Source organism: Vicugna pacos, chromosome X, assembly GCF_048564905.1.
Source record: "Vicugna pacos chromosome X, VicPac4, whole genome shotgun sequence".
Classification (NCBI taxonomy): domain Eukaryota; kingdom Metazoa; phylum Chordata; class Mammalia; order Artiodactyla; family Camelidae; genus Vicugna; species Vicugna pacos.
In genome coordinates, this window is record NC_133023.1 from 94,870,036 (window position 1) to 94,993,228 (window position 123,193).

The 123,193-nt window shown below is 40.5% G+C and overlaps 5 protein-coding genes across 5 annotated transcripts in view; 2 read left to right on the top strand and 3 right to left on the bottom strand.

Moving 5' to 3' along the window:
- The window catches only part of LOC140691797 (uncharacterized), a 12,357-nt gene extending 6,356 nt beyond the window's left edge, over positions 1 to 6,001 (bottom strand). Inside the window, exons 1-3 of the mRNA XM_072955929.1 lie at positions 5,864 to 6,001; positions 5,726 to 5,778; positions 2,197 to 2,410 (exon numbers count right to left, since the gene is read on the bottom strand). Coding sequence (XP_072812030.1) covers positions 2,197 to 2,410; positions 5,726 to 5,778; positions 5,864 to 6,001 — 405 coding nt within the window. The remainder of the gene's footprint in view (positions 1 to 2,196; positions 2,411 to 5,725; positions 5,779 to 5,863) is intronic.
- Positions 6,002 to 9,608: 3,607 nt separating this feature from the next.
- LOC102525620 (integrator complex subunit 6-like) lies at positions 9,609 to 15,521 on the top strand. Its single transcript, XM_072956689.1, has 5 exons — positions 9,609 to 9,837; positions 11,558 to 11,660; positions 14,000 to 14,374; positions 14,747 to 14,840; positions 15,222 to 15,521. The coding sequence occupies exons 1-5, from the start codon at positions 9,628 to 9,630 to the stop codon at positions 15,319 to 15,321; spliced, it is 882 nt and encodes a 293-aa protein (XP_072812790.1). The 5' UTR covers positions 9,609 to 9,627; the 3' UTR covers positions 15,322 to 15,521.
- A 4,091-nt stretch (positions 15,522 to 19,612) lies between these two features.
- Positions 19,613 to 19,894, bottom strand: LOC140691798 (cytochrome c oxidase subunit 6C-like). The gene has a single exon (XM_072955930.1). It carries the CDS (start codon positions 19,892 to 19,894, stop codon positions 19,613 to 19,615), a length of 282 nt encoding a protein of 93 aa, XP_072812031.1.
- An 18,723-nt stretch (positions 19,895 to 38,617) lies between these two features.
- Positions 38,618 to 47,126, bottom strand: MMGT1 (membrane magnesium transporter 1). Its single transcript, XM_006212139.4, has 4 exons — positions 46,721 to 47,126; positions 42,861 to 42,913; positions 40,747 to 40,850; positions 38,618 to 39,107 (listed from the first exon to the last, which is right to left on the bottom strand). The coding sequence occupies exons 1-4, from the start codon at positions 46,797 to 46,799 to the stop codon at positions 38,948 to 38,950; spliced, it is 396 nt and encodes a 131-aa protein (XP_006212201.1). The 5' UTR covers positions 46,800 to 47,126; the 3' UTR covers positions 38,618 to 38,947.
- Positions 47,127 to 58,703: 11,577 nt separating this feature from the next.
- On the top strand, positions 58,704 to 109,031 carry SLC9A6 (solute carrier family 9 member A6). Its single transcript, XM_006212140.3, has 16 exons — positions 58,704 to 59,048; positions 67,957 to 68,156; positions 69,503 to 69,580; positions 69,822 to 69,898; positions 70,199 to 70,311; positions 72,564 to 72,669; positions 79,048 to 79,189; positions 80,742 to 80,847; positions 81,155 to 81,243; positions 83,528 to 83,641; positions 87,797 to 87,908; positions 88,825 to 88,978; positions 94,462 to 94,492; positions 96,714 to 96,793; positions 102,467 to 102,572; positions 106,328 to 109,031. The coding sequence occupies exons 1-16, from the start codon at positions 58,721 to 58,723 to the stop codon at positions 106,598 to 106,600; spliced, it is 2,109 nt and encodes a 702-aa protein (XP_006212202.2). The 5' UTR covers positions 58,704 to 58,720; the 3' UTR covers positions 106,601 to 109,031.
- The last annotated feature ends 14,162 nt before the right edge of the window (positions 109,032 to 123,193 follow it).

The following is a 123,193-nucleotide window of genomic DNA, read 5'->3' on the forward strand; positions in this document are numbered from 1 at the left end:
GCTATATGATTAAATACTTTGCAACCATTAAAACACAAGCTTTAGAATAACATCAACTAGAGAAAAGGTTTCTGACGTAAGTTACCAAAAAAGGTAACAACTTCTAAGATAAGTAGTATGATTTCAATTAGGGGTAAGAAGCATATTTTTGCATGTAAAAAAAAAAACTGCTGAATGCCCAGCAGTTTCAGTCCTGGGTATATATCTTAAGAAAAAGCAAAAATACTAATTTGAAAAGATATATGCACTCCAATGTTAAGAGCAGCATTATTTACAAGTGCCAAGATACAGAAGCAACCTCGGTTCATCAATAGATGAATGGATAAATGAGATGTTTGTGTGTGTGTGTGCGTGTGTGTGTGTGTGTGTGTGTGATGGAATACTACTCAGTCACAAAGAAGGAAATCTTGCCACTTGCAGCAACATGGATGGACCTGAAGGGTATTATGCTAAGTGAAATAACTCAAAGACAAAGACAAATACTGTGTGATATCACTTATATGTGCAATGTAAAAACTACAACAAACTAGTAAATTGAGAAAAAAAAAACCAGATTTATTGATAACGAGAACTAGTGGTTACCAGTGAGGAGGGGGAAGGGGGAGGAGCAATATAGGGGTAGGGGGTTAAGTGGTATAGACTATTATGTATAAAATAAGCTACAACGATATATTGTACAACACAAGAAACATAGCCAATATTCTATAACAACTGTAAATGGAGTATAATCTTTAAAAACCATGAGTCACTATATTGTATACCTGTAACTTACATAATATTGTACGTCAACTATATGCAAATTTTTTTAAAAGCAGAGATAAAAACCAAACTGCTAAGAGGAAAGATAAGAATAGGTGGAATGTTTTATTGTTTTCCATTTGTAATTACGAAATTTTATTTTTTCACAATACAGAAAAGTTTTATTTTAAAAATCAGAATAAAATTATGTAACTAAAAGAAAAAGAAAAAACTCAGAGAAGTCTAAGATAAAAAAACCTCACTACCCCGAGGCTGAGGCAGAGCATCCAAGAAACAGCACCCCCTCCCCTGCCAGCAATATGCCTTAGAACTCCCAACTAAGACACCCCCTAAAGGCTGGGACAGACAACACCAAGAAGAATCCACCCCCTAAGGTGGACACAGAGCCCAAAGAAGCGTCCTCAGCCATGGCTTAGTTAGAGGACCGAAGAACCAGGAGCCACCCCTACATAAGCAGGCTTAAGTGCCCAAGAAAACGTCGTCATCTCGGACTAAGAAAGAGCACTCAAGACAGAATCTCTGTCCTGGGCAGGGACCAATTTCCCAAGGAACAGTATCAGCTGCCCCAGATCACCGAGGGAGCCTCAAGAAAGAGCTCAAACCTCCAGTGCTGAGAAAGCACCCAGAGGAAAGTTCTCTCCCCTGACAGCTGAGCCAGACCATCCAAGTTCCACCTCGTCTCACAGCATCCGAGGAACAGCACTCCCCCGGGGGCGACCGCACCAATTCTAAGTCCTCTGAGGACAGAGACAGTGCTGCCACTAAGAGTCCCCAGTCACGACGAGCGTATCACCGGAAAAGCTGCCCCATCAGAATGGAGACAAGTGCCCCCCGCCCCATGCTGAGCTGGGCGCCCGGGAGAGGCTCTCACAGCTGAGGGAGAGCCCCCAAGGGAGAGGGACCTGCAGCCCTGGGGTAACACACCCAGGAAATGTCCCCTCCCAGGGCTCCGATGGACGCCAAGAAGCACCCCTCACCCTCAAGCCTGCAATGCCCCCCCGCCCCGAGGAAGTGACCCGTCACCGGTGGGGGAAGAATCACACAGGAAAACCCTCCCAGACCTGAGCTGGAGCACCAAGGGCAGTCTGTCCCCAACACGGCTGAGGTAAGGCAGCCGAGGAACGGCCACCCCGGGGCTGGGACCAGCCCCCAAGGCAGCGTCTCCTCAGAGCTGAGGGGTCCCTCAGGACGGGCTCCACCCTGGGTGGAGAACACCCGGGGACAGACCCCTTCCAGGGCAGCGAGGCAGCCCGGGGAAGAGATCCACGCTCCAAGGGTCAACCCTGACCTTGATGGAGGAGCCTGGAAGAAACTCACGAAATGGTGGTAAACACATGCGGCTCCACACGTGGATCCTTCTAGAATGTGCCCTGGGCAGCTGCTGGAAATATGCCTTCTAGGGAGCCTGGGAGTGAACTATACGGCGAAGTGTCTCACCACAAGCTGATGTTCCACTGCCCGAGAAGGCTCCAAGGAAGCCGCTGGCCACAGCTGCTGCCGGCACCCACCCCGTGCCACGGGGCACTGGAGACGCTGCAGCCTAGACAGGCTTCCGCCTCTGGAGCCTCTGGGCCAGCCCCCAAGAGCTCGGAGCCCGCTTCCCCCAGCACTGCCTCTGGCGCCCTCTACAGGCTGACTCCTGTGCCCACTTCTGCAAGAAGAAAAAAAAATTAAAGGGACCAGAACAATTCTCACAGATCAGGCCAAAAGGGTGACTTTGAAGCTGAGAGCTAAAAAATCCAAAACTGGCTCACTATATTGACAGCCAAAGAGGAAATTTATAGCATCAAAAGTGCAACAGCTACTCATGTGGAGAAAGTAAAAGCATTTGTTAAGACAGGTGTCTACCAGAAATCTACAGTGCACATTATTCCTACGGGAGAAACATTAGAAGTATTCCATGTAAAATCGCAGCAAGACAAGATTGCCACTGTCACCCCTTCTCTTCAACACTGCACCGCAGGATTCCTGCCTTGTACCCTGAGGTAGTGAATAGAGCTGTTCACACACAGTGAGCTCTCAGACTGTTGAAATATGGACAAGCTGTGAGAATAGTGCATTTCAAGGAGTTGCCAAGCGTGTTAAATGTGACAATTGTCTGGGCGTAGAGATCGCTGGAGAGCTTCAATCAGTTCTGTCCCCACCACTGGCTGACAGGTTGCTGGTGTTCCCAGCTACTCCAGATGTGAGGTCATGGGTTTCGAGGCTACCATGGAGCTGAGGCTGGGGGAAGGGGGGCATAGTGAAAGTTACATCCTCCCAGAACTCACTGGTCCTATTGTGATCTGGCCACTGTTTTTGAATAAATGCTCTTCACGTTGTTGCAAAACTTTTGATAACTTACAGAGTTTGCAAAATATTTTTTTGTCACAATATGTGCCCGTGTCCTCATCGTTCTTCTGCAAGAGGGGATTTTCACAGGCCCTGACTTCAATCCAGAAGTGCCTCTTCATATATGCTCTGTTTAAAACTGAGTGTACATCCAATGAGTCAGACTGTGTAAATCTTGCATACTGTTTCTCTTTTTGTTCTGGAAACTGGTATAAGCATTTCCTGTGTACTGTGAAGGCAGCCTGTCATCCAGGCCTCATGTGCTGCTTTTCTCGCCAACTGGATATAGTGAAATCCAGTGACGACGTGGATGCAGACTCAGAAGGTGTATGTGTTTTTATTTCGTGCAACAAATAACCCCAAATTTAGTGGCTTAAAAGTTACCCCAAATTCAGTGGCTTAAAGCAACACCCATCTCTTATTTCACAGTTCTATAGCTCAGAATCTGGATGGCTTTGACTCAGTTCTATGCTTCAGGTCTTCAGAGGTCAGAATCAAGATTTTAGCCAAGTTGTGTCCTTACACAAGCAGATGGAAAGATTGGTTCTCGGACTGGAAGAATTAATATTATTGAAACGACCTTACTAGTCAAGGCAATCTACAGATTCAATGCAATCTCTGCCAAAATACCAATGGCATTTTTCACAGAGCTAGGACAAATAATTTTAAAATTTGTATGGAAATACAAAAGACCCCAAATAGCCAAACCAATCTTGAAAAAGAAGAACAGAGCTGGAGGAATCATGCTTCCTGACTTCAGGCTATACTACAAAGCTACAGTATTCAAAACAGTACGATACTGGCACAAAAACTGACACCGAGATCAATGCAACAGAATAGAAAGCCCAGAACTAAAGCCACGCACTTATGGTCAATTAATCTAGGACAAAGGAGGCAAGAATATACAATGGACAAAAGATGGTCTCTTCAATAAGTGGTGCTGGGAAAACTGGACAGCTACATGTAAATGAATGAAATGAGAACATTCTCTAGCCTCATGTACAGAAATAAACTCAAAATGGTTTAAAGACCTAAAATATAAGACTGGAAACCATAAAACTCTTAGAGGAAAACATAGGCAGAACACTCTTTGACATAAGTTGTAGCAGTATATTTTTCTGGATCTGTCTCCTAAAGCAAAGGAAACAAAAGCAAAAATACACAAAGCGCCCTCTTTAAACTTAAAAGGATTTGCAGAACAAAGTAAGCCACCGACAAAACGAGAAGACAACTTACTGAATGGCAGAAAATATTTGCAAATGATATGAGGCATTCATATCCAGAATATATAAATAGTTCATACAACTCAGATTCCAAAAAAAAAAAAAATCCAATTAAAAACTGGGCAGAAGACCTGAGTGGACATTTTTCCAAAGACTACACGCAGATGACCAATAGGCACATGAGAAGAAGCTCAGCATCACTAATCATCAGGGAAATGCAAATCAAAACCACAATGAGATATCGCCTCACACCTGCCAGAATGGCTATCATCAAAAAGAACACAAATAACAAGTGTTGTGAGGATGTGGAAAAAAGAGGACCCTGGTACACTGCTGGTGGGAATGTAAATTAATGCAGCCACTGTGGAAAGCAGTATAGAGGCTTCTCAAAAAACTAAAACTACAACTACCATATGACCCAGCAACTCCACTCTTGGGTATATACCTGAAAAAAAAAAGTTATTAAAAAAAAACACACCTCAACATTCATAGAATCATTATTTACGATTGCCAAGATATGGAAGCAACTTCTGTCCATTGACAGATGAATGGATAAAGGAGATGCGGTGTGTATATGCAATGGACATATTGTATATATGCACATATACGCAGCCATAAAAAAGAATGAAACAATGCCATTTGCAACAACATGGATGGACTTGAAGGGTATAATGCTAAGTGAGGTAAGTCAGACAGAGAAAGACAAATACTGTATGATATCACTTATATGTGGAATCAAAAAATACAACCAGCTAGTGACTATTACAAAAAAGAAGCAGGCTCACAGATATAAAGAACAAAGTAGCGTTTACCAGTGGGGAGAAGGAAGAGGGGAGGCATAATATAGGGGTAGGGGAGTGGGAGTTACAAACTCTCGGGTGTAGTATTGGGTGTACGATTGTACAACACAAGGAATATAGCTAATGTTCTATAGTAACTATAAGTGGATTATGACCTTTAAAACTTGTGAATCACTATATTGTACACCTGTAACTTATATATCGTAGTACATCAACTATACTTCAATTTAAATAAGTATAATCTGCAAAAAAAAAACAAGATTATAGCCAAGCCGTGGGCTCGTCTGGGCCTCGTCGTGGGGTGGGATGCTCTTTCCAATTCATTCGGATTGTCAGCAGAACCCAAGTGCTTGCCGGATAGGACTGAAGTCCTGGGTTTCCGTCAACTCTAGAGGCCACTCTCAGACCCTTTCCAGGTGGCCCTCTCCACCTCCAAACCAGCAGTGGCACAGCGACTTCTCTGAGCACTTCCTCGCTGCCTCATCCGCCTGTGCTAACAGCTGGAGAAAACTCTCAGCTTTAAAGGCTCATGAGAGGAGGTTTGGCGCCCCCATTAATCCCACTTTGTGAAGGTCGAATGCTTAGCAATCTTAGTTACATCAGCAAACTCACTTTTGTCCTGTAATATGATGGGGGTAACACCATAGGGCAAAGGTCATGGGAACCTTTAATCAAGGCAAGCAAGAGAGAGAAATTAACGGAGCAGGAGCCAGAGCCATGGGTGTGGAGCCGCTTCCTCATGCAGAGTACCTGTGGCTTCAGGGCCTGCTTGAGTCCAGTCTCGTCCATACCAGCTCTGTTGGACAGGAGGTGCTTCTGCACATACCCTCCACTGTGACTTGGTGGATCAGAAAACCCGCAGGTTAGGACCGGCAGCTCAGGTGGCATGGCGACTGGGTGCCCCAAAGTCCAGCATTCAGTCTGTACGAAGGCCCAGCCATAAGCCAAGTGTTTCTCAAAAGAACCAGAATGACATTTATGTCTCTAGGAATGAGTACCAGTTCAGAGTGGGGTCCTATCATCGTAGAGAAATAGGAGTATTTCTCTTCCCCAGTGTACAGCCACTCTCATAAAAAGTTACATGCCCCTTTGGGTAAGAATGGGAGAAAGATTAACAATATAATTTTTCAGTGTAGAAGTGATCATCCTCAAGAAGCCTCCCCTTCACACATGAGTTCTTGGATCTCTAATCAAGGCAAGCCTGGGATTTGATTGTTTCAGGGACTCTTAGCCACAGTGCAAGGTAGGAGTGTGTCTGCAATTCAGGAGCTCCTGTAGGTGACCTCTCGGTACTCCCATGTCCGCTGATTAAATTCAGTGGAAACTACCACTACACCAATCTGACTGGTTCGGGGCTACTAGTGGCCATGAACCCCAAGAGTGAAAGGTTGGGCCACCCCATCAGGAAAAGGACAATCACCAGGGAAACGGCTTGTGAGGGTTAGAGGATGTGGAAGGGGTAGCGGAAGAAGCAACCACATAACCATACGCAGATACAAGGACTGTAATGATTACGAGTATTACTTCTTTATTTTTGTACGAATTGATTCACAGATAGATTTACCAAATCATTTTGGTGTTGACACCCTCTCATCCCCTTATTTTCCAACACAAGATGTGTTATTAGTTAACTTTATTTTTTGGTATTTAAGATACAGGATATTAAACTGGGTTATGAATCAGGTAGAAGAATGAACAAGACTTAAGGAAATATAGGACTTTGTGCTCCCTTTCAGAGGAGGGTTAGTGTTTTTTGGTTGTAGGTGGGAGAGATGGATCATGCTGGGCAGAATGATGACTTTGGTATTGTCTCTATTTAGTGATTAAGGATGGTTTAAAGAGATGATCATGGGTGACTCACATTATGGACGCTGGCACTTCCTGCGTGTTTCCGGTCAGAAGGTGCCACAGGGAGATTCTGGGAGGCTGGAGAGTTTGGTGGAAGAGAAGCAGCCACCATTTTGCAGCTCCCACACGCCGTCACTAATCTGCAAATCCACCTTTTGGCATGAAGCAGCAGCTGGGCCTACAATTTCTCTACTTTCTCCTGGATTATCCCTCAAGTTCTCTATTGTTTGGGCCAGTTGTTTATATTTAGCTCCAGGAAGTAAGGCCTCGGTTTCTGCAGATACGCTTGTCAACAAGATCAGAGGCAGCAAGAATTGGGATGTATTTGTCTGTCCTTATCGGGTTCCAGGTCATGTTTGTGGGTTTTAGTCTGTTAGCTTTCTTGCCTACCTCAGTTGAGGTGACAGCACACTTATGGAGACTTCTTAACCACATTCCACAGTCACAGAACGAAGGACAGTTTCTTGTAACAGCAGCAGTGGCAACAACATATACATCACTTACTTTGTCTGCATCTCTAGCTGACTGGTATAGGCAGGAGGATGACTAAACCTTATTAAGCCTCATCATACCAACTACTTCCAGAATTTGGTACTTTCCCCCGTGCTGATATATTGTAGATAGGAACTCTTGATTTCTGTCTTTTATAACGTCCTTCTTGTTCAGTTCAACATTTCCAAATCAAGCATAAATACCATCACTGATTGCCAGCATCTCAATCAGTTCCATCGGCTATAACAGAATACCATAGACTCAGGGACTTAAAAACAACAGGAATTTATTTCTCACAGTTCTGGAGGGTGGAAGTCTGAGATCAGGGTGCCAGCAGGGTTGAGTTCTGGTGAGGACCCTATTCCAGATTAGACTGCTCACTTCTTGTTGGATCTTCACATGGCAGAAAGAGCATGAGAGGACTTTCTGGGGCCTCTTTTATAAGGGCACTAATCTCATTCATGAGGGCTCCATCCTCATGACCTAATCACTTTCAAAAGGCCACACCTCCTAATACCATCTCATTGAGGTTTAGGACTTCAACTTGAATTTTGGGGCCACACAAACATTCAGTCTACTGCAGGAAGTGAATTTTTTAGACTTTATATTTTCAGAACAGTTTTCAGCTCACAGCAAAATTGAGAAGGTACAGAGATTTCCCATATATTCCTTGCTCCCCACATGCATAGCCTCCACCACAGAGTGGCACATTTGTTACAACTGGTGAACCTACATTAACACATATACTTTATCAATTTCAAAAAAAAAAAAAGCCCAGCTGGGATTTTGTAGTAATTGTAGTATATCAATTTGTAGTAATTGTATTAGATCAATTGCGAGAGTATTGCCAACTTAACAAGTTTTCCAGTCAATGAACACGGGAATTTTTCCCATTTGTCTTCTTTACATTTTTCCTGTAATGTGTACTTTTCAGTGTACATGCTTTGTACTTCTTTTGATAAATTTGTTCACAACTAACTTTTATGTTTTTAAATGCCATTGTAAACGAGATTGTTTTTAAATTAAATTTTCTGACTGATTATTGCCAGTAATTTGTGAATATCATATCCTGCATCTTTGCTGAGCTTGTTTATTAGTTTGGATATATTTTTAATAGATTCCTTAGGATTGGCTTGTACAAAATCATGTTATGTGTAAATAATGATAGTAATTATTCTTCCTTTCTAAAATGGATGCATTTTATTATGATTTCCTGGCTAATTTTCCCTGCTAGAACTTTCAGTGCAATATTGAATTGAAGTGTTGAGAACAGACTCCTTGCCTTACTTTCCAATGAGGGGGAAAGCATACAGTCTTTCATATCATAGTTTACATATTTCATACCAATGTTGGTCTGGGGGCTTTGTAGCTGCCTGTTACCAGGTTGAGGAAGTACCCTTTTATTCCAAGCTTATTGAGTATTTTTATCATGAAAAGATTTTGATTTTGTCAAATGCTTCTTCTGTATCCATTGACATAATAATATGATTTTTTCTTGTCCTTTCTTTTGGTAACATGATATATTAGATTAGTTAATTTTCAGATAATAATTCAAACTTTCATTCCTGGGATAAATCCTTCTTGGTTTTGGTATATAATCCTTTTATTTCTTTATAACTCTTTCAATATGTAGCTGGATTTGGTTTATAAATATTGTGTTAAATTTTTTTCATCTATATTCAAATGTTTATAAAACATCTTTACTCCATTTTGCTGATTTTAAGTGGGATCATCTGTCTATTAACTTGAGCAGATTTCAGGGCTGGACGCAGACCTGAAATTATATACCAAGTTTTGTGTGTAAGGTGCCTTTCTTGGGAAGAAAGTTTGTAGATTTAATCAAATTATCCAAAGAGGTTAATGTCCACTACCTAAAGTTCTCTGAGAAGAGAATACTATGGAGTCTAGACTCTTCCAAGTAGGGAACAAGTATGGTATTTTAGTTGGAATGGTGGTATAAGGGCGGTCAGCCCATTCTCAAACCTGGCTTGAGGCATAAGGGAGTCGTTCTAGACCTAGTGGTTTGAGCCTATAGGCAGTAGTGATGATGAACTGAGAAATGATTTAGATGAAGGCAGATGATTCTAGATCTTAGAACATGATATAGATCCTACATACGACATTCTAAACTCTATTTGGTGCCATGGTATATGTTGCTAACATAGTCTGTGATCATGTCCTCCCTAGAGGATCATACATTTGAGCTGTATAGCATCAGTTTCTTTTCCAGTGACTCTCCATTTTCTCATCAGAATGTTCTACTCACACAAATAGTTACCCATGAGGAATATCTGAAGACGTTGGCTTCTCTACCTCGAGAGATTAATCCAGGTCAACATAGAAGGATTTATGCTGTTAACTATCTGTTTAAAAATGATAAGGAGGTAGGACAACTATTTCTATTTCTGCCCAAATTGTGATATTTTTAGCATAATTATTTTCTTCTTCAAAGGGTGAATATAAATCTCAGGCTTTACTTTTAAAAGGTAAAAAGATGTATTTAAAAGATAAAATATGACATAGAGATTCTTGTGTAAGCAGAAAGTGGGAGCCTCCTGATTCAAGAATGTGTTAGTTGAACAGAGATAATAGTTGTTGTTTGTTGGACGAGGATTTAGTGTTTAAAATGATCACATTTAATGCTCACAACTGTTCCATGGGTGAGTATTACTATCTGTCCTTTAATAAGAAGAAATCAAGGCTGACAGGGGCCAAATGCTTTGCCCTGGGTGACACAGCTGATAAGAGATAGAGCCAGGACTTGAATCCACACCTTCCTGGCTTCAGAGTCTTTATTCTTCTCCACTCTGTCCAGTAACACCCTTAATATCGAGATTACACTCTCACCCTCTGTTTCTGTTATTCAAGCCACTAGTGCCCTATCTAAACAATGGCTGTTTCTCTTGAAAAGTGAAGTAGTAGGTGATGTTGCCATAATTGGATTGTCCTCATGGACATCCTATGTGAGAGTGTGTTGTGTGTGAGACACATACTGACTTGATCATCAAGTCATGAAGACAAAGGGTGTTATGTCTGCACTCATGGAGATCATTGGGATAAAGACACTGAACATGCAACAATCTCTTCTGTAACAAAACTGGACTTAGAGTTATTCCACTTCACCCCAAAACTCTTCAATTAATTGGAGTTTTTCTTGATTTTCTATGCCTTAGTTTCCTCATTTTTAACAATGGAGATCATAATCACACCTAACTCATAGGGATTAGTGAAGGATTGAGTTAATACATGTAAAGCATTTAAAACAGTACCTGGGGCAGGGGATATAGCTCAGTGGTAGAGCACATGCTGAGCATGCTTGAGGTCCTGAGTTAAATGTCCCACACCTCCATTTAAAAAAAAAAGACGTGAAACAAAAAGGGAAAAACTACCAAAAAAAAAAAAGTACCTGGTAGAGAGTAAATGCTCAATGGCAATGTTTCTGCCCATTCTGGACTCCTCTCTTATGGGAAATGCAAATGGTTTGGGAAAATATTTTTTATCACAGCTGCATTCAGACAATGCATAAGCATATTCTTGGGTTATCCCTTAATGAAAAGCACCTTTAGCTAACCTATTACACCCTTCAACTTAATGTTTTATCTGCCACCAACACTGAAAAGAATTTCCTACACCTGCCTAGCTCCAAAGATGGTATGTCTGAATCTCCATAAGGTTAGGGGTAGATTTAAAGCACAAAATGACAAAAAAAAAAAAAAACCAAAACAGATGTTTCCTTTCTTTTCCTCCCCTAACAAGGGCTGAAGCAAAATGATGTGTATTTGTCCAAAGAGATAACCATGTATGTACCACTTTGGTTAATGAGAACTACTCACTCCCCAGATTTCTTAGTAATCAGGGTTGTACCTTATTTGGCTTTGGATAACACCTTGTATTTTACCTTCTCCTTATTTCACTTAGACTTGATTTAAATTGGACTGCATTTTCTGAGTACAGAGTGTGTGCTGAGTGATGGTAAATCTTCGACCCATGATTAAGACGTCTTTTAATGATATAAATGTATGGCTGTATATGCATATGAAGACTGTGATTTTTCCAATGATTTGACTTTGTCTTTAATGGGATATGTTCACTGATGTTTTTCAGCAAACAAACAATGATGGAGCAGGTCAGTCTGCAGCAGGGCATCAGAAACAAATGAAACATTCTGGAGAGCCCAAGAGCCGCTCATCACCTAAGAGAAGGCGAAGTATGTCACCATGGTTAAGCAAACAGGAAGGGGAGGGTGAACCCCGTCTCTAGGGTTCAGCCATGTCAAAGGAAGCTTATAGTTATGCCCTTGAAGGATGGACAGATGTGAGCATGTTTCCAAGTAGAGGGGCAAGGCTCTATTTAGGTCCAATCATTCAGAGTTGCTGCAAGAGTCCAAATAAAAAGGTTCCTAAGGCAGAAGGAGATGATGGGCTCAACAAGACGATGGGTCGGCTCCCATCCTGCCTGTCTTCACACTCTGTTCGTGCTCTAGCCCAGTGCAGGCTGGCTGCTTCTTATTGTACTTCAGTGAGACTGTTAGCGTCAAGGTGACCAGTATTTGCTGCACTTTGGCATTAATTTCTCAGCAGCATGTGATACAGCTGTTTCACTTCCTCTTTGATGGAAAACTTTTAGGGTCCCCAGACACCACATTCTCCTGGATTCCTGGCCCCTTGCTAGTGACTCATTTTCTGTCTCCCTTTTCTGTTTTTTGTTTTGTTTTGTTTTGTTTTTTCCTCTTCCTTCCTGCTTCTAAGTATTGCAGGGACCCAAAGCTGGATATTGGGCCCTTTTCTCTTCAATCCGCTATCTCTCAAGATGATCTCATGCAGTCTTAGGGCTTTAACTATGATTCACACTACCAGAACTCTCACCTTTATACCTCTAGACCACAACTTGCTCCTGAACTTCAGATTCACATACAACTGCTTACATGGTATCTCCAATGGGTATCTACTACTTATCTAAAATTCCACTGGTTCTACATGTTTGATCTTCTGACATTTCCCCTCTCCAAAGATGCTCTACTTTCAGCCTTCTCGATCTCAGCTAGTAACACCATCCATCAGGTGTAACATACATAAGGGAGTAATAACTTGCTGTCCACGGGGGGACATGGGAAGCTTTAGAAGCCCCAGTACTTAAAGTCTGCAGATATGTATAGTATAAGTTGTCTCACCATGACCTAATTCAAGGTACCAGTGTGAGGTCACTGAAACAGAATCAGGAAAGTTTGGTCACAATCCATTCTTGCAAGCCGTGGCCTAGTACCTGCACACACTTGGTACTATTATCTTCCCAGTAGTTCAGGTTAAGACACTCAGATTCATTCGTGATTCCTCATATTTTCCTTTTGTTATTGTCTGACTTCCCATCCCTTAGCAAGTCCAGCTATTTGATGCCCCATATAAAACCTGCATCCCACCATTTCTCTCCATTACTCTATCATCATGTCACAAAGCTACTACTATAGCTTCTTAGCTTACATCTCTGCTTTCCCACTTGTCCCGGTCTAGCCCATTTTCTGCCCTGTAGTCAGAGTGATCATGTTGACACAGAAATCAGATCATGCCACGTTCATCTGGAAAACACATCATCACCTTTCCTGGGCACTCAGAACACAATCTGAACTCCCGACGCTGGTCCCCAAGCTCTGCAAGACCTGGCCCCGCCGCCCTCTCCTAACACGTGTCCTGTCGTCTCCTCCCTGCTCTCTCTGCCTCTGTCCTTTACTCTCCGGTCGCTGGCCAGTCTCCTCCCTGGGGCCCCGCGCTTGCCCTTACCGCGGCCTGGAGCTCTTGCTCTGCGTGTGCACAGGCTGGCTCTCTCTCCTCCTCCAGGCTCTGCCCACGGGACACCCCCTGAGAATCAGAAGGCCCTCCCCGACCACGTGGTCCACTGGGACTCCACTCCTCCTCTCTGTCTCAGCCCTGCCTGCTTCTTCCCTAACATGAGTTCACACTGTAATTGTTCTGTGGGATCATGGTACACTTACTGCCTGGCCTCCCCACGAGCATGTAGGTTCCAGAAGGGTGAGGATGGTTTCTCTCGGTCCTGTTGGCTCCTGCTCCCCAGCTCCTGGCACGGTGCCTGGCACAGAGGAGGAGGAGGAAGTGAAGGAGAGCTGCCAGACTTGGGAGTAAAAAGAATTTCACTCTTCTGAGACACAAAAGATGGACGAGGAGGATCCTGTACTGACAGGGATTTCTGGTGATGGAGTGTGAATATCAGACATCTTGACATCGAATGAGACTTTTAGCTTTTCAACTTGTAAAGGGCATTGAGGAGACAGTCAATCATAAGTGTCAGGGCTCTGTGAATGTATTCTTATTAGTTGAACTATCCAACTACATTTCTGTATGTATTGATAGTGCCAAGAGAGAAAAAGTGGTTTATTGTATGATCTTGTCTCAGCCTTATTTGTGGGATCTGATACCTGGTACATCCTCGTGCTTTCTGAAATAATTTCTTCAGAACTGCAGAACACAGGGATGTCTCTGTGATGGTGATAAAATGCATCTAACTCAGAGTTCAATCTCTTAATTTGGTTTCCAGCTGCTACTGTCACTCACGATGTCCACGAGGAGAAGACAGAAAATAATCAAACCCCACCTAATGGCTTCTTGCCAAAATCTGCTGCACCAGAGCTTATGAATATGGCAGCAGATGATCTTCCACCCAAGCAATTTGATTCTGTGTCTGATGACTTCACTAGTCTCAGCAAAGATGACCTAACTGACAAACCTGGTAGTAATACAGTTGAAAGAGGAACCCAGACCTGCAGTGTCTCCGTAGGTGATTCAAAAGCCACAGTAATGTCTTCAACGGGAACTGTGCCAAATACATTGCAAATAAGTCCTGCTATGGCACAGAAAATTAATGATGATATAAAATACCAATTAATGAAAGAAGTTCGGAGGTTTGGACGAAGTAAGTAGTGAAAGAATGTCTATTAATAAAACCACGGGAAGTCGCTCTTTTTTGTATGATTTAGAATAAACTGAGCCCACCTTTTAAACTCATCCTTTGACAGAATTGGGTTTTTACATGATTTAGGGTGGTTTTTCTTTACTTTGTCTAAAAATTCCTAATATACCTCTTAATTTTGGGGGGGTGGGCGTGGTTAATGTTTATGGCAGTTTCCTTAGTAGTGATGTGCAGGTGTTGTGACTTAAGCATTCAAAACAGAAACACGATGCAACATTCACGAAGAATAATTACTGAGCTAGTAGATGCGCTAAGATTGAGTTCTATACCAGCCTCATCTTTTTACAAATGCTGATTTTTTTTTAATATCTTCAGAGTATGAAAGAATTTTCACTTTGCTTGAAGGAGTGCAAGGACCTCTTGAGGTCAAGAAACAATTTGTTGAATTTACCATCAAGGAAGCTAGAAGGTGAGTGTAAAAAAGAACTCTCTAATTTTGTTTTGAATGTAATTGCGCCCAGTGCTGAACAGGGGCAGGAACAGGCCTTGCTTTCCCCAAGCCCTGGCCCTCAGTCATAGCTCGTGCTATTTCCATAGGCGTTTAGGTTGATATTATTTTACTCTAATTCATTTTCCCAAGCCCATGGGGCCTTCTAAGCTCACCATAGTCTGGGGCGGGCCTGGCCCTCAGCTGACGCTCTTGGTAATTTGTTGGACCGTATCTTCCCCTTAGGATACACTTTCTATTCCCAAGTAGGTCGTGAGCTCTGTTTTGTACCCACTAGTATGCCTTACACATTATCGAGGCTTTAGATATCTTCTGGTTAATTAAATGCCTCTTTATTTTCAGGTTTAAAAGAGGAGTCTTAATTCAGCAACTTGAGAAGTTCCTAGAAAAAGTAGAATCCGACCGTCTTGGCAACGGAGTTAATCACAAGAAAAACAGATAGTTGTGTTGCAAAGACGGATGAGAAGCAGGCACACTTTCTATGCTGCAGGATGGAATGAGATTTTGCTGAAGCTTCCTAAAAATGTCGGAGTCAAGAAAATTGCCTTCTAGAGGCTAAGAAAAAAAAGCAGTGGAGCCTTTCATTTTTATGGTTCTCTGTCAGTAAAAGCGGGGCTGTTGCCCTAAGTATTTGCCGTGAAAGTATAGCTCGTTGTTTCTTTGTTTGTTCGTCCTCTTACCCGAGGAGGGGGAGGTTATTAACTCATCATGCTACATAATATCACAGTCTTGGCTGCAGGTCACATGGTTGTAGCCGGTATTTATAACTGCCGTCTTTCACTACCCATTTCTTATTCCCTTTGCCCGGAGACCGCCCCTCAGCTGGTCATGGTTCTTTGCCTTGAAGGATGATCAAACCTTGATTGCTGAAAGGTCTGGGCCATTGCCATTAGGTGTCCTGCCTTCAATGAGTTGTTGTAATTTTCCACAAACTTTCATCAGAAGACACGAGAGACTAGTATGCTGGGAAAAAAACGGGTTAAAGCAAGTATTCTTTGTAACAAACGATCCGGTCGAGATAAATCAACTCTTCATTACGTAATTTTCTTATACACTTGTCTTATTTAAAATCTTCAATTGTCATATGGAATAGATTCTCCAAAAGCTGTATGCTGTTCTTGGCCTGGTTAACATCCTAAGTAAATCATTTTTATTTTATTGAAATTGACAGCAACAATGGAGTATTTTTACAATTTGTTTTACACGGTCCCTTCTTACTCTCTCACGCTCATTTTCACTACTTTCTGCACTGAATAATAAGCTATAGAAGACTGCAGTGAAAATTGCAATTACAAATGCAAAATAGACAGTCTTCTATTTTTGATATTTGTACAATCACAATAAAAGTGTGTAGGAACTGGTTTCTGCTGTAACACAAAAATTTTTTGTAAAAGCTGTCCAAATAGAGTAAACTCTTAGTTATATCTGAGTAAGATTTAAAACTTAAGTTTTTCTTTTGGGGGTTGCTTTTTAAAGTTCAACCCCTATCTGCTAAAGTAATCATTACTGTTGATAAGATAAGGGTGGAGAAACCTCATTCAATTTCATCTGTTAACCATTATGTGAACTTTATACACTTTACTACTTTCAAAGCTTTTTTTGTTAATTTTACTTATCAAGAGAAAGTATTTTTTAGCCCAAATATTCATATTTCATCATTTTTTTAAAATAGGCTTTCTTCTTTTTGATCAGTTTCAGTTTCACAACAGAATTGAGCAGAAAATGCAGAGTTTGCACATAGCCCTCCCCACCCCACATACATACTCCCCTACCCTCAACATCCCTCATCAGCGTTGGATATTTGATATAATCGATGAACCAGTGTGGGCACATTTTTATCAACCAAAGTCCATAGTTTACGTTAGGGTTCACTCTTGATGTTGTACATTCTATGGGCTTTGACAAATTCATAATGACATGCAGCCACCACTATAGTATCATACAGAATAATTTCATTTCCCTAAAAATCCCTTGTGCTCCATCTATTCGTTCCTCCCTCCCTCCCTCCCTCTCCCCAAACCCCTGGAAACCACGATCTTTTTATTGTTTCTGTAGCTGTGCCTTTTCCAGAATATCATCTGGTTGGAATCGTGTAGTTTGTAGCCTTTTCAGACTGGCTTCTTTCACTTAGTAACATGTCTTTTAAGTTTCTTCCATGTCATTTATGGCTTGATAGATCTTTTTTTTTCACTGCACATATATTTTTAAATTTACATATATGTAGTGTTCATTGTTTCTAAGAATTTTTAAAGCTTTAGCTTTTTTAATTTACATAGTTATCAAAGGAATAAAGACAACCACAATTTAAGAATTAAGTCAAAAAGATGCATACACCCTGCTATTAACAGCAACAGTATTTAGAATTGCCAAGATATGGAAGCATCCTAAGTGCACATCAATAGTTGAATAGATAATGGAGATGCAGCATATATATATATATACACACACACACACACACACAATGAAATACAACTCACCCATAAGAAAGAAGGATATTTTGCCATTTGTGGCCCTTCATTCACTTTATTTTTCACTTCAAAAACCTGAATTTTATAACTGGCAGAGACATTTCCATTACATCAAAAACAACAAAATACCTAGAAACAAACCCAAACAAGGAGGTTACCTATACTGTGAAAACCAAAATGACACAAAGAAATGGAAAGATTTCTTGTGCTCTTGGATTGGAAGAATCAACACCATCAAAATGGCCACACTACCCAAAGCAATCCACAGATCTAGTGCAACCCCCATCAAAATACTCACTACATTCCTCATAGAACTAGTACAAACAATTCCAAAATTTATAAGGAACCACAAAAGATCCCGAACAGCCAAAGCAATCTTTTGTAGGTCTCTTTTTTTTCTCTTTCTTCTTTTTGTTCTCTTTTCTTATGCTTTGAAGACTAGAGAAGGTCCTTTAACATTTGTTGTAAAGCTGGTCTCGTGGTGCTGAAATCTTTTAGCTTTTTTTTTAATCTGTGAAGATTTTGATTTCTCCATCAAGTGTGAACGAGAGCCTTGCTGGATAGATATTCTTGGTTGTACGTTTCCCTCTTGCATCACTTTAAATATATCGTGCCACTCCCTTCTGGCCTGTAGAGTTTCTGCTGAAAAATCGGCTGATAACCTTATGGGAGTTCCTTTGTATGTTATTCGTTGCTTTTCTCTTGATAATTTTAATATTTTCTCCTTATTGTTGCCAATTTGATGACGATGTGCCTTGGTGTGTTCCTGTTTGGGTTGTTTCTATGTGGTACTCTCTGCGCTTCCAGGACTTAGGTGACTGTTTCTTTTCTCAAGTTGGGGAAGTTTTCGGTTTTTATCTCTACAGAAATTTTCTCATGTCCTTTCTCTCCCTGTTTTCTTTCTGGGACCCATACAATGTGAATATTAGAGCACTTCACATTGTCCCAGAGGTCTCTTAAACTATACTCATTCCTTTTTATTCTTTTTTCTGTTCTGAAGTAGTGATTTCCACGAATCTGTCTTCTAGCTCACTGATCCATTCTTCTGCCTCATTTAGTCTATTCTTAGTTCCTTCTAGTGTAGTGTTCATTTCAGTGATTTTATTCTTCAACTCTGTTTGGGTATTCTTTATATTTTACAACTCTTTGCTAAAAACTTCACTCTGTACATCTATACTCCTCTTGAGTTCTCTGAACATCCTGGCCATTGTTACTTTAAACTCTTTCTCAGATAAATTACCTGTCTCCTCATCGCTTATTTCTCCTTCTGGGATTTTACCTTGTGCCTTGGCCTGGGAGATATTCCTTTGCTGCCTCATATTGTCTATCTTTCTATGTATTTGTGGATTCTGTCCACAGGCTTTGGGATTATTGTTTTCTTATTTCTATTATCTGCCCCTGGTGGATGAGGCTGGACTAGAGGCTTATGCAGGTTTCCTGGCAGGAGGAGCCTGCCCACTGCTGGGTGGAACCTGGTCCTGGACCTCTGGTGGGTAGGGCTGTGTCTAGAGGCCTTTGTGGCTTAGGAAGTCTGATGATGGGTGGGGCTGTGCTCCCACCCTGTGCGTTGTTTGGCCTGAGGCTTCCCTACAGGCTGTTGGGTTGGGCTAAGCCTTGGTGCTAATGATCCAATCAAGATGTCAGCCTCCAGGAAAGCTCATGTAGATTAACACCCCTGGAATATCTGCCACCAGCTTTTATGTTCCCTAAGTGAGCCGCAGCCATCCCCTGCATCCCCAGGAGGCAGCAGGCAGGTCTGGCCCAGGTTCCTATGAAATCACTGCCTCTGCCCTTGGACCTGGTGCACGTGAATTTCCATGTATGTTTCTCAAGCAAATTGGGTCTCCGTTTCTCCTAGTCCCATGAGGCTCCCAGAGCCAAGCCCCCCGTCCCCCAAAACCAGATGTCCTGGGGTCTCCCTCCCTTCCCAATGCCAGGACCCGAGCTGGGGAGCCTGACGTGGGTTTAGAGCTCTCACTCCTGTGGGAGGGCCTCTGCGACTTAACAAATCTTCACCTTGTGGGTCGCCCACCCAGGGGGTATGGGGCCCAATTATATCGTGAGCATGCCCCTCCTACCACCCTGCTGTGGTTCCCTCTTTATGTTTCCAGTTGCAGAAGATCTTTTTGCTAGGTTCCAGTCTTTTTCGATGGTTGTTTAGCATTCAGTTGTGGTTTCATTGTAGTTGCGAGGAGAGGCAAGCTCGTGGTCCTACCACTCCACCATCTTGACTCCACAGTTCATTTCTTAGTTCAGGAACATAGGTCAGTGACAAACTTCCACGGAACTCCACCCAAAGAAATTCTTTACATTCCAAAATGACTTTGTACTCTGAAAGATATCAGCCTTCCTCGTCTCCTGAAAATCTTTCATGGAATCATAATTTCTGTGGAAATCGGCATATGCCTTCTTTCTTTGTTCAGTCAGTGCAAACTTATAGAAAGCTGCATCCCCCAGGGATATAACAAGTGCTCCAATAATATGAAATGACAGATGCTTGGCAAAAAGGCCACACATCTGAGGTGTTGTTAGAGAACTGAAAACCATGGTACATATTCTCAACACCAACATCCTTCCGGACTTCAAAGTTTATTTTAAGTACAGGGAAACTGTATAAAATTGTCATAGAAGTAAAAAATATTAAAATGGAATTGTTAGAATATTAGTGTAAGAAGCCATTTCACTCTTGACACAATTGTTTAGAAAGGACTGCTTCACCAGCTTTATAATTTTAAAAATGTTTTTTAAACACCCAGTCAGAAGAAAGTCACTTTCAGTATTACAGAGTTCTTTACTATCGTGCTGATTCACCTGTGCTTTGGAATCTTCATAAAACACTTTCTTTTGGACCATATTTGATTGCTAAGAAAGTTTAAACATTGCTTTCACTGCAATATAGAAATATTGTTGCTTGGTTTTTCTTTCAGTGCTACCATAATAAAACTCATTTTTCATTTAAAAAAAAATCCCATAACAGCAGTACTCATATTAGTGTTTGACTGAACAACCAGAAGACTGGAATCTTGAAGGAGCACATTTAGAAGCCTGCCTACCACAGACGCCAAAAGTGGACAGCTGCAGCACTACCTCCACTCTGGGACAGCCCAGAAGCACAGTGAAGGGTAATCCTCCCAGAGGGAACAACTTTGAGCAGGGCAGTTGGTTGCTATTCTGGAGAAATGGCCAGAAGTACGAGTGTATAGCCATGCATAGGTCATGTCCAATTCATTGCCTGAAGGGTCAGGGACTTTGAGGATATGCGATTGAAAACTGCGGACAAGGAGGTCTGGGGGAAAGGTATGTGGATACATCTGTCCAGATCGATATATGATGTGAAGATACTTGTGCCTTATGAGAATTCTCAGCAAGTAACCTTAGTAGAACAGAATTTTATTAATCTGATAGATACGGTATTCATTATCTAGACATAAATCACCCTCTTTCCCCAACAGTTGAGTCATAACCCAATGGGCTCAAGAACAAAGTGGCCAAGTGGCAGGGTTGGAGGTTATGCTCAGCAACATGGGCTTCTGCTCACCAGGGTTGATCTCACTCTAATCACTGCTGAGGGCCCAATCTGCCAGAAGCAGAGACCAAACACTGAACCCCCATTATGGCACAAGTTTCCAGAGTGATTGGCCAGCTACCAGGTGGCAAGGGATTATATTGGACCACTTCCATTAAGGAAGGGGCAGTGCTTTGTTTTTACTCAGACACTTACTCCAGATATGGATTTTCCTGCCCACCTGTAGTACTTTTGAGAAACCAATATTTATAGACTTGAAAAATGCCTTATTCACCATCACAGCACTCCAATCAGCATCACTTCTAAACAAGGAGCCCATTTCACAGGAAAGGAGTGTAGCAATGGAACAATGTTCATGGAGTCCACTGGTCTTACTATGTTTCCCCTCTTGTTGAAGTGAAATGACCTTTGGAAGACTCATTTATGTTTCTAGCTAGATGGAAATAACTTCAAGGGCTGGGACAGCAGCCACTAGGAGATGGTAATGCTCTATCTAAGCATTTGTATGCACAGATATATGGTGCTACTTCTCCCATCAAATGGATTCATGGTTTCTGCAATCAAGGTATGTAATTGGGAGTGCCTCTCCTCACCCCTAGTGATAACAATAGAAAATTTTTGTTTCTTGTCCCTACAACAAGAGCTCTAGCTCTTCTGAGCTAGAGGTCTTGGTTCCAAAGGAAAGAAGTGCATTCATGAGGGGATACAACAATGACTCCATTGAATGGGAAACTGAAGCTTCCAGCTGACCACTTTGGACTCCCCAGCCTTCTCAATCAACCAGGGAAGAAGGGCTGTACTGTCCTGGCTGGGGTGACTTAACCTGACTATCAAAGGCATATTGACTTTCTACTACTAAAGGGGCTATGGAGGACTATGTCTGATGTATCTAGAGAACTTCTTGGTACTCCCACGTTTCGTGATTAAAGCCAATGGATAGTGTATGTGTATCAAATCATCACAATGTACAATTTAAATATCTTGCAATTTTATTTGTCAATAAAGCTGGGGGAAGTCAATGGATAATTATAATAACTTAATTGAGGCAGAACATCTAATGGCCAAAACATTCAGGAATGAATGCTGAGCAGATACTGATGACTATATATAAAATAGATAAACAAGTTTCTTCTGTACAGCACAGAGAACTATATTCAATATCTTGTAGTAACCTATATTGGAAAAGAATCTGAAAATGAATATATATGTATATGTATGACTGAAACATGCTATACACCAGAAATTGACACAACATTGTAAACTGACTATACTTCAATTTTTTTAATGTTATTAATTTAAAAAAAAAGAATGAACGCTGAGTCATCTCCCCAGGTAAAGGACCATGAAAAGCAGAGTGCTGGCTGAGGACAAGGATATTGAAAGAAGGCAGTTATAAATACCAGCAATGTGACCTACTGCAGAAACCAGGACTGTAACAGTATTATTCTGATGAATTAATAACATATCCCCCTCAAGGGGAAAACAATTAAGAAAGTGAACTATATTTTCAAAAGAAATTCTTAGGGCCAAAGCTAGATTTTACTGACAGAGAATCATAGCATTAAAAATCTCCCCTCCTTTTTCTTAACCTTTGGAAGGCAATTCCCTGAAGCTTCCCTAGGAAACTTCGGCAATATCCAGCACCATCCTACAGCACAGCAAACTTGTCCTGTTTCTCACTGAGAGCTGTAATAACAGGATTATGTTTTGATGTGATTAGCTTTGTCACGAAGATGGTGGGAATTTATTTTTCCAGTACCTTCTCAAGGTCCTGAATCCTCTTTTAAACCTGAAAATAAACAGACATTTCATTAACCAAAAGATGCCTACAATATCTATGTTGTATAAGACATTGTGAGGGATACAAAAAGGATTATACAATGAATCCTCATGGAAAGTTGCAGGATACAAAAATCAACACACAAAAATCAGTTGCATTTCTATACACTAACAATAAACAATCTGAAATGGAAATTAAGAAAACAATTCCATCTACAATGGCATCATAAAGAACAAAATACTTGGAAATAAATCTAACAAGGAAGGTGAAAGATTTTTACACTGAAAAGTACAAAACATTGCTGAAAGAAATTAGAGAAGACACAAATAAATGGAAAGACATTCCACTTTCATGAATTGGAAGATTTAATATTGTTAAGATGTTCATACTACCGAAAGCAATCTATAATGTAATTCTTATTAAAACCCCAATGGCATTTTTTACAGAAATAGAAAAATTGATCCTAAAATTCATATGGAATCTCATAGGAAACCAAATAGTCAAAACAATTTTGAAAAAGAATAAAATTGGCAGACTCACATTCCTGATTTCAAAGCATTATACAAAGCTACAGTAATCAAAACAGTGTGTTACTGGTATAAAGACACACAAATAGATCAACGGAATAGAATAGAGATCCTAGAAATAAACAGTTATGTATATGGTCAAATGCTTTCCTACAAGGGTGTCAAGATCACTCAATGGGGAAAGGGGTGTCTTCAAAGAAAATGATGTTGGGAAAACTGGATATCCCCATAAAAAAGAATGAAGTTGGACCTTTATCTTACACCATAAACAAAAATTAACATGGAGTGGATTACAGACCTAAATGTAAGACCTAAAACTATAAAACTCCTGATAGAAAACACTGGGGAGAAGCTTCATGACATTGAACTTGACAATAATTTCTTGAATATGACACTAAAAACACAGACAACAAAAGCAAAATTAGACAAATGCTGTAAGTAGAGAAGGCTTGTTCAGGGAAGGGAGTTCATAAGTTCAGTTTACATGGAATGGGTTGAGTTTTAAGCATCTCTTAGACATGCAAGTGGAGATAACATGTATGCATCTTAATTTGAGTCTGGGACTCAGGAGCAGGTTGTAACCTAGAAACATAATTTAGGAATTGTTGGAATACACATCATATTGAAAGCTCCAAGACTATGTGTGATCATCTAGGGAGAGAGTATATTCAAGGAAGGAAGGCCTAGGATCCAGATTTGGGGCCCTATAGTATTTAGTGGTGGGAATGAAAAGAAACAACTAGAAAAGGAGAATGAAGAGGAGAGTCATAAACAGGGAAGAAATCAGGAAAAACCCAAGGTTTCCATTGGCAGAATGAGTGAATAACTGTGTCAAATACTGCCGAGAAGTTAAGGACAACATGCAGCAGACACTGGGGACTTGATATGACAGTTTCAGTGGAATGGAGGATGTAGAAGCCAGGCTCCACTGGGTTAGAGTATGAACAGGAGGTGATGACATGCAGTGAGTGAGGGCAGACCCATCCTCTTGTTGAGCCCATCATCTTCTACTGCCTCAGGAACCTGCTCCACCCTTCTAACTCTTGCAGCAACTCCAAATTGTGCACCTTATTAGATTATTCCCCTTCCATTTGCAAACATGTTCATACCTCTCTGTTCCTGAAATACATAATTACCATCTTCCTTCCTATTTCATTAACAGCAAGGCCATATTCCAACTTCTCTTAGATGAGGAAGGATTGTTGGGTCTCTAGGACTTTTCGTTTTGTTTTCTAGCCCTGCAGCAAACTCATCAGCTTCATCAGTCATCATTCACTGAAAAAAATCAACATATTTCATTAATGACAAAAATGCAACCATCACAAAATTGGAACGTCTTCAAATATGTATACAATCATGCATTTGCACCATTAATATGGTTTTAATAATGAAGCAAAAATTTGCCATCCCCCAAGAAACACTCTTCTCAAAAATATGACTTCATTTTAACCCAGTCTAAGTGAAATAAGGGAATTAAAACACAAAGTGTTGTCCAAAGCCAAACATGGTACAACCATGATTAATCAGAATGTTTGGGGAATGAGAAGTTCTCATCAATCAAAGAGGACAAATGCATAATTACCCACTGAAGAAGTACAACTAATTCTGTATCAACCCTTTTTAGGAAAATCATTATTTTTGTGTCTTTTAATGCTTTAAACTCATCATTAACAAATACTGATTACCACTTTACCCAATACTACACATAGATGGTGAAGGGTAGGGTATTTTGAAAATATAAGTCTCCTTACACCCAAACACAGGGAGATTCAAATATGTTCACCTAGGTACAGAGTGGAGGAGACTATACTTTTCTATGTTGTGGGATAAGGACCAGAAGTATAGAAAGTTATCTTTAAGCTGTTATCATCCAAGGATAACCAAAGACTTTGCTCCCCATTATTTGAATAAAATTGTGATAAACAATTTTTCCATAACATTTGCATTTCCTACAATAGAAGAGTACAAAGAGGGTGAAAATATTTCATTGAGCGTTTATTATCTAATAGGTACTATTCTAAATGCTCTACATGTATTAACTCAATCCTCTGCAGAGCCCTATCAGTTAAGTGTGCTTACCATCCTCATTGTTATAAATGAGGAAACCAAGGCACAGAAAGATTAAGGGAAACCCTAATTAACTGAGGATTGGGGTAATGTGGAATACAATTATGTCTAGACAAGGATTATTGCATGTTCTGTGCCTTAATAACAATGGTCTCTTCCATGAACACAGACATAACGTGTTTCTCCCGTCCCTGCCAGGACTGAGAGAGCTCCAAAGAAGAGCCACCCTTTGGGTTTTAGAAAGAACACTCAAGGAAAATTACCACTCCCAGGACTGAATTAGAGCACCCAAGGAAATGTCCCCACCAGGGCTGAGATATTCAGCTCCCAAGGAAAGCCCTCCTACTGCATAGCTGAGATAGGGTGCCCGAGGAACTTCCTCCCCCAGTACTGATATAAACACCCAAGGAAGAGTGCTGTACCTTGGTTGAAATAGAGAACCCAATGAAAAGTCCCCTCCAAGGCTTAGAGGGAACTTAAGAGGAAAATCTCCCTTTCCAAAAGGTTGAAGTCCAGATCTTGTTGGAGAGGCCCAGCTGTGACTAAATGTATAGCAGAGAATTTCTGTGGTGCCGCAAACCCACCCTCTGCAATTAGAGATAGAGAGCCCAAGGAAGAATCCCTCTGTCTAGGGCTGAGATCAAACACCCAAGGACAAGCCCTCCTTCAACACTGCTGAGATAGAAGGCCCTTGGAAGAGCTCCTCCCTGCCTCCATGGGGCTGAGACAGGGCACTCAAGTAAAAGCACCCCAACCCAAGGCTAAGACAGAGCATCCAAGGAAGAGCCTCCACCCCAGGGCTAATATAAAGCACCCAAAGAAGAGTTTCTCCTCACAGGACTGAGAAACAGAATCTAAGAAACAGCCCCAAACCCAAGGTTGAGATAGGCAATCAAGGAAGAGACTCCCCACTACCTGGCTGATAAGCAAGGCAAGTCCCTTCACCAAACACAGCTGAGATAGGGAGCACCCACGGGAAAGTTCTCCCCCAAAACTGAGGTAGTCACTCAAGGAAGAGATCCTCCTCGATGGACTGAAATAGAGCACCCAAGGAAAGCTCCCCTTATCAAGTGCCAGAGGGCAGGCTCTCCCCCAGTGCTGACATAGTCACCCAAGGAAGAGTCCCCCACATAGCTGAGGCACAACACCCAAGGAATAGTTCCCCCTACACACACCCTATGGCTGATCCATAGTACCCAAGGAAGAGTTCCCTCTCCCAGGGTTGAGATAGATTGCCCAAGGAATAGTACCACCCCCTAGATTGAGAACACCTAGGGAGCAGTCCTCTTGCAGGATAAAGTACCCAAGGAAAAGTATTCCCACTCTGAAGGGTGAAATCCTGACCTTATTGGAGGAGACTAGAAGCAACTCAGAGAATGGTGGTAAAGTTTTTGTGGTGCCATACCAGTGGAACTTTCTAGAAATCTGTCTCTGGGGTATCTGAGAATGTTGTACACAGAGGTGTCTTACCACAAGTAGTCTGATGTATACTACTGCCTGAAAAAGTTTCAAGGGAAGCTGCTGGCCATAGACTGCTGCTGGCCACTATGCCCTATATCAGCTGGGCACTGGAGAAGCTGCGTGCCCAGCAGGAACCCTCTGTGCCAGCAACTCAGAATCAGGAAGCAAAATTTCCCCTTGCAATGTCTCTGGCGCCCTCTACAGACAAACTTCTGTAACAACTGCTACAAAAAAAATTAAAAGAATGGACCATTTTCACAAATCAGGCCAGATTAATACGCAGCTGAGAGGCAAGAAATCGATAACCAGAATACTGTATTGACAAATAAAGGAGAAAAGTCACACAATCGTCCTACTCAATGCAGAAAACACAAGCGATAAAATGCAACAGCTATTCATAAGGACAAAATTAAAAGCATTTGTTAAGAAGTGAATCTGCTAGAAATCTACAGTGTACATTATTTCTCATGGTGATAAATTAGAAGTATTTCTTACAAGATCAAGAACAAGACAAGGATGTCCACTATCACCACTTGGCTTTTTTTTTTAATTTTTATTTATTTATTTTAATTTTTAGGGGGAGGTAATTAGGTTTACTTATTTATTCAGTTTTAGAGGAGGTACTGGGGATTGAACCCAGGACTTTATGTATGTTAAGCCTATGCTCTACCACTCAAGCTACATCCTCCCCTACTATCACCACTTCCATTCAACAATGCACTACAAGAATCCTTAGCTTGTACCCTAAGACAATAGAAGATAAATTATTTGGATAAACTAAAAACTCAAAGTAGTCCACAAAGAATTTAACAGAAAGAATAGATATAAAATCAAAACATACAAATTAATTGAATTCCTATATAACAGCAATAAGAAATTCAGGAAATGTAAGTTTTTAAGCTATTACTAAAATTAGCAAAACTATATAAAAATAAATATTAAAGATATATATAGGAAATATCCTATATAAAATGTATACATAGAGAGAGAATGTGTGTATGTGTGTGCATGGAATGAATATAACTTAACATGCCCAATACCAGTATGCAGACAATTATAAAATTTTGTTGAAAGATATCAGAGAAGACTTAAATAGAGGGCTACATCATAGATAGGAAGACCCAGTGTCCACTTCCTCTGCCCCTCAATTTAATGTATAAATCTAGCACAATTACAATCAAAATTCCTACCAGGCTTTTCATGGAACTTGACAAGCTGATTCTAAAACCTATATGGACAAATGGCCAACAGGCACATGAAAAAATGTTCAATATCACTAATTATCAGAGAAATGCAAATCAAAACTACAATGAGGTATCACCTCACACCAGTCAGAATGGCCATCATCAGAAAGTCCACAAACAATAAACGCTGGAGAGAGTGTGGAGAAAAGGGAACCCTCCTACACTGTTGATGGGAACACAGTTTGGTGCAGCCGTTATGGAAAATAGTATGGATATTCCTCAAAATCTAAAAATAGACTTACCATATGATCCAGCAATCCCACTTCTGGGCATATATCCAGAGGGAACTTTAATTCAAAAAGATACATGCACCCCAATGTTCATAGCAGCCCTATTTGCAATAGCCAAGACATGGAAATAACCTAAATGTCCATTGACAGATGATTGGATAAAGAAGCTGTGGTATATTTATATAATGGAATACTACTCTGCCATAAAAAATAATAAAATAATGCCATTTGCAGCAACATGGTTGACCTGAAGATTGTCATTCTAAGTGACGTAAGCCAGAAAGAGAAAGAAAAATACCATATGATATCACTTAAATGCAGAATCTAAAAAAAAGACAAGTGAACTTATTTACAAAACAGAAACAGACTCACAGACATAGAAAACAAACTTATGGTTCTGTGGCGGGGGAAGAGGGTGGGAAGGAATAAATTGGGAGTTTGAGATTTGCAGACACTAACTACTATATATAAAATAGGTAAGTTTATACTGTATTGCACAGGGAACTATATTCAATATCTTGTAGTAACCTATAATGAAAAAGAATATGAAAACAAATATATATATGTATATGTATGACTGAACTATTATGCTATACACCAGAAATTGACATAACATTGTAAACTGACTATACTTCAATAAAGGTGAGTCACTAAATCCAAAAAAATTAAAAAATTAAATAAAATCTGTATGGAAAAATAAATGCCAAAGAATAGCCAAAGCAAACATGAAAAAGAACAAATTAGGGGGATCTGCCTTAATATCTCAAGATTTTTTTATTAACCTTTAGCAATTGACTGTGACATACATGCAGAGGTAGATGAACTGAACAATGATACAGAATAGCCAAGTCTAGAAACAGTCTCCTTCATATATGGGAATGTGATACATTTCAGAGGTGTCACTGCAGATTGGTGGGGAAAGAACAGGCTTTCTTTTTGCAGCATACAGTGCTGAAACAATTGGCAATCTACGTGAAAACTAGTGCAAACTGGATCTCTTCCTTAAACCATGTACAAAAAAAATTTTTCAGATTGATTAAGTGCTTACATGTGAAAGAAAAACTTAGGACTTTAGAAGAAATTGGACAAAAATATCTTTAAGACTTCAAAAATAGGAAAATATTTCTTAAAGAGGACACAAAAAACAATAAACGTAACAGAAAAGGTTGATGCAATAATATTGGTAATACTCTCCTTTTTAAGCTTGATTAAGTTTTCACATGTCCCCTTTGTTAAGTTTCATCTTATATATATGTTCCATGCATTTTTGTACGGACCTAATACTACATTATACAAAGTGTTTGCCTGCAAAAGAAAAGCATATAAATTACAGCAGAGAAAGAAGTCAGTACCCCTAATAACCAAGGAAGAAAAAAGCTAACTTTTAGCAGAATTCTAATCTTACCAGTGAACCTGTGGTTTAAAGAAAGTACTATGAAAGCAGGGTTAACATTAAAGAAAGCCATAAAAACCAAAAATCCTAGCAAGCTGTTATCTTTAATGGATACTTGCTTCATCCCATGAAATGCAAAGCTAGGTTAACATTTGAAAATCTATTCTGCTTCTTTTAATTGAAGTATAGTCAGTTTACAATATTGTGTCAATTTCTGGTGTACAGCATAATAGTTCAGTCATACATATATATACATACATTTGTTTTCATATTCTTTTTCATTATAGGTTATTATAAGATATTGGATTTAGTTCCCTGTGCTATACAGTATAAACTTAATGTTTATCTATTTTATATATAGTAATTACTATCTGCAAATCTCAAACTCCCAGTTTATCCCTTCCCACCACCCCCCTCCCCTGCGGAACCATAAGTTTGTTTTCTATGTCTGTGAGTCTGTTTCTGTTTTGTAAATAAGTTCATTTGTCTATTTTTTAGATTCCACATATAAGTGATATCATATATAATTCACCATTTTAATAGGTAAAAGAAGAAAAAGAATGATTGTCTCAGTACAAAAATGCATTTAACAAAATTTAAGGTCCATTCCTGAATTTTAAAAATAATGATAACAAGAAGTAAGATACAAGATTAATATACAAAAGTCAAGTGCTTACCTAAATACCAACAATGACAAGTGGAATTTGAAATTTGAAAAAGAATACCATTTACAATAGCACCAAAATAATGGAATACATATAAATCAAACAAAATATGTACAGAATGTCTATGTGGAAAACTGTATGATCTGTATAAATGTAGAAATATTCCATGTTCACGAAATGGAAGATTCAGTATATCAGTTCTTTCCAGTGTGATCTGTAGATTCAAAGCAATCCCAGTCAAAAATCCCAGCAAGTTATTTCGTAGTTATCAACAAACTGATTCTAAAGATTATAGGGAAAGATGAAAGATCCTGAAAGCCAAGGCATTATGAAATATAAGGAAAAAAAATGGAGGACTCACACTACCCAATTTCAAGACTTAGTATAAAGCTACAGTAATTAAGACAGTGTGGTAAGAGTAGACACATAGATCAATGGAATAAAGTATATAGCCCAGAAATAGACCCACACATATATAGTTGACTGATTTTTGACAAAGAAGCAAAGGCAATTCAATGGAGGAAGCACAGTCTTTTCAACAAATGGTGTTGTAACAACTGGATGTCTATATGAAAAAAAAAAGAATCTAGACACAGACCTTATATCTTTTACAAAAAATTAACTCAAAAGGGATCATAGACCTGAATATAAAATGAAAAACAATAAAAGTTCTATAAGAAAACATAAGAGAAAATCTAGATGGCTTTGGGTTTGGAAATGAGATTTTAAATTTAGTATCAAAAGCATGATACATGAAAAGAGAAAATTGTTAAGTTGGATGTTACTAAAATTGAAAACTTCTCTGTGATAGACACTATTATGGGAATGAAAAGACATACCACAGACTGGGAGAAAATATTTGCAAAACACACATCTGTAAAGGACCTGTATTCAAAATACACAAAGAACTCTTAAAATACAACCATAAGAAAACTACTTGATTTTGAAATTAAGCAAAAGATCTAAACAGATACTTCACCAAAAGAGAAATACAGATGGCAAATAAGCATATGAAAAGATGTTCAATATCATTTGTCATTAGGAACCTGTAAATTAAAATGAGATATCACTACACACCTATTACAATAGTTAAAATTTAAAACCTGACAATATAAATTGTTGGTGAGGATGCAGAGTAACAGGAACTCATTCATTGCTGATGGGAATGCAAAATGGTACAGCCACTTTGGAAGACACCTTGGCAATTTCTTATAAAGCTGAACATAATCTTACCATTTGATCCAGCAATCATGCACCTTGGTATTTACCCAACTAATTTGAAAAATTATGTCCACACAAAAGGCTGCATGTGAGTGTTTATTCATAATCATCAAAAACTACAGATGTCCTTCAATAGGTGATGGATAAACAACTGTGGAACATCCATAGAGTGAAATTCAAATATTTTAAAAATGAGTTATCAAGCCAGAGAGACACGGAGGAACCCTGAATGCATACAGTTAAGTGAAAGAAGCCAGTCTGCAAAGGCTACATACTGTATGATTCCAACTATATGACATTCTGGGAAAGGCAAAACCATGGAGACAGTAAAAAGATCAGTGGTAAACAGGGGTTCAGGGGAAGGAGAGAGAGGGTTGAACATGTGAAGCACAAGGGAATTTTAGGGCTGTGAAATTATTCCATATGATAATGCAATTGTGGATACATAACATTATGGATTTGTCAAAACCCATTGAACTTTAGAGCACAAAAAGTGAACCTTGACGTATATTTTAAAAAATCATTTAGGTCAGGGGAATCCCAAGATAGAATGTAGAATGTAACAAAATAATCTAACTATATTAAAAATTTATGAAACAAACATACTGAAGGGGAGGGGGGAGATGCTGACCTAAATAATGTTGGAAATGAGTGGAGTCTGTAAAACTAATGGCAAAAAAATCCTACACAATCACTGTGGTCTAGTTGAAAAAGCTATTTCCCATGGGACTACATGTTAAAAATTCTGAAAACACTGTACATGTATACTGGAATTAAACATTTCAAGTAAGTGGGTAGCAGATGGTGGGAACCAGGTTTCTCAGGGTTAAGAGTGGGAATTTACAAATAAAAAAAAAGAGTGGGAATTTACAGAGAAGCAAGGGGAGGTTAGAAGATTAATGTGGTGATGGATCGACCATCAGGATCAACTTGTATTTCACTTAATAGAAATACAGATGTTACAGATAGAAATATTTTTGCATATGTGTATACGCACAGGTTAGTATACACACATGTATTTCCTTACTCTGTCAGCTGAAAGGGCCTTGAAGTGACAAAACCCCAGCAGCAACTGAACATAACTAGGGCTCAGATTTTGGTTTGTAATACCATTCTTCAATAAAAGGAACCAAGTTCCTTGGAGAAAAGGGTGACTCTAGGACTGAGGAAGGAAATACACAAGATGAGCCTGGAACATCTTATAGTGTCAGAAAGTAAGTGCTGGGGAAAAAAATCCACAATATCGAGAGTTATGTCAAAAGGACACAGGAGCCAAATAAAAGTGCTTTCAAAGTCCAAAAATGGAACAGTTTCAATAACAAAATTAAGTAGTATTACATGATAACCCAGAGCACAAAATAAATTAATACTCACGAGCCCAAACTCATATAAATAAAAGGCTGAATAAATTAATAAGCAGAGGAGAAGAGACATAATCTCCCATGCAGAAGAATTCGAAATAATTGATGTAGATACTCCAACCTCAAGGAGGCGGAGCGTAACTCCCCACTTTCTAAGTGTGGACTGTGCATAGCAACTTCCTTCCAAAGAGGACAGTTTGGAAAGGGTAACTTCACAGAGGAGAAACCTGACAAACGTTGCTTTAGGTGATCAAGAATAACATCACCAGTGATAACTCATGTTAATAAACACGTGTCCTTGTGATGGTAACAGTGGCGCACATAATCCCAGTCTAATAATGGTAAAAAAAAATTGGACAAATCCCAGTAGAAGAACATTGTACAAAATACCTGACCAGTTATTCCTCAAAACTGTCAAGGTCATCAGAAACAAGGAAAGTCTGAAAAACTGTCACAGCCAAGAGAAGCCTAAGAAGACTTCACAGCTAAATGTAACGCGGTATCCCGGATGGAATCCTGGAACACAAAAAAAGACATTAGGTAAAAACTAAGGAAATCCAAATATTAACTTTGGTTAATAATAATGTATCAATATTGGTTCAAGGATTGTTATCAAATGTATCATGTTAACATGTCAACTATAGGTGAAACTAAGGTGGGCTACATGGGAATTTTCTTCCCAATTTTTCTGTAAATCTAAAAGAATTCTAAAAAATAGTTTATTTAGAAAATATCATTTAAAAACAGAGGTAGAGGGACTATTTAAAACAGACTAGAGAGTGGGGAGGAAGGTATATAGCTCAGTGGTAGAGTATATGCTTAGCATGCACGAGGTCCTGGGTTCCATCCTCAGTACTGCTATTAAAATAAATAAATAAATAAAACAATTACTTACAAAAATAAAAAATAAATAAGAGACTAAAGAAACAAACCATTGTAATTTGTGAACCTCGACAGGGGCAGCTATAAAAGTCATTCTGGGGATACATGGGTACATTTGAATACTGGATGGTTCATCATTTTCTTAAGTGTGAAAATGGTATTGTGGTTAAATGGGAGAATGTCCTCCCTCTTACAGGACAGGCATGCTGACATATTTAGGAATGTCATGATGTCATGAAGTGTGATGAAGTCTGCAACTCACCACAAACAATTCAGGAGGGTTTTGAAAAAAAGCATATTTGTAGAGAACAAAAGCAAAAGTAACAAAATGTTCGGAATCTAAATAAAAAGTATTCAGGCACTCACCAAACTATTCTTTCACACTTTCTGAAAGTTTGAAATTGTTCAAAACAAAATTTTAGGGAAAATATCAATAGGATTTTAGAATTGGAGAAAATAATACTAAAGTTCATCTGGAAATACAAACATGCAATAACTACGAAAAAAATCCTGAAATAATAATGTGGTATGGCCTAGCAATGCCAAATACAAAGTGTGCAACAACTTTAAATAATTAAAAGACTGGTAATCTTTGCAAAAGAATGCAGAGTTCAGAAACCTAAATATTCATGGAAGCTCAATGTAGGAATGAGGATGGTTTTGAAATCAGTGTGGAAAAAAAATCAATATAAATAAGGTTGGGATAAGCAGATAGCTATTTGGGGGAGAAAAATGTTGAATCCTTACCTCACTCCTTCCACCTAAATAAATTCCAAATGAATCAAAGATTTAAAGATTAAAAAAAAAAACTTAAAAGTCCTGGAAAAATACATTAAATTTATTCTTAAATGTAAAGAAGGCCTTTCTAAAGCAAGGCACAAATCCCAGAAGCCATAAAGACTGATAAGTTTAACTACACAAATAAATAAATAAAACTCCGGAAAATATTATTAAACATATGACAATGGACCAATTTTCTTAGCTTACAAAGAGCTCATACAAACCGATAAAAAAACAAATCATCTAATAGAAAACAGAACATGACCACACAGTTCACAGAAAATGAAATCTAAGCAGCCAATAAACATGAAAATGTGTTCCATCTCCTTCATTAAAATGCATTATAGCTTCATTAAGATGCAAAATACCATTTATTCACTTTCAGATGATCAATTTTTAAAAAGTTGAGTGCCCAGTATTGGCAGGGGCCTCATAAATAATTATTCTTATACATTGTATGTGGAAGTATAACTGGGCAAAGACTACTGGAGATCAGTTTGGCAAGAACTACTGACCTGAAAATGAAAACTATTCTTTGACCCAGGAATTCTATTGCTAGGAATTAACCCTGTTGATTTAATCTCATCATTAGTACAAGTATGTTCACTTCAATATGGTTTAGCAATAGCAAAATATTGCAAACACTTGAGTGTCCATCAATGTTTAAACATTTGTAAGACATTCATATATTAGAATACCACACAGTCATTAAAAAGAATGAGGTATTTCTGTATATACTGACACAGAAAGATCTTATAAGACACAAGAAGCAAAAAAAAGCAAGGTACAGAAGAGTGTATACAGTCTGATTCCATTAATGTAAAAACTTTAAGTATATATCTGCTGGCAAATAATTTTTTTCCTGAAAGAATATACAAGACACGTAAAGCTGGTTACCTTTGGAGAGAGGTATTAGGGGCAGGAGGGAAGGGAACAAGTTTTAATTCCATGCCTTTCTGTACCTTCTGATTTTTTTTGCCATGTGCATATATTACCTTTCCTTTTTCTTTTCCTTTTAAAAAAATACTTGATTAGTAAGTAATTTTCAGATATTCCTACATAGATTTGAATACTGGTAGTACTATTTTTCAAAATACTGCAGGTAAGTGCCAAGTTTTGCAAACCAGAACTTCCCCTTAGATTTTCATTAAACTTTAGATTCACTCCTTGATGCTTTAATCACAATGATTTCCAGTTAAGTATAAAGTGCCATTTTGTAATGGCAGTTTGGCTATATAACAAATTTATGATGGAATGATTAACCACTGCTACTTAAGGACCAATATTCTTATACTCCAAAGGGCATTTGATAATTCATAAATATAAATATAAATGAGAGTATACATTCTATTTCAACTCTAAAAAACATAAAATTGCAATAAGACTTTACATGTACAATGAAAAGTAAAATATCCATTGAATTTAGTAAAACAGCATCACATTGGAAAAAATACAGTCATTAAAATGAGATCTTACATTTTTCTGGGGACAGCGAAGCAGAAGTAAATGAGATTAAAAGTAAAACAAACAAACAAACAAACAAAACAAAAAAAAACCACTACCAAAAACAGGGTGAGACAATCATTTATTTATTGGACAGGGCAAGGTCATTTAAAGAGAGGAAACATATCCAAAAGAATGTGTTTAGCTTGGTGTTACAGGCATTGATGCTCACAACAAAGAACACTACTCAATACATCATGGAAAACAGGCCACATACAACCAGGGAGATGCTGTCATGCCACTCAAAAATAAGCCACAATGCTTAGGAAACAATCATTTGGGAGTTACAGAGCATCGTAGTCTCCAATTCGCCGATCTGCATTTTCTACGGCTGGGCCATTAGCCCAGAGCATTTGGCTAGTTCCCTGGTTATTGAGTCTTCCTATATTCTAGACAGCCTTCAACAGTACACACTTCTGAATGTCACTGATATTCACAGGCTTAACTAGCTCACATCACTATATTTTTGGAATACCTTAGTACTATCTCATAGTACTATAAATAAAATTCTGAACTTAGTATTCCATTTAGCACTGCCCAAATCACCCAAATCCTATGGTACATACTTGAAAAAGACAGCAGAAATTCACTGGAGGAAATTAAAGAAAAAATGTGGGAAGCTCACCTGACCAGAGGTATACAAGCTCCTGGCAAAACCAGACACGACTGAAAACTGCTATGTCAACTATTTGCCACATTATTTCATGATTCTTAGAAGGACCTTCCTGACCAGGCAGGCAAAGATTTCAATCCATTCTAGAGACTAGACAAAATATTATTAAGTAGCAACACATCATGAAGTCTTGGTTCTGAGGAAAAACTATTCAGCCTAAGATTGACTGAGAAACCTGTTAGGTACCTGACCTTACCTTACACGGACTGATTTTTGACAACCACTTCCTTTCATAGCAATCACAGTTCTCAAGATGAGAAGTTCTCACTCCACATAGAACAAAACCATATTTCGGAAGCCAATCACAAAAGACCAGAAACGGCAGGAATTCATTCATATTAAATGACCAGAATAGACAAATCTATAGAGACAGAATGTAGATTAGTGGTTCCCCTGGGCTGGGAGGCATTGGGGAGAAACGACAGTTGATTGCTAAAGGGTACAGGGTTTCTTTCTGGGGTGATGGCAACACTCTCAAATCAACAGTGATCATGGTTGCACAATTTCATGAATATATTACAGAATCACAGAATCGTACCCTTTCAGTGGGTGAACGGTATGTGAATAATATCTCAATAAAGTTATTATAAAAACATATTAGGGAAGGAAGACAGGCCCCCAAAGAGAAGAAAACAGGAGGCTCCTGCAAATCAAGTCATACCTGAGGAAATGGTAGACAAACATGATGTAAGGAACTTGTTTCTCATACACTATTTCAATTTAATTATGATCACTTTAGCTCCTGACTTCATATTTTTAATTCATTTCTAAATCATTTTAGGTTTTCAACAGATTTCTAACTTTGTTCTCCTCAGAGAACAGAGTCAGTGTTCCACAGACAGACTGAGTTGGCAAAACAAAGCTAAACAATGATAGAAACCGAAAGACAAAATGATCTTGTGCTTCGGGGCTATGTGTTACCAGGCAGAACAGAGGAGCTGAGGTTCATTTCTAATGGGAAAAAAATGCCATCGAGTATAAGGGCATCTTATGACTCTTGCCTAAAGCACATTTCCTTTTCAAATCTGCATACAGTTATTCCCTTTACACCTATACAATTCGACAAAAACAATATTGTCATTCCTGTGCAATTCAACAAAAGCAACATTTTCGACAAAGAAATGTCAAGCTTCCTGCAGATCAAACAGCTAGACACATTTCCCTAAAACTAAAATTACTGTTTCTAAAAAAATTCTGCTCTGTACCTTCATCTTCACCTTCAGCAACATACAATGAAGACGGAAAACTCTAAGCCTGCTACAAGTCAGAAGCTATTAAACAGTTTCCTAAATGACTTTCCTTTTTTAAAAAAATTAAAGATATTAGTTCCAAATATTTAGAACATATTTGGCCCAATTCCTTTGAAGTCGACCTTTAATAAGACGTTTCCTTTATTTTTACTAATTCACTAGCTTGATATGCAATAAAATAACAGAGACTTTGAATAAGTTAAACTGGCTAATCACAATCAGTTTTCCTCAGTGATCACTATTCTTCTACATAGGCAGGATGATTAATTCATGAATAGTCTTTTTGGTCTATCTTCAACTATTCTTAGACTACATAATCAGTTAGGGAAATTTTTTACAGATAAATGAAAAGAATACAAGTAGCTTTACAGCAAGTTGAGTCTGTTAAGTATATCTGTTATGACAAAGGATTTCTGACACAAAAATTGCTCACTGCACACAGAACCCCAGAGAAGTGATGAAACAAGACAGCTGATGTTAAGAGGTATATGGGAGCGGGGTAGGGTAAGAATTCACAGAAAAATTAAAAACTGGCAAGTATCTGCTAAAGCAGAGCCACTTTTTAGGGGGCATAAGAAAAACTGATTAAGTCACCATTTTGGTCTCCTTAAAGAAGTCCATCTGTTGTTAAGAACTGAAGACCATTTACTGTCGTTCATGCTGCAAAATGCAGTAGTCACACTATTTCGAAAAGGATCCTAAAAACTGTAGTGCAAAAGAAAAGAAATCTAAGAAAATAAATAATTACAAAATCATTAACATTTTTCAAAGAAATGTGTTCAAAACAGTGACTTTTACAAAAAATGTGAATTTGTTTTAAATGAAAGAATTCTCTCTATGAAAGATCAGACTCATTTCACAGATAACTTATACTGCATTAATGATTTGATTAACAGTGTACAAACAAGGGCCATAGACTTTTTCTAATTAGGTCTGAAAGATCAATATAAATACTGATGGGGGGGGGAGTGTTTTGTACCCCAAACTCCAATATTCCAGCTCTGTGTCCTGTCCTATTATTATAATTTGTAAAAATCTTAACGACGCAGTGATTCAAGTTTTCGTAACTTCAATGATGTGTTAGAGGATAATGCATCTTGGTTTGAAGAATTTGTTGTATCCGAAGGCCGGAACAGTACTCGACCACGATGATTAAATACATAAAATGACGGGTGATTCCTTAATGTGTCAAATGTCCTTGAAAGAAAAAAAGCATCAATTTTAGATAAACCTTTATAAAAGCCTATTTGAAAATAAGTAGGCTTCTAATGAATTTGAATTTGCTGTGGGTTATATTTTTAACTAAGTTTAAAAATCCATAAAAATCAGACTATAATTGGTAATCATACCATATCTCATTTTTTTTTTCTCCTATACAAAGAAAACAAGAAATCTGGAAAAGCAACATAAAACCCTCAACAATTTTTTTATTCAGGCATTCCTTCCAGGATGCCTATGAAAATACAAACAATCACTCAACTTTAATCACTTCTATAAATCTAACACTAGCCCATGCCAAGTAGTCCTTAAAAAAAACAGTATATAGATTGTACCTTTGATTATTCTCATTTGTCCCTCGCTATTCAAGGCATCTGATCATTTCACAGATCTGTCTTCCAAGAATCTTTCAACGAAAAATTCCTTTTGGCCTTTCTGTACCCGCTGTTGTCCAAACTCATATATTTTGCTACCACCTACTAAACTCATGCATTTTGCTACCACCTACTTAATGCCATTCTGTTTTACTTCTTTCTTTCCTGGCCCCTTGCCTGTGATTCTTGGTAGACTTTGTAAGAACACTAGTGGGTGGTGATAGTGGAGTATCCTTTCTTCTTTCCAGTGGGATATATATCATCTAAAAAGAGTTCACAGACACCTAAGTGTATGGCTTTTGGTGTTGGTTTGTTTTTAAATATTAATTTCCTGGGGGAAAAAGAGAACTCTTCTTTTGACAAAAACTCAAATCTCATAGTCAGTCCCCCTGGAAATCCAAGCATACCCCCATATAAAACAGGAAGCGTGAGATGTGACTATTTAAAATGTGAATCAAAAAGTAATAGTAAAAATGGGGTGAATTTCCTCTAACAAATAAATGTTTATTGTGAATCCTTCTAAGGAAATAGCGTGTTAAAATTTCCAGGATCAAAAATGTGGGTAAAGTCCAGAGGTAAAATCAAACAAAGCTAAAGGATGATATTATGAAAGTGAGAAATATGAAAAGAAAAGTAAGCCAAGCTCATGAAAATAGCTTAGAAGTATAGGAGAAAAAAAGAAAGCAGAATAATGAAATATACTTTAGTCCAGGGACACAAAAGGGCCCAAGAGCAGAATTTATGTCACAGAATAGGTTCAAGTGATAGACGAAGCAGAAAACCCCTTATTCTTCCAAAGACTAAGCTGGGACAAGAGGATAAAAAGAGGAAAAAGGAAAAAAGGGAGGGAGAGAAGGAGGGGGAAGGAAGGAGAAGGGGAAGCAAAGGGGGGAAATAGGGGAGGGAAGGAGGGGAGGAAAAGGAAGGAAGAAAAAAATTCCTGGGGGAATAGCTTCCTAGATATCTTTTTCCATCCATCAGTCCATCCAACCAACCAACAAGTAATTTTAAGCAATCATAATGTAACATCTTATTCTAATGTCAGTAATCTGTCATTGGCCTTTCATTTTTTGTATCATATCAAATAATGTCTCAATATTTTTACCTCATTACTCATACAAACTGCATAATCAAAATGTAAAAGCAAAATCAACTTTTATGTACCAGAAAACATAGATTTTAGATTATGTAAATGAAGCAAAACCCCCATGAAATTAAAAGCCTATGAAAAGGAAAAGACTTACTTATTTTTTAGTTCTGAAGTGGCATCCATGTCTTTAAATTCCCCTGCAATATGAACTATACCGTAACAGGTAACTGCAAAGGCCAGAAGCGTCTGAAGAACTATCTGTGAGTATAAAGATTGAGATTACTGAACAACATACAAATATAAAAATCGCAATTTTCTCTCCATCTCTTTCTAGCCTCTAACAGGTATTTCTCCCAGATCCTATTAAGGAGTCAATTCTCACTTTAAATGATTTGGACTGAGACACAATAAAACCTTCTATAAGTTCTGTGGATTGGCTGTAAAAAATACTTCTAGGTATTGCTGAAATAGCAAAAATAGGTACCAAACCATTTGGAAGTTAGTTATCAACAATTATTAGCTTCCAAGAGCAACTAAGAATGTTTCAATGTATTATTGCTAAATATCACAGAATATAAGAAGAATAGCCCTTACCCACCACCCAGCTGAAGAAATGGAACATTGCTAGTAGTTTTCAAGGCCTATATGTCCCTCTCCAATTATACCCTTCATCCTCCCTCCCAGTTAACTACTGTGTAATCAGTTCCTTGCTTTTCTTTATAATTTTACCAGCTTTGTAGTACATCTAAACATACATTGCTTCTTTCTCCCATTTTGAGCTTTTGTGTGTGTGTGTGCATGTGTGTGTGTGTGAGATTTCTCCCTATTGTAGTACATAGTTGTAGTCTATTCATTTTCATTGTGTTTTGTATTTCATTGTATGAAAAAATCCCACAATTGACCCACTCCACTGTTGATGGCCATGTGGGCTGTTTCCTGTCTGTGACTTTTACGTCAGGATGGGTATCTTTGTGTATGTCTCCTGGCCCATGGGAGTGCAATCACTGGCATAGAACATATACAAATTCAACTTTATCAGGTAATAGCAAACTGCTTTTGAAACAGGCTGTGTGAGCAAAAACTTGCAATGTTTGATATTAAGCAACATGGGGTTACAGGCATATTTTGTTTTCTTGATTGTGATTTTCTGTATTTTTCAAATTTTCCAATTTGTAAACAGAAGTTATTTTAAATAGGTATAAGTAAGAGTGTGTGTGTGCGTGCATCTACCACAAAACAAAGGTGATAGGAGAATTAGTTAATAGCCACATCTACTATAACTTTAATTATAGACCATTAAAATCAAAATTAGCCACAAGCTATTACTCTGCCTTTCTAAATTAAAATCTAATGTCATATGTTATACTGGTTTACATTCCTACCACCAGCACAATAAAGTCACAGGCATCATTAACAAGGATGTGGTAAGTCTGAGTTGTCATGAAAATATGTCAAGATAAGTTGTTAAGTAATAAAAAGCTAATCATACAACTACACATATATACACATGATAATTTTTTTAAAGAAAAACTCTCTATGTTTGATTAGATAAAACTATACGTACACAAATAAAGATAATGTTGTTTACGCATAGAAGAAAACTAAACTACTAATATACTTCAAAGTGTTGGGAGTAGAAGCAGAATTGTGAGCAATGGGGTCAGTTGGTTTTTGTTTTTTTAATTGTAAGAGGTCAGTTTTACTTTTGACGCTTACTCTTTGATTCTGTTATAAAGAACTTACTACTTTTGTACTTTAAAATCCAATAAAGATTAAAAACTGTGAGTGAAGCTCACACATGATTTCGGCTTAAAAAAAAGCACTTCCTTGTTTTTCTTGTTTTGAATATGTCCCTAAAAACTATTTTGTTAGTTTTGGTTGTTTTTAAACTTTATACTTAAAATGAACTTTTCTAAAAATAAAAAATACAGTCAAATAATCAACTGGTTAAGTCCATCTCAGACTATGGACAGAGCAACTTCTAGAAAGACTATTTAAACTAAGTTCTAGAAACCAAACAGAGAAATATTTTGTTTCTGAATCTTTGGGATTTACAGTAAGTCACAAAAAGTAGATAACAGATGCTATTTCATGTCTGGAAAATTAAGAGAATAAAAACCAGTTAAAAATTGTAAGCTATGTGGCTAATTTTTAAAATATATTTTTTAAATTGAGGTATAGTTGATTTACAGTATAGTGTTAGTTTCAAGTATACAGCAAAGTGATTCAGGTATATATATTTTAATGGAATATAAATGACCAACTTACATCTATTGGCAGTGATTCATCTTCCTTTTCTGTTAATCGCATATAAGAACGATCTATAAACCAGAAGCATACCATTAAGGAAACTGTAGCCCATTTTTCTTAAAATGCAAGCAAGTCAATACACCAAAGAAGCTACTGACTTATATGCTACAAAAAATAATGCTAATCCCAGATTCCTCAAAAACCTCTGTCTTCTAAGGCAGTCAGTCTGATCTTGAACAATTTTATTCCCATCATGACCTGCTTTGTCACTTTATAAAACAGGAAAAGAGTGAAAAGTGAGCAAACATGAGGAAGAAATACCTAAACATAATTTTTCTTTCATTAGTACAGGAAAACTAGAATTCTCTGAAATTTTTTCATTAACTGGTCAAAGAAATCACAATTTTATTTAAAAACTGAGTCTACAGAAAATCCCAACTCTTAAATAGCACCACCATCACACAAAATGGACAAAGCAGTATTGGTATGGAAATGTTTTTCTTGAAAAAATACGCTGGGGCAATGTTGGAATAGGAGACATTCCCGGAAATTGATGAAAGACATCAATTTCTGTTTCTATGATTTAATTACAATTCTGCTACTGCCTTAGCCTCAGAAGGCAGCAACGTATGAAGGAAAAGGATTGGGATTTGGAAGCTGCAAAGCCTGGATCATACCACCAGCTCTTCAACTTGTCTTAATGGACTATATCTCATTCAACTTAAGACATCCTTGTGGATTGCAACATTTATCTCAATTTCAGAGTGTTAAAATGTAGGAGTGGGAGGGGGAGTGCATCTGAATCAAAGAAATATAGTATGTATCTTTTCACTGCCTAAGTTTCTGTAGCAGTAAAATGGCAATAATATGAGGATCAAATGTAACGCATGATAGGTGCTCTGTGGTAACAAAGTTCATCACAGCAAAGAGCAGCATGCACCGTACCTCCGCGTGCTATCTGCTGCCACAGTGTGACAGGACACAGCCTCAAAGGTAATTACTGGTCTCTTTCCAACATGAGCATTATAAAGAGGTCCCACCGCAGTGACAAATGCCACAAGGTATTCCCACCTCACATAAAAACACAAAATTCTAATCCTAGAGGAATCTTGCACAATCCCTACTGGTTAATAACATGTTTAAAAACCCAAATCATTGTGAGTGAGCATATATTGCCTCTTAGAAGAGAACGTATTTAGAGACATTTCTTAAGTTTATTTCACATGTGTTATCATAAGGACTGGTGTAAAAGAAATCAAATCCATACCAAAATCGGCTTTGGCTAACTTCCTACTGACCATTCAATTTCCAGCTACCGTTCCTCCTTGCATGAAACCTAATCTGACTCTAGCATTACCTGTGGTCAGGCATTTCCTCACCTGTAAAACAAAGGGGATGGACTTCAGTGATCTATTTTCTTGCTCCAGTACTTTAAAATTTTACAGCTGATGTCTACTATAGAAAATGACGCAGTACTCCACAGTATTCTAATCTTCTCTAGGGCAACGCTTCTCAAAAGAACGTGCATGCAAATCACCCGGGGATCTTATTAAAATGCAGATTCAGATTCCACAGATCTGAGGCAGGACCTGAGTTTCTGCATTTCTAACAAGCTTCCAGGTGATTCTCAAGATGCTGGTCTATTGACCACACTTGATCAGCAAGGCTCTAGGATACCTTCCTTAACCCCTTTGCCCCCCGAAAAATGACTGCCCTCGTCTCCATGTATCTTTACATACTTTAGCATAGCATCTATATCACTTTATTGTGACTGTTTCTTGATGCACTTGTTTCTCCACTTCACTTGAACTCCCTCAGGGCATCACTGCACCTTCTAGCACCTAAGCAGAGCACAATTTCAACCAGTTACTTAAGAGTGAACTTTACCAAGCAGTGTAGCACACAGGCTCTATCAAACTGCCTGTCTTTGAAGCCCGGCTGCACAACCTATCATCTCTGTAATTTTGCACAAGTTTCCTAGCAGTGTGTGTCTCAATTGCTTCATCTTTTAAAGGCGATAACAACAATATCTACTTCACAGGAGTTTTGGTAAGATTGAATTATATAATACATGTAAGGTGCTTAGTTCGGTGCCTGGCACATGGTAAGCGCTTAATAAATGTTAGCTACTATTACTGTTATCATTAAAGATTAGAATTTTGGAGAAACTGTCATAAAACAGAGTAGCCTGGGGAAACATGACAAGTAAATGTAATGTGATACCCTGGAGTGATTCCTGGAACAGAAAGAAAGCATTAATAGGAAGACTGGTGAAATCCAAATAAAAGCTAGACTTTAGTTAATAGTAATATACCTATGTCCATTTCTTAGTTGTGACATTATACCATAGTAATATGTTACCAATGGGGGAAACTGGGCAAGGGGTATTCGGTAACTCTCTGTACTGTCTTTGCAACCTTTCTATAAATCTAAGATTTAAAAAAAAAATTAAATAAAGCTGATTTCTGTCAGACAAATCTCATCATACTACATGTATGTAAAAAGTAATCTTAATAATTGATTATATTAATTATATATAATAAATAAAACAAAGGTTTTATTTTGAAAACAATTGGAGCTTTGAAGAAATTCACATTCCATTTTCTACTTTATTCCTGAAGATGGAAAGTAAGCTAGCAAAAAAGTAATAAAGTTCAACTCTGAATTTATTTCCTTCATTCAACAAATTTATTGAGTACTTACTGTAAAGAACATTGTGCTAGACACTGAGATCACAGCAATGAACAAAATATATATTGTCCCTGCCCTCGTGGGCTCTATAGGTTAGGAAAAGAGGTCAGGAAACTTTTCCTGTAAAGGGCCAGATAATAAATATTTTAGCCTTTGCAGACCTTACTATCTCCTTTGCAACTACTCAGCTTTGCCCTTAGAAAGCAGTCAGAAAAACCTAAATGAGTGAGCATGGCTGTGTGCCAATACAACTTCACTGATGGACACTAAAACTTGGATTTTACATAACTGTCATGGATCACAAAAATGGTATTCTTTTGCTTTTCTTCCCCAACAAATTAAAAATCTAAAAGCATGCTTAGCTCACTGCAAAAACAGGAGGGATGCTGCACTTGGCCCACATGCCAGAGTTTGCTAACTCCTGGTCTAGGAGAGAAGGAAGACCTCAAAACAGATCAGCTGTCACAAGACTGAACTGCATCCTCTGCTGGATTCCAAGTTTCTTCCTGGCAATATAATTGTGTATGTATGATAAAGTATTTTTACTTTTTTTCCGTTTAAACTTCCCAGTCACTCTTCGACATAGAAAGGGCAAGAGTTAAAATCCACTTCAATGAAGCCTCAAGGAAAAGATATGATGCGCCCAAGGTCACAGATTTAGCGGTAAAGCGAGTTTTTAATAATCAAGCCCTCCAGTCTCCCAGTCCAGTGCTCTTTGCCCTGTATCACAGTGCCTCCCTGAGGCAAATGGTCACTTATCAGTCTGCCTGGACAGCCCAGGAGTGCCTAAGACGTTGTTCACCTAGTTGTCATGGGACCATGAGCATCCGAGGTCCTCGATCTGACACTTCGCCTGATCAGCCCCATGCTGCATCTGACATCACTTGTCGGGGATTCCCGGGTAGACTCCCTCTCTGCCCACCCTGCAGCGTGCCCGTTCTGCTCTGTGCCCTCTGCCCGATACCCCGTTCCAACCCTGCTGCAATCCCAGGTGCCCCACTCTCCTCAAACTCAGACTCCAAGCCTTTCCACCAGGGAGCCTCGCACCACTTCTCACTGTCACCCCAAACTCTAAGGTTTCAAATGACCGTTCCCGGGACACTCGGTCTGACACTCCTTCAGGGGTGCGCCCACACGCCGCCCCCGGAGTCCCGCACCGGAGCGGTCCCTGTCCCCCCGGCACTTACGCTGCGCAGCGGAAAAGGCCGCGTGGGCTAGGGCAAAGAGGCCGATGCCCACCAGCCCCTTCCACAGCGACGGCGCCATGACTCCGGAGGAGCAGCAGCCCAACAAAAGAAGCAAAGGGCGGCGGAGCTGTTCCTTCCTCCACCGGCGGGTGTCCGCGCAGCGCAGAGAGATGACGTCACTGAACCCCCTGGGCGCGAAGTGCCTCAGAGGTGGAAAAAGCAGGGAGCCGTGAGAAAGCGGAAACAGGAATGCCGGGAAGAAGGGGAAACCGACACGGAAAAAGGTCTGCGAGCGCCCGGGAGCCGGGCCTGCGCTGCGCTGCGCTGCGCTGCGCTGCTGCTCTGCGAGGGGCGGAGCTGAGCGGAGGGCATAAAAGAAGAGGCGCAAGCGTCTCAATGGGGAAGCGGCGAGCAAGGGCGCCAGCGAATGAGCGCGGGCCGCGGGGCAGGGGCGGGGCCTGTGGAGGGTGCCGGGCGGGGCAGAGGGACCAGGGCCACTGGAGGCGGTGGTTAAAGGCGCTCAGCTCTGGGTACCTACCCCTCCGCAGGAGAGTTTTGTTTGTTTGTATTTCTTTTCCATCAAGTTGTGCCCTTTGTTTTCTGTCGACCTTTCCTGTGCTTCAGCCTTCTGGGAACCAGCACTGCGGAAGGAGGCAGGGGTGTGAAAGCGAGGAGGCGGGTGGGTTGGAGAGGAAAACCACCCCAGATTTGGAGCCCCAAACACGTGGCACGCGGGGGATGCTCAGTAAAAGTTACTTCCCTTCAGAAGGTCTATATAAGATAAAGATTTGCCCCCAAAGTGGTGTAGCGCGGCAGGAGTGTTTTGTCACGAAGAGAACCAGTTTACATTAGGGAAAAATGAAAGAAGAGTAATAAAGGGAAGCCGACAACACAGGCCCATCTTCCCTGTCTCTGATCGGAATAAAATACACTCTTTCTCAGCTTTTCTTTGTCTTCATCCCCGAAAATGTAAACATTTTATATTGACCTCTTTCCACTCTGCTCTCCTTTGGCCAGCTCACCTATTCATTCCCACCGCTTTCAGCCATCGTCGATATTAGTGATTCCGATTTGACATCTCTATCTCAAATGTCTCTCCTTAGCTCCAGACCTGCATCTCCAACTACCCGCTGATCATTTATTTTCTACCCTGTGGCACTTCAAACTTAATATGGCCAAAATGGAATTCATCCCTTTTCCTAAACTCCCCACTAACTCCTCCAGTGCCCCCTGACTGATTGACACAGCGTTGTAAACTGCATATTACAAGGTAAATACAAAGTATAATCACCATTCTTTCCCCCTCAACCCTTTCAATATTCTACGTTTTAGCTGCATCAATTTCCTTGGTCTCACTTGCTACTAGATACCTACCCTGACCACCCTTTTAAATGTGCAGTCTTCTCATTCCTGATGCCCCTCACCTGCTCTATTTTTATATCACCTTCTAACATACTCTATAATTTACCTATTTATTATGTTTGTTGTGTTGTTATTATTTACTTTCTCTCTCTTTCCCCAGGAATGTAAGTTCCAAGAGGACAGATTTCTGTCTATACCTAGAACATTGCCTGTCACGTGATAGGCATTCAAAAAGTGTTCCCTGAATGAATGAGTGAACTATGGGAAAGAAAGGGGGAGGGATGTATCCTTGTTTGAAAGGATCGCTGTAGAGTATCCTTCCATTATTCTGAAGTGGGCTCAAAAATCCCTGTGGACTTGTACACACCCTTAAATTTTGATAACATTTTGACTGATGACAAACATTTTTCTGATATACTTGAGCTTCCTCAAAGGTGAAAAAAACTAGAAAAAAAAGAAGGCAGCGAAGACTCATCAGAGTTCCTCAACTTCACCTATATGGTTTTTGCCCTGGAAGCTGTTTTCCAGACATTTAATTGTGATCGTTATTTTTCCCCTGGTTCTCTCCAATTTCTTCACCTCTAAGCCAAGAGTTGACATGGTACTTGATGAATGTCAAGTACAGCATATTGTATTCCTTACAAATGTACCTTCTTATAAACCTCACAATCAAGAAGAACCAGGAAATAAACTCTCTGTACTTGACAGGAAAGTGCTTCCTTCTCCACCCCGAAAGGTGGCAAGATAGAAGAGATAATTGATCAAAAAATTTTTAAATTTGTTTTGGCTTTGATAATGGTCAAATTGAAATTAGCCTTTTCAGGTACCCTATTAAATTACTTCATCTAATATTAATTTATCTAAAGCAGAAAATGATTAGGAGATTTCTTAGAGGAACTGAGATCTGGTGATTTCCTCTTAAAAAGATGAAGTTATAGAAAAAAGAGCCAGTAGGGAATCTGGTATCTGTATAAACCACCCATATATTATCCTAGTCTTCGAGGAAGTGACCTGTGTCCAGGCATTGAATTTTGTTTTTATCATTACACTCTTAAAATGCATTCCCCATTCTCTTCTTTTGAATCGCTTACCACATACTGAATGCAAGAGAAACTAGGCTAGTTTTGCATTTTCTAGAAATAATTAACTCATATTCATAGAGTGGGATTTTAATTGCCTTATCTATAGATTCCAACCTGGAAGGAAGCCAAGATATTCATAGTCACAGTTACCAAGGACTGTATCATTCAAATAAGTACCTTGGGTCCACTCACACAGTGTTCTCTACTTTGGAGTTAATCCCAAAGGTGAAAGGTACAGCTAATGACAGCACTGTTTTCATAAGCTCTTAGAACAAAAGTCAAACCTCATGAGAAAGAGCATTTAAATTCCTAGGTGACCCCAGAAATGCCTTTAGTTTTTCCAGAGAAACAGCCATTGTCCATATGCACAGTGGATAAATGATGTGGATGTTATTAAAGGTGAGGATAACCATATCTAAAGCGTTTCCTACGGAGTTGGAGATATTGTTTATGAAGACCCAGCACTGTTTCCCCAGGATAGCTGATTGCATAGAGGAAACACTGTAATCTCAGAATTGTCTTCAAGTTAATTAACTTTGTTACATGCCACCCAACTGGAGGAGTAACTTCATACACCACTCATCCATGTATCCATTGCTCACAAAGATCCCCCTATGCGTAGCACACTCTGTCTTTTCCTACCTAGTTCAAAAATCCACTTTCTCTAGAAATACATTCCTGACTATTATAGGTATCTGTGTGAGGTATCTGTCTACTGTAGGCACTAAAACTTTTTTCAAGCTATTTATTATAACCTCCCTGGATGACAAATTCTAGACGTTTACTGCCTGCTAGGTAAACTAGTGTTTTCTATATATATTGAAATTGCATCCTCTGATTTTTTTCCTTTACAAAAGCGGTGTGTGCTCACTAAGCTAAGTCTAAGAAATTCAAACAACAAAGCAATGTATTCCTCTTAAAGCATTAATTGGTACCTTGGTATATCAAGTTTTGAATCTTAGTAAACAGACTGTGGTTACTTGATTCATATCTTTAAGTTTATTTTGCAGGAAGGTTTATACTACCATGGTCAAAAGCAGATGATCGAGAGTCAGACTGAGTTTATTTTTCATTGTATTATTTATTGTTTCTTCCAATTTAATTGAGACGTAATTGACATACAGCATGGCATAAGTTTAAGGTGTACAGCATAATGATTTGATTTACATAAATCATGAAATGATTATCATAAGTTTAGTGAATATCTGTAATCTCATATAGATACAAAATTAAAGAAATAGAAAAAATATTTTTCTTGTGATGAGAACTCTTAGGCTATGCTCAACAACTGTAACCTATAACATACAGCAGTGTTAATTATATTTATTATGTTGTACATTACATCCCTAGTACTTGTTTATCTTATAACTGAAAGTTTGTACATTTTGACAACCTTCATCTAATTCCCCCTCCCCCATCCCCCATCACTGGTAACCACAAATCTGATCTCTTTTTCTATGAGTTTATTTGTTTGTTTTTTTAAGTATAATTGACCTACGACACTATGTTAGTTCCTGTTACACAACATAGTGATTTAGTGTTTCTATAAATTTCTAAATGATCACCACGATAAGTCTAGTTATGATATATTACCATTCAAAAATATTACATAGTTATTGACTGTATTCCTCACACTGTATATTTCAGGCCCATGACTCGTTTATTTTGTAACTGGAAGTTTGTACCTCTTAATCTATATGTGTGATTATTTTAGGCTTCTTATATCTTAAGTTCAAACACATTTTAACAACCCTACATTTTTACTCCCCTCCCCCAATGTTTACTGTTTTAAGATCTTATTTTAGGTCTTTTTGTTTTATGTATCCCTTGTTATAGATGATTCTACTACATTTGTCTTTCAGCCTTCCTACTAGCTATATACATGGTTGATTAGTACTACCTTTGCTGTATATTTGCCTTTACCAATGTTTTTAGTTGTGACATTTCTTTTTTGCTTAGAGAAGTCCTTTTAATATTCCTTGTAAATATGATTAGGTGATGCTGAACTCTTTTAGCTTTTGCTTGTCTGTAAAACTTTTGATCTCTCCATCAAATCCAAATGAAAGCCTTGCCAGGTGGAGTATTCTTGGTTGTAGGTTTTTCCCTTTCATCACTTTAAATATATTGTGCCACTTCCTTCTGTCCTGCGGAGTTTCTGCTAAAAAGTCGGATGATAACCTTATGGGAATTCCCTTGTACATAACTTGTTGCTTTTCCCTTGATGCTTTTAATATTCCCTCTTTATACTTTTTGCCACTTTAATTACAATGTATCTTGGTGTGATTCTCTTTGGGTTGATCTTCTTTGGGACTCTGTGCTTTCTGAACCTGGATGTCTGTTTCCTTTCCCAGGTCAGGGAAATTTTCAGCTACTATATCTTCAGGTATGTTCTCAGCCCCTTTCTCTCTCTCTTCTCCTTCTGAGACCCCTGGAAATATGAATGTTAGTATGCTTGATATTGTTCCAGAGGTCTCTTAAACTGTCCTCATTTCTTTTTAGTCTTTTTTTGTTTTTTCTGCTGAGTTTCAGTGATTTCCAGTACTCTATTTTCCAGCTCGCTGATCCGTTCCTCTGTATCATCTAATCTACTGTTGATTCCTTCTAGTGTATTTTTCATTTCTCTTATTGTATTCTTCAGATGTGTTTGGTTCTTCTGTACATCTTCTAACTCTGTTAAAAACTTCTAATTTCTCATTCTGTTCATCCAATCTTCTCCCAAGTTCTTTGAATGTCTTTACAATCATTACCTTCAACTCTTTATCGGGTAGATTGCCTATCTCCACTTCACTTAGTTCTTCTGGAGAACAAGTTATTTTTGTTCCTTTTTTTGGAACATGCTTCTTTGTCACATCATTGCCCCTAACTCACTGTTGTTATATTTATGTATCTGGTAGATTGGTTACATTTCCTGACCTTGGAAAGTGGCCTTTTCTAGAGATGTCCTGTGCATCCCAGCAGCACACTCCCCAACTCCCCTCTGGTTACCAGACCTATATGCTCTAGGGGCACCCCCTATGTGGGCTGCATGGGTCCTTCTATTGTGGTGGGCTGACTGCTGTAGATGGTCTGATAGGCATGACTGGCCCCCAGTCTGATTGGTTGCCAGGCCCTACCTTGTGCAGAGGCTGCTGGCTACTGGTGAGTGGGGTCAGGTCATGAGGCTGTTGGCTGCAGAGCCCCATTGGGTCCCAGGGCTAGTGCTGGCCCACTGATAGGTAGAACCAGGTTCTGGGGTGGGTGGTTGGAGAGCTGAGGTTCCCAGATCTAGTGTTAGCCTGCTGGTGGGTGGGGCCTTTCCCTGACGAGGCTGGCTGTGGGGTCCAGGGTGTCCCAAAGCAGGCACTGGCCCACTGATGAGTGGGGCTGAATCCTGGGGTGGCTGGCTAAGTGTTCCAAGGCACCTCAAAGCTTGTGTTGGCCTGCTTGTGGGCAGGGCTGGGGCCCAGAGGCTCTCGGGGCCAGTGCCAGCTTACTGGTGGGCACAGCCTATTCCTGGGGTCTCTGGCTACAAGGCCTTGGGGGTCCCAAAGCTGGTGTCAGCCAGCTGGTGGGTGAGGCCAGATCTTGGGGCCACTGGTTGAGGGGCCCAAGGTGTCTCAGAGCTGGTGTTAGCCTGCTGGTGAACAGGGCTGAGGCCCAGGGGTCCTGGGGCTGTGTTTGCCCGCTGGTGAGTGGAGCCAGGTCCCAGGGGCTCCCAAGGTTGGTGCCCACCCAATGGTAGGTTAAGGTGGTCCCAGGGCTAGGGCTGGTCCGCTGGTGAGTGGAGCCAGGTCCCAGGGTCTCTAGCTGCAGGGCCCTGGGGGGGGGGAGGCCAGGGGCTAGTGCCAGTGCAGTAGTGTGCAAGGCTGAGTCTGGGGCCCTTTGGTGATCAGGGCTGGGTCCTGGGGCGGCTGTGGGCTCAGGGGGTGTTAAGGCAGCAGGCCTGGGTGACTGGGTGACTGGGGCTAGGTCTCCTCTCAGCTAGTTACTTGGCTTGAGGTGTCCCAGTACTAGTGCCGTCAGGCTGGTGAGCAGGGGTGGGGCGAGGTCCCTGTGCTAATAAGCTAGAGGAAGGACTCCAAAATGGCACTTGCCAGCACCAGTGTCCACGTGGTAGAATGAGCTCCCAAACATGACTGCTGCCAGTGTCCATGTCCCCAGGTTGAGCTCCAGTTGCCTCCTGTCTCTCCAGGAGACACTCCATGAACAGCAGGTGGGTCTGATCCAGGTTCTTTTCAAATTACTGATTCTGCCCTGGCTCCTGGAGCATGTGAGATTTTGAGTGCACCTTTTAAGAGTGGATCTCTATTTCCCACAAGTGTCTGTCTCTCCCAAAATTAAACCAGCTGGCCTTCAAAGCCTAATGTTCCTGGGCCTCATCTTCCTGGTGCAGGATCCCAGGATGGGGAGCCTGATGCAGGGCTCAGACCCATTTCTCTTTGGGGAGAACCTCTGCAATTGTAATTATCCTCCCTTTTGTGGGCTTCCCACCCAGGGGTGTGGGTCTTGACTACACTGCATCTCTGCCCTCCTACCTGTCCTTTCGTGGTTCCTTCTTTATATCTTTAGTTGTACAAGATCTTTTCTGCTAGTCCTCCAGTCTTTCTCGTCAATTGTTGCTCCATAATAGTTGTAATTTTGGTTTGCCCCTGGGAGGAGTTGAGCTCAGGGTCTCCCTACTTCACCATCTTGGCCACTTTCCCCTAGAATCAGATTGGGTTTAAACCCTGGCTTCTCCTTTACTACCTCTGGAAGGTTGGACAAGTTATTTCACTTCACTTTGCCTCAGTTTCCTCATCTGTAAAGTGGGAATAATAGTACTTACCTGATGAGATTGTTATCAGGATTGAGTGGGATGACGCATATGAATTGTTTAAAATAATGTCAAACACAGGGAGCACTCAATAAATATTAGCCATTATTATTGTTGTTGCTGCTGTTGACTCTTCTAGCTATTTTTCCAGACTGAAGAGGTTCTTTATCCCTTTCGTCTTTCCTAAAACATCAGTTGGTTCTCTCCTTTGATTATTTTAATTGCTATTTTCTGGACTGTTTCCAGACTCGCTAATATTTCTCATGGGGTTTCATTACTACATCTGCACGAAGTATCCTAGGTTACTTGTCTGAGGTTAATGTGATTATTCACTTCAAACAGCCTTGACACTGAAAATGACACCAAAAATCTTATTTGCTTTTTTAGCAATTTGGGCTGGTATGTTCAGGAAATAAACTGAAAACGCCAACATAACTATATTGGGTTCTAACTGATAGGTGTCACCTCTTATTTCTTCTACACTTTGAATATAGGCATTCTCTATACTTCTGCCCGAGGACTGGCTCTCTTTCCACTCCCTGTTCTTTGGAGAACACATGACTCCCATAGCTTCAATATTGTGCATACAGCTCCCAAATCTATCACTAGTCCTGACTTCACACCTGAACTCCAGACTGCAGCTTCTAACTGCCCATTTTGATACCTCCACTTGGATAGCCCACCAGGCCCTTAAATCCAACTTGTCCAGAGCTAAGCTCTACCTTCTGACTCCCATTTTAATGCTATTAGCAGTCCTATGTTTTCCAGTTATCCAAGGTCAAAACCTTGGAGTCATCTTTCAATCCTTCTTCCTTAAGCACCCAATCCACCCACCCAATCTGTTGCCAAAAACAAGTTAATCCTACCCCTGCCTTTGCTTTCGCATCCAACCTTCCATTCCCATTCCTACTGCATCTGATGAATTAAGGCCTCATTACTTTTCAGCAAGACTACTTTTCCAACTTTTTAACTCGCCTTCTCTATTGCCCATCTCTCTGCAGTGCATCTATCCCCCTTTCAGCTGCCAAATTAATACTGGAGAGGTTTTGATCAGGGAAATGAATGAGCTAAAATTTTCTGCTGCATAAAGGCCTTCTACAATACGGCCTCAAGTTAGCTTTTCAGCCTTTCCCCCAACGAATTAGTTCAGTGTTTATCACGCACCTCCAAAGAACCAAGGACTGCACTCAACATTGGACTAAAAAATGTCAAAAGTATTCTTAGTTGTGATACAGGAAAAAATGGGGCATGAAAGGATAACCATATCTCAGGTCTCGGTCAGGTCCCTGGGATTCGTCCCACCAAGTGAGGGCCCTTGGCCTCACACAGGAAAGAATTCAAGAGCAAACCATAGTTGAGTAAAAGTAGATTTTTCAGAGAGCTGCACAATCCATAGACCAAGTGTAGGCCATCTCAGAAGGCCAGAGAGGCCTCGAGGCAGGGGGTGGGGGGGAGGTGGGACAGTTGAGGTAAAAGTAGATACTCCATAAAGAGAGTGTCAGCTGTCTCAGAAGGCGAGACGACCACAGGTATGGGGTGGTTAGTTTTTATGGGCTTGGTAATTTCATAGCTAACAAGTGGGAGGATTATTCCAACTACTTTGGGGAAGGGGCAGGGATTCCCAGGAACTGGGCCACCGCCCTCTTTTTAACCTTTCATGGTCAGTCTCAGTACTGTCATGGCACCTGTGGGAGTGTCATTTCTCATGCTGATATATTACAATGAGTATATAATAAAGCTCAAGGTCTATTGGAAGTCAAATCTCCCACCATCTTGGGCCTCCTCTGCCATCTTGGTGCTAACTGCTGTGTCATTCCCTTTAATGACTGTGCCCTGCCCCCTTCCCTCCTGTCTTAGTTGCAGGTTGTACCAAAAGAGGCAGCAGGCCGGGTTTGGCTGGCTGACTGGCAGATGGGAGCACAGAGCTTGTAGATGACTCTTGAGAAGCTCATGTCTGAAGGGGAGGAGAGAAATCATTTGATAGTAGAGGTGGGGATGGATAAGGGGCTGTTTCTTAGAAGAGAGCTGAAAGTGGTTCTAGAGAACAGAAGGGGAGTGTGAAGATGGTGGAGGGAAATGGTTGTTGGAGTCGATCCCAGAAGAGGCAGGAAGGAGGTGGGGGAATGCAGAGTGCAGACGGAAGTGTAAGCTTTATAAGGGAGGAAGGAACATCTTTTTCATGGAGGATGGAGGGAAGGAAGAAAGGATGGGATACTGAAGGAGATCGCGAGGTGAGGAAGGTGAGATCTTGAGGATCTTGATTTTCCCAGTAAAAAAGCAGGCAACGCTCAAATTCCAGGTGACTTACTAGTAAGAGTGTGAGCATCAAAGGCAGGAGGCGAGGCTCGGGGTGGGGGGGGGGGATAAAGGTAGACCTCCAGTGTGGAGGGTGAAGAGGCTGTAAACCAGATACCCAAGCTCAAGCTCTCGGTGAATGTGTGAGAGTGACCAGAAAGTCACTAGAGGACAAGGAAAGGAGAGGGTGTTAGAGCTTCAGTGAAGGGCAGAGCAGTAAGGAGCTTGGAACGACAATCAGTGGGGTGTGAGTGGGGTGCCAGCTCCTCCTTCAGGCCACATGACAGGGTGTGAGTAGTGTGCCTGTGTGTGTAGGACAGTGGGGTGGTGAGGAAATAAGCAGCCTCCACTTGAAACAGCTTCTGAGCATTTGATGTGCTGGGCAAGATTTAGGTACCGGGAAAAGGAGGAGATGGAGGGGGCATCAATGCAGCAACTGAGAGGGTTGGGTGATTTGTCCCTAACAGAAAGCGTTCCAGAAGCACGTGACAGGACTGTCAGGGGGAGCAGTAGTCAGAGAAGCTGGAGGGCGTGAGTCACAGATGGCTGTGTTAGGTGGAGAGAGAAGCACATTCCAAGGGTAGCCAAAGGCTCACGGGGGTTGGCCGGCTCGGTAGAGTTATTGCTATCCCAAGAGTCCTCCTGGAACTCTGCTATAAAGATATAAAGTTGCTGGGGGCGGAGTCAGGTAAACAGGTAGAGTCTGGAGCTTGAAGACATTTGCTAACTGTGGTCAGGCAAGCAATCTGTCTCTTGTTGTTTTTTTTTATTTTCCCAAGTGTGTCCAAACACTTAGAGAATGAAAAATGGTTTTGTGGCAGGGCAAAATAGCATTGGACTGGGTGGTTAGGCCTGAGTAAGCAGGACTACTCACTCGCTAGGCCCTCTGGGGAGACAGAGCTAGGTCTGGGGAGGGGGCAGTGGGGGGACTGGGAAGGACTGTCATGTGGTCTCTTGCCTCTACAAAGCCTAGCCCTGTGTGAACAGAGCAGTGTGGTCAGGCTGGAGGCAGGGGACAGGGGACAGGCAGACCCAGGTACTAAGAGGAGAGAATAGGCCCACAGTCTTGGGACAGCTCCTGACCCGACAGGAGCATCATTCCAGCACTTTTTTTTTTTAGCTCACCATCCTCACACAACTTAATCAACTGGTTAGCAGGAGTGAACCCATACTGTGGCAGCTTGGAGTTGCCCGAGTGTTATTTCTCTTAGCAAGGAGGTTATAACGCCATGAGAGGAAAACGTTTGAGAATCATGACTTCTAGCAGTATGATAGGAATTGGATTGATAGCTAGATGGTATGAAAATATTGAGAGAGAATATGTGTTGATGGGGGCAAAATGAGCTCATTTAAAAACGTTTTTCGTTTCTGAGATTGGTAAAAGCCTTGACAGCATTTGCTCCATATCCAACAGGTAGAGGCCTGAAGGGAGGGTGGCAGGCAGGTCAGGGCTTGGGGTTTGGAGTTCCTTCATCAGGAGGTAGACATGAAACTGTCTAGAGAAAGTCTAGCGAAAACAAAAAGCCCACACAGATTAGTGAGTGATCAGAGAAGAATCAAGAAAGTAGGAATCCACCATTTTCAAAGAGGTAAGAACTATGAAAATACTGAAGCGGGAGGTTGAGAGGCTGAGAATAGGGAAAATACTCTTTGAAGAAGAGAGATGAGAGATGGTGTCAACGGTGGCTTGCGAGCTGGGGAAATATGCTTTAAGACATCAAGGAAAAGGTGCAAGTGGAGGAGAAACCCACCACCCCACAAAAAATTTCTTCTTCGGGGAGGGAGGGGAGTGCTTGGAGTACGGGTAAATTTGAGCACAAACCGACTGAATCTTTGCGACATTGAGTTTATCTGTAAGAGATGACTTACATCAAGTGTTTACGTGTGAAGAAAACCAAACATACGGACACACATAATCCTTGCCTTTGAGTCAATTATTTATGAACTACTACCGCGCTGTTATTTTTTCCCAATGAGGACAGAACAAGGAGAATCCGATTTAAATTAGAGATGGAGATTTAGGCCTCTCCCGAGGGGACAACTTCTTATCCTGTTAAGAGACACTGGGGGACAATATTGAGATGGGTTATGAGAGATCGATTTCCCCCGAGAGCCCTAAGAATAGGGTCAAAGTAGAGCGCAATCTGCCTCTGCTTTGATTACGCTGAGCCCAGGTTTCTTTTCCAGAAGGGAGTGGGCTAGATTCGACGGCCTTTCATTCCCTGGCGGCGGGACCTAGGGGGAGCTGGTGCAATGGGGTACAGAAGGCCAAAGGGATGGTGCCGAGCGAGCAGGGAGTGTTGCGTCTCCTTTAAGAGCGGCGGTGGCGGCGGCGGCAGCGGCGGCGGCGGCGGCGCCGCGCTCTCCGACGGCTTCCCTGGGGCCCCGCCCCTTTCCCGTGAGCCCTCGGGGAGTGGTCCGACCGCGGGCGGCTGCGGGTGAGGAGCGGGGCGGGGGGCGGGGGGAGTCATGGCTCGGCGCGGCTGGCTGCGGGCGCTCCTCCGCCGCGGCGTCGGCGGCGGCGGGCCCCGGGCCCGCGGGCTCACGCGGCCGCTCTGGTTGCTCCTCGCAGTGGGCGTCTTTGGCTGGGCCGGGGCTTCGGACGGCGCTGGCGAAGCAGCGAGAGCCATGGACGAGGAGATCGTGTCCGAGAAGCAAGCCGAGGAGAGCCACCGGCAGGACAGCGCCAACCTGCTCATCTTCATCCTGCTGCTCACGCTCACCATTCTCACGATCTGGCTCTTCAAGCACCGCCGGGCCCGCTTCCTGCACGAAACCGGCCTGGCTATGATTTATGGCAAGTGCCTCAACCCCGCGTCCGCCCCGGCTCTCCCCCTTTCTCTGCCCGCCGGCTGCTTCGCCTCCTCTCCTGGCTCTGCTCGGCCTACGTTCTGCTCCCCTTCGAATTCCTTCCATTTTCCGTCTCGCCTTTCTCTTCCACCCCCGTTTCTCTTCCTCGCCCCCTTTTTTTCTGCTACGCCCCACGTTTCTCTGCCTCACCCCATTTACTCCTCAACCTCGCCCCTCATTTTCTCTGCCTCGCGCCCCCTTTCCTTTGCCAGTCCACACCTTTTTTCTCCGACCCCACCCCCTTTTTCTTCGTGTGCACCCCAACCCCCCCGCCGCCTCTGCCTACCCGGGCTCGAGACCTGGGACTGAGGATGGGAAGGGAGTGGGTGCGGTGTCTGGGATTGGGCTGGGAACTGGGGGAGGGGAAGACAGCATAGCTATCCATTTCTCTGGGTGTCAGTTTCTTTAAGGTCTGTTGAAGCTGCAGTAGTATCTCTACTGCTCAGAATCTGGCGTTCTTCTGGAGCCAGAGTCCACCTTTCCCCATCACCGCTCTCTTACTACGCCCTGTCCTTTGGAGGTTGAGAATGAAAAGCCAACTCCCGTGTAGCCCAAGTAAAAACCTGAACGCGAAAGAAGCTAAAGCAGGCTTAGGGCATTTTTTTAATGACGTCCTGATTTATTGTACTATGCTTGTAATATTTGATATGGATACTCAGGGCTGAGCCTTCTAATTCAGGCCGTTCCGAGGTGAGGACAAGGAAGAGTTAAAAGATCATCCAGCACTGTGTTGTACTATAGGATGATCAGGACAGTTCAGCCAAACAGTAATTAGGAACACCACGCATATGCAGTATTATGGGTGACTTGGTGGTGGCAGTGATTACTGACAGATCGTTGAGTAAATGGCTTCAGTCCTTGTGCCTCTGTGCTTCCTTTCTGAGGTTTCTTATTTATCTTTATTTTTTGGTCATGATGAGAGAAGGGCAGATCAAACCATGGATTCAGAGGCATTTTGGTCTGTGCTGGGGCCTCATGAAAGGAAAAGATGCACATTGCTGACTGTCTTCATCTCAGATGACTGGGAGGACATATATGGCCGGAGAGATGAGGGCAGACAGTCCTTTCTGTGCAGTACATGAGTGAAGATTATCTTCATCTGGAACAGGCTTAAACTGATGAGCTTGTTAAGCTTTGTTTCTCAGACTTGCAGATAGGTGGGAGAAGCCTTGGCAGAAAAAGACATTTCTCCACGCACCCCCTCCCCCAACCTCCACCCCTTTCCAGTAAATACGGACTTCTGGAATGTGCAGCTCAAGGGTAGCATAGCAAGGAAAGGTAATTGTGTGCATCAGGAAAATGCATAAACTCAGGCTTATTTTTCATTTGTAAGGTAATAAAATTCTAAACCTGTATGCAAAATATCTCTGCTCCCTGGGAGTCTTAGTTTTTAGACATATTCGGTGGTTTTCATATTTTATGTTTTTTGCATTCTATTTGCAGCACTCCTGAAGCTAAATTGGCCAGATAAGCTGTACATCTTTATATAATATCTCTGCATAATAGTGTATGATATATTTACTATCCTCAACAAACATTTGCTACTCAGCCTACTGTGTTATGCACAGAAAATACAAAGAAATATATGATCCCCGCCTTCAAGGAACTTATCCTTCTTGGGTAGACAGGGCATATGAAGAAAATAAAGGCATCTTAATTTCCATTAAATACCAAGTGAGTATTACGGTGTTAAAATAAAGAACCAATCACAGAAACCTCTTTCCTATAGAGAGATGGTGTGATTAAGTGGTTAAAGATGTAAGGCTTTATACCAGAGGTCTGCAGATTTTTTCTGTAAAGGGCCAGATGGTAAATATTGTCAGCTCCATGTATCACATCAATCTCTGTGTTGTGAAAATGTGTTGCGTTTTCTTATTTTTTTCTGTTTACAAACCTTGAAAAATGTAAAAGCCATTCTTAGCTCTCGGGCCATACAAAAACAGACTGCCACTGTCATTTTCCAACCCCCACCTTAAAGTCAGCCCCAGGTTCCTGTCCCACTGTGCCAGTAGCTCTGTGTGACCTTAGGCAAGTCCCTTACCCTCTTATCCTGTCATCTACAAATTAGGAACAATGATAGTAGAATTATTGTGAGGAAGAAATGTTTTTAATTTAGTTCCTGACCCCTAAGTAAATGCTCAGTAAATGAGAGCTGCGGTACTACTATTATTGCTGTTAACACTGCATTTTCTCAGGTTAGGCTCAGAATAGTTCTTTTAATTGCTCAGTCTTGTACATTAAGAGACAGACATAGTATTTTTTATAAAAATCAAGGAGGGACTTAGAATTAGCTCTGAAAATATTTGCTCTTTGGTAGTTGATATCATTAACCTCTTCTAACTCTTGAAAGGTGGGATAACTGATTGCATTTCTTGACATTTCAAAGTTAATGAAAAGTGATGGAGTACTTTGGTGTTGGTATTTTCTGAAGGAAAAACAAGGGCATCTCTTGTGGAATATACACTGAAAGAGTGTTGTCTGGGAAACAAATTGGGTTGATTTGCCACTACTTGGCATTCTTTAGCCTGTGCCATTTTCTCAGTATGGGCTGGGGCGGAGGGTGTGGTGGAACAGCCTCCTGACTGACTCTGAAGTCCAGTTTGAGAATAGATGGGATTGGGTCAAAGTATTTTCAATGCCATGGAAATTGACATTTTCTAATCCTATTACCACCTGCCATTTACCTTTTCTTACAACTCTTGTACCATTATAATTATTATGTTAATATATTATTTTAAGACCTCTATTTTTCAGCTTGACTCCCAGACTGAAAGGCTTGGTACTCTAGGAATGTCCAGACCCCCCAGATTCAGCCCACTGATGATTTTATTTCTGTGATGTCGGCTTAGCTACCTAAATCCCAGAAAAATGCTACTTAAAATAAGCCTCTCCTTTATCTTTTTGAGAAGCAAGAGTCAAAAAAAGGGAGATTATCCTCTTACAAAAAATCAGTAAACCTAATTACCTCCCCCTCCTGCCAAAATAAAAAATAATTAAGTAATATAATAATAAATCAATATTTTTAAAAGAATTTATTTTTTAAAAAGGGAGATTAAATTGCCAATGTGGTCAGTTTCTAGGTTGTAATATAGCCTAATTGCTCCAGTTACAAACACAATGTCAAAACACCCAAGTGTTCTGTTCATTGGGCTAGCTTGCTTAAGAAGCTTAAAAGTGAGTCACCATTTGTAAGTCGGAAAAGTGATCACTCACTGCAGTGTGCTTACAGATGGTATAAAAAGCAAAAGACAGGAAAGTAATATTTATTATGCCTTAAACTACAGCATCTAGAGTCCTAGGTTTAATTCATGTGATTCATCAATAAATATTTATTAAATGTCTTTGATGTATGAGCTATAGTGGGAAACACAGATGTGAGCCATCATCCCTACCCACAAAGCACTTACAATCGAGTGACTTATTAGGTTGTGTTTACTGAGCATTATAATGTGTTAGATACAGCTAGGTGTTCTACAAATATCATTTCATTTAAACCTCCTAACAACCCTGTGAGATGGGTAATATCTTTGCCATTTTACAGATGAGGAAATTGGCGCACAGAGAGGTTAAATGATCTGCCTGAAGTCACATAACTTGGAAATATTAAGGCAGGTTTCAAACACAGCCTGCCTGAGGAGCCCCATTTTCTTAGTCCCCTAACCATGTTACCTTATGTTGGAGAGAGAAAACCTATCTGTAAAGACAACAGGTTAGTATTATCATCACTACATATGAGGAAACTGAGGTTCAGTGAGAGGTTATCTACCCTAGGACCAGAGACTAGACTTTGATGCAGCTGGAATTCATGTATCTGTCTGACTTCCAAACTTGTGCTTTTTCTCCTACCCTCTACTGCTCTAGATTTCATAAGATCAAATATGAAGGAGTTAATACTTACAGTTATAGGGGTTTTGGAGGTGGGTTGTGAGGGAAGGCTCTGAGAGAAAGGAGACCTAAACCACCAGAGAACAAGTTAGTGGTGATACGAGAGCAAGGAGGTGATTAGAAAATTATGGAGGCTTTGGAAATAGAAAACCCAGATTTCAATTCTGGTGTTGTCACTTAATGCCAAATAATGTTGGGCAAGTCATTTATCCCCATTTTATAGATGAGAAAATTATGACTGAGAGATTTATAATAATTGAATTAGCTTTTAAGACAATCTAACAGCATTCTTTTTTTTAATTGAAGTACAGTCAGTTATGTCAATTTCTGGTGTACAGCACAATGGCCCAGTCGTGCATATGCGTACATATATTCGTTCTCATATTCTTTTTCATTATAGGTTATTACAAGATATTGAACATAGTTCCCTGTACTATACGGAAGAAACTTTTAAAATCTATTTTTATATATAGTGGCTAACATTTGCAAATCTCAAACTCCCAAATTTATCCCTTCCCACCCCCTTACCCCAGTAACCATAAGATTGTTTACTATGTCTGCAAGTCTGTTTCTTCTAACAGTATTCTTCAAGAAGTAAATAAATGTTATATAAACACACATATATGTATATATATGTGTATGTGTGTGTGTATATATGCATACACAATATGTAAATATACTTTTTAACCTGTAGAAATATCAATTTTGGCCACCCTTAATACCCCAGTGATGTTCCTTCCATTTTTGACTATCAGAGGCTTCCAGTGTGATAAGCGGGAAGAATGTGCTGAGCTCTATTAGAAAACCACTTTTTACTGTGAGGCTCATATAGTGGTGGGGCCTTGGGTGATCCTGAGTTCTCTGTCCCTGGGAGAGTCTCCAGCACAAGAAGGTCAGGAATGTATAGGAGGGGTGAGACTTCTCTGTTTTGTGAAAGATATCTCTTTGTGGTTTGTACTCTTTGTTGCCTGTTAGTGGTAATTTTAAATTCCATGATATCAATATTTTTGTGCTTCTGTCTATGTGGGAGGCTAGAATTTTCTGCCTTATTCCCTTAACAAAGCACTCCTTTTGTGTACTTTCTCTTTACTGAGAATTGCTTTAACTCCGTGATTAGGATTTGACCTTTCACAGAACGCAAGTTAACTTGATCTGTCAGCTTTATTCAGAGAAATTCCAATTTTTCAGCTGTCTGATGCTGTAGTAAAAGGATCTTAATTTTTTCCAAACTAAGTAATTATTCTCCTTGCTGGTGTTTTAACTGCCAAGGTGTGTGTTTCAAATTTGTCCAAGAGCTGAGCCCTCCCTAGGGCATCCAATGATATTTCAGCATCGGCTCGGGGTACAGTAGAGCTAGTGGGTATTCTTCCTTACACAGTTGGGTTTGGGGACATGGAAATAATTTATGCTATTATTACTATTTGTAGTAGCTTAACTGTGATTTTTACACATAAATGTAAGGGGATAACTTAGTACTGAGCCTCTTAATTGGGAGGTTTTGTGGGATAGTAGAGAAAAGAGCTATTTCTCTATCATATAAGCAAGGTGACTGTGGATCTATATAGCCTTTTCTCTCCCAGGTTATGTCTCTCAAACACAGTTGATACCGAGATACCACTTTTAATTTTGTTTTTTGGGGGTGAGATATTTTCAAAGTGTCTCTTTCATTTATCATTTTTTAAATTTTAAATAAATTTATACCTTCTTTACTCATTTCTCCCATCCCTGTCCCCCTGCCTCTGGCAACCACTAATCTGTTCTCTGTATCTATTGTGCTTGCTTTTTTTTTAGATTCCACATGTAAGAGAGAGAATATGGTATTTGTCTTTCTCTGTCTGACTTATTTCACTTAGTATAATGCCCTCAAGTTCCATCTGTGTTGTTTCAAATGGCAAGATTTCATTTTTTATGTGTAAATAATATTCCATTGTGTATATATACCACATCTTCTTATCTGTTCATCCATAAATGGACACTTAGGTTGTTTCCATGCCTTAGCTATTGTAAATAATGCTGCAATGAACTTGGGGGTGCATATATCTTTTTGAGTTAATGTTTTCATTTTCCTTAGGTAAATATCCAAAACTGAAATGGCTGGATCATATATAGTAGTTCTATTTTTAATTTTTTGAGGAGCATCTATACTGTTTTCCGTAGTGGCTCCACCAATTTACATTCGCACCAACAGTGCACCAAGGGTTCCCTTTCCCAGCATTCTCACCAACACTTGCTATTTTATGTCTTTTTGATAATTGTCATTCTAACAGGTGTGAAGTGATATCTCACTGTGGTTTTGATTTGCATTTCCCTGATGATTAGTAATGTCGAGCATCTTTTAATGCACCATTGGCCATCTGCATGTCTTCTTTGGAAAAATGTCTATTCAGATCCTCTGCCCATTTTGTAATCAGATTGTTTATTGCACTGTTGAGTCGTAGGGGTTCTTTCATATTTTGGATATTAGCCCCTTATCAGATATATGATTTGGAAATATTCTTTCATTTGTTTTGTCTGAACCTTTGTTAAAACTTTCTAGAGTTAACATCATTGTACTGTTTACCAGTTACTCACTGCTGCTCACTTTAAAAAAAAGTATGTGTGACTCTAAGTTGACCAGAAGTCTCCTTCATCTCTGCTTCCTTTTCCTTCCCAGCCAGCTACCTCTCTTACACTCTCCATTTCTGCTTTATCACTTCCCACTCTGGTCTGGCTTCTGCCCCCACCGCTCCACTGAAACTGCTCTTACCAAGGTCACCTATGACCTCCTTGTTGCCAAACCCAATGGACACTTCTTAATGCCCATCTTCCTTGACTTTGCTGCAGCATTTGCTAGTTTTCATCACTTCCTCCTCTCTTCTTCCTACTCCTGTGGCTTTTCTTTCTTAGACTCTTTCATCATCTCCTTCTCCCCTACCAACCCTTTAATTTTGGCATAAAACTCTGGGCATATATATCCATAGCCCTCTTTCCACTTTATTTTCTCCCTAGGTAATCTTATCTGCACGTGGCTTCAACTATCTTATGATTGCCAAGTGTATATCTCCACTTGGGACTCCCTTCTTCCTTGAGCTCCAGATCCCACATACTCAACTGTGTGTGTGTCATGGGTACATCACACTCAACATATCCAGAACGGAACTGCGCATTTTCCCCTGTCATTCTGTTCCCTGTCTCACTGACTGACCCTCCTACCCACCTGATTGCCCAGGCCAATTACCTGCCTAGTTGCCAAGTCAGTTTAGGTTTCTCTTAGTTTTTCATCTCCCTCCCTGTCTACTCAGTCACCAAATCCTTCTACAAGATAATACGTTCTAAAAAACCCCCTCTCTCCCTATCTACTCTCTTAGATCCGACCCTGTACTCTTAGTGCCTGAATGACTGCACTGGCCTTCTCTCTGGCCTTTCTGAACCTCTGTAGTCTAGGCCAGTCTTTCTAAAACAGAAATCTGATGTCGAGCCGCTGCTTCTAACCTTTTTATGGCTTCATTTTGTTTTCAGGGTAAAGTCTGAACTCCCTTCCCCAACATGCAAAGTCTTTTATGATTCAGCTCCTGCCAGGCTTTCATACCTCAACTCTTGCTGCTCTATATCCCAGCCATACAGAACTAGTTATGAGTCCCTAAGTGGGCTGTGTTTTCTTACTTTTCCTTGATTGGATATGTATTACTAGTCTTCCTACCTGGAGAACCATTTTCTTTTACTTTGTTACTTGCTTAGTTGACACCTCTGGAAAGACTTTCCGAAAGTCCCACTCCCTTGGGCTTGCTTAGATACATGTTTTCTGTTTTCATCTGTGAACCCCGGATGCCTACTTAGCGTAGTAGTCCATTCACATATGTTAAAAGAAGGGCTGACTGGTTAGAGTGAAAGGAGATGGGGAGGTGAAATGTAACTAAGAGTAGAGTTAAGGAAAGTTCCAGACGTTTGAGTTCAATTTGCAGTTGAGGTATATCTATACAATAGAACAATATTTGGCCATAAAAAGGAATGAAGTTCTGATACATGCTACAACATGAAAAACCCTGAAAACATTATGCTAAGTAAAAGAAGGCAGACATAAAAGGTCACATAGGATTCTGTTTATATGAAATGTCCAGAATGGACAAATCTATATAGAGAAAAAGTAGATTAGTGGTTGCCAGGGGATGGGAGTTGGGGTCGGGGAAATGGAGAGTGACTCCTAATAGATCTATGGTTTCTTTTTGAAACAATGAAACTGTTTTGGAATTGGATAGTAGTGATCAATATACAAGTTTGTGACTATACTAAAAACCACTGAACTGTACAGTTTAAAAGGGTAAACTTTGTGGTATGTGAATTATATCTCAACAAATTCATTATGAAACATTTTGATCAATGTAGGCTTAGAGTACCTAGAACATTATGAATATTTAAATATCAACAAGTAAAATTCTAGCAATATGTTGATAAATTGTCAGAGTCACAACTTCTATTCCATGTTTTGATTTTGAAACATATATTTTAAAATTAAAATCTGACCTTTTAGTATTAGGGGAACTCAGCCAATCTACAAACATTATTGATGTTCCAATTTGTAAAATGTGTATTATTTGGCCAGCCATGTGCTTGAGGAATAACTTGAGAAATGCGTGTGTTTAACAGTCTTGTGACTTGATGGATGGATGTGGTAAACACGTTTGTAATATGATTATACTGTCAGGCTGGGACGGCTTGGAACATATTTTGTGTATAGATGTTTTGAAAGTGTTTCCTCATTTTGTTACCTTCCTAATCACTTATATCTTGACCTAGGAATGCAATGATATGTGTTGTTACCCTAGGAAATGTTTTTCTCTCCTGTCCCACTCTTTGATTTGTGAATTTAGTAATACTTTAAAATTTAACTGCATTTGGTCTAAAAATGAATTACTCTAAAGGTATATGTGGGGTATAAAAGAAATAGTCTCTGTCTAAAAGAAGAGCTTATATTATTCTTTTATTATTTCCAGGTCTTTTGGTGGGCCTTGTGCTTCGATACGGCATTCATGTTCCAAGTGATGTAAATAATGTGACCCTGAGTTGTGAAGTACAGTCAAGCCCAACTACCTTATTGGTAAATGTTAGTGGGAAGTTTTATGAATATACACTGAAAGGAGAGATTAGTTCACATGAACTCAATAACGTTCAAGATAATGAAATGCTTAGAAAGGTAAGTTCATCATTAAAGGGAATCTTTGGACTTTTTTTTAAAGTACAGAATAGCAGCAAATTGATTCAGGAGAAAAAGACTGAATTTTTAATAATATTTAGAATAATCAGTCTTCGACCTCAATTAAGGAATGTAATGCAATGCTAAGGAAATTGACATGTCTGTAGTTTCATTTTCTGATTGAGGCTAAGTACTATAACCCTTTTTGTTTTACTCTGTGATATTTACAATTGTAATAAATGGTGACCAGTATTGAGTTAAGCTGAATTTATAAGTGTTTCTTCCAATTTGCTTGTGGCCCTTGGAGTTTTATCGTACTTCAGCACTTTTGAGTTTATTTGATAATACCTAAAATATTCCATTAATATTTTTTGAATTCTTTCTTGTCTTGATTGTGTTCTATACTGAGCACAATTTAATCTTTCTCTGACTCACTATCTAGCACAACTTCAGGGGCCTCCGTCTGAGTATCAGTTATTGTACCACACTGTGCATGAAGCTTGACGTTGGTTAGCTTGCAGTCTTACTGGCTCCCGGATATACCGGGCGCTTCTTTCTCCTGTTCCCTTCATAGTTTCCATCCTAAAACTTCTCAGGGTCTCTTTGCTCATGTCTCTGTTTTCGCCCACCCTTGGCCATTTGTCTCCGCCTTCTACATTGGCAGGACCTGGCTTTTCTAGCTACTTGGTTGTGTTCCTGGCCATCTTTAATGCTTTGTAAAATTTCATCCAAACTTAAAATTTACTTTGCAGCAAGAGTTCTTTCCACCTGTGGAAAATTCCAGGTCCTTAAAAGTTCTAGGAAGTGAAATTTTAGCATGGGTATGTGTGTAGCTGCTTTGTGTTCATGTCAAATCCCACTACAGCCTTATGAACAGAAGGGGGCATCTGTGTTATTACATATTGAAAGGAATGGGCTCTCAGGACTAAAAACTTTTTACCATATTAGGTTATATACCTTTAGAGATGTTACCTATGTGAGAAGTCTGTTTCCTCTTGCCAACAGTAATGCTGTACCCCCAAATTTTATGTAACCAGTTTTGGGTCTCTTTTATATAAAGCAAAGATGTGTTCATGCTTTCTCTTATTTTAAAGATTTTTACTGTCATAGTATTTTAACATACTTTGCACAGATAAAATTTAACTGATTGTTCCAATGCTATCTCCTTGTCATTCGGTTGAGCAGTGGAACAACAGCTACCCTGTGTGAAATATTTTTCAGTTACCACAGTGGTAATATTCTTGCCTTTTGCCGGTTTAACATTTTTTCTTTTTTCTTTTTGCTAATTTGCTAATGTAATATGAAATCTGAAGGAATTCATCTCAAAGAACTCTTTATTTCAACAGGTTACTTTTGATCCAGAAGTATTTTTCAACATACTACTTCCTCCTATCATATTTTATGCAGGATATAGTCTGAAGAGAGTAAGTGTTTCTGTATTTCATGTACTTTGAACAGGCAGTTCTTTCCAGGTTCCCTCCCTCCTCTCTCTCCTTATCCTTTTGAGTTGCTGAAATTTGTGCCTATATAAAAATCCTTTCTCTTATTTATTTCCTTTAATGAATAATGCATTTAATATAACCATAATACATTAGAATAAAAAACCCTTTTTTTAATAATTGGTGAGTATTCTAACACAGTGTAACTTTTTTTTTTTTTTGTCAGAGACATTTCTTTCGAAACCTTGGGTCTATCCTAGCATACGCTTTTCTTGGAACCGCAATTTCTTGTTTCGTAATTGGGTGAGTACTTGAAGCTTAAAACACTTTTAGCCTTCGAATTGTAATTTAAAAGTAATGCATATTTGATTTATGCAGTATTGTATTCTTGAATGTGTCTAAGGACTTTTGCAGTAAAATATATTCACACAGATAATAAGTTGAATTTTCCTTGAGGCTGAGGTATTACCATATTAAGTAACATGAAGCAAATTTGGGATTAGTCAGAAAGTACTACAGTGGACCGATCTTCTGATCTTACTGTATTCTAACTTCTTTAACAGTTGATGTTTTTTCTAAAGTAGAAATATGTTTATTGAACAGATCAATTATGTATGGCTGTGTAACCCTGATGAAAGTAACTGGACAACTCGCGGGAGATTTTTACTTTACAGATTGCCTGCTGTTTGGTGCCATCGTATCGGCAACTGATCCAGGTATGTTTGACATGAAAGTGGAGCTTAAGTACTTAAGGCATACAGTGTTTTCCCATCAAAGCACGTGTGGCTATTTCTTCCTTTGAGATGTAGAATTCAGGATTAGGTACCCCCCATATTACCATACTTTCCAATTGTGGAGAGAAAAATAAATAAAATTCATGATTCCTTTTGGCTTAAGCACATATTTTTTTTTCTTTTTATTTCCTCTTACTGGTCCACAATTTGATGCTGCTTAGACAAGGACTGTAAGGTATTTTCTTTAGAATTTTGGTTGGTCTCTATTCCCTAGTGACTTGAGTATATGAGAAAATGAACTATATTCGTTAAGATGGGTAATAATTACACATTTCCTTTCAAGCTGCTAGAAAACAGCTCCCTTAAAATCTATTTATATTCAGCTGCCTGCATTTAAGAGTAAGAAAAACAGTTTTTAAATGAGTGCTATAAGGCCGTTGTGCTACAACATATGTGATTTGGGGTCATTGGTGGGCTATATACTATACGTTTAAGAACTGGGTTTTTTTTAATGGGCTTTCGGATTATGAAATAGTTTTGATATTAGCATGTCTAGAAGATGAATTTAGTTGTGCTGAGTTAGGTTGTAGTTTTTCTAATATAGTACTGGTGAGCTTCACAGCTACATTCAAATTAAGAATTTAGAGAATGTGTAGGCTGAAGACTTTGGGATAAGAGCACAGACAGCATTTTTTGAACTAAGGACGCAAGTTTTCTTTTACTAGACTTCAGATCCTTGGTAGAGATTTGTTCTGTTTTACCTTTTGACCTTGTGTAAGTTAATAATCTTCTTTAATTATCATACAGCATAATTAAAGGTAGGATTCTGAGGTTATCTCTGCATTCCTATGTTAACTTTGATAACAGAGGGCATTATAAAAAGTAGGAAAATATGCTCTATACTCTGTAAGAGATGATCTTAAAAGTTCAGAGGACATTGTAGAGAGGCATTTGTGTAGTTTGGCCTTTTTAAAATTGAAAATCACTTCACCTCCTTAAAGACAGGCAAGGCTGCCCCTGTATTGTTTACAGCTGTTCCCAGTATCAGTATGAAGATGGGATGGTTTTTCCAAGGTCTCTGTTTTCCGTGTTCTCTCAGTAGAAGCAAAGTCTTTGACTTTTCAAAAGACATAAGAAATCTGAGCCTGTTGGACTGGCTACATTACTTAAAACTTCTGGTTTTGTCTTGGTGGGAGTATTGCCAGAATGGCTCAAGTAAAACTGTTTTGCTTATATAAAGCTGGATACTTATATTTCTTCTGAATTACAGGGGTATTTGCCCCTATAATAATTCTGTTACTTTGCCATTGTTCACTTGATAGAAGTGTGAGCCATAGGTTCTCTTTTAAAAATTCTACAGCATTTCTCCTGCCCTCTCTTCTCCTTCTCTTGGTTAGCTTTTGTATCAGTATATTCCAGATGAAATGCTTTGCAGTAGAAACTATATCTTTTAAAATGCAAGCTTCCTGGTTTTTGGTTGGCATTTGAAGAGGCGCTCCCAACTCTGGTTATAATAATCTTTCATGTCTGCTTAGGTTTATTTAGCAAGAGAGCTATATATGACTCAGCAATTAAAGTTATAATGTAATTTCAATCTCTTCTGATTTTCTAAGAATCCTCATGTTTGTTGCCTAAGAGTTTTTTTTTTTTTTCTTCTCAAGCTATAATAGCCTGATAGTTGGCTTCTTATTAAGTTAAATATAGCAGCTGTAATTCTGGTCATAAATTTTAACCCAACCAAAAACCAAACTTGTGTTTTCATTTGCTACTGTCTTTGCTAACATGGCATGCTTGAAATTTGTAAGTCAAATAGAAGTGAGTTGTAAGAAAAAAAATGAAGTTTGCAGCAGGAAATGCTTTTCATAATAGTCTTCTTCATCGAAGAATAATGATCATGTGGTCTGTAAGAAATTCTGAATGTATTCTTTATGGAAAAGAAATGTACAAGACAAGACTTAGCATTTGCATGAAGAATGTAGGCCATCTCAGTCCTCCAAGGTTATTTGCAGCTGTTTGTAAGAGAGAGAAAGGAGATACTGCACATACACAGTTAGGGGAAAAGAAAAATATTGACATAAAATTACTGAATCTTTAATATGGCAGGAGAATGTTTATTAGGATTGAATTCTGAGATGAAGAAATGAATTTTTAAATAACTATTATGATCATCTATGGAGGGGAATATGTTATATTTGTAATATCTTAATATTCCTCTGACTCTTTCTGCTTGCCAGTGACTGTTCTTGCCATATTCCACGAGCTTCAAGTTGATGTTGAACTCTATGCACTTCTTTTTGGTGAAAGTGTCCTCAATGATGCTGTTGCCATAGTGCTATCTTCGTAAGTGTTCGTTTTCTTGTTACATTCTGTATATTGAATGTTAGGGTTCTAAGAACCAAAAGTCACTTATTGAGTGAAGTGCATTATGAAAGAAAACATTTGAAAAACTGAAGCATCTTTTTCCTGTTGAAGAAATATATACTTATAGATAACATGGAAAATGCAAGGAAGAAAAGGAAGAAAAAAAATGATATGTACTCCTAACACATAAGAAAATTACTATAAACATTCTAGGGCATTTTTTCAATTCTTTTTTTCTATGCATAGTATTTTTACATAGTTGTGATTGTAGTCTATGTATAATTTTGTATTCTGTTTTCACATTGTAACATGGACTTTTTATTTGCTCATTAAATTTTTGGCATAGATATATATTCACATGATTCAAAAATCAAAACTATATAGAAACATATACATCGAAAAGTCACATTCTTAACTCCTGTACTCATCCACCTGTCCCCTGAGCCCCTTATAGGTAATCATTTTTATTAGTGTCTTGTGTATCATAGTATTTCTTTATTCAAATGCAAGCACACATATGAATAAAATATTATTTGCCTCTTATTTCTCATTTTAAAAGTAGCATGCTATGTATGTTCTATACCCACCTTTCTCTCACCTAACTGTATTCTGGAGATCTTTCTGTGTCAAAACAGGCAGTTTTCTCATTCTTTGTTTGCAGCCACATAGTATTCTATGTACCATACTGTGAACTGTACTATAGTTTATTTAATCAGTCTCTTATTGCTGAAAACATAAAGGGTTTTCAATCCTTTGCTATCCTAAATAATGCTGCAGTGATTAACCTTGAACTTAACCAGTTTTATACATACATAGGTATATTGGTAGGGTAAATTCCCGGAAGTGAGATTAGTGGGTTAAAGGGTAAATACATTTGTAATTTTGTTACATTGCTAAATTGCCTGTCAAAGGTATTATGCTCTTTTGCATTTTAACCACTAAATTATGGGAGTATCTATTTCCTCATAGCTTCACTGACAGAATATTTGCCAGACTTTTGTATTTTTGCCGATTTGATGATTGAGGAACACCCCGTAGTTTAATTTGTACTTCTCTTATTTATCAGTTCAGAAACTTTTTAATTTTTAGAAGTGTTAGATAATATACTTTTTAAAGGCAATTAATGAAAATGAACAACATTTTAATGTAATTATAGAAATTACTATACATGCGACTAGAAGATGTTTGAAGGTGAAAGAATGGGTCTGAATCTCTGAGGAACTTATTCCTGCCAGCTCCCTCCTACTAAGCAAATATCTAACCCTATAGATAGTTGCCTTTATTCCATACCAGAACTTTCTACAAGAGAGAAGTAAAAGCTCTTCACATTACCTCTTTACTTTTATTTCCCTCGTAAATTTCTACTTCATTAACTATAAAAGCGCAGTCAGTCACTGACTCTAGTTTACATAGCTTGATTGCTCCCATTGTCTTACTGCAAAGTGGAAAATTATCCTGAGATGTAACACTAATCCCTTAAATGTTATGTATGAAGATATGCAAAAGATCAGACCCTCTTTTGTGAATGTAATGTATGTAAATTCTACTTCCTCTGCCATATTTATTGCCAGAATTTTTTGCAGCTGTCTGCAACTAATGTAAATTTAATTTCAGAAATAAAGCCCAAAGGCTAGAACTAATATTGATGCTGAACGCATGTACCTTCAAGGATGATAGGTGCAAAGTAAAAGTTTTATATTATTCAAAGGGAGGAAGAAATGGATAGTGTGGTTATAACTTATATGTTATAAAAAAGAAGCTGTAAAAAAAAAAAAGAAGCTAAAAAGATTGTTGAAGTTTTCAGTACACAAGAGCATGTAAGATCACCAGTGCTACCAGGCAAAGAGGATAGGATACTGTGGTTACTTTTAGCATCAATCCACCGTCCTAGATAATTATTCTGTTACTTAATCATCTTACTAATAAGTGTTCCTTCCTCATTGCCCTAATGGATTAAGAGTCAGGAAACTCTGTTCTGGTCCTGTCTTAAACTGATGTGCCCTGTGCCTTCCATTAATAAAGTAACTTATTTCCTGCAACTTTAAGAACAGTTGAATAGAGTTAAAAGAAAAAAAAAACTCACTAGAAAATTTTGAGCTTGGGGGTGTACATATCAGTGTTGGTGAAGAAAAAATCTGGCAGAAAGAGAATGCTCTTTCCATGACGCTTCTTACAAAAGGAGAAAGACTTCTTGTCCTTCTGTTGCAGCTTTTCTCAAACAGGGTCCTGTGAGAGAATTAAGCCTTGTAGAGAACAACTCAAGTGATTCTTTTCTCAATTTTCCCAAGGATGGTACATAAATAGTACGATTCTGGATTCATAGGAGATAAGTTAACTCATTACTTAGTCTGGTGGAACTCTGGTGGAGAAGGACTGTATCTAGGGAGTATCAATACCAGGGAAATCATTAGCTGTGTAAGTGTCTGAATACAGGTGAGCAAGTGAATTACTGCTCGAAGGATGAAGGGAAACCCACTGTGTTGCTGACTTGGGGAGGTTACTAGGTGGAGTGCTCTGCATTGTTTTTCATCATCTTTCATTTGCCTTTTAAAAGTACATTAGATAGAAATAGTCTGCTTTGTGTTGAGTTCTGTTAGTTTGATGATTTTCTAGTGTATATATTCTATAGAAACAGCATTGTACAAAGAAGGGGACCCTTTTCTGAGGGACCTCTGTTTGGCAATTAACAAGTTAAGATACCCCTTCTTGAAATTTATGTTGGAAGTTGTTTTTGTTTTTTGACCTGTTAACTTAGCAGTACTTTTTTTTTTGTTAATATTACTACTTTTAATCTGATGAGGGAGGAGTGAAACTGGTTCCCTCATATATTGCTGTATGAGGTGGAGCTATATGTACCGAGACAGTGTAATATGTATCTAGTTAGAGATGCGATCTAAGTCGCCCAGTGTTTCTTTGAATGGATACACCATGATTACTCTGGAGACTTAAATTCACACTAACTTAAAATATGTTTTAAGGATCATTTGCATTTGATAAAATGTAAGCGTGAGTAAACACACATGATAGACAAACTTTAACTTTACTAGTTACTAGAGATATACATGTTAAATAAGTGGCCATTTTTACCTATGCACTTAACAAGAAAAACAATTGTTAATGGAGATAGCTACTGCTGGTAATTGTCTAGTGCAGTTGTTCTTACTGTATCACTTTTACATTGTTGTTAACATTGAAATTGGTATCACCTACTCTTTTGTATTTTATCTTTTGCCACTGTTTATGATAATGAAATTAATACATGTTTGTAACAAATACTCAAAGTACTTTACTTAGAAAGTAGAAAATTCCTGAAATTTCTGCTCTCAGAAATAATCACCATTAAGATTTTCATCCAGACTTTTCCCACTAGGATATTAACATGCATGTAAATATTTTAATTTTTAAACAAAAAGAGGCATAGCACTGCACATACTTTTCTGTAACTTGCTTTTTTCACTTGGACTTTGTACTATATTAATACCTCTAGTATCCCATTGTATGGAGGCACTACAAATTTCCCTTTCCAGTCCCCTTTTGGTTCATATTTGGTATTTTCTAATATTGTATTATTGTGAATAGCGTGTAAATCTCTGTGAATCCTTGAGAGTATCTCTGTAGGATATTATTTATAAGTAGAATTTCTAGGCCAATGGATATGATCACTAAAAAGACTGAGAGATACAGTCATATTTCCCTCCAAAAATGTAATGGAGATCGATTTGAAAGCTGTTTCTTGACATTAAAAGGAGCCATAGGTATAGTAATACCCTATTTCTTGGAATGTGGCACAGGAAGATAGTCCACAATTTGTGAAAAGCACAAATATGGTTCTTTTACACTGTTATTTCTTTTTTTTTAAGTGAAAGCAAGTCTATTTAGAGAGATAGACACTCCATAGATAGAGTGCAGTCTTTCTCACTCAGAAGGGAAAACTGACTTAGAAGACGAGAGAGAGAGTGACTACGAGGTGCAGTTGTTAGGTTTTATGGGCTTGGTAATTTCATACGGTAATGAGTAGGATTATTCTAACTACTCTGGGGAACAGGGCAGGGATTTCCAGCAATCAAGCCCCTGCCAGCTCTTTGACCTTTTATGGTCAGCCTAGGAACTGTCATGGCACCTGTGGGTGTGCCATGAGACTCAAGGTCTACTGGAAGTCAAATCTTCCACCATCTTGGTTCTAACCAGTTTGTCCTGTCCTCAATTGCTGTGTCATTCCTTCACTGGTTGTGCCCTGATCCCTTCTATCCTGTTTCATTCCCCTCTCAGACATTTTACTTCCCTGATCTTATGGGGATGCAGAAGGGCCCACTGTTATTTATAGTAGAAAAAGATTAGAAGCAACTTATAAATGTCCAACAGTCAGGAAATGGTTAAATAAATTATGTTATATCCATTTGGACCATTTTTGAAGTCTAACTACAGTTAGAGAGACTAATAATTGTTATGTCATTGTCATTTGAAAAAACAGAATTCAGGACTGTATATTCACTATGATTACAACTAAACATGAAATAGCATGTGTGTAGCAAAAAGAGGGGAAAGAAATACAGAAGGAAAATAAGAGACCTGTCAGAGTAGTGGAATGATGGGTTGATGTTTCCTCCTAAATTGTACGTTTTATTACTCTCAGGATTTTTTTTAAAGTATTCCTGAAAATGTTGCTGCCTCAAGATAAAATATTGACTGATGTAGAAAAGACAAGTTAAGATTTCAAACCAGAGGCCAGCATTTGACTGGAAAGGAAGAAAACAAACCTCTCATCTGTTCTCAGCCCACCATGCTTTTCCTATTTTCTTGTACGTTTTAGCAATTAAAGAATATAACATAATTATTAGTGTGAATCTTGGATTTCTATGAACTACTCCAGGGAAAGCAGTCTCAGGAGGCATGGCATCAATATTTCGCTCTTGCCAGCATTTTGAAAACTGTCACCAAGGAGAAGGATGGTTGTTGTAGCAATATCCTTTCTTTCCTCTAGCCAGCTGCTATATTTCATGTTTATGTGTTCCAAATCTCATTTACAGTGGTGGGGCCCCTTGTGCGTAGGTAAGTTAGAATGGCGTTGAAGGCCATTTCACATTCACTAAAACAACACCACGTCTGCTGCTCCCAAAATGATCTGGTCACTTTGAAGATTGAAATACACATTTTTAAAAATTTTCAGTTCAGGTTGAGCCTAGATGCCATTACCAGAAATTCATGTTAGAGCTGTACTTCGATAAAATATATAAAATCAGGGCATTTTAGTTTGGTTTTAGATTTTGTTTTGTTTTGTTTTTTAACTTAACCAGGAATATATGAAAAGAACTTGGTGTACATGGTATATTAAGGCCATTTTTTTAGCCTTGAGCCAGAAAAAAATCATTGTAGTAATCACAGGGAGAATTCATTATATTCTTAGGAATGTATTTTTTTCTCCTTCTTTTCTTTGACATGTTTTGTATGATGTCTTTGAGTCTGGACTTATTATAAAAACACTGGTACCTCAATTAACTGAGATAAGAACTGATTTAGTAATGGCAGGCACTCCTGCCAGAGACCTGTTGGCAGCACTGATTTTCTCAGCCGTATTTGTTTCCTGTAGCAACTGTTTTAAAAGAAGTATTTTTAGACCAGGTTTGGACTGGGAGTTCAAGATGAAGAGTGTCCCTTGTAATTGCCTGTCTTGGCCTCTTAGAGAGTGACTTTCTTTCAGAAGTTTGAAGTGGAGAATCCACTAAAAGTACTGTTGAGTGGCTTCTAATTCCTTGGAAGGCCTTTCAAGCCCTTTTCCCCATAAAAGTCCATTTCAGTGAGTCACTAGATAGCAGGTATTCTAAAAGTTGAAAGGCTACTTCAGTCATCTCTTTTTTTCCCATAGGAAAAACAGAACATGGCCGAGTTGAGTGCTGAACAATATTCTTTATATTCTTATGCCTCTGTTGGAAGTACATGGAACTTCTCATTAGTTTGTTCACATTAGTATGTTAGGACTTTCAGACACTCAATACCAGTAAGTCAAAAACAGAGTCACAAAAGAATAATACTACACAGTATCTTGAGGCTGGACGGAAAGGCTTGGCACAGCCTTCATAGACAGGATCTTAAAATTAAAATGTTCTACCTTCTGAAATTGTCGTTTAAGAAAAGCTGAGTTTTCTTGCTGGCTGGATCCACTGCAGTGTGTCTGGATAACCTTTGGTCCTTATTTTGGCAATCCAAATCCAAAAGTTTTGGGTTTTCCCCCACTCTGATTTCATCTTTGAAACTCTATAGTAAATAATGGATTTTTAATGTATTTATTTTATTATTTTTTAGATAATGTTTTAAAAGTAAAAGTTGTGCCTAGAAGTAAGAACAGTCTCTCTTTTGTAGCTCAATAGTAGCATACCAGCCAGCTGGAGACAACAGCCACACCTTTGATGTCACAGCCATGTTCAAGTCTATTGGAATTTTCCTTGGAATCTTCAGTGGCTCTTTCGCAATGGGTGCTGCTACCGGCGTGGTGACAGCTTTAATATCCTTTTATTATATTTATCTTTTGTTTTTAACTTCACCAAATAATTGAATACTGTGTTCCGTGGTCTCTCCTAGTTCCATAATAATTGACATTGTGTTACAGTTATTAACCTTATAACCAAGTAGTTGGTGTGAAAACATCAGGCAATCATCTTTACCATTGAATAAATAAAAGAATTTCATTGTTTTGTGTGGGGCTCCATGTCCTCAAACACTCACTACAAAAGTCTAATTAGACACAGTGACCCTTTGGGAGTGAATTTCAAGGTTTTAGACTAAATTGATAGAAAGGTAGGTATATTCCAGAGAGCTTCTAGGTGTTCTGTGCTGCTGTTCAGCCTGGCAGTCTTTTGCTCTTCATTTAATAGGACAACTAGGAATGTTTGACCTTGATGCCAATTGAACGAAATAGGGTTTCCGGGTTAGGACAGATGGGAGTTCATCTCAGCTCTCACCGATTTTAACCTTTTGCTCTGGAGTCCTACGTACTGCCACTAGTTTGCTATTGGAAATACTGAGCAAGTCATTCTTGTATTTATTTTTTAAAAATCTTGATTGTCTGCTGCATGCCGCATGCTACGCCCTGTGTATCAAAGCTAAACAAGACAGACGTGGCCTCTGCCTTTTGGAGCTTCTGGTATAGAAGCGGTGATATTTCACCTCGTGGGACCTCAGCGTAGGAGGTAGAGGGCGAGGACAGCTGGAAAATGAGTGGGACTTGATGATCCCTAAAGAGCTCCCAGCTCTAAAACCTCCAGGGTACTTTCATATAAAACAAATACTTTTTCCAAGAATCTAATAGCATGCTATACTTCAGCTTTGTGCTGGAATTGACTTGTCTTAGGGCTTTTTACAGACCAACTGAGGCATAAAGGGACAGTGAAAAGAGTTCTGAAGAAGGAGCCAAGACAGATAGCATCTCTTCCAGCACAAGTTCCTTGAGGAGCTTAATTTCTGTGTTGTCGTACACACTTGTTTAGGTGAAGGTAGAGTCCAGCCTGAGATTTACCACAGCTTGACACAGGTCCCTCCGCTGGCAACTAACAGATACTTGTTCGAGTGAGCGAGTGATGCCTGTTTCTTCCTCATGGAATGCTGCGCACTGCAGAGGTGTCAGAGGATTAGATAAACGTGGAATCTCATGGAAATGATATATTTTTCATAAATGTAAATTGCTGTAATTATGGAAGCTGTCTTGCCTTGGGTCACAAGTTACTAGAAGTGGGCATGTTGTGTATCTGCTCTGTCACCCCCATCCTTTTCCGTCCTGTCTGCTCTTACTGGGTGCTTCCTAGTGAGGCACGTGATGCCCGTAAGACAACTGGATGCACGAAGCTGTAGGACTTCCTAACCGAAGGGAAGGCTGCTGACTCCTTCATGCAGTGCTTAGAGTCAGTTTCTTCACTTTCCTGCCTCCTTATTCTGTGCCTTTTGTGCTAGAGAGACTAGAGAACCCTTCTTTTGCTTTCATGGTTGCCTTGCTTTGACTTACTTTGTTCTAGCCACATTTCTGTATTACGAGATCTTGTTATCAACCTTGACAGTGTGACGTGACAAAATTCACCAAATTACGGGAGTTCCAGTTGCTGGAGACAGGCCTGTTCTTCCTGATGTCCTGGAGCACCTTCCTCTTGGCTGAAGCATGGGGTTTCACAGGTAGGTTCCTTTCTCCTTTTAATTGTAAACTTTACAAGGAGTGACTTCGCCAGTCATTTTTTTTTCCTTCAGGTGGACCAACTAGTATTTGAGCCTCTGGTATTTGAGCATACTTGTTAGGGTTGAGATTTATGCTGTCCCTTTAGAATGTAAAAGATTTTCAGTGGAAGCAGTTCCTCTCAATAAAGTAAGTCACAACTGAACATTTTAATCCTAAGCATATAATTTACTTTTGTAAAATAAGAGCCTCAGTATTGAAGTTGGGAACTCTCCTTTTATGCGAACTTGGATCTCATTGTTTTTCTAGGTGTAGTTGCAGTGTTGTTTTGTGGCATCACACAGGCCCATTATACATACAATAATTTGTCCACGGAGTCTCAGCATAGAACTAAACAGGTAAGAGAAACTTTATAGTTTGTGAATAAACTTCTCCTCTTTGCAGCGAAACAAACACAAATCTTTGTTTTGTTTTTTTACTGAAAAATAATCTTTGATCTGTTCCAAGTGATGTCTACTCATTTCAGCTCTTGTTTCATTGACTCCAGAAATAGATGGAATTGGCAGGTTGAAGGGTGACAGCTTTTAGGGTAGAGATAGGTCAGCAGAATATTATCAGACTGTTATTATTGTGGCTCCAGTGGTCAGTCAGATAGCTTTCTTTCCTTGTGTTCCTAATCCAATGGCTTTTTTTCCTTCCAGTTTTATGGAGATATAAGTAACATACAGCACTGTTTAAGTTTAAGATGAACAGAATAATGATGTGACTTACATCATGAAAGGATGACCACAATAAGTTTAGTGAACATCCATCATCTCATACAGATACAAAATAAATAAATAGAAAATGGTTTTTTTTCTTGTGATGAGAACTCTTAGGATACTTTCTTAACACCTTTCACATATAACATACAGCAGTGTTAATTATATTTACCATGTTGTACATTATGTCCCTGGTACTTAATTATCTTCTAACTGAAAGTTTGTACATTTTGACCACCTTCATCCAGTTCCCCCATACCGCCGTCCTCCGCCTCTGGTAATCACAAATCAGATCTCTTTTTCTATGAGTCTGTTTATTTGTTTTTGAAGTATAATTGACCTACAGCTCTATGTTACTTCCTGTTACACAACATAGTGATTTGGTTTTTCTATACATTTCAAAATGATCACCACGATAAGTCTAGGTTTGATATGTCACCAAAGATATTGCATAGTTAATGACTATATTCCTGACACTGTACATTTCATCCCCATGACTCATTTATTTTGCAACTTGAAGTTTGTACCTCTTAATCTCCATCATCTATTTCTTTTCTTCCCCTCCCCCCTCCCCTCTGGCAACCACCTGTTTGTTCTCTGTATCTATGACTCCATTTCTGTTTTGTTGTATTTATTCATTTGTTTTGGCTTTTAGATTCCATGTGTAAGTGAGATCATATAATATTTGTCTTTCTCTGACTTATTTCACTTAGCATAATACCCTCTGGGTCCATCCATGTTGTCACAGATGGCAAGATTTCATTCTTTTTAATGGCTGAGTGATATTCCATTTGTGTGTGTGTGTGTGTGTGTGTGTGTGTGTGTGTGTGTATAAAATCAAAGAAATAGAAATAATGTAGAAGAATGTGGGTGTGTATACACACACACACACACACACATCACATATTCTTTATCCAGTCATCTATTGATGGGCAGTTAGGTTGCCTCTACATCTTGGCTATTGTAAATAATGCTGCAGTGAACATTGGGTGCATGTATTTGCTGATCTCCTAAGTTCAAATGCATTTTAACAACCTTGCTTTTTTATCCCTCCCCCTACATTTACTGTTTTTTGACATCATATTTTACATCCTTTTGTTTTGTGTATTCCTTCACTATTTATTGCAGCTATAGATGATTTTACTACTTTTGTCTTTTGACCTTCCTACTAGCGTTAGATGTGGTTGATTTACTACCTTTATTGTATATTTGCCTTTACCAATGAGACTTCTCCTTCATAATTTTCATGCTTCTAGTTGTGGCCTTTTCATCACAGTGATGTGTATGAGTGGAGGTGGGTGGGCATCAGGGTGGGGTACAGAGCATAAGACTATAATATGTGAGTCCTTGCTCCCTCAGTGAGGGCTAAGACCCATATAAAAAGTGAAACCATATGGCAAGGTGGTGTTGTGAGAGTTGACATGAAGAACTCTATGCTGGGATAAAGATTTTGAACTGGCTCTTACAGCCTGTGAAGAGGGAAGGGTCTTGGAACTGCTGTATTTAGAGAGATTCGTTGGGTAGGGGTGTAGAAGGTAGGGGTGGCACGTATAGCAGTTAGGGCCCTTTTGCGGCATTATGGATGGAAAGTGATGAAATTAGACTGAGGCAGTGGCAGGGACAGCAAGAAACATTCCAAAAGAAAAATTGACAGAGTTTGGAGGAGGAGGATAAGAACGACTGAATACAGGGATTGGAGAAGGGAAACTGATTGGGGAAGTGAAGAGGTAACATTTCTGGATTTTTCTGTGGGACCAGAAATGTCATCTCTCATTTGCTCCCCTCTGAATCACATATTTTTAGGGATATACATGAACTTTACGTATTTGAAGTGTATGTTTCATTATCTTAGTAATACTTATGTTTCAAATTATGTAACTTAATTTATTTGCTGGACTAACCTTTTAAAATTTCGTTTCAGTTGTTTGAGCTTCTCAATTTCTTGGCAGAGAATTTCATCTTCTCCTACATGGGACTGACACTGTTCACCTTCCAGAACCATGTCTTTAACCCGACCTTTGTAGTAGGGGCATTTGTATCCTTTGTCATGCATTCTATTCTGAAAACTTTTTTTTTAAGTGAGATTTGCATGTGTTTTCTGGAGGGGTGGTTGATAAGAATACATTTAAATATGTAGAAATTTTCCTCCGTGTGAAACAAATAAGGAGTTCAACGCTTTTGTCCATTCTAGTCTATTTCCACTTTTGTTTACTGCACAAACAATACTGGCAGATTGGAATGACAGAAAAAGTTCTCCTACCATCCTGCCAGCCACGAAAGATAAAACTGTCTGTCCTCTATTACTGAAGGGAAGAAAGAGGGGGTGGATGGTGGGGAGCAGTTTGCAGTCTGTGCCACAGGGCAGTGGTTGAAAGATGATGAAAGACTGAAGGAGGCTTGCACTCTCCCTCTCTCTCGCTCGCTCACTTGCTCGCTCTCAAATTTTTAAAATCCAGCTGAAAAGGAGAAGCTGAGTACATGAAAGAGAGCAATCAGTAGTACCAGCCTCATGAGAAGGCAGGAGGAGATGGAGTCCAAGGCACGTGGGGAGACACTGGGCTTCAGTGGGAGGAAGCTCAGCACCGCCATTGTTCCAGGAGAGGGTTAGGGTTTGTAGAGATGAAGGTACATTTGCAAGATGGCGTTCCTGTCTGATAACTTCTATTTTTATCTGTAAAGTAGGAGGTGAGATCTGCTGCTGAAAGTGAGATAGGAACAGGTGGCCTATCAGTTATCTATGACGTAACAAATTACCCTAAAATTTAGCAGCTTGAAACAACAAACATGTATTCTTTCGCACGGCTTCTGAGAGTCTGCAGTCCAGGGGCAGCTCAGCTGGGTGGTTCTGGCTCAAGGATCCTTGTGAGGCTGCAGTCATGCTCTGGGCCGGGACTGCACTCTCGAGACTTGACTGTGGATGGAGGAGCCCCAGGCTGACTCACATGGCTGTTAGCTGGAGGCTTCAGTTCTTCTCCACATGGACCTCTCCGTGGGACAGCTTCCCTCAGTGGAGGCAAGCTGAGAGCACCAAGATGGAGGCCAAAGTGCCTTTTACAGCCTAATCTTGGAGGTGACATCCCATCATCCCTTTTGCCATGTTCTGTTGGTTTCACAGATGGACCCTGGTACAGTGTGAGCAGAGACTACAGAAGGATGGACTAGTAGGGACCCTCTGGGAGGCTGGCTTCCATGGGTGGTAGGAGTTTTGAGGAGAAGGTTTGGAAATAGTTGTTGCAGAGAGTGGGACAGTGAATTGACCAGAGAAATGCAGTAGGATTGCTGAGCAGTGTTGGGGACCCATTTCAGTTTGAGGGGTTAGTATTAGCAGTAGAGTCAGTCTGCCCTGTTGTATGACTTTGTCCAGGAGTATTTAGCTATAAGCACAGAGAAAATAGATAGTCGTGTCAAGTTGATGCAATGAAAACACCGAGAGGGACGAGTGAATGTAAGGTATTGGAAAGAGTATTATGAAAGATATGGCTAAGAAAGGAAGTGAAGAAGGGAGAAGACTGAGTATTTGAGGCAAAAGTAGAGGGATCTTTGGACTGGAGGTCCCAGCGAGGTGGGAGAATGATCCAAGATGGATGAACTTGGAACATAGAAAGATTGTGGTCAGAGAGAGGGCTGCTTGAATTAGCGACTTCCAAAAGAAGTAGTACTTTTCAAAAACCACCTCGGAATGAAGATTCTGCCAAAAGAGATTAGCAGAAATATTTTTTAATTAAAACTCTAAGTAGGATCTCTGTTAGAAAGTGAAGTATTACTGAAATGCCATTCTACAGAGTCTTAGTCTTCTGAGAATGAACTTCAGGCAAAAAAGATAAAGCCATATTAATAAAAAAAAAAGAGCCTTAGCTGGAAGACTCCCATGAGATCAGTAACTTCATATCCTGCTCGTCTTTGAGAAATTTTTGAGCATTCAAGTGGCTTGATCCACTAGACTTATCCAGAAATAAGGCTAAATATTCTCTGTAGGTTTCTGAGTCTGTTAGGAACTGAAGTTCCTCAATACAGAATCCTACCATGAAAACTGACTCTTACCAGGAGAGAATTATTCTCTTGCTGGCTGTATTACTTAAGATGTAAGTTTAGTTTCATGTGACAAAGACCTAAATTAACTGAGGTTTAAACAAAGTGGAAGTTTCTTTCTTTCTCATGTAAAAGTCTGGACTGATGCAGCAGCTCTGCTCCACAGTCATCAGAGACCCAAGCAGCCTTCTTGCAACCATCCTTAGGGAGTTGCCCTTGTTCTTAGGGTCCAAGGTGGCTTACCCCTGTGTCTGCCAATTCCCTTTGAGGACACAAGCCACAAAATGCACACATCACTTCCACTTAACATCCACTGGTTACCCCTACCTGCCAGGGAGGCTGGGAATTACATTCTTTATCTAGGTGGCTGTGTGCTCAGATGAAAATTGGAGATGAGAGGGATGAGTATGTGCTCCTACTGAAGGAAGAATAGATACTGGGGGTATAATTAGCAGTTGATGCCACATTGGCCCACATGTTTTGTTGTTACTGTTTTATTTTCTTCTGCTTTTTTTTTCAGGGAATCACTGTTTTTAATAGCCTTCATATTCTAAAATAGTTCTAGATTTACAGAAAAATTATGAAGGTAATACAAAAAGTTCTCACATACCCACACCCGGTTTCCCCTATTATTAGCATCTTACTTGTCACAATTAATAAACCAGTATTGATACGTTACTGTTAACTAAAGTTCATGTTTTATTCAGATCCCCAAAGTTTCTCCCTAATGTCCAAAGTCCCAGCCAGGCTGCCACGTTTCATTGAATCGTCATGCCTCCAGAGGTTCCAGTTGACCGTGACAGTTTCTCAGACATTCCTTGTTTTCGATGACCTTTGACAAGTTTGAGGGGGTGCTGGTCAGGTGTTTTCCATAATGTCCCACAGCTGGAATGTGTCTGATGTTTTCCCCATGATTAGACTGGGGTTGTGCATTCTTTAGAAGGAAGACCACAGAAGTAAGTACCATTCTCATGGCATCATATCAAGGGTACATACTTATTAGCATGTTAATAATGTTGGTGTTCGTCTTAATCACCTGGCCTAGATAGTGTGTGTCAGGTTGCTGTATATATGTATGTCTATAGATATTAACATAGGTAACCATCCCTATTTCTATTAAGCCAAAGACAAGTTCATACCAGTGTCTCCAACTCTAATCCATTACCACATGGGTAATTCTAGCCTCCTCCTCTTGCTGATCAGTGAACTCCCATTCCAACAGTGGGAAACCTGACTCCCACCTTCCACCCTCCATTACTTGTTCCATTTCAGCATACATGGCAGTGTCAGGATCGTTACCAAGTGCTCCGTGGGAAACAGCTTTATCAATGAGCATGTTAATACTTCTGCGTAGTTCCTTTCACCTTTACTCCTACAGACTCCCCCTCATTTCTAAAGTTACTCATGTCAGCACTGTTTCCCCTCATCTTGTTTTGTTTTTAATCTTAGATTTCTCCTTTGTATTCCTTTCAGAAAGTGAGGTGGAGACTGTCTTAGAACCCCTGAAATAAAAATTGTATTTATAAAGGAAGAGCAGCTATAGACAGCAAACCGGAGAAAAAGACACTAGGATTCATTTCTAGTTAAAACCATTCTAAATTCTCATCAAGCCTTCCCTTTGAAGCAAAGTGGAACTGTAGACTCAGAGGAAGACGCTGGAGCTGGCAGGAATGTCAGTGGTATGCGGTGTCAGAGCTGCCCTGCCCTTTGTTCTGAGGAAGCAAAGGCAAGTTTAGCCAGTGTTACTCTTCCCCCGACCAACATTGACAATTAAAATGAACTACCCTGTTATATTAGTAATCTTAAGATTATGCCAGAGAAGCTCTGCTTTGAATCATGTTTCTATTCATCTAATGAATTTCATATATGTTAGACCTGCATAGTCCAGTTTGGTAGCAGCTAACCACATGTGATCATTTACATTTAAGTTAATTAAAATGAAATTAGATGAAAATCCTCAGTTCCTCAGTCACACTAGCCACACCTCAGGCACTCACCACGTTGGACAGTGCAGATACAGAACTGTCGTGGCAGACAACGGAATGCAAAGGCTGTGTGTTAGAATCTGAGCTCCCTAAGATAGTCTTTCACCACCCTGAATGTGTAATCTAAAGAATGTTAATAATAAAAATAATTATCCTTAACCTATTAATAATTTTAGATTGCTATTTTCTTGGGAAGAGCTGCCAATATTTACCCATTGTCCCTCTTACTTAATTTGGGTAGAAGAAGTAAGATTGGATCCAATTTTCAACACATGATGATGTTTGCTGGTAAGTTGTAACTCCCTCTCTTGCCTATTCTAAGAAACAACTCACCGTGCATATACTAGCTTGATTTTAAACGGAAATGATAATGCTAGTAATGTAAGACTCCCTTAAACATTGAAGTTGCAACCTCCAATAGAAAATTCTTTTTAAAAGTGTCCCATTCCCTTCTATGGGAATTTTTTTCATGTTCTGGTTCTAAATTCCTGGTTCAGAACTATGTCATGTCCGGTGAAGAATAAACCCGTTTTTCACACAAAAACCTGTATGTGAATGTTTATGGCAATTCAATTTGTAATTGCCAAAATGTACAAACAGCCCACTTGTCTGTCTTCCAATGAGAGAGATAATAAGCAAACTGTGGTACATCCACGCCATGGAATCCTACTCAGCACTAAAAAGAATAAACTGTTGATCCACACGACAACGTGGATGAACCTCAGAGGCACTGTGCTGAGTGAAAGAAGCCAGTCTCAAGTGGTTACATACTGTAGGCTCCATTTACACGGCATTCCCAAAACGACAAAAGCATAGCAACGCAGAACAGGTCGGTGGTTGCTAGGGGTTTGGTAGGTGACAGGGAGGTTAGACTAAAAATAGGCAGCACAAAGGAATTTGCTGGGGGGAGGCAATGAAACCATTCTGTGTCTTGGTTGTGATAGGTGGTCACACACCTCTATACTCATGGAACTGTACACCCAAAAGAGTAGATTTTAGTGTAAGTAAATTTTAAAATAGATTTCAAAAAATTGTTAAATGATCAATGCCTGTGGGTGTCATCTACTAATTCTTTTTCTGTTTGTATATACTTGTGTACGTTAATATATATTACACATGTGTTCATGCTCCTCTAAGTTCTCAGAATGTGCCTTATTTCTCTGAATTTATGAAGCTCACACTGTCCTCCTTCATTCCCTTGTAGGCCTTCGTGGCGCAATGGCATTTGCCTTGGCCATTCGAGATACTGCCACTTATGCCCGGCAAATGATGTTCAGCACCACACTTCTGATCGTGTTCTTTACTGTGTGGGTATTTGGTGGCGGCACCACTGCCATGCTGTCGTGCTTGCATATAAGGTAAGTTGTGACTGGGGACCTCCTTTTAATATTAAGTTATAATTCGGGTTAGTTTGCTTTTAATCATGAGAAAATTTTAAGCTCTAACCAATGTATAATATTCATTTCTTCCTTTTAACAAGTATATAACGTGTAGTAGAGGAAAAAAATGGAAAATATGTAAAAGAAAAATAAAAACTGGCTGTTTTGCCAGACCTCTTGGCTGTGCATTGTAGTTTTTTTTTAACAAAAAAGGGCAAACACTACGGGGTACTCTTCTTTTAACTTTTTTTTGGGGGGGTCGGGGGGAGGTAATTAGGTATTTATTTATATGGAGGGACTGGGGATTGAACCCAGGATCTCATGCATGCTAAGCATACAGTCTACCACTGAACTAGACCCTCCTCCCTACTACAGGTACTCTTGTAACTGATTTTTATATGTAATATAGCATGGACATTTATGTTAGTAAATATCATTATTTTAATGGCTACATATATTATAACTTATTAACCAAATTCCTACCATTGGACTTTTGTATTGTTTCTAGGATTATGCCATTACTGTTAACAACTGAGGATTTCACTATTACCATTACCGTTAACAGTGTAACGCTTGTAAATGCATACACCATTGTGCACTTGTTTATTTCCTTCGGATGCATTCCTAGAAGTGGAATTGCTTGATCAAAGGATATGCATATATTTAAGGCTTTTGATCCGTCTCACCAGATTGGATCAAAAATTTCCTTCTGTCTGGAACGTATGAGGCAGTCCGGTTTATCTCAGCCCCAATCAGTGACAAGATATTGTCATTCTTTCTCATCTTCATGATCTGCACTGTTTCTGACCTGACAATCCGAGGGCAAGATTGTGAGGTCTTAGTCTCAGTGGCACGCTAGTTAATGTATTCAGTTGGACAGCTCCCTCGTATCTCAGGAGTCCTGCGTTTGTTTCCATGGGTACAGCAGTCTGTGTTGCTAAAGCCTTTGTAGATTCCACTTCTGTGTTTGGTGAAACATCATAGACCTTAAGCGCTGCTGAGCTTCCAGAATATGAGGGTTCATTAGAGAAAATAGTATTTCACATTTTATAGACTCTGTTCTCCATTTTTTTCATTCTATTATGCCTTTCTTTTAACATTCTAAATAGCAACCAGCCCTTAATCAGACCTGGAATGTTGTTATTATTGTCTTTCTCTCTCATTACTATTGAAATACCTTTTTTAAATTCCAGTGCTGTTATTGTAGATAATTGAAAATACACAGAAATAATGTTCTTATAACCCTGATTATTACCTCAGGGAGTGCCTGACATTTGCTGAGCACCTACTGTGTGCTGGACATTGTGCAAAGTGCATTTTTCATATTTCTCTAATCACAATAGCTCCATTTTACAAGTGAGGAAATAGAGGGTTAAAAAGTTTCTAAGTTATTCAAGGTCATACAAACTATGAAATGGTGGACAGAGAAGCCACCAGTTTCGCTTAATTTTTCCTAGATTGCTGCATCAAGAAATAAGGCAGTCAATAAAATTTTTTTTTAAATGAGGTAGTCAATTTTGGAAGGATTAAACTCCTTTTTCTCAAGAGCTTGTGAATAAAGTCTTCCTTATTTTACTAAGACAAACTAAACTAAATGTAAGATAATTTAGGAAAAATAACACTTTTAAATTAAATGGAGTCTTAGTGTTTAAGTAGAATCAGTTCTCTTCCCTAACTGCCTTCCACACAAACCAAACAAAATACGCATGCTTACCTGCCCCCCAGAAAAAACCCACCTACTCACATGAAGTCAAATCCAACTCCCCAGATTTGCACATTCCTTGGCCCATCTTGTCTGTCCAATAGTAGTTTGGCATTTAACTGTATACATTACCTTACAGTCTTAGGTTCCTAACTGGTTGCTATTTTTGTTGTTAGGGGTTTTTTTCTCTTTTTTTGGCCTCTTTTCAAACAGAGGAATTTAAGTTTCTCTTACCTCCCCCTAAATTTGTCTAGTACAGTTTTGAGGATACTGATAAATCCTTCAGTTTTAAGGTTCATGCAGGATTAACTTGACTTTGAGTTCTTGCCCCTTCATTTATTAACTTTGTGACCTTGAGCAAGTTCTTTAACCTTTCTAAGCCTCAGTTTCCTCATCTGTAGTGTCTGTGATAGTACGTACCTCCCAGGGTTGTTGCAAGGATTCAGTGAGCTCATATCTGTAAAGCTCTTAGCACAGCATTTCAACTGTGCCTCTTATTCATTCATTCGATAAGTACTGTTTGAGCACCAACCATGTTTTGAGGTGCTGTTTTAAGCTCTAACTTAGTGGTTCTCAACTGGGGATGGTTCCCCCTACAAGGGACACTTGGCAGTGTCTGGAGATATTTTTGATTGTCACAATCAAAGAGAGGAGGCTGCTACTGGCATCTCATTGGTAAAGGCCAAGGATGCTGCTGAACATCCTACAGTGCACAGAGCAGCCCCCATAGCAAAGAATGATCTGGGCCAAAATGCTGGTAATGTGAAGGTTAAGAGACCCTGGTCTGGAGAGGGACAGTGGTAGTAATAACATTGAAAAGTCCCTGGTCTCATAAAGTCTACTTCAGTGGGAGAAGACAGCCAGTAAACTAGCAAGCAAATAAGTGAAGATGACCACTTTAGATACTATTAAATGCTATGATGGCAAACAGGGTAGTGTGACAGTAGCTGGGGGTAGAATGTGTTTTATCTAGAGGTGGAGATCAAGAAGGGTCTCTGCGAGATTACATGTGAGCTCAGTCTACCTGAATAACAAGATATTGCCAGTTAAACAGTGAGCAAGAAGACGAAAAGTCTAGGCAGAGGGGAGAGCAAGTGCAAAGGCCCTGAGGCAGGAACAAACTTAGCCTGTTGAATGAAAAGAAAAAAGCCCGCCTAGCTGGAATATACTGATTGAAGGATAGATAGGAAATGAGGTGGGCAGGGATTGGCAAACGTGTCCTGTAAAGGGCCAGAGTAAAAACTTTAGGGTTTGAAGGCCTTACGGTCTCTGTCTCAACTACTCAACTCTAGCGTGAAAGCCCCCGAAGACAATATGTAAATCAGTTGCCATGGCTGTGTTCCCACAAGACCTGATTCACAAAAGCAGGAGGTGTACCGATGTGGCCTGTGGGCTGTAGTTTGTGGACCCCTGCTCTCAGATCTTGTAGGACATGGTAAGGAGTTTTAATTTTACAATCCAGTTGGCAATCTTACAGGATTTGGAAGCGAGAGAGTGACACAATCTATTTACAGTGTAAAAGGATCACTCCAGCTGTTGTGTGAACAGCAGATCCTCAGGGAGTTAGAGCCAGCCAGCTCTTCCTACGTTTGTGCCCGTTTGTGCCAGTCACGTTTGGCTCCTTGTCATTCACCACACATATCTTGCACTTCCCCGACTCCAAGACTTTGCCCATACTGTTGCCTCTGCCTGGAATTCTCTTTCTTTCCCTAAAAATGACACCACTGCAGTGCCTCCTCCCTCTGCCCTCTTCTTTCCTAGCAGAACCACACTTCCGTTTGCTTAAGCACTTGTTTCAGTCAGCCCTGTAATGACAGTATTGTTACAAGAGCTACCATTCAGCGAGTGTCAGGGATGTATCAGACAGTCTGTTTAAATCTTTAGACACATTTTCTCATTTAATCCTTGCAGCAACTCTGCGTGGTAGAAATCACCCCCATTTTCCAGGTGACAAAACTACGGTTCATGGGGCTGCATGACTGGACTAAGTTCACACAGCCAGAAAGGAGCTGAAGTCAGATGGGAGCCCAGCTCTCCCTGACTGCAAAGCCCTGGGGCTTTTTTTCACTTGTGTTTGTCTCCCCCTCTAGTCTGTGAGCTCCTCGAGGGCAAGGTGATGTCTAATTCATGTCTGTGCCCTTTGCCAGCACAGCACCTGCAGATAATGGCAGATAATAACTGCTCTTGTAAATGTTTATTATATTGACTTGGCCTCCAGTAATGTTCCATCTGAGAGTTACAAGTGTGCTACCTTCTAGACCACTAGATGTCACTTTAGATACACAAATGTGGTTAGAGTTTAATGTGCCTAAGAAGATTAAACAGCTTCTGGCCATTTTAGCAAAGAAGAAATGAGCTTTTCTTTGAATTCTGAATAAGGTCTCGCATCGCTTTCCTCCCTTCAGTGTTACACGTATTCTGCGATGCTCCTGCTGCAGCTTCTCACACTGCAGTTTTTTTTTGTGTTGTCTGTAGTAGTGACTTTAATCAGTAAATACTTGAGCACCTATTATGTGTCAGGTACTGTTGCTAGACTCTGAGGGTACAGAGATGAAATGAGCCATGGTCTTTACCCTCAAGGAGCTCACAGTCCGTTTGGGGAGACTGACAGGTAAATAACTATACCGTGCTAAGCATTATAATAGAGGAATCTCGAAAGTGCTGTAAAAGCAGAGGAAAGATGATTCTGCCTGAAGGGTTCATAGAACGGTTCATTTGGAACTTGAAAAAGGAATAGAGAAAAATGAGGGACAGTGCATTTCAGGTCAAAGGAGCAGCAAGAGCAGAGGCGTGGAGACTCAGGAGAGGACAGGACTGGAGAGAGGACACAGCACAGAGTACACAGGAGAGAATGAGGGGGAGGAAGGTTGGAGTGGCGGGGGTCACTAGTTTGTAGAGAGTCTCGAGTGCCACACAGAGGACTTTAGACGTGACCCTCTGGGTTGTAAGCCGCTCTCAGAGTCTTTGGTCAAGGGCATCACGCAGTGAGTTCTCTGCTTTAGACAGCTGACTCTTGGGGAGAGCCTGGCAGCTGGAAAACCTTACAGCCCATTGCGACAGACCCCATGAGTCAGAAAGAGGCCCGAGCCTGAACAGTTGGAAGAGAGAGACGGACCGTCTGAGAAACAGTTTAGAGAAAGAATTAACAGGGTTGCTGAGCATTCGTGTCGTGGAGGTAGGGGAGTCAAAGAGAGCTTCTTCATAATGAAGCTGTTTCCTGGGATATGGAAAGCAGGAATTTTAAGCAGAGAAAAAAGAATTATAAAGAACCAGGGCAATGTCTGTCCATTCACCTATGAAAAAAACCCTGTAATTAGACCCTTTCTTCAGTCATCATAACAGGATGTTGCCATGAGAGCTGAGAGGTCCAAAAACATGCAGCTCCCTCCCGGAACAGCACTGGGCCGGCCTTGGTTTTGGAGCTACCCCGTCTTCCTTATTCAGCCCCTGGGGCGGTGCCGCTTTCCCAGGCTCTGCTTCTAGTGGACTTATAGTCAGGGAAGAAAGGGTTATTTTTCTGAAACTGGTAAGTGGGCTGGCGGGAAGAGAATATTAGTAAACCCTGCTTGCCTTAGGATCCAAGCTGTTGCTAAGGAAAGTGGCAGGAGCCAGAAGTCTACATCAGCAGCCGTCTCGAAGCACGGAAATGTTAACTGCTCCATAGCTTCTGTGTTGAGAAAAGTTGCCTGACAATGTACGAATGTGAACAGACCTTTTTTTGGCTTCAAGATCTCATTTTCCTTTTGTGTTTCTCCTATAGGGTTGGTGTCGACTCAGACCAAGAACATTTGGTAAATATGCGTTTGTGCTGTCTTTGGGATTTCTGTCCATTGTGCAGTCACTTAGAAACAAAACAAACCTACTGGAGACTTCATGCCACTGTTATTTAGATCCTGTCCTATTTGCACCAGCTTTTAACTGACATTATTCCTGGCTTTTTTCACTGCTCGATAGAGACAAACCAAATTTTAGGCAGCGTGTGATTATGAAGGGTGACAGCTCTCCTATCTGTGGGCCAGCCTGGGCCTTGGCCACAGAGCAGAGCAGTCCCCTGAGCACTGCTGGGTTTTCAAGTGACGGCTCTGGCACAGGGAGCCTTTTTCCACTTTGGTTTGCGCATGAAGGCTTGTCTCTGATGTAAGCCCCACTCCAGCTGCTCTTCCTGTGTAACTTTCAAATTGGATGACCAGCAGCTGCCCTTGAGAACTGCCGAGAAGTTTTGGACTCTTCAGCCAGTCTTCCCTGCCTGTTCTGGAGAATGCACTTTCTTGCCCTGGGCCCCAGCCCTGCCCCACAGTTCCTTGCTTCCTGCCATATGTCACTTTCTTGGTTGTCCTCTGAACCTGAACCTAGTAGACCGAGTGCAGTGTAACTCAGTGCCTTCTCTACACTGACCACCCTTGTTTGGTATTTTCCCTCCACTTTTTTTTTAATGCTTTTTGAGCACCACTGAATATGTGACTCTGCCCTCAACATGAGAATGGGAAATCACAGAAATTAAGTTTTTGAAGCTAGAAAACATCTCTTTCAAAACACAGTTCTTTTTTTGTCTGAAACAAGCCTGGTTTGTTTATCTTCAAAGTGTAGTTCAAAAAAAATTTATCAGATTCATCTCCTAAATGCTAATTTTGCTAACTGTTGAATGATGTTTGTATGTGATATAGTAAGTACTTGCCTCTTTTGTGGTCAGAACTTTAAAGTCTAATTTCCTGGGCTTGAAATACTTGTACAAACCAGGCTGGATGAATTCTCATGATGCCAATTGGCTGGGGTAGTTTCCAAGGGGTAATAAATAACTCCTCATTGCCACGACCACTGTGTCCAAATAAGAATAAAGTTATCAGACAGCTCCCCAGACAGATTCTTAATCACTGTCTCCACCTGCTATGTCACCTCTGTCACCACAGAGGAGAAGTGGAAGTGGAGTGACAGGGAGAGAGCCAGGTAGGGGAGTGACCATATGTGACATCCAGAAAAAATGCCATTTTCTCCTTGCCCTCACAACCGTATGGATGCCTCGGCTTATGAGTATTTTGTTTACTCAATATTTCAAGTGTCCACTGGGAAGCAGAGAGGGATGCTATAGTAGGTATGGAGCGTGGGGGTGGGTGTAAGCTGTTTATGCGGTGAGACGATCATGAGATTTATGGATACATTGCTCTTCAAAAAGCAGAGACATACAAACCAAAGAAAATACAGGTGGTTTGGGGCTCTTGTAAACCCATAGGGTGTTCTCAAACATTTTTATGTTATGTGTGTTTTGAGAGGAAGATGGATTTATTTCGAGGATCAGGAAGGACAGGAACCAAAACCCAGGATCCAAACTCTGTGCCCTTCAAAAATCATGGAACTGTAGAACATTCATGATAGAGAGGGCCTCCGAGATTCTCTGTCAAGTTGTATCCTTGAAGAAACTGAGGCCAAAGGAGGGAGAGGGTTGCCTAACTGGTTTGTATCAGAGCCGAGACAAATGGCCTAACAGCGCCACTGCTGAGCGCACCATAATATACATAAGGACCCAGTTTGGTTTTGGAAACTATTTTTGAAGAGGCCTGCTTGCTATGTTAGTTTTCCCTCCTAGCCAGTCAGGCTTACCATGGAATTTCCCTACTTCCTTGCTAGTGTTCTAAGAACCTGGTAGCAACTTTGAAAATGCCGGTTACTTTTGGAACTCCATGATAGCTCCCCAAGATCGGATGTCCATGTGATGTTTTCTGCTTAAGGTGTAAGCCTTTTAGATTTAGGGGGTGAATTATCCCACAGTGATTTTTTTTTTAATGGCACTAGACTCATAAATCAGCAAGCAGCCTGAGTAATAGATGTGTTCAGAAAAAAATTCAAGTTCTTATTCCAAAGCTGCAATATACAAACTATTAAATTTCTAATGTTACCCATATTGGAGAGTCTTTCATTCGTGGTAGTCTATATTTCTGATTCTACAGAGAAATGGCTTTTAAATAAATGTGTTTTTATCTTTGTGTATGTGTTGATTTCTTTATTATCTGTTTGTAGGGTATTCCTGAGAGTGAAAGAAGAACTACCAAAGCAGAAAGTGCCTGGCTCTTCCGGATATGGTACAACTTTGATCATAAGTATCCTTAATTGAGGACAAAGTGGCAATATAGATACGTATAATTATAATTTAATGGGATAACTCTTTTGACCATTCTCTTGCTGAAGTGGAATATAAAACCTACCTTTGATCATCCCTTTCCACTTCAGTCTAGTGGAGAAAGTTACTAGAAGAAACTCACACAAATGAATTCCTCTGAAAACCCATGAAACCAGTAGGGACTGGTTATTGCAGAAGCTGGCTGTGTGCATGGACTCAGGAGCCCTTATGATAGACTTGGTTTAATATATAGGTTTGTTTATTGAGAGAACTTCAACATTTATTGTCCTTTAGCTAATCCAGTGAATGCTGTAAAAGGTATTTGTTGTTTCTTGTCAGTGTACTTGCTAGGGTAAAAGAGGAAGGGCTGCCTTAGAAAAAAACATGAGAATGAGAAACGCAGTAATTTGAGATACCACGGTAGTCAGCGATCTGCCTTTTTTTCTGACCTTTCCAAAGACTGGGAGACTCCTCTCTATTCAGAATGCCCATGCTTCATTATTTACCAAATTTCTTTCAAGTTCTATTTTAACAGTCTTCTTCATAGTTATACTTTGGGTTGGGTTATATCTAATAACCTATTTAAATCATCCCATTTAAAAAATGTTATCACTCATTATTTATTCAAATTACTTTCTTATTTGAATATTGAACTAGAAAAAGGGACTATGGAGTTCTTTCTGGCTAAGACTTACCAGTAAATGAATCAAAATCAGGTTTATGTTCCACTGAAGCAAATTTTGGGACAACCGTGTGAAATGTTTCTTCCTTCCTTTTGACTTTCTGGTCAAAACCTTCTATGTTTAAGAAAAATGCACTTGACATTTATCATTAGAAGCTACTACTTATATATTCTGTTTCCTGGATTTTTATATTCACCTTTTCAAATGATTCAAATTAAATTACTATATGGAAATATGCATGCAAGCATATCTATGGTATTAAGATTTTCATTAGCATAACCTTTATTTAATTATTTTTTTAATGGAAGTATTGGGGATTGAACCCAGGACCTCTTGCATGCGAAGTACACACTCTACCATTTGAGCTATACCCTCCCCCAGCATAACCTTTAAAAACTGTGAATCACTATATTGTGTACCTGTAACTTAGATAATATTGGACATCAACTATACTTCAATTAAAAAAATTTAAAGATATTATGACTAGAAGAAACTATATTCTATTGCTGCTAATTTTGAATGGTGCTGTGATTTTATAATTTAATAATTAAAGCCTGTGAGAATTTTAAAAAAAGAAGGCTCCCATTAAGGGGAGAGATCCTGGCTCTTTATAATTGTTTAATGATTCTGTCATTACTTTTGGCTCCATTTTTAGCATTTTGGGTATCAGCCACTCCTATATCTCTTAGGGCTTTTTCAATCCCTCTGATTAAACAAAAATTGTTTAGTTTTTCCTGCTGAAATGTCTTGTACACTTTCCGCATAATATACAAAATAGTTAAATAAACTTCATGTAGAGAAAGAGTAAAATAATAGCTTATTTTTCTGTAAATTCTTATAGAAGTAAACACCAAGAATTGTTTGACTCAGTACTACTAGACTAACCTTGTAATTTTAATACCTAATGCCCTAGTAGAATTAATCATTCATCATTCTAGATTTCGGTTCCTTTGTGCAGCCAGATTGTTTGTTATAATTGAGATACAACTTAAATGCAATAATGTTCACAAATCTTAAGTGTACAGCTTAATGAATTTCGACCTATGTATATACCTGTGTGCCTGCCACCCATATAAAGATAAAGAGAACATTTCAAGAACCCCAGAAGGCACCCCACTGTGTTCCCTGCAGTCAGTAATGCCTTCCCTGAAGGCCTGCCCCATCCCAGCGAAAAGGCCAACCACTATTCTGATTTCTAGCAACGTGGATTAGTTTTACCTGTTTTTGATCTTCATATAAATGGAATCATATATTATGTATTACTTTATGTTTTGCTTCTTTTACCCAGCATTGCATAATTTATCTATATTGTTGCCTGTACCAGTAATTCATTCTTTGTCATTGCTGTGTAGTATTCCATAATATGAATATACTACAGGGTTTTGGTGTTTGGTTTGGTTTGGTTTTTGGTCAGATGTTCTACTGTTGATAAATATTTGGGTTGTTTCCAGCTTTTGGCTATTACAAATAAAGCTAAACATTCATATGTATATCTTTTGATGAACATAGACACTCATTTCTCTTGGGTAGAATCTGGAACAAGTGTGTGTTTAGATTTAATAGATATTACCAACCAGTTTTCCAGAATGGTTCTAACCAGTTTACACCTCTACCAGCAATTTGTTGTTTCACATCTCCCCCAGAACTTGGTATTTGCTAGCCTTTTAAATTTTAGCCATCTCAGTGGGTGTGTAGTGATCTCTCCTGTGGTTTAATTTGCATTTCTCTGATGGCCGGTGAGGTCGAGCATCCTTTCATGTTTCTTGGCCATTTGGATATCCTCTTTTATGAAGTGCATCTGTTCAGTTCTTTTGCTCATTATTTAATTGAACTGTCTTTATCTTTTTCTTACTGACTTACAGTTCTTTCTATATTCCTGAATTGAGGTTTTTGTTAGTTATATGTATTGTGAATATCTTCTCCCAATTTGTAGCTTACTTTTTCATTTTCTTAATCTTCTCTTTTGAGGAACAGAAATCCTTCATTTTAATGAAGTTTATTTTATTAATCTTTTTCTTTATGGCTAGTACTTTTTGTGTCTTAAGAAATCTTTTTTATCTTGAGGTCATAAAGATATTTTCCTGTTTTCTTCTAAAAAGTATGATTGTTTCAGCTATCAGATTTAAACCTTCAACCCATTACAAATTAATTTTTGCATATGGTGTGAGATATGGGTCAAGACTTACTTTTTTCCATATGAGTATTCAGTTGACCCATCACCGTTTATTAGAAATGCCATCCTTAACCCACTGTACTATAGTGGAACTTTTATTGTAAATCACTTGACCGTATAAGTGGGAGGTCTATTTCTGGAATCTTTCTATTTGTCTATTTTTACATCAATACAACACTGTCCTAATTATTATACTTTATAATAAGTCTTACTATCCAATAGGGGAAATTCTATAGGTTTGTTATTCTTTAGTATTGCCTTGACTATTTTAGGTCCATGGCATCTTCATCTAAATTTTTTAAATTAAAAAAAATTTTATTGACATATAGTTGATTTGCAGTGTGGTGTTAGTTTCTCGTGTGCACCATAGTGATTCAGTTTTGTGTGTGTGTATATTTTCATTATTTTTGATACTCTTTTTCATTATAAGTTATTACAAGCTATTGAATATAGTTCCTTATGCTATACAGTAGGACCTTGTTGTTTATCTATTTGTATATAGTAGTTTGTATCTGCTAATCCCAAACTCCAAATCTGTCCCTCCCTGCCCCTTCCCCTTTGGTAACCATAAGTTCATCTAAATTTTAGAAACAGCCTGTCATTTTCTAAACACACATACACACGTGCACACTTGCAAAAACAAAAAACCGCTAGCAATTTTATTGAGTTTGTATTAAATCTATAGATGAATTTGGAGAGAACTGACATTTTAACAATATTGAGTCTTAATCTTTGAACACAGTATATCCTTCCATGTCTTTAGATCTTCAATTTCTCTCATTAATGTTCTGTAGTTCTCAGTGACAAGTCTTGCACATCTTTCATTATATGTATCTCTGAGTATTTGATATTTTTGATGCTCTTATAAATGGTATTTATTTCTTTTTATTTTCTACTTGTTTGCTTTTTTTTAATGGCATTACTGGGGAATTGAACCCAGGACCTCATGCGTACTAAACATGTGCTCTACCACTGAGCTATACCCACCCCACCTTGTTTGCTCTTAATATAGAGACAAACAATTGAGTTTTTATATATTGACCTTGTATCCAGCAATCTTGTTAAGTTCACTTACTATTTCTAATAGTTTGTAGATTCTTTTTGATCTTCTGTACAGTCAAGTGAATAATAATGTTTTATTTTTTCTTTTCCAATATATTGTATTTTTTTAATTGAAGTATAGTCAGTTTACAATGTTGTGTCAATTTCTAGTGTACAGTGTAGTAGTTCAGTCATACATACACATATATGTTTTCATATTCGTTTTCATTATAGGTTACTACAAGATATTGAATATTTCTTTTTTATGTCTTACTACACTGGCTGGACCTCTCCAGCACAGTGTTGAATATAAATGATGATAGTGGACATTCTTATCTTTTTCCTGACCTCAGAGGAAAGTTTTTCAATATTTCACCATTAAGTATGATGTTGGCTATAGGTTTTTGAGATATCCTTGATCAATTTAAGAATATTTCCTTCTATTTCTGGTCTGCTGGAGTTTTTATCATGAACATGTATTAAATATTATCAGATGATTTTTCTACATCAATAGAGATGATCACATGTTTATTTTTTCTCCTTTAATATGTTATTTTGCTGATTTTCATCAATTGTTTGAATGTTAAACCAATGTTACATTGCTGGAAAAAATCCCACTTGGTCATGATGTGTTATTCATTGTGTATATCACTGGATTTAATTTGCCAATATTTTGTGTCTGATTTTTGTGTCTATTTTCATGAGAGATATTAACTTGTGATTTTTTTTCTTAAAATATCCTTGTCAGTTTCTAAAGATTATGCTGGTTATATAAAATGAGTAGGGAAGAATTTTCTTCTTTTTCTATCTTCTGGAGGAGTTTGTATAAGATTGATGTTATTTCTTCCATAAGTTCCAGGAAGATTTTAACCAGTGAAACCATCTGGGCCTGGACCTTTTTATATGAGAAAGTTTTTTAGTTTCTTTAATAGATACAGGATAATCAGATTTTCTTTTGTCAGTATTTGGTAAGATTTGGTTTTTAAGGAATTTGTTCTTGTAGAGTTAAATGCCAATACTTACTATCCTCAGTGCTACCCTGTTAAGTAGCACTTAACTAAGACCTGGTAGTTTCTGTACTCGATGCACTAGTAGAATTCATCATTCCACATTTTCAGTGGTTCTGTGTGGCAAGATGTTTTTATTTTTATTTTTGGAGAAAAAAATGAATACTGAAATGAGAGTCTAACACAGAGGAACTCATGATATATAATTTTTTTAATATTTTTAGGATTGAGTTTCCTTTGATACTAAAGTTTCAACTCATTCAGGAGGCCAGCTGAATCCACAGTAAATAATGAAGACCATTTTTATTACTATATTTTACCACTGGAATATTTACTCTCTTTTCAGACTCTTGCCATTCTTTACTTTCTTCCATATCTCCTTCAGTGCTAAATTGTTAGTGAGTTTGTCCTCCTTTTGGTTTTAGTAAAATCAGAAAGGCAATATGATGTAGAAAGGGCACAGGATTTGGAATCAAGCCAATCTGGGTTCGAGTATTTTTCCTCCATTTACTTAATTGTGTGACTTTAGGCAGAGCATTGACTTCTCTGAGCCTGAGTCTCCATGCTTATGAAATAGAGATGATAATAAAATCTCCCTCTCATTGCTATCTCACATATATAATGCAGTCATGAAATGAGACAACATTTGCTATCTGAACTGTAGGTACACTTTGATTGTTATCAAATGAGTTGTCCTTCTAAATTGGTGAATAAAGGAAAGGAACACAGCTCTTCCTTAACCAGCACAGCTATCTGAAGCCTCTGCTGACGCACAGTGGGCCTCCTCTTACGACAACCCTCCCTGCCTGTTGTGGACCCATTGCGAGATGCCTAACTAGCCCCCAGGCTTATGAGGTAAGTTACTTTTATCCAGAACGTGAGTTCTTCATTAAGTTAAATTTCTCTGCTGTATGGATGGGTTACTGGTTTGGTTTGGTTTTACTTTGCTTTATTTTGCTTGCTTTTAAGGCATAAAAGCCATACGTGGAAATATAAGCATATTTTCCTTAGCGAGAAATTGCTCTGAAATCTCTAAATATCATTTAAGTGTTTGAAACATCATTTGAAAACAGATATAGAGTAGTCTGTTATCTTACTATCAGTGATTTTACTGAATAATTCTGTTTCCACGTTGGTTTTCATTATGTACGGCATGTGGCCTGAGCTCAGTACTAAATGCATATATTTTAATCTGTAAATCGAGGTTGTCACAGTCACACTGAGAGGATTACTAAAACAATTTTTGATGCCCCTAAAGTGCAACAGGTGGCCTTTTGTTTCATACCTACTAACTTTTGGATGTTAGGGAAGGTTTATCTGTGTTCCCCGTCGCTGGGAGGCATGAGCGTATCTCGATATAATCTAGGTTTCATATTTTGTCCTTAGCTACCAACATAGGACTGGTGATTCAGGAGGTATTGCAACAAAGAAAGAAATAACAAATGCTAACCAGTTTTTATTTTAAAATATGAATATTTAATTTTTCAAGTTCTTTTTTGAAAACCTTTCATTCTGACCGAACCCTTCAAAAATAATCTGTGGCATCCAATAAAGTGCCCATGTTAACAAAACTGAGCAATTTTTACTACTCTTATGCAACCCTTTGAGTTGAGAGGTGAGGCTGTGGTAAAGCAGTGTAGACATGCACCCCCGCATGTCCGTATGACCTCCTCTGTGCTGTTTTAGAGCAGATCCCACAGAGAATGGATGGGGAAAGGTAAACCTCGCAGGGGTGGCACCTGGTCAGGGAGGAGTACCCCACAGCTTTGTGCTATGTTGAGGAGTGCACACTTCTGCCAGGTCGTGCTCCTGGGGTTGGGGGAGCACCCCGTGTGGTCTCTCCCTCCCACCTTGCCCAGGCTCCCCTCTCAAGCACAGTCCTCGTTCCACGCAGAGGGGTCAGCCAGCTTTGTTAGTTAAGTTGGTGAGGCTTAGCTCTTGGATTCCAGACACACACTCGCCATCACCAAAAGCCAGAAGACTTCCGCGATGACTCTGTGTCCTGTGGAATATAGCAAAACATAGCACTGCTGTATTCGTTTCCTTGAGCTGCTATAACAGTACCACAGACTGAATGGCTTAACAACAGAAACTTACTGTTTCACAGTTCCAGAGACTAGGAGTCTGAGGTCAGAGTGTCAGCGGGGTTGGTTCCTTCCAAGGGCTCTGAGGGAGAATCTCTCCCGGACCTCTCCCCAGCTTCTGGTGATTCACTGGCAGTCTTTGGCACTCCTTGGCTCGTAGATACATCACACAGATCTCTGTCTTCCTCTTCATATGGCATTCTTCCTGTGTGTGTATGTGTGTGTGTCTGTTTCCCAATTTCCCCTTTTTATAAGGACACCCACCAGTCAGGGCCCACACCAAGGACCTCAACTTGATCATCTGCAAAGACCCTATTTCCGAGAACATCACATTCACAGGTGCTCGGGCTTAGGATTTCAATGTCTCTTGGGGGTTGTAACCTGTAACAACCATAAAACTTAATTTTTAAATGTTTTTGTTATGTTAACTACTTTTTTAGTTATAGAAGTAGCATGATTATAGCCAGATATTCAAACAGTACGCAGTGTGCGAAGTGAGAAATAAAAGTCGCCCTCCTCCTGCCTATGTCCCCCAGAGGCAGGCTTTCTAAAGGTTTACTGTGGATGCTCCCTGACACATTTTATCTACACAGAGTTACATGTGTATATATAGCTTTGCTTGTTACTGTTTTACACAAATGGGCTCATAATAAGAGTATCATCCTGCTACGTGCTTTTTTCACTTAATGATACATCTTGGATACCTTTCTGTGAGTACCTGAGATCCCTTACCTTCCCTCTGTTGAGGGCTGCATGGCACGGCTTTACCAACACTGATTTAATATCTCCTATGGCTAGACCTTTAAGTTGTTTCCTTTTCTGGTTTTGTTATTCCAAACAGTGTGTGCAGTGAATATCCTTGTATGTGTAAATTTACCCTAGTATATAGTTATATAGAATAGATTTTAAAGGTTAAATTGCTGAGTCAAAAGGCATATGCATTTTAAACTTTGATAGATACTGCCCCAAACCTCAGGCTTACTAAAGGCATTAGAAGGGGCTGAAAAGCCCCTGCTGACGTGTGAAGGCGCCACGGAGCTTGGTTGTGAATCCAGCTGAACTGAGTGTTAGATACGCTCGTTAGACTTTCTGTTATAACTCGATTGGGCAGGAAGGGATTATGACTGGTTGGTGGAATGGTTTGGTTTTTAATTCACATATCTTTGTCTTTGAATTAAGTTTAGGCAGATTTCTAGGAACAGTAGTTTTGTTTTTAGGTTTTAATTTTTGCCCAATAGTCTCCTCAGTCTCTTTGACTCTCTTAGACAAATTTAAAATTGTCAGACACACGCAGGAGAGGAGAGCTGGGTGTAAGATGTTTCTATCAGCTCTCCTTTCCTCAAGGAGTATTAGTCACAGACTTTGTTTGCTTGATCAGTGAGTATTTAGAGTGATTCTTACTCTTTACATTAAAAAATGACTTTCTGATTTTTAAAAGTAGTAAGTCAGGCGTAGCGGGGGAGGGTGTAGCTCAGTGGCAGAGCACATGTTTGATTCCCGGTACCTCCATTAAAAATAAACCTAATTACCTCCTCCCCCTCCCCCAAAAAGCAAAACAAAACAAAAAATAAAACTGTAAGTAGTATGTCTTCATAATAAAATTTCAGAGAGTACAGAGACATAAGGAAGCAAAAACCGCTAGTGGTGCTGCCATGCAGAGCTCGCCGCCGTCAGTTTGTCGAGCACCCTTTCAGGCTTCTCTGTGGGCATGCACATCTTCTAATTTACCAAAATGGCACTGTACATGCTAGACTTTCTTTTCCCCTTTTGTGGAACTTTAATTATACTCTTTTGGCCCTAAAGTTTCCATTAGAACCAGAGCTTATTGAGCTGGGTGACAAGTATGTAGTGAGGGTCCAATATATTAGGAGGGACATTGTGTTTCTAGGCACTGTTGATGCAGACGTAAAAGCTTCATTTATATAAATCCATTCAACAATCAGTTGAACTTACCTTTGGTGAATGCTTTCTGCATGCCCCAAACTGTTAAGTGATCGGACTGCAGCCGACAAGGGCCTGAGAGTCTAGTCGGGGGAGGTCTGGAGCAGACCAGGGCACAGGCAGTTATGCAGAAGGGCAAGTGCCACTGCAGGGAGAGGGCTCAGTACAGGGCACAGGGGGAGAGCGCAGGAGGGACACCTGAGCTAGCCTCGGAAGGCCAAGGAAGACTTCTGGGAGGAAGTGACTTTTAAGCCAAGAGCTCAGTGATAAGTAGGCACTCATCACATGAAGGAGGGGAGAGTGGACAAGAGGTAAGAGAAAACCCAAGAGATTTGGGCAACTGTCAGTGTGCGGGCACGCAGTGGGGCGGTTGGGGTGAGAGAAACAGACTGTGGTGGGAGATGAAGCTGAAGGGCCCAAGCCACCCCATGTCTTTAAGCCAAGGCAAGGACTTAAGACTTTGTTCTCAGCGCAGGGGGCAGTCCCGGCAACGTTTTTTAAATAGACCATCCTTGAAAATTCTCCTACTGGGAATGTTTCTTGAATTTCTTAACAATTCTTAAAACTTACTTTATTTGCATTTAGAACCAGGAACAATTGAAAGACGACGACTCCGATCTTATTCTCAATGATGGTGATATCAGCTTGACCTACGGGGATTCTACCGTGAACACTGAATCAGCAACATCTGGTGCCCCGAGGAGATTTATGGGAAACAGTTCTGAAGATGCCTTGGACCGGGAGCTGGCATTTGGGGACCACGAACTGGTCATTCGGGGAACACGCCTGGTTCTTCCTATGGATGATTCTGAACCCCCGTTAAATTTGTTAGATAATACAAGACACAGTCCAGCCTAAGCTTACTAATTCCTCACTTAGTGATCTGTAAAATTTGCACATGTGATTGTGAAGAAATTCGTACTACCTAAAAAGTCCCAGTGCATGTCTCTGAATGTTCAAGCTGTATAAATGCTATTTATATGGCACCGAAAGACTATAAATACCCTGTACAAGGCAGATTGTGAACAAACTATTCTTTTATGTTTTATTGGCTGCACTATGTAGACCGGATCTGTTTTAGAAAGTTAATTTCACAGTGATGTCGTGTGTTCTGTTAGCCTTATGTCTCAGTTCAAGTATACACGGTGACACATTTACTCTTTCTTATATTTACCTGACACTTAGCCAGAGTACCAAGTTCTTGTGATATGAATTAATTTTGTTTGGTGGGAGGGGAAGGAGAGGAAAGAGGGAGTGTTATTTTGGGGGGAGCCCAGGTAAGAGAAGCTCCTTTGTCAGGAAACTCGTGTTGACTGCTGCTGCCTGTATCGTGACCTTTTTCTTTCGTTTTTGTCTGGTGGCCTGTTGTGTTGCGAGAGGCCGGCGGCTTCAGATCTCACCCCATGCAGGTTGTGGAGTGAAGTGTGGGGGCCCTTTTCCCCACCTCACTGTGAAAGAATAGATTTGTTGGCTACAGTCCACCACCATTCGGCAAAGAAGGCTGCAGGTGGCTTCCAAGACTTCGTTTCTCTTCTTCCAGATCGAGACCTTGGAAGGAGTCACGTCATCGGGCCCACTTAGCCAAAGTACAGTTGTATATAGTTCAGAGCACTTGATTTTGGTCTGAAGGGGCTGGGGCCGGCAGAGAGGGGGCAGAGGTCAGGAGGGGAGTAAGGAGAACGGTGGCTTCAGAGATCTGTCTTCCCAAATCTGTAAATATTCTATACCAGATAAGTTTAAATAAGAAATTCAATTGCTGCTTACCTTTTGATTATGTACTTTATCTGTATAGCAAGCTTTGTGGTCAGAAGTTTTTATATCAATTTAAATTGCTGCTCTTTAGCAGCCAAACAGGAGCAAAATGTAAAATTTTTGAACTTACTGTGTCTAATAGTCATTCGTTAGTCTGTAGTTAATGTTAATTTATGAACCCACGGTCAGTCTGTACTACACCTCAGCCAGTCGTAAGAGAAATACAGTGCTCCGGGGAGCTTACTGTAAGGGCGGGTGCTCACCTGTGTGCACCGGGTGTAGCTGTCTGCATTTTCATGTGACTTTTTAATATGAAATACCTAAGCTGCCATTTTTTTTTACAGTTTTCAAGGAAGAGTGCATAACAATTTCCCATTTCATATTCAGAGTATGAAAGTGGATTCTATTTTGTAATGCTGAAAATACCTAACAGTGCGTTGAATGCTTAGCAGAGGGATCCTTTCTGACATTGATTCTGACCTGTTAATGTTTTCAGAAGAAAAAGAGAAAGTTTTGTGGGTTTTCATCCCCCCCCCAGGTCTGAGTAGCATTGCCTTAAATCTTAACCCAATTCGAAAATGGATCTGTTTACATGATGTTCAAATTGTCCAACGCAAAATATCTTTCCAAATAAAATACGTACTTATTTTCCCAAAGGTTTCCTCGCTGTGATGCAAACACTCCTTGAGGTTTTAAGGGAATTCGACTGTTGGACCCTTGAGTGGCAGCTCTAACTGTTGGCATAGCCATTTGTTATGTAGTAGTAGAGACTTTCCTGCCATGCAGGAACCCCGTGAAGTGTGCATTTTCTATGATGTGTGCCTCTTCATGCAGTCAATAATTTCTTGTTAATGTGCGTTTGAGGGGCTTTGAACTTCAGTGTCACTTACCCATGAAGTTATTCATGTTGTAAAAGGTTCTACAGGAAATTAACAACTACCTTTTTTATTCTGTCAAGTTACTGAGCTCACTTTAGCAAACGGCTGTAAATACTTAGCATCGCAAATTCAGTAACTCATCTGTTTCAGCATGCGTAAGACTTTTTCGTAGGGAAACTGATAAAGCTTGATAAAACTAAATCTGCCTTCGTACTTTATCAGAGGAGAACCAAGCCTGCAGTGCTTACATCAGCATCTGGAAGATTCTCCTCTCCTCTAATCTGTGTGCACATCCCCAAGCGAAGAGGAAAAAAACAAACTGCTCATACATCCATTGTTTAAGACACCTGAATGAACTTGGATGAGGGACAGTCTGAGCTACCATCATGCACAAGTAGAACTGTTCTCGGACTTGTTTTTCTGTTCCTTGTGGACCCTACACGTTTGAATGACTTGAATGTTGCATCTTTTAAATTTATTTTTTAAGGTTCCTTGGCATTTTATCCTAGTTGTCCGTGTTTGGCAGTGTGCTGTTAAAGTAATAGACTTTTAATCTTTATGTATTTTTTTGTTTTCACTTGGAGTACTTGGACAGATGTTATAGTGGTTTCTTTTAGGAAAATCTGTCATTAAAAAAATTATAGCCTTGCAAATAACCACTCACCGCGTCTGAGTCACAGTTTATTCTAGTGAGGAGTAAAGGGTGCTGACTTCATTTATTTTTCTACCTATATACCTAGTGGGAGAGGGGGAAGGCTGATGTTTAAAAAAGCAACAAACAGAAACCTACCAGAACGTAACTTATGGGGTGGCAAATTTTTGGTGCTTATGTATAAGGCTGGATGTGTTTGCCTATGGTCACAGTTGGACCATTTAAGAAACACGAGTCAAATCAGTCGCGTTCTGTTACACTGATTTGTAGCCTGTTAGCCCCGTGGTGGCTAGCATCATGAAAATGTTCATTCCATTGTATGGGGAGTACATTTGGTATCCAGCTGGGCAGAAAGGCCGTCCCAAGTTGGGCTGGGAGCACCATCACACAAATAGTCCTTTTTCCAAGTTCAAGATAGGTCTTTCTTTTTGTACTTAAGTTTTGTCAGTCAGGGTCTGCTGACAGCAACTGGGCCCAGCCTGTTAATGGCACTGACCGTGGCCGTGATCGTCTTTTGTTGACACCCACTCCAGCTTCCCTGCTTACCATCCAGTGAAAGACCCAGGGTGGGCCTCCGCACCACAGGCTCATTTCCTGAACAAACTCACGTTTTCTAGTACAAGTATGAATCCCTCCATTGGGTGTGAGCAAGTTCATCCTGTACGCCTGACTCAATGCACCAATGTAAGGAGATGAAAGCAGGGATGGCTTGACTATTTCAAGCCGCGTACCTCAACGTGGCACCATCTGTGTGGAGCACTTCCTATCAAGGACTTTCTCATGAAGTCAAGTGGTTCCCATTCCTTTGAGCCCCTCTTAGATCCAGACAATGCATCTAGGAGGTATTTTTTAATCTACATTTTAATTTAACATCCGTCATGCTGTGAGGGTCTATTTTATTATTCTCCTTCGACAGGTGAGGAAGCTGAGGTGCAGGGAAGTTGTCACACTGCTAGTAAGTGACAGACCCAGGACTCGATTCCAGTCTTGCTTAACTGCTCCTCCAGTAGCTCCAATGGCAGGTGACAGGCTAGTCTAACTAGAGGGCTGATGAAGGGAGTTGCGGACTTCTGCTGCCCACCAGCTGCTTGCCATCCTGCCAGGGAAGGGCATGAAGTCTCAGCTCTGCCCCTCCATTGGCTGCACCATTGGCTGCCAGACCCAAGTTCCCCTGGTTGGGAAGTTTCTCAAATTCTTAGTGAAGTGCCCTCCTGTATCTCTTTGAGCCCGTGGGCAAGGCAACCTGGCTAGCACCATGCCTTCACCCTCTGCCTTCCAACATTTTCACTAAGGGGCCCACTTTTTCTGGCAGAGTGTGTAGTCCTGAACAGTGGCTCTGTGCTCACAGAGTTTGGGGTAGTAGAAAAAACCTGGCTTTGGAGTTACACAGCGCTGGGTTCACAGCCAGGCTCTGCTGCCTTACTGTGTAATGTCGACCACTTACATGACGTGGCTGAGCCCTTACAATGTCTTAGCTATAAAGATAATTCATTGGAGAAATATTTGAGTACCTACTTTGTTCCCCCACAGTGGCTATAGCAGCAAACAATGGCTTCCCTGCCCTCACAGAGCAGGTTTTCCAGGGGATGCCAGCAGCTGTCTCGCGGCGGGGAGTGGTTGGGAATCATTCATGCGAGAAAGACTGACTACCTTCTGGTAGGGGAATATCTATCTTAACTAATCAGCCGATAACATCAAATACGAACATCACAAAGGCTATGATGGAAAAGTACAGGAGGCTCTGAGAGGGGACTGTCATTTGGTGATGGGGAAAAAGGGAGGCTTTTCCTGACAATGGGATATTTAAGGTTAGATCATAAGAGTAAGCAGAGGGTCAAGCAAATGACAGAGGGAAGATGAGGAGCATCCCGGGCAGATTGAACGTTGCCCGCTCTCCGCCTGTAACTGATCTTCCACACAGCATTCATCCATCAAACAGTTATTGACAGACACCGGGTACCACGCTATTTACAGAGAATGAGGAATAAAGCAGATGCAGGCCACCCTCCTCACGCTTACATATTACTGTGCAAGGCAGGAAGTACCTAACAATCATAACCAGGAGCACCTTGAACCCAGACCTGCCCTCGCAACGCCTCTACATCAGCCCTGCTCCCGCGGCACCTCCGAGGTAAGTCCATGCCCCTTTTCCGGGTTGCAGCCTTCAGACGCTTGAGAAGAGGAGCGGGTCTATCTTCCCTGAGTCTTTCCACCCCCAGACTAACAGCCCCATCCCCTTCCTGTCTTTCAGACGTGCGCCAGAAGTCCATGGTTCTAGACATTTCTATGACTACACCTGAGACCATGCTGGGGTTTTGTTTTAGGGGCCTCAGCCCCCTTGTTTTACAGTGTCACCAGAAAGTCCAGGCTGGCTCCTGCCATCACGAGCTTGCAGTCCGGGTAGGCCAACTGTAAATAAATATGCACATCCCATAGTTAGAGATTGGGATAAGGGACAAATGGGAATGTGACAGAGGGTACTGGGTGCAAGGAGGCGGCGGCCTGGTGGCTGTGGGAAGCTAATCGCTCGGGAGGTGACACCAAAACCAAGGCTTGAAGGAACCCACCAGGCAGCGAATAGGGAAAGAGTGGTGAAAAGTTCTGGTTCAGGGTTGAAGCTCACTGAATATTTGTTGAAGAGGAGCGAAATGTCCTCCTGACCTTGACTGAGTCGGCTTTGGCAGTCCAGCACCGAGAAACGGGAGAACGGAAAGCCCGGGGTCCCAGCCCTGCCTGCCCCTGGGCGCACTTAGGAAGCCACCTAAACCTCTCTGAGCCTGTGTCTTCCTTTACAAAATGATGACAGGTCACAGATACAGTAAACATTTATTGGGCTACCGTCATGTTCCGGCACTGTGGTAGGGACTGGTTTATGATTCTGGCCCCAATTAGCTGCCAGGCCTTTTCCGGGGATGAAATGAAGTGATGGACATTCACACATTTTGACCAGGATTCAGAAGGCTCTTGAAAGCTGAGCTTGAGTCTTCCGTAAGGGTTTGCTGATGAGGGGCTATAGGGATAAAATATGGACAACTCTTTGCAGAGCAGGCTTCCACTCTGGGCGACTTTCCTTTAGAATCTCCAATTCAGCAAGTTGGAGGTTTCCCAAGAGGTTGCCATGGGGAAGGCTGAACTCTGAGCATTGGCTTAGCTGGGGCTGTCATGGCTGGAGCTTGAAATCCACGAGACCTGGCCGTTTCTGGACCATTCTGTCTGTCCAGTGAAAGAGGCCTCTCCTCTACCACACACCCAAACCGCAGTCACAGCCTGGGAGTCCCGCCCTTGGGGTCCTGCTCCTTCCTCACTTGCTGCTGTCCGATGAGCGCCCGGTCCCAGGAGAGAGACGCAGCTTAGCGCCGTGCAAGTTATTTCTTTTGCAGTGATGGAAAAACACATTGAAAACTCTGTGAGCGCTTCTTGGAAACAAGGTTTAATTTCTCCAGAATTGTTGGAACTGGAGTGCTTCACTGTGTGTTCAAATACTAATCCTACCAAAATTGCTTGAGAAGTATTCAATTCTCAGTTGCTTTGGGAGTCACGAGGCTCTGTTGCCTGATCTTTTTTTTTCCTTTTGTTCGTCTGAATTTCCTATACAGCTGTGTTCCCATGTGGACTAGGCAAAAAGCATGTGAGCTGTTTTTTCATCTGAAAAATCTGGAAGCTTTTTGTCAGATAATGGAAGATGCCTGTTTTTCCAATCTGAGAGCTAGTTTAGGGTAAGAAAACTGGATAATGGTGATTGGACCCCCTGATTGTGCTACAAAATTGGTTTCTTAACACTTTCTTCAGACCAACAATCAAAACTCCATTTTCTAAGGGGAACCACGAAGTGGATATTTAAACATTCCAGTCAACCAATATTTTACTTCCTAACATCCAGTCAGCAAACACTGAGCACCTCACAGGGGCTGAGCCCTGGGCCGAGCACCAGGGCCGAAGATGTGACTAAATCATGGTTTTGATCTAAAGGCAGCTGCAGCCAATCAGGTAAAAGTATTGCAATCGTGGGAAAGCATTAAAAGGGGGCCGCTGTTTGGGATTCAGAGCCCTCACCCACTGCTGCTTCTGCCTGGAACCTGTGAAGAGGTTAAGTTACACAGCAAAGAGAATTAAGGTTGTAGGTGGGATTAAGACAGCTAATCAGTTGGCCTGGGGATGGGAAGAGGAGCCCGGATTATCCAGGTGGCCCCAATCTAATCACACGGTCCCACAAAATCAGAGAACATTTCCTGGCTGTGTTCAGAAAAAGAGATGTAACAACAGAAAGAGATGCTACGTTGCTAGCTTTGAAGAGAGAGGAAGGTGGTCTCTAGAAGCTGGAAAAGGCAAGGAAATACAGCCTCCAGAAGGAAGGCAGCCCTGCTGACACCTGAATTTTTAGCCCAGTGGAACTGTCTGACTTCTGACCAGCAGAACCGTAAGCTGACAAGGGCATGTTGTTTTCAGCCACTAAATTGGTGGTGATTTGTGATGACAGCAGTAGGTAACTCACACGTTGCCTTTAAGGGAGAGGGTAGCATCTCTTTAATTATTCAGTTTTGAATGTCTGCTCTGTGTCAGGCCTTGAACAAAATCCAAGAGTCCACGGGCCGGGAGCAGGGCCAGCAAGTATACAGACAACATGGCACCAGGACGGAGGAAAGCCCAGATAATAAATGCACGGCCAGGGTATGAGTCGGGAGGCTGGGGAAGGCTCTGCCGTTTCTATGACTTCAGCCTAGCTTGAACGAACACTTCCACGTGACTCACTGGTGTAAGGGATTTTCCGAGGCCACCATGCCCATGAGATTACCAGGGAGTGGCAACGTCTGGAAGACACGATCACATATGGGTTCTAGAAAGATCACTCACATTGTGGCTGCAGTGGGAAGGATGGACTATCTGGATGGAGCGAGAGTGGACACAGAAATCATGAGGGCAGCTGAGAGAGTGTGTGGCCTGAGCTATAGGAGCACCACTACAGCTGGAGAGGAGGGAAGCTACACAGGAGACATGCAGTCAGTGGGCTCAACGGGCCTTGGAGACTGAATGTGGTGAATGAGTGGGTGGGGGGGGGTGGGAGGAGGTTACCACGATTCCCAGAGATCTCGCTTGAGCAAATGGGTGAGTGGAATGGTAGTACTACAATTTTAGAAAATACCTTTTATGACAAAGAATTTCAGAGAGGTAGTCAGTAAGGGTACGAATCTAAATTTGCCTCTGGGAGGTAAAAGAAGATGGAGCCCAATCAGAAAAAAAAAAGCCGTAAGAGAGAGGAACCAAGGGCCCACACGAGAAAGTTGGGAGCGGATGCGAGCTTGGAAAACAACGGGACTTGCAATCCATCCTCCCATTATGACCTAAGAACATCTGGAGTTTCTGCTCTTGGTGGTGTCTGGGGAAAATCATTGCTTTAACCAAAGTACAATAGATGGAGGGGAAAAAGAAATTACTTTCCCTCCTTACAAAAAGCAGAAAGCTTCCAACATTCTCAGGGAACGCTGGGTGGTGTTATTAGGAAACTGAAAAGCACGTCAGTCTGGATTTCTGTGTCTTCTCCACTGTTCCGGCCAGAAGAATGAAAATACACATTGCGGGTGCTCTAAAATGCAGTTCTTAGCATTTTCTGAGAGGGTCAAGGGCCAAGGAATGAATCCTGGATCTGGAAAGGAAGCCACGGCTAGTTGGCCAGACCCATTCTGGTTCTGGGGAGGTTTACGTGCAAGCAAGGAGACTGCTTCACTTTGTGCTTTTCCCCAAAGGCAGCTGCAAGAGGTCTCTAGCAAATCCAGTCTAACGTCCAAAGCCCTCTGGTATGCGGTCCTCAAACCCCGTGGGCCGTGAGCTTGCTGAAGTGGTCAGTGCCAGAGCTGCAGCCTCGGTGGAAGTTTGAGCCAAATAGCAACTGTTAGGACAGAGTTCATCAAACACGCAGAGCTTCCAACTTTTTAAAAATTGATTTTTGCCTCAAGAGAAGGAAATCAGCAATTGAGAGTGTAACTGACAACAGAAAGCAGAGAGGCCCGTATTAAGATGAAGGAAACATCTGGTTTTTGTTTTCTTAACTTTTATTAATTCATCTGAGGTGTGAGTCACCAGCTCACCCAGCCAATGTTTCCAAAATGAGGTCTTCCTTGCCTCCGGAGTCGTTGGGAAAAGTCACTTCAGAACTACCTTGAGAGAAAGATGATCCACGGAGAGCTGCCATTTTTTAAAAAATGTAATGTTGGTCCTGATAGGTTATTTCCTAAAATTGCTTTTACATTAACTCATGGTTACATTCCTTCTTCAGCAGGATTTTATTCCTCCACCCAGAAACCGTAGGGCTGATGTGCTGATCTAAAAATGTGTACAAACTACGCCCTTCACCTACATAGAAAAGCTCACTGGCTCACCTCAGTCTTTCCCAGTAGAGGGTGGGGTTAGCCGAGTAGCCCCTGGAGACACTTAGGAAAGAGGAAGGTCTCTCTCTTTCCCCAAGGTTTTCTTGAACCAACACCAATCCCACCCCAAAAGGGGGCTCAGATAGAGACATCAGTGAGAGAAGATTACTTGCTGGGTTCCCACCCACTTGATGACCAACATGACATTTTCAAGGTGGCTGGTCAGAGTTCACAGTTGACCTAAAGTTACCATCCAGGGCAAGTCTGGCTGTCTGTGTAATGATGGAGCGAGAAACTTTGCTCTCATCCAGCTGAGCTCTACTCTTTTTGACCTATTGGTAAGAGATGTCAGTAGGGGAACTCAAACCTCTGTCTTTCATAGGAGACCAATTACTTGATTCTACTAATCATTCATTCATTCATTGATTTATTCAACAAAGTTTATCTGAGCACCTCCCCAGGGTTCTAGGAACTCAGAGGTAAATAAGGCATGGTTCCTACCCTCAAGAAGCTCACAGTCTAATAGTAGAGACAGATTTGTAACTAGATGAATTATTATTCTATGATTCCTGAGGAAGTTGGTATTGAACTGAGCCTTAAAGTATAAGTTAGATACATAAGCCTGAAGCACAGGCGATCTAGACTTTGAAAGTGGATGAGATCACCAAGAGAAAGTGTATAATAGAGTCCTAGAAAAAGACACAAAATAACAACAACAAACAAATAATTAAAGAGACTAGAGAGGTGGAGAGAAAAGAAGAAAAGAGTGGGGTTACAGATATCAAGGGAGAAAAAGAATTTTCATTAGGAAGGGATGGTCAATAACATCAACATCAGTAAAGAGATCAAGTCATACAAAGACAGAAGAGCATCCATTGGATCCAGGAATATGGAGACGTCGCTGACCAATGGTAACAGTAAAGGAATGGCAGGAGTAGGTTTAGGGGAGAGCTTTTGATTGCTTGGATATGGGAAGGAAGGGAGAAGGGGATGTTAAAGATGACTGCCAGGTTTCTGGACTGAGTGATTGGTGAGTGGTGCTTCCATTCACCAAGATGTGGAACCCAGGAAGAGCAGACCAGGGGGAGAGGGAAAAGGAAGTTCAAGTTTGGACACACTGAGCATAAGGTACCCATGGGACAGCCAAGTGGAGATGTCCAGTGGTCCACTGGCTATATGGGTGTAGAGCTCGAAATTCCTAGTTTATAAATAAAATAGACTAACATGGCCATTTTCTCTTTCTGTAGAGAATTCCATGCCATCTTTTCACTATGCCTTTTACCTGGATCAACCGCTTAGATATTTTCTAATTTTCAGTGTTTCTCTGTGATTTCTCAACTGATTTTATTTGAACCAGAAGCATCTGTACATGCAGCTTTTGTACCATGCAGTTGGAACCACTTCTAAAGAGAAACAGAAGAGTTTACAGGTTAATTAAAAAGTAGCTAGAATAGCTCCCCTTTCTGTATTGAGCCAGTTGCCCACCTCCTTTCCATAACACTGATCTATTATAGAACCTTCTCTTGTTGTTGTTCACCTAAGGAAGAAGCGGAAGAGTGGCTTCGATTCTACCTCAATTATAACAGCATCTAATGTCAGTATTTATGGACCATGATCCGATTCAATATTAAATAAAGGGCAAAGCAATCTCAAATATTTAAATGACATGACTGAATTGAAAACCAATGTCTACCCTGGTCATTCCTGGGAATTGTAGCACTCGTCCCTAAGCCATAGACACAGGGAGCCCTCAAGTACTTTATGCGTCAAGTAGGGTCTGTGTCAAGGCATCTCTCTTTCCTTTTACAGATAATCTTAAGTTCTTGCCAGCTTCCGGCTCATGTTGTTTCCTACCCGAAGAGAGTCTTTCTGTTGTGTCTGCTGCAGTAAATGAAAATCCCAGTCTTCGTAAAGAACATGATGTCACTGGCTTGCCCTTTTCTCGACTCTCCATCAGATTGAATTTAGATATGATACTGGCAAGAGCAACAGGATAAATGATCAATTTGTGATGTGTCTGGTCTAAGGGGGATTATTTTGACAGTCTGTTCTAACCATACAAGCAATGTTTCTAATTATAATGAAAAGTTTTATTAGGTGTTGTCACAGATGTAAATGTTTCATAAAGATATTGCTCCAGTTGTAAATCACATGCTTGAATACATACTCAAGTCACCTCATTAAATACCAAGAAAAACTGTGTCTTTCATATAAATCCTGGTCTCAAATGACTTTTAAAAAAGGATCAAAGAATAAAACACAAAACTCAAGCCCCAGCCATCTAAAGCTGAACTTGAAGAGACTGACAGGAAGATGAAAATTTCCTTTATCTCTTTCTTTAATCTTCCCTGGGAGATCATATCCTCCAAGATTTTTATTATCTTCTTAGGTTCATTGGATTCTCCAGAAATAATAGAACTAGAGAAATGATCCAGACTCTAACTTTTAAAAAAATCTCTGATTTATTGAGGAACGATTTATATACAGTAAAATTTATCCTTTTTAGTGTATAGTTCTGTGAGTTTTGAAAAACACATACAATTGTTTATATCAACGATCAAGATACAGAATATTTCATCACTCCAAAAATATTCACCTGTGCCCCTTTGTAGTGAGTCCCTTCCCTACCCTGGGCTCCTGGCACCCATGGACCTGTTTACTTTTTCCAGAATGTCATATGAACAGAATCATACAGCAAGGCAGCCTTTCGCAGACTCCTCACTTTTAAAATTAACATTACTTTTCAGACAATAAAGATTCACACATGTTCACTGTGGAAAAATGAAAAAAAATTAACTAAGAGAGAAGAATATATAAAAATGCTTCCCAAAGAGAGCCATTGTTCACGTTTCAGCATTTCCTTCCAGTCTTTTTTTCTGTGTGTGCATGTGAACTTGCTCATATAGAAACGAAAAAGTACAAAATGGGCATCCTACTGCGTACAGGATTGGGGATTTTTATTTTGGATTTTGTGACAATATTGGGAGCATTTTCTTAAGGACTAACTCTTTCTTGGGGGTTGTAGCCAAGAGCCCGATCAGCAGGCTCTGGAACAGATAGGAAACAGCAGAATCACCATGACCTGGAGGAAGCCGGTCAGAGCTGCCCCTGCAGGCTCAGCCCTCCACATCTGGCTTCCCGGGCTGCTGAGTTCCAATTGTCTTCCTCAAAGCCTATGTTTTGTTGTTGCTCCTGGCTTTTTCTCAGCTAAAACAAACACGCTCCCAGGATAAGTTCAGGTCTCCCCTCCCACAGAGGACTTTCCACACCACATTAGATTTCTCCTTTATTTTGTCCCTCTCCCCTCTCCCCTCAGATGGTGAGTCCCTCAGCCCCCCTGATTATTCGTCTCATTTCCCCTCCGCCTGTGGCATACATACTACTCAGCAAAAAAGGAGACAGTGACTAAGAATGCCATGAATGAACAAATGCATAAACCAAGATGAAAGTCTCTTCCGAGGCCTGGCTGCTGCCACTCACTTATTTTTTTTTTTCCCCTCTTCTGCTTTACACTCAGAAGATGAAGGGAAAGAATACCTCTGGGGGTAAGATTTTTCGTGGCCATCATGGAAGGTGTGGTTCTTGCTTTCAAACGCTTGGGCATTCCTGACTCACAGCGGCACAGCCTGGCAAGATGGCCAGCGAATGACTTTTCCCAGTGCTACGGCCAGCCTCAGGCGTTGCCCTGTGGCGCCAGGCCAACATTGCCTTGTCAAGGAGAGGTAAACGGCAGAAGACGGGAAAATGGACCTGGCAGGGAATGAGAAAGAGGCAGTCGGCTCAGAGCTGCTGCTGATGGGCACACAGACCCCTGAGTGATCAGCTGAGGCTTTTCCGTGGCCGGCTCGCCCCTTGTCCTGCCTGCCCTTCTGGGGATGGGGAGAAAATTGAAAGGGTCTGTGTGGCAGAGCATGGGTAAGGTGAGAAGAATGAGGGCGAGGGAAGGCAGAAGTCCAGCAGAGTTAAGATTCTTCTCGTTTTCCCCTTTGAGCCTACTCATTTGATACTTTCCACCTGAGGGAGTCATAGTAACAGTTGCCGGTTATTGAGTCCTTCGTGTGGGCCGGGGGCAGGGTTAAGCACTTCACACACGCTGCTTGGTTGAATCTTCAGGACAGTCCTCTGAGGTAAGCGCTATTGTTGTATCTCTTTTACAGGTAAGCAAGAAATCGAGGCACAGAGAGGTTCAGTGACTGTCCAAGGTCACACAGCAGCTTACTTACAATACCTGGGCTACAGTGAACACTCTTATTGATGGGGGTCATTACAGATGTTATCGCTACTATTGATCCGAAGAGATGGCTGATAACAGGCTCTGAGCTGCATACTCCCGTAGGCCTCCTGGAGCTGTCAGGGGTCTGCCCCACGGCCAGGAGGCCCCCAACTTCCCTTGCTGCCTCTTCAAGACTTGGGAAGGTGGCTCCTTGGGTGGTGGGAAAAGCGATGCCGGGCTTGTGTTTGGCTCCTTTTTGGTTCCCACAAATGCCCTTAACATTTTCCATTTTGTGAGCTCTTTTGTGAAACAGCTATGATGTGGTTGACGGTATTTGTAGTCAGAGCCAAATCAAGCCTTCCTCTGGAGGAAAGCTGGAAGCCTTTAAGGGTCTTGTCAGTGCTCGTGGAGCCCACAGGCCCCTTCTCGGTGGCGCCCAAGGCCGAGCTTTCCCGGCAGCCGCCGCCGAGCACAGTGCGCTCATTGATGCTCGAGCTGCTGCCCTGGGCAGGGAGACCAGCACAGTATCAGCCTGGCTTGGCCTCGTCCGGGGCCTTTCTCCAGGGAGGCCTGTGCTGGAGCCTCGGATCCACCCTTGATGCTCTTAGTGGTTTGGGAACTGCTGCAGACAGCTCGAGATCATTTCCCTTTCTGCCATCTGTCTTTTCCGCAGCATTTTTTTTTTCCAGGACCCAGGAGAATCTTTGAAACTTCAAATCACCCGCGTGCCAGGAATCCCCACAGCCTCCTTGTGAGCAGTAGATGAGCACCATATGCTGTTTATATAAAAATAAATGGCTTCCCCCCATGAAGCACCCAGGCCTGAATCACTGGCTAACCCCTCTTTTACCTTAGCAGCTGGAGCAAGGGCCTTCTGGATAAGGATGCATATGCAGACAGCAATTTGGCTCAAAAAAGGCTCAGTTTGTTTGTATGAGAGCCGCGTCTCCTAGGGAGGCAGGTGGGCAGGCCAGTAGCCCCTCTGTGGGGTCAACTGAGGAAGGCAAGAGGGGAAGGCAGACAGGTAGCGCCCTACAGTGACCTGCTTCCCCACGCAGACTTTCACAGGGGTCCCCCCTCATCCTCATGACCCCTCCGGACATCAGGAACCCTAGGGATGGGAGGGGCGGGAGAGGAGAATCTTTTTTTGAACTTCAAACACCATAGGCTTGACTTACGCAATAGCTGTTCATCCATTCATTTGTCAAACAATTACTGAGTACCTACCACATGTACATCTGACACCGCACAAAGTCCAGCCCCAACTGTTTGTCCCCAGTGACGACCCAACCAGGACCTTGGGCCAAAACGAAACATCTGGAAGCAACGCAGGCTGAAACTCAACAGCCCGGGCAGCTAGTGAGTGAAGGTGTCAGTTGGTGTATTTCAGTGGGGTTTCATTCATTTATTCATTCATTCAACAAACAATTCCTGAACGTCTACTGTGTGCCAGACACTGTGCTAGGCACTTGGGTTATCCAAAGGGAGAACCTCGGCTCTAATCAAGCAGAATTTCAGCAAACAGTAGCTAACATTTTTGAGTGGAGGAGGGTATAGCTCAGTGGTAGAGGGCATGCTTAGCATAAATAAATAAACCTAACCCCCCCCCAAAAAAATAAACCAAAAGTAACTGCCACTTTAAAAAAAATTTAGCATGTATTAAGTGCTTACTGTGTGTGTCAAGAACTATGCTGAGTTCTTCCCATGCCTCATCTGTTTGAATCCTCATTCCAGAGCCGGCAGGGAAGTCCACACAGATGGAGCAACTGAGGCTCAGATTCCACTGACTTGCTCCAGGTCATGGAGTCAGAAAGTGGCAGAGGTAAGCTTAAAAAATCCAAGTGAGACCCAATGCCTGAGGCCTGGTTCCTTGTGCATGACTGCCTACTGCGGGGACCAGTCAACTGCAACCCGCAGGCCAAATCTGGCCCACCGCCTGCCTGTTTTTATATTGCCCAGGAGCTAAGAATGGCTTTTACATTTTTAAATGGTTGGGAAAAATCAAAAGAAGACTATTACATGACATGCAAAAATTATATGAGATTCAAATTTCAGTGTCCAGCAATAAAGTTTTATTGAGACACAGCCGTACCCATTTATTTACATATGGTCTAAGGCTTTTTCACTCCAATGGCAGACTTGAGGAGTTGTGACAGAGGCCCGATGGCCCACAGAGCTCTTTACCGGAAGAGTTGGCCAACCCCCTGGCCTCGCAGGTCACTGGCAGAAAAGGCAGCAGCTCTCAGCCCCTGTCTGAACTCCGATGGTTTCCAGAGCCCTGTCCTCCCATCCCAGCCTCTCCCTTAGCCGCACAGGGAGATCTCCAGGGAGCCTCAAGCGAGCATGTCCACGATGGCGGCCTTTGAGTTATTTTCAGCACTTCTTTTAAGAGTCTGAGATGTTTAGGGTGGTATTAGGTTTTTCCTCAAATGTTTAGATGAAAATGCAGACAGCATATCTGGGGCTATTGGTGAACAAAGCCCTGAGAGCAGCCCTGTTGGTCTTTGCTGAGAGGTGCCAAATTATCTCAGACTCCGCTGGGAGCGGCCTGCAGGGCCTTATATGGGCATAATCTCTGAACCCGGGCTTGCCTCCCTCTGCAGTATGGTCAGATCCACTTTTAAGGTTATGTGTGAACATTTCTGGTCTTCCCGATTGCTCAAGCTGTGGGGAATTTAACTTCTGCTGCCCTCGAGGGAAAAATGAATGCTGTCAGCTTCTGCACACGTCTTATTTGTACATGAAAGATGACAACTGCCTTCTTTTGGGCTTTCATCCCCCTTCTCATTTCTCTGGAGGTGGAGGGAAGCATTTTTGTGAGCGCTGGAGCGTGAGAAATGTGGCTTCATTATCCTAGCTGTTTCCTGGGATTAGTGTGTTTGAAGAGAGGTCGATCAGCAAACATTTACGGTATGCCTGTAGGCGACAGCTACTGTGGGAGGCGTCCAGGTGTGTTATGTGGCTCAGACCTCACAGTGCTCGTTCATTCAATGGATATTGCTTAAATGCCAACTCCATGCCAACTAGATGCCAACTCCTGTTCTAGGCCAGCGCTATGGCAGTGAATAAGACAGCCCCTGTCCTCGTGGAGCTAACCCTCTAGTGAGAGGCAGACAACAAAGAAGGAAAGAAATGTAACAGATCATTACATATTCGGATGAGTGATATAAAGCAAAAGAACAATGTGCCAAGACAGAGTAATGGGGAGACCTATCCGAGACTGGGGAGCCAGGGAAAGCCTCTCAGAGGAGCAGACATTGAGATAAGGCTGAAGGATAGATGGGAGCTGGCGGGGAGACTCTCAGTAATTGGACTGGAAGGCTTGGTGCATTGGGGTAAAGTTGGGTTGAAGTCCGTGAAAGAGCTATGTCAGTGACTCAGTTGACTGAAGCCTCATGCTGAGGAACCCAGGGCTACAGATGGTTGTGTTTTAGAGACCTTAACCTAGAACCCTAACTTAAGCAAACCCTGGGAAATGTAGCTCTGGTTCAAAGGAGAACACCTGGCAACATGGCTCCCCTACTGTTGGACATCCAATTCCACAAATGCTTACGGAGCTCTTCCCACGAGCCCAGCAGTGTCTCGGCTCTGGAG

Coding starts and splice junctions, on each gene's coding strand:
- MMGT1 (XM_006212139.4), bottom strand. CDS start 46,799: ATGGCGCCGTCGCTGTGGAAGGGGCTGGTGGGCATCGGCCTCTTTGCC. Junction 42,914..46,720: donor GGCCTTTTCCGCTGCGCAGC/GTAAGTGCCGGG, acceptor TCTGGTTTATAG/ATCGTTCTTATATGCGATTA. Junction 40,851..42,860: donor ATGAATCACTGCCAATAGAT/GTAAGTTGGTCA, acceptor TTATACTCACAG/ATAGTTCTTCAGACGCTTCT.
- LOC140691798 (XM_072955930.1), bottom strand. CDS start 19,894: ATGGTTTTCAGTTCTCTAACAACACCTCAGATGTGTGGCCTTTTTGCC.
- LOC102525620 (XM_072956689.1), top strand. CDS start 9,628: ATGTCCTCCCTAGAGGATCATACATTTGAGCTGTATAGCATCAGTTTC. Junction 11,661..13,999: donor ATCACCTAAGAGAAGGCGAA/GTATGTCACCAT, acceptor TTTGGTTTCCAG/CTGCTACTGTCACTCACGAT. Junction 14,375..14,746: donor AGTTCGGAGGTTTGGACGAA/GTAAGTAGTGAA, acceptor TAATATCTTCAG/AGTATGAAAGAATTTTCACT.
- SLC9A6 (XM_006212140.3), top strand. CDS start 58,721: ATGGCTCGGCGCGGCTGGCTGCGGGCGCTCCTCCGCCGCGGCGTCGGC. Junction 94,493..96,713: donor ACTCAGACCAAGAACATTTG/GTAAATATGCGT, acceptor ATCTGTTTGTAG/GGTATTCCTGAGAGTGAAAG. Junction 102,573..106,327: donor CTAGCCCCCAGGCTTATGAG/GTAAGTTACTTT, acceptor ATTTGCATTTAG/AACCAGGAACAATTGAAAGA.